This window comes from Phocoena sinus, chromosome 2 (genome assembly GCF_008692025.1).
Source record: "Phocoena sinus isolate mPhoSin1 chromosome 2, mPhoSin1.pri, whole genome shotgun sequence".
NCBI classification, from domain to species: Eukaryota; Metazoa; Chordata; class Mammalia; order Artiodactyla; family Phocoenidae; genus Phocoena; species Phocoena sinus.
The window spans coordinates 36,688,563-36,805,430 of record NC_045764.1 but is presented as its reverse complement, the minus strand read 5'-3'; the positions used below and the strand labels follow the sequence as shown (position 1 = coordinate 36,805,430).

At 46.6% G+C, this 116,868-nt stretch overlaps 2 protein-coding genes across 9 annotated transcripts; both read left to right on the top strand.

Annotated features, from left to right (window-relative positions):
- Window positions 1-1,016: 1,016 nt before the first annotated feature.
- ZNF592 (zinc finger protein 592) lies at window positions 1,017-60,497 on the top strand. Of its 6 annotated transcripts, none has more exons than XM_032621405.1 (12): window positions 1,017-1,108; window positions 14,608-14,718; window positions 19,010-19,093; window positions 19,559-19,680; window positions 28,664-30,926; window positions 46,900-47,078; window positions 53,058-53,234; window positions 53,514-53,673; window positions 53,787-54,074; window positions 54,302-54,414; window positions 55,089-55,224; window positions 56,443-60,497. In XM_032621405.1, exons 5-12 carry the CDS (start codon window positions 28,683-28,685, stop codon window positions 56,941-56,943), a joined length of 3,798 nt encoding a protein of 1,265 aa, XP_032477296.1. In that variant the 5' UTR covers window positions 1,017-1,108; window positions 14,608-14,718; window positions 19,010-19,093; window positions 19,559-19,680; window positions 28,664-28,682; the 3' UTR covers window positions 56,944-60,497. The 6 variants fall into 6 exon arrangements, with proteins under 6 accessions (XP_032477296.1, XP_032477295.1, XP_032477294.1 ...); XM_032621404.1 differs by lacking the exon at window positions 19,559-19,680 and adding an exon at window positions 18,648-18,689; XM_032621403.1 differs by lacking the exon at window positions 19,559-19,680.
- A 9,712-nt stretch (window positions 60,498-70,209) lies between these two features.
- Window positions 70,210-116,653, top strand: ALPK3 (alpha kinase 3). 3 transcript variants are annotated; one of them, XM_032618172.1, is made up of 14 exons: window positions 70,210-70,358; window positions 75,502-75,540; window positions 79,300-79,421; window positions 89,486-89,603; window positions 90,190-91,417; window positions 104,267-106,358; window positions 107,010-107,157; window positions 107,533-107,660; window positions 107,810-107,845; window positions 110,087-110,367; window positions 110,926-111,014; window positions 111,818-112,041; window positions 114,379-114,427; window positions 115,035-116,653. In XM_032618172.1, the coding sequence occupies exons 1-14, from the start codon at window positions 70,216-70,218 to the stop codon at window positions 115,369-115,371; spliced, it is 5,034 nt and encodes a 1,677-aa protein (XP_032474063.1). In that variant the 5' UTR covers window positions 70,210-70,215; the 3' UTR covers window positions 115,372-116,653. The 3 variants fall into 3 exon arrangements, with proteins under 3 accessions (XP_032474063.1, XP_032474046.1, XP_032474052.1); XM_032618155.1 differs by lacking the exon at window positions 75,502-75,540; XM_032618161.1 differs by lacking the exons at window positions 75,502-75,540; window positions 111,818-112,041 and having other exon boundaries at window positions 115,035-115,104.
- The last annotated feature ends 215 nt before the right edge of the window (window positions 116,654-116,868 follow it).

Sequence of the window (116,868 nt, the reverse complement as noted above, 5' to 3'; positions counted from 1 at the left end):
AGCAAATTGGCGTCTCTTTCCCCGTTCTTCAGAGGGCATTTCTCCGTGGTTAGCAGTGGGTGCTCACTGCCAGACACCAGGGCCTCATCTCCGTGCTCTCACACCCTCAACCTAGTTGCCACCTTAACGCCACCAGTTTCCAGGTACTCTAGGTTCTTGGAAGGTCCTGCCCTGGCCATCTGCCCGTCTCTCCAAGTTCTCACGTCGCACAGTCATAGCTTCCCCTGTAACTCAAGAGATGTTGCAGTCTACCCCTGGGAGGCACCCGTTGCCAGGCCTCCAACTCTGTTCGCCGCGGGTCTCACGGTCACCCCAGAGATAACATGTCAGAGCGCCCCGCACCTCCAGGCCTGCTTGCAAGTCCCCTAGATCCAGCGATGACCGAACATTTAGGGCGCACCTACTAAGTGCCAGGCCCACGCCACCTCTGCTACCTTTCACTTAACAGCCTAGTAGGCCCCACTAGGTGCCAGATCTGAGGGAAGAGGACGCCGTGCCGGCTCCAGAGGCGCTCGCTGTCCGCTGGGGCGAGACAGCCGCGTAGGCAGATCGTGGCCCTCTAGTGGGGGACCTCGGCCCTGACCGAAGGCCCCTGCCCTGGAGGCCGGTCAGAGAACGAGAGGCCCAGGTCGCAGGGAGCGGCCGCCGGGCCGGAATCGCGCCGGGCGCTCGGCGGGGCAGACGGGTCAGGCGAGGGCGGGGGCAAGGTCTGGGTCTGCGAGGTCTAGGGTCCAGCTCTGCCCGGCACCGCCCCCGCCCCGCCCAGCCCGTCGCTGTCGCCACCGCCGGGTCGGTGCCGCGCAGCCCGCCTGGGGCGGGAGGCGGTAGACGGTAGGCGAGAGGCGAGAAGCCGAGCCCAGGCCGGGGCAGCCCCTCAGCCGCACCGCCCTGGGCGGGTGCCCAGGTCCGAGCCGCCTTCCGCCTGCCCCCCTCCCAACCCCCGCCCGCGGCCCCAGCCAGGTCCCGCCGCCAGGCCGGCTCCCGCCCCCGCTCCGCCCCCGGAGCCGCAGCCCCGCCCGCCACCGCCGTCGCCATGTTGTGGCTCCCGCAGCCGGCGCTGGGGACGCGCGCGGCCGAGCCCGGGGCCTGCAGCCGCCGCCGCCGCCAGGTAAGCGCCCCCCGCGGGCCGGGCCGGGCGGGGCTTGTGGGCCGGGGCCGCCGCCGAGGCCGCTCCAGCCCGAGCTGGGGGCTGAGCGGAGCCAGGGCCGAGGCCGATCCCGCGCCCGCACCGCGGCCCGGCCCTGCAGCCAGGCGGACCCTGCTCGCCGCCTGAGGCGGCAGCCACTTCCCCTGACCGCCGCCTGGCGGGCCCCGGCCGCCACCCCACCCCGCCCCCGGCGGACGGGCAGCCTGCCCCTTCCGCCACCCCGACCCGCCGCTACCCCGCCGGGCGGGCACGCTGCTGTCCTCCCGGTGCGGGACGGGCGGCCGCCCTCGGCGTCGGCCCGCGGCCCCCCGCCCAGGCACGGATAACGGTGCCACTTTCCCCCGCTGGGGCGCCCTGTCAGCTGGACTGTCCCGGTCGCCCGAAGAGCTGGTGTCGTCACGGGACAGACACTTGGGGGATCGACCTTTTTTGGCGCCCCTCAGTCCTTCCCCCCACCTCCGCCCAAGTTCTGACCCTGGGGGAGGTTTTTTCGGGAGCAGACGGGTATTCCTGCTCCAGAGTTGGGGGCCCAGGGGGTGACCAGGCCTGTTGATCAGGGTGGAGATTGTCTTTCTACAGGGGCTCTTCCTGCCAACCCGGAGGGGAAAGGCTCAATGTGACCCGAGGGAGGACGGGGAGCGTCTGCTGGACAGATGGCCTCCTGGCCTTGGATCAGCGCATGTGAGGGGGAGGGGTCCGTACGACCTTAGGTATGTCTGCTTCTGAGAACCCCAGGATTATTCGAGCTGCTCAGGGATTTTTAACTTTTTTTTTCTTTTTTGAGTAGGCCAGAGGTGGCATTAAAAATCCTAGATTGGAATAAATCCACGGGCCCACCCAGGGCAGCATGTCTGGCACCCAGGACTAGCCTAGAATAGGACTGGCAGTCAGAGAATGGGACTTGGGGTAAGATGGTATTTGGCTTAGGGTTGGCCCACTTGCCTTCAGCTCTGTGTTCTGGAGGGCCTGTACAGTGCCTCTGTTGGTGTGTACAGTGTGGCTGAGGATCCAGGATGTGGACAGATAGATGCCTGGCAGGTGCTTGGTGGGATTTCAGGGGTCTGTTTCCTCAAACTCACAGGTACATTATACAGTGAAAGAGAAGAGGAAGCAAGGTGCTAACACATATTTTGACCATTTTCCAATTTTTCCACTGGTCATGGCTTTGATTCATTTAGTAAAATTTTACTGAGCACTTATTATGTGCTAGGCACTGGACTAGGTGTTGGGAGTACAGTGGGAAACCAGAAAGACGTGCTTTAGCTTGAGCTCATAGACCAGTGAGAAGGCCCGATAATAAATAATCTTGAAATTTCATTCAACAACAGATATTTGTCAACCAATATGTGCCAGCCATTGTTAGATGTTGTGAAGAAAGCAAGCAAAAATAACTGCCCTTGTGGAGCTTTCATTCTAAGGGGCCAGACAATAAAATATATAATAAAAATATAGTCTGTTAATAAGTGCTAATGAGAAAAAGAAGATAGGGAAGGAGGATATGAGTTATTGGGTAGGGACTGAATTTATATTTGAGTGGTCTGGAAAGGCCTCCTGAGAAGGTGTCTTTTGAATAAAACTTTGAAGGAAGTGGTAAACTAATCATTTCAGACTGTGATGAATACAAGGAAAGAAAGGTGAAGAGAGTGGTAAGAGATATGGGCCTTGATTTGGGTTGGGGGCTCAGGGAAGGCTTCCCTTGAGGAAGTGACATTTAGGCTGAGACCTGAAGGAGGGTGAAGAGTTAACCATGTGTGGAGCAGCAGAGAGCTTGGCAAGTTGGAGGAAGTGAAAGAGACCTGTATGGCTGGAGGGGGAAAAGGAGAGGGGAGATAAGTTTATAGCGAGGTGTGTCAGATCACTGGGGGCCTTGGGGACTGAATGCCTTCCCTCCTTAGTTTGGATTGTATCCCCGGTGTAATTAGGAACCTTTGAAAGGTTTTAAGTGAGTGACATTATGATATTTACATTTTGAAAGGACTCTGGTATGGACAGAGATAAACAGGTAAGGCAAGGCTTTCTGTGTTGAGTGGCCACACTACTTGATCTGCTTCGAAAAGCCTCACGCAGTCTGGGGGAGGATCCTTTTCCTCAGAGAGACTATTTTGCCCAGCTTTTATGAAGGGAAAGGAAAATAAATGAACATTTATGGAATGCCTGTTAGGTGGGAGAATCCATTTTAGAGACTTCTGCAAACATTATCATATTTAACTTAATCCTCCCTGCACTCTAAGAGAAAGGGGTTGTCCTGCCCCCTTTACATATACAAGCTCGGAGGAGTTAGATGACTTTTCCAAAGCCATATTTGTAACATAATCTGTATTAAAACCTAGATCTTCCTGATTCCAGAGTGCACTGGCTCTGGAGCCAGACTACTAAGTTTGTGTCTTGCTTTTGCCACTTACTAACTGAATGATTTTGAGTTATTTAAACCCTCCCGTGCCTCAGTTTCCTGTTTGGAAAAGCCTCAAGCTTTTCTCAGCTTAAATGCAGAAAAATTTATCTACCTCCTAGGGTTGTTGTGCTGATCAAATTAACTTAGTACAAATGTTAGCTGCTGTTATTACTTAAAATTTTAAAACACCCATGCTGCCTCTGTGCCCTGTTGTCATTTTGGATGAGATTAAGTATATAGACAATTTAATTCTTGAATATTGTGAGACTCTTTTCCTCTAAATAACTTAATGCCAATGTTCCATGTGATCAGTCCTTCAAGGTTGATCTCTTATTTCAGTCTTGACACTGTGCTAGGGCTTATGGATACAATGTGAGTTCCTTGCCTCAAGAAGCTCAGGGTATCCAGGGGAGGTCAGATAATTAAAAGAATGAGCTACAATGTATTTAACAAATTCTCTAAAGCCTTTGTAGTTAGAGAACTACAGTTGGGGGCAGTAAGAACTAAATGCCTGGGGAAGTAGGGAAGGCTTTAGGGCGAGGTGACTTCTGAACTGGGCTTTAGAGGAAGAACAGAAGTTTTGCAGGCAAGCAAGACTGGGCAAAGGGCAGTCTATGAAGAGAGAGTCATGTGTGAAAGCATGGAGCCATGAGAGACTTAGCTTGTCCAGGGATGAGGCTGGGAAGCTGATTTGGGCTTGTGAAAGGCAGGCCAAGTTTGGATTTAATTCTGTAAGTCACAGGGACATATCAGAGACTGTTGGGTGCATCAAATACATATCACGTGATGGGTGTTGCTGTTAGAGAGTGGAGACAGATGTCATCCTGGGAGGTGACTTTAGTTTGGTGGGATCTCTGTGCTTCAGGATCTTGTTCTCAGTTTCATAAACCTGAAATTCAGTTTGTAGGGCACGCAGAGCTGATTGGATCCAGGGAGGCTGATTAACCAAACTTGGAAGAGACTGATGCATAAACTCAGGGTATTAACTAGCCTTGAGAAATGAAACTGCAGAATGACAGATGTTTCTCTCCTCTGGCCATGGCCCTCCCTACCCCCACTCCCTGACTTCTGGCCAGGGCTGGGACAGACTAACAAACTCTTGCTCCTCAATTCCCGTTTGTTTTTCTCAGGCTCCATGAAAACTAACCCTTTTTGTTATCATAATCTTTCCTCAAGCTCTATACAGTATAGTTAACAATGATTATTTAATTGATAGAATGAATGATTCTGTACTGTTTGGGTGGGATCCTGTGTTTGTGAGACTTAAGGAAAAGGAGGAATAACTTTTTTAGAGATAAAGTATTGGAAAAGGGGGTTACTGGAGAAGGTGTGCAGATACCAAGTGGTGTGGGTAATTTTGTGGCCAAGGGGTGATTGTGGACAGATGCACTGGAAATTGTTCGGAGAGTAGAGGTCTGTGAACTCTTGGAAGAGGTGGGGCAGGGGTGGTTTCTTTTGGTTGCACTTGAAGGAGAGATTGATTTAGGATTTTCATCTTCCCTACACATTGGAGACAGAAAAGAAGGTAATAATTCTTGCCCTTTATTCAGTGGGGTCATGGTGAGCTTTCCTGTTGGATTGCAATCTTCATGAGGTTTGAGCTTCGTCTTAACACTTCCTTCTGCTTCCACAAAACTGAGAAGAGTTGTGGACCCTCTAGAGGTTTGAATCTATTTTTCTACGGCAAAAAATAAAATCCTAATAGACCAACCTAGATTATGGATTAATTATTTTTCTTTTAAAACTCTAAAGAGCATTCATGTAGAAAATTTAGGCAATTCAGATAGGTATACAAATGAAATAAAACTGATAAATCTTATACCCTAGAGCTACTGTTTTAATATTTAGTGTTTTTATTAGATGTTTATCTCCAGCGCTGTCTTTGTATATGTTTAACTTTACTTTTCCTACAAAAATAGGAGCATCCTGAATAGGAGACAGTTCCTAGTGTTGATGCCTGTGAGGTGGAGCAGTTGCATGTACCCACAGTCTGTGTATGTTTCCATTTGTGGGCATCTGGTCCATTGTTCTCCCCCTTCATGCTTTAGGAGTGTAGGATGGGATATCCACTAGCTTATTAATTTGGGGAAATGTTTTTAGGGATAAAAGTGTTACTTCAACCAACCATTCATTTTTATTTGACAGTGGGAAGTGTTTATGTATGTGTTGAAATGGCACATTGGATCCTTTTTATGACTGAAAGAAAAGTTAATGAACGCCTTTTGAATTTGGTGTCACCACAGAGTCATTCCTCAAATCCATCAGCAGAGAATAGGTGTCCTCTGTTTGCTGTGTGACTTTGGGTAAAGTCACATTTACCCACATACTCCATTTCAGATTCTAAAGGTATTGTATCCAGAGGTAATGGTGTCCCCCTTCCTCTCATTTACATGCTCCAGGAGATAAAAAGTATGATGATGTCTATTTATGTGATTGATTGTAGAAAGACTTATGCTATGTTGAGTGAAAAAAAGGGGTATGTCTGCTGAACAGATGAACTCCTGGCCTCAAGTCAGTATGTGTGTGGGGCAGGGAGTCGTTATGACTTTGTTAATGTCCATTTGTGAGCTCCAGAAATATTGGAGACCCCTGAAATTTTTTCGAGTAGTTCAGGGGTGGCATTAAGGGTCTTCTGAAAACTAAATCCATAGACTTTTCCAGAAAAGCAAGAGCAACACCCTAGGTTTAACTCAGAATAGGTTCACTTTTTCTGCAGAACAGAGTTTATGTCAGATCTTATCTCTGAGTGGTGGGATTAGAGTGGTTTTTACTTTTTTCTTTATATTTTTGCCTGTCATTTGAATTTTCTATAAGCTTATATGTCATCATTACAAAAACAATGGGTAAATCTGTTTTTAATTTTAGAGACAAACATTGAATGCCCTAAAGCAAAAACTCAAACTGCCCAGAAATATGTCCCTCTAGAAGAGGTATGATGTTGGAACTGGCTGTCCCTCCATGGTAGGCAAGGAGGCTTGCCTTTGGTAGATGTGCAGTAAAGACAGCTCTCCCTAGCAGGTGACTTAGGCTAGAAACTTTGATCGGGATATTTCCTGAATTCAGGGAGCCACAGCTGCACCCATCTGGGAGGAACTGATGAGCAGAATGAATTGGCTTCTAGCTTCATTTGTTGGGTGTTTTTTGGGGGCATGCTTCTAAAGAAGTCACTTCTTTTGGGCATGGCCCTGGGCCCTCTCCCATGGACCACAGCGCTCTTAGTCTCCTACACATTGACATGGGGGATGGTAAAGAGAGGGGTTCCTATGTATGAACCTCACATACATTCCTGGAATTTCCCTCCTACTGGAGGTTCAGCCCATCCTGGGAGTGAGGCAGGGAGCTACTTCATCCTTATATCCATCCAGTCATTGGGCATAGGAACGTTTACCCACACTGCCCTTAGCAAGCTGGAGCTGAATGTGAGCCAATGGAGTGGGTTCTGGCTCCACTTTTATTCCCCTGGTTTGCTGCAGTTCACAGCATTCTACTCCTGTCTGCCAATTCAGTTCTGAAGTTAAAGTTGTTCTTTAGCAAGCCAAGGGCAGAGTGAGATCTGAGAGAGAGGTCTTGAAGGTAGATGACCTTCAAGGTGACCATTGTAACTGCAAGCCTCTCAAGGCTATTCCAGGGCCTGAAAACACCTCTGAGGCAGAGCTTTGGCATTTTTGGAGGAGAAGGGAGTCCAGGGGTGGGCAGCAAGCAGCTGTTCAGATTCTTCTGGGGCTTGGCCCAGCCGAGGCTCGGGTGTGTGTGGACAAGGGCTGCTCTCTCCTTTTGCCTTGTTAGACAGACTCTCCAGACCTGAACTGAACTGGCTGAGGTTGTAAAAACTGCTTCACTGTCTGAGACTTCATTAAGGCTATAAATCTTGAGGCCCTTAAAAATATTAGGTGTGTGATTAATACTACTGTTGTTCTTAGTTAGAATGCTTATGTGTATTTAAAATCCTTTGAAAAAAAAGTCCTTTGGAGCCTTTTTACAACTGGGCCATCAATGATCAATTATCTACAGTTGTTTATGAAAGGCCCACCCTGGGCCCAACACAGAGCTGGATTCTCTGTGGAGCATAAAAGAATCATGTGAGATGAACTTTGCCCTCAAGGAGTTCCCCCACTGAAAGCAATTGGAGAACAATTTGCTTCCAGGCCAGAAGTGTCTTAAGGGGGCTTTTCTTTCTGATGGTGGTAGTTACTTTCACACGTCACCTCACTGAGATGGCTGGGGTTACCTCTGGGGAACATTCTCTGGTACCCAAAATGGATTGAATGGCCATTTGGGAGGAGAGAGGTGGTGGCAATGACATAATCTCATCTTTCATTACTTCACTTGTCTCCCTTTGACATTGCTTTTCTAAGCACCTGTACCCTTTAGGAGAAGGTAGCCACCTACCCACAAACTAGGCACCCCAGTGCCTGTCGTTCCAACATTATAGCTGCATTCCTCTGAGTCTTAAGACGTTTACATTTCCACGTAGTGTCCCCATTTAAAATATTTACACCTGGAACTTCCTTGGTGGCGCAGTGGTTAAGAATCCACCTGCCAATGCAGGGGACACGGGTTCGAGCCCTGGCCCGGAAAGATTCCACATCCTGTGGAGCAACTAAGCCTGTGCACCACAACTACTGAGCCTGCGCTCTAGAGCCCACGAGCCACAAATACTGATCCCGAGTGCCACAACTACTGAAGGCCGTGTGCCTAGAGCCTGTGCTCTGCAACAAGAGAAGCCACCGCAATGAGAAGCCTGCGCACCGCAACGAAGAGCAGGCCCCTGCTTGCCTCAACTAGAGAAAGCCCGCGCGCAGCAACGAAGACCCAGTGCAGCAATCAATCAATCAATCAATCAATAAAATTTATTTTCAAAAACTGTATAAAGAATTTTAAAAACTGTATAAAGAATAAAAAAAATATTTACACCCCTTGAGAGGTCAGTCTTTTAGCAGTTCATCACTAAACTGTAATTACCAGGAATTAATTAAGTTAATGGAGAGAAAGAGTGGGACCCAGGCAGGCACTTGGGGCAAGAGTATCCGAAGGGACATGTTCCTGCATGACAGGAGAGAAGTGAGGGGAGCAGAAGAAACTTTCATGAAAATTAGTTGCTGTAGGCCGGTACTGCTAACACTGGGGCCACCCCAGTGGTCCTGATGGCCAGGGTCTAGGGTACAGCATGGCCTAGCACTGGTACAGGGGGCTTTGAGTGGAGGTGGAATTTGGTCTTAGTCTTAAAGGATTAGGAAGATTGTTTTTCCTTCATTTAAAAAATATGGTATGGGGCTTCCCTGGTGGCGCGGTGGTTGGGAGTCCGCCTGCCGATGCAGGGGACGCGGGTTCGTGTCCCCGTCTGGGAGGATCCCACATGCCGCAGAGCGGCTGGGCCCGTGAGCCATGGCCGCTGAGCCTGCGCGTCCAGAGCCTGTGCTCCGCGACGGGAGAGGCCACAACAGTGAGAGGCTCGTGTACCGCAAAAAAAAAAAAAAAAAAAAAAAATGGTATGGCTACCAGGGGTAAGGGAGTGGGGGAGGAGGGATAAACTGGGAGACTGAGATTGACATATACACACTATTATATATAAAATAGATAACTAATAAGGACCTACTGTATAGCACAGAGAACTCTACTCAGTACTCTGTAATGGCCTATATGGGAAAAGAATGTAAAGAAGAATGGATATACGTATATGTATACCTCATTCACTTTGCTGTACACCTGAAACTAATGCAACATTGTAAATCAACTATATTCCAATAAAAATTTAAAAAAAAATTGGGGCATTCCCTGGCAGTCCAGTGGTTAGGACTCAAAGCTTCCACTGCCGGGGCCCAGGTTCGATCCCTGGTCGGGGACCTAAAATCCCATAAGCCGTGTGCTGCAGCCTTAAAAAAAAAAAAAAAAGAAAAAAGAAATATATATATTCAGTTTAGAAAATTTTGGAACATTCAAGAAGAAAATAAGTCCCTCATAATTTTACTACCTGATGATAGACGGCAGAGAGGAGTAATCCTTTTACAGTGAAAGTCAGAGCGTGTCGCTCCTTTACCCCAGGTCCTCCTATAGCCTTCAATCTAAGAGTTGAAAGTCAGTCCTCACAGTGGCCCTCCCATTATTTGCTTCCCACCCCCATCTCCTGTGACTGCCTCTGCTCTGGTTTGGGTTCCTTGAATGCATGAAGCATTTCCCTGTTTCAGGGCTTTTCTACTTGCTCTTCCCTCTGCCTAAAACCTCTTCTCCCCTGTATTCACGTGGCTTGCACTGTCACTTGCTTCAGAATTGAGAATGTAGTTGTTCCATTTTATGATTTCCTACTGAACTCCTATTGAGAAAGGCTATATGACTACCTGACATCATGAATTTGCTTGTTTGTGTCCATTTGTCTCCTAGTGGAATGTCAGCACTGCATGGGGAGGGACTTAGTCTGTTCTATTCACTGTGGTATCCATAGTGACTAGGATAAGGCCTGGCACCTAGGAGGTGCTCAACTAATATTATCAGTTGAATGAATGAGCATGCATGTATGTGTGTAGTGTGTGTGTGTGTGTGTGTGTGTGTGTGTGTGTGTGTGTGTGTGTGTGTGTTGTGGAAGTCGAGTGGGAAAGGACAGTGTGGCTAGAAGCTGTTGTGGGGGGATGGGTATGGATGGTGTGGAGAGTGAGGATGCTTTGGGCAGGAATGGAGGTTAGAGATGTGGTCCAGTCTGTTCCAGGCTCTAGGGTCTCATCTCTTACTGGTGCTGTTGAAGGTGAAGGCAGTGATTTGGTGCTTTGAGGCGGGTGAAGAAGCAGCTCCTGAAATTTAAAGTCTAGGCCTAGAGGACAGAGGTTCTCAAAAGTCTGGCTCGAGGGTTGGAGCTGATGTGATTGGCTATAGGAAATTATTGTAAGTTTTTGAGCAGAGTGAATGACCTGTGAAAATGGTGATGGGGAAGATTGGTCTTAGACCTATAGGATGACTGTGGGAAGAGACCAGAGGTGGCGAGGAAAGCGGTAACAAGGACAAGGATGGAGACATGGAGCAGAACAGATGACATCTGTGAGACTTAATAATGGCAGAATTCTCCCCAGCTGCTGTGTGGCCTTGATAAAAGCTTCTAGTGCTCCCGACTTGGTAGAGCTTAAAGTACTGTCCATGGTTTCAAATGAGTTTTGGAAGCAGGTGGGGAAAGCAGTCACAAGGGAAAGAGGAAGGGTCCTCTCCAGGTTCATTAGGTTGATGGATCTGGTGGGAAGCGGGCCGTCATATCCTGCACTGGGCCTGCATCTCACCGACTGTAACCCTGGATGGGAGCCTGTCCTTTCTGGTCCGCTGGAAACTTTGCTGTCCGAGAGTAGCTGTAAGTGCTCTCAGGTTTTCTTCTGAACCTACACATATACCAGGACAGTATCTGAAATCCATTTGTTCGATTACCTTCTTTCAACTCCATTTTCTGTCTCCATAGTTTTATCTATTCCTCGGAACAAATTGTCTTTGACTCACAAACCCATTTGGATTGGATTAATTGACGGGAAGTACTTACATCTAAATGGTTTCTGTTTCATTAGGCCTCTAGCCTGTTTTTAAAAAGGCTTCTGCCAAGATGAGATCAGTGGAGAAGTGATTTTGGTATAATCAGCTTCTTTATGATCTTTTGGTACAAGTTATGTTTTGAGATTGGTGTTCCTGATGTATTAATTCCTAGAATAAATATTTCAGTGCCTGCTCTGTGCCAGGCACTATAGGCACTGGGAACAAAATAAACAAACATCTTACTTTCATGGAGCTTGTAATCCAGTGTGTGAGGTCTTATAGATAATGAACAAGTAAAACATAAAGTATGAGAGATGGTGAAAAGTATTACAGAGAAAAACAGCAAAGCTGGGATGGAAGATAGAGAGGTTTGGTGGGGAGGCAGATTTTCTGCTTTAAGTAAGGAAGCCTCACTGATAATGGACGTTTGAACAGAGTTCTGAAGGAGTAAGAGAGGGAGCCATGCATTTATCTGAGGGAAGAGCAGTCAGGGTGGAGAGAAAAACTGGAGTGAGGAGGAGGAAGGTATAGGAGAGGAGGCCAGGGTGGTCCCACTGGGCTTGTAAATCCTAGTGGGGGCCTGAACCGAAGCTCTGAGTGAGATGGGAAGCCCCAGGTGGCTGTGTAGAACCACGATGGACTCCAGCTCTCTTTTTGAAAGGTTTGCCACAGCTGCTGGTGATTGAAGCAGTGGGGCTTCTGCAGGGGCTCTTAGCTTAGAGTGGGCGCCAGAGTCTGAATCATCTGGGAACCTTTCCCAGGCCAGCTACTGGAGCCATCCAGGACTCCAGGGTCAGCTGGAGCACAGGTGTGACTTCTGAGACTCACTCAGTGCCAGTGCTGTTATTCTCTAACCACTGGGTGACTGTCACAGCTTCAGATTCCTGAGACCCACTTTCTTTCTTTTTTTTAAAATTTATTAAATTTATTTATTTTTGCTGCGTTGGGTCTTCGTTGCTGCGCATGAGCTTTCTCTAGTTGTGGCAAGCAGGGGCTACTCTTCGTTGCGGCACGTGTGCTTCTCATTGCCGTGGCTTCTCTTGTTGCAGAGCACGGGCTCTAGGCACACGGGCTTCAGTAGTTGTGGCACGAGGGCTCAGTAGTTGCGGCTTGCAGGCTTAGTTGCTCTGCGGCATACGGGCTTTTCCCGGACCCAGGGCTCAAATCCGTGTCCTCTGCATTGGCAGGCGGATTCTTAACCACTGCGCCACCAGGAAAGTCCCGAGACCCACTTTATTTCTATTGAGTCAGTCTGCAGGTGGACTTAGAAGTCTGCATCATTAACAAGATTTGGGGGTGATTTTTGAGGCCAGTGGTCCCTGGACTATACTTTGGTCTAAAGACCGTGGTTCCCAGCCCCAGACAACATCAGTCCTCTAGGTTGTTTTCTAAAAATGCTCAGCCCCACCTCTAAAGATTCTGATTTAATTGGCCTGAGGTGGGGTTAGGTATTAGCACTGCTCCCCAGGTGTTTCTAATGTGCTTCCAGGGCTAGAATCACTAGTCTGTGGGTTAATAAGCCTTATACTGGGTGTTTGATGGAGAGATTTGAATGGGTAACTGTGAGTAGGAGACTTCAGGCCCTCTGGGAGGCTAAGGCAGGGCCAGTCATGTTGCCAGGAATAACAGGAATCTTTCACAGTAATAAAAACTCTTCAGTTTATGTACTTTATCTCATTTGATTACCTCACCTCTCTGGGCCTTCATTTCCTTGCTTGTAGAGTTAGCAGCTTAAATTTAATGGTTTCCTAGAATCTCTTGGGCTTTTAATCTTTCTGGTGTTGGAAGAACCTCTAATCTAGAACAGTGTTCTAGTACGCTGTTTTCTAATCTCAGTCTTACAACACCCTAAGGTGTGTCATAATTGTGGCAAGGGCTGTAGTGAACGTCTCAATACCAGTTGAAGGAAAATGTGTGCCATATACAGTAGCACCTTGGGAAGATGAGGATGTTGGGAAACTGAAATGTGAAGTCAGACCTCCTGGTTCAGAATTCCTGAGTGGAAGGGCAGTCTGGTTGTTGGAGGCAAGCAGGAGCCTCAGTATTAGTCTTGGTTCTGGCGAGTTCCCTGTGAAGTGGCAATAGTGTTATATAAACTGTAAAGTTCCTATACATCCACGTGTGTGTATGTGGTAGGGTGGCCTGAGAGAAGCAGCCAGCCTGGGCCAATGGAGCCTGATTCTCAGGTTTGCCAGCCCCTCTCTGCAGCCAAACTGTGTTATTGGGCACCAGAGATGGTCTGAATAACCCTAAAGAATCCAGTGTCTGCAGGAACTGAGGTTACCCTGGAATAAATCAGGCACACTCATTGGAGCACCTCAGAACTAACTTATTTTGGACATCAGATCTGAGACACTCCCTACCCCATCCCCTGGTTTCTGACTTTATCCTCATCTGGTCAGCACAATGTCTGCTTGTTAGTTTATGTTTTGAAATGTGAAGATCCAAATAAGAAAAGGAAAAAAAGTTTTCTGTATTTCCCTTCTATAGAATTGGAATAATGAGTTTCCTTCCATTCCCTTGTAAGTTTTTCCATTAATATTGTCTATATCTCTATTTAGAATCCAAATAAATGCTGGTCTGTCAAAGTTAAGACAAATGAAGTCAAGTGAGGGAATGCAGAATTACAGTGAGAGTGAGCGGAATTAGAAAAGAGACTCTTTATTCTGTCATTTGTGGATACATGCACCTGATGGACTGTTAACTAGTTTCTCCACACGGGCCTATAAAATTGGAATCTTGGGAGGTTGTGGCCAAGCATTAGTAGTTTCCAAAGTTCCCAAGGTGATTCTGATGTCCAGTTACAATTGAACACCACTTAGATTTAAAAAAAAAAAAAAAAAGGGTCTGCCAGCTTTCCCCATGTCTTCTCTTATTCTCATCCCCTGCTTGGTGCTTGTCCCTTCCCTGCCTCTCCCCCACCTGTGACTTTCCCCCAGCCTACCTGCCCCTTGGTTCCCTTGCTCACTCCTTGATCCTCTGCTTCTTCAGCCCTCCTGAGCACTGGAGGATGAGCTGTGAGGAGGGGTAACCGACCTTCACTTGCCCTGTCTCTGTCCCCTGTGCATGCATCCAATCAGCCTGACGTCTAGGGATTCAGTGGTCTGCAGGAGCACTCTGAAAAATTATGAGGTAAAGCTTGCTGGCCACTGAGGTTGGTGGCAGAATACTTAACAAACATGTATTTGCTATGTTTAAGGCAGTGTTGTAAGGGCTTTACAAATATTAACTCATTTAACCCCTATAACCCCCATTTTACTTACGGGGAAACTGAGACACAGAGGTGGAGGAACCTGGCCAAGGTCACATGGCTAGTAAGTAGTAGAACTGGGATTTGAACCCATGTAAAGTCTGGGCTCTGAACCAGCACATTATGCTAGGTGAAAGGGAGAAGATCTGGGACTGGGGATAGTACTATCTTTGACTACATTTGAGGCCCGCTTTGAATTAGGTTTGGAGATTCTTCTCAGGGTCTAACCTACACTTTATTGTTATTATTATTAACTTACTTTAATTACATTTGCCTTCAGACCTATTAAAAAACATTTTATTTTTCTTCTTTCCTTAGGTGGTGTTTGGAAACTAGACCATGTGCCTATAGGTAGAAGTTATTCCTTTCTCCACAGCTGTACACTCCCAGCAATACTCACCACACCCTTGTTTTGAGAACCTCACTGAGGTATGATGTCTAGGCTGACCTGAGCTGGCCTTGAAGAGCTGAGAGTTTGGACACAAGTGGTTTTTTTTTTTTCAATGTTCCTTGGTAGTTATCATTATTTTTAAAAATTGTGGTAAAGCATACATAAGAAAATTGACCATTTTAACCATATTTTAAGGGTATCCAAGAATTTTTTATTGGTGTTTTTGTTATTATTTTTATTGAAGTATAGTTGATTTACACCATTTTAACTATTTTCAAAGGTACTGTTCAGTGGCATTAAGGACATTCACATAACCATCACCACTGTCCATCTCTAGAACCTTTTCATCATCCCAAACTGAAACTCTTCACCCATTATATAACAACTCCTTTTCCTTTCTCCCCTTTATCCCCTGGTAACCACTGTTCTACTTTTTGTCTCTGAAATTGACTGTTCTAGGTACCTCATATCAGTGGAATCAGAGGATATTTGTCCTTTTTGTATATGGCTTATTTCATTTAGCATAATGCCTTTAAGGTTCATCTATGTTTTAGCATGTATCAGAACTTCATTCCTTTTTAAAGGCTGAATAATATTCCCTTTTATATTTATGTCACATTTTGTTTATCCATTCATCCATTGATGAATACTTGGGTTGTTTTCACCTTTTGGATATTGTGAATAATGTTGCTATGAACATAGATGTACAAATACCTCTTTGAGACCCCTTTCAATTCTTTTGGGTATATACCTAGAAGTGGAAGTGTTATATCCACTTTTTCTTAATTTTTCTTAGGAACCGCCATGCTGTTTTCCATAGTGGCTACAGTACATTCCCACCAGCGATTCACAAGGATTCCAGTTTCTCCACCACATTCTCACCAACACTTGCTATTTTCTGTTTTGTTTGATAATAGCCATCCTAATGGGTGTGATCTTGGTGGTTAGCTAGTTGCACCCATAGAGTCCACTATCCAAGAGTCTGGTTCCTAGTGTGCTGGAATGTGCATATGTAGAGAAAATAATATGGTAAACTCCCATGTACTCCTCATGCAGATCCAACAGTTATCATTTCATGGCCAATCTTGTCTCATTTATACATGCCCTCCCTGCTCTCTTCCTCCTGCCCTGTGTTATTTTGAGGCAGATCCCAGATATCACATCATTTTGTCTGTGAACATTTCACAGATAATATCTTAAAAAGATAAGGACTTTTAATATTCCATTTTTTCTGATGGTGGAAGGGCACATAGGGATGTCCTTTGAACACATTATTTTCTGTCATTCCCTTGGATCACCAGGGACATATGCAGTGGGCACACATTGCAGATACCTGGATGTTGGGTCCGTTGCCATGCTGGGTTGTTGGTGAAAAGCTGCCGTGGCTGGCGCCCTGCTTTCCTGCAGGAGGCTGGCTGCACTTGGGTCTGAGCAGTCATGGTGAAAGAGCCCACCCGGCTCTCTTTTGAGAGGGGAAGGAGAGAAGAGAGAGGAAGAAGGGGATAAAGAAGAACATCTGTGAGGGAGACAAGAGGGGGGAAGAGAGAAAGGGACGGAGGAATGGAGAGGGGCATGGAGGAAGGAGTAGGGGGAGAGAGAGGAACAGAAAGGAGAATAGTGTGTGTGTGTGTGTGTGTGTGTGTGTGTGTGTGTGTGTGTGTGTGTGGAGGTGTGGAGGTGTGAGAAAAAGAAAAGGGGAGTGAGAGTAGAGTACCTGGGAGAGGCATCCTTTACTAGGCCCTTGACTCACCAGCTCCTAAACTCCTTAGTGACCTAAGGGAACTGAAGAGACACCCCAATACTAATAGTACATTTGCCCCCCACCCCAACCTTTTAATTTCGGGATATTTGGGACTGTGGTTTGCCTGTGGTAGATGAGATTGGTGGCACACCCAGAGCCACCAAACACAGGGGTACCAGAGCTGGGGAAGGAGTGATCTGTGGAATGGCCACTTTTTCTTTTCCGGGGCCCTTTTATTCGGGGAGTGGATGCTTGGTTCCCAGCAAGTCTGAGGCTACTGGCTTCCTACCTAAATTTGGGGATCCCTACTACCAAGAGATGATGCTTTTACAAAGTTCAGTGGGGGGAAACTCCTCAAGGATGGTGTGTGAACAAGAGGAGTCCTGTCTCTCTTTTTTCTGTCTCTGGGTCTTGTTCCCTTTTAACAAAGTGCAGTGTCCCTTAGTGCTGAGATCTGTTTCAAGTAATGAAAGGAAAAGGGGGTACTGGTTACAAAGTATCAGTTTTTATCTCAGTTCTTAGCTCTGCTTAAACTTTGTTGCCTATACCTAGTTTCCACTTGTATCATCCCAGTCAGTTGTACAGTCTTTTATAATCCCAATTCCTTTCAGTTCTATCCTCTTTTCTTCCTTTTTATCTTTTCTAAAAATCTAACTGCTTTATTGAGATATAATTCATGTGCCATACAGTTTACCCATTTAAAGTGCGTAATTCCATGGTTTTTGGTATATTCACAGAGTTGTATCCTCTTGTCTTAAGACTCAAGACCACCTTGTGTTCTCCTCTTCCCTGCGGTCCTCAGAGCTAGCCTTCCCCCTCCACTGGCATCACACTGATCCAGTCCTCAAGACAGACAATGGCCAGTAGGCACTTAACACCAATAAAATATAATATTTAACTTAGTCCTGCGGGGGCCCAGGGTTCATAGACAAGTGTGACTTCAGATAGACCCTTTCCCACTGGCAAGGCCCCATCACCACTCAAGGTCTCTCTATTTATAAAAAGTTTTCAAAAGCTAAATACAAACAGTGTAGCAAATTTGCCAGCTGCTTGACTGGTAATAAACTTGCTTAGGAATCTGTGACTATCCTTGAACAATCTTTGTTCTGGACAGATGAGCCTGTCACATCATTCCCCCTTTCTAATGGTGGATTACTGTCTAGTAAACATAGTGGAGCTTACACACAGAAAATAAATAAATGAGCAATTATATAATGTGTCAGATGCTATAAGGGCTGTGAAGAAAAACAAAGCAGACTAAAGGGACAGAGATTGATGGTGAGGGTGGGGATTGGTATCTTATGCACAATGGTCATAGAAGGCTCCTGAGAAAGTGGTGTTTGAATAAAGACCTGAAGGAAGTGAGGAGTGGGCCCACAGAGATCTGAGGGGAAGAACATTCCAAGCAGAGGGAATAGTAAGTGTAGAGGCTCTGAGCAGGAGTATGCCCTGCTTGGTTGAGGAGCAGTAAGGAGTCTGGAGCAGACTGGCAACAGAGAGGTGTAGGAGACAGAGGGCAGTTAGATCGTCCTGGCCATGTAGGCTGGGGTGAAGACTGGATTTTACTCTGCGTGAGGTGGGACGGTGTTGAAGGGTTTTAAGGAGAGGAGGAACATGATCTGGTGGATGATTTAAAAGCAGCACTCTGGCTGCTGTGTTGCGAGTGAGTAGTAGAGGCAAAGAGGAGAGACAAGGAGACCAGTCATCAGGCTTTTGTGGGAATCCAGGAGAGAAAAGAAGATGGTTGGAGGTGGTGAGAAATGGTTGGATTTGGTTACATTTTGGAAGTAGAGTTGACGGGATTTGCTTATGGATTGGATGAAGGGTATGAGGGAAAGAGAGGACTCAAAGATGCCAAGGTTTGGCCCAAGCAACTGGAAGGACTGAGTTGTCATTTACTGAAATGAGAAAGAATGTAGGAGGAAATCCAAGAGTTAGATTTTGGACATATTAGATTTGAGATGCCTATCCAAGTAGAAATCCAAGTCTAGAATCGAGGGATACCAATTAATTAATAATTCAGTGAGTGCCTGTCGAGGGGCTTATGAAATAGCAGAAGAGAGAACATTTTACTGGTAAGCTACATTAAAGGTAGTTTAAAGGTACTACATTAAAGGTAGAAAATTATGAGGAGAAATAAGTAAAACAAAAGGGAGCACAAGGGAGGATGAGACGACTTCTGACAAGGGCAGTCAGAGAAAGTCCCTTTCCCTTCCTTGCTTGTAGGAAGCCTGTGTCCCCTTGATGAGCCTTTGGTGGCACTCACAGGTATGTGGTTGAGAGGTGTTTTCAGTGGGTTGTGGAGGGGAGGGCACTCAAAAACAGGGTCTGGGCCTTCCCTTTGTGTCCTCAGTGCCTGGCATAAGTCTTGGCATTTGGTAATTATTTGATGGATGAACTTCCCCTTTCTGAGCCTCAGTTCTTCATGTATAAAATGAAGAGGTTGGACTAGACCAGTGCCCTGGAATCAACTGGGAAGCTTTTTAAAAAAATGCAGGGATCCATCCCAGGCCTACTGAATCAGAATTTCCACAGTGGAGCCTGGGATTCTGTGTTTTAAAGTCACTCCCCATGTTATTCTTTTGCAGTCAGTCCAGCAGCAGTCTGCAGACGGGCATTTGGAAGCCACTGGACCAGGTCATTTCTGAGGTCCACTTCAGCTCTAACATCCTGTGAGTCTTGTTAGAATGCTTGCACTGCAATTCTGTTCTTGGGAAATGGAATTTTTGGTTGGGGTGGAAGGGCTTAGACAGGGAGAAGAGAAGCTGCCTCTGGGTGACGGACATCTTGGGCAGGGCAGGCAGGGACAGGTGTATCAGCCAGGGTTTGGAGAGGCTTCAAGGAAAGGTTCTGGGAGGGGTGGGAGCAGTGACAGCCCCCATAACATTGGGAACCAGGTGTGTTAGGCCCTGGACATAGAGGTAAAGGATATGACCCCAATTTTCGGGAGACTCACAGACTGATGAGAAAACTTAGGATCCCAGCCTACTGTGGGAAGTGCTGCCATAGAGGAAGGGAGGAAGGGAGGAAGGGAAGGGCAGAGGACTCAGAGAAGGCATCCAGGAGGAGGGGCCCTGGAACAGGAGCTTGGGGATGAGGAGGAGTTCTCGGGCAGATTTATGTTTGGGGCCACTCAGGAGGAACAGCTCAAGCTCTGACACCAGTGACTGAAATGTACCCTGGGAAGTGGCTGGAGAGCTGGACACAGACCAGATGGGAATGGCTTCTGCACACTGGAAGAAGAGTTTACTTACTGAAGGTGATGGGGATTTTGAACTGGGACGTCTCTGTGATCAGATAAGTGTTTTACAGCAACCATTCTGGCAAAATATGCATTGGCAGGACTAAGACCAGATAGAGGAAAAGACAAGTGAAACGCTTTGTTGTTTTGCCTGGGTCTGTTGGGGCACCTGTTTTCTTGTATACTGCTGAGAATCTCTTTGGGCTGTTCTTTGCTAATGATTAGAATGCCAGGTGCCTCATGAAATGAAGCATTGACCACTGATTGACTCAGAATGTCTGTGACTTGGGATCACTTAGACCTATAAGAAGGCCTCAGATGTGTATTCAGGAGGGCAGTAGTATATATGTGGCAGAGAGTCTGCTTGTCTACATTAGGACTTAAGTTTTATGTAGAAATCCAATAGTTCTAGATTAATTTGCCCAGCTGTTGTAGCCTAGCCTGTTCAAGGTCTCAGAGACCCTTCAAGTTAGTTTAATTTTACATATTAAACCAAGGCCTGCCTAAGATCCTTACATAGGTAATTGGTGACAGCATAGGGGTGAAAGTTAGTTCTCTGTGGTTCACAATTTCTTATTCTTTTAGCTCTACTATTCCCAGTCTGGGGCTTCATCCTGGGTCCAGGAACATGGAACTCTTTTTTTCTGTTCCTTTTGATCCAGCTAAAGTTTCACTGAGCTCCCTTCTCTACCACCCATAGAAGCAGTGTCTCTTTCTGATCAGTGTTCCAGCCAGAGTCCAGATTGAAGTTCCTGCAAGTCATGGGAGTAGCAGCTTGCTCTTGTGCTTGCTTGCTCATTCTCTCTTTCCCCTTTCCCAGTTTCCATTCCTGGTACAGAAGTTCTCCCACCTGGGAACAAACTCAAGTACTTTCTTAGGGTCTGCTAAATAATCTCTCTCTCTCTCTCTCTCTCTGTGTGTCTCATACAGTTTGAGTTATTTTTTGCTTTATTATCCCCTGGGATGTTCCTTCTGAAATAGAAAGCTGGGGGAAATTTTATTTATCCGTTTTTATTTATTTATTTATTTTCATAAATTTATTTTATTTTTGGCTACATTGGGTCTTTGTTGCTGCACGTGGGCTTTTCTCTGATTGTGGCGAGTGGGGGCTACTCTTCGTTGTGGTGCACGGGCTTCTCATGGCGGTGGTTTCTCTTGTTGTGGAGCACAGGCCCTACGTGTGCGGGCTTCAGTAATTGTGGTACACGGGCTCAGTAGTTGTGGCTCGCGGGCTCTAGAGTGCGGGCTCAGTAGTTGTGGCACGTGGGCTTAGTTGCTCCGCGGCATGTGGGATCTTCCTGGACCAGGGCTCGAACCCGCGTCCCCTGCATTGGCAGGCAGATTCTTAACCACTGCACCACCGGGGAAGCCCCTATTTATCCATTTTTAAACTCTTAACTGTTATAACAATAATTGAACACAGTTTATGTCAATATCTACGCCATATTCAGTCATGTGGGGCAGTAGGGTAAAGAGTTCACCTACAGGTTGTAAAACATACATACTCATCCTTCCTTCTAGTCCTCATCCAACAAGGTGGCAAATAAAAGGAAACAATTTTGTTGTTTCACAGCCCAGTGTTCCCTAAATCATGTGGTCTTTCATTTTCATCGCATAAATCTGTGATGTTATTTGTTTCCTTGTTTCATTAGACAGAATACACTGAATCAGACTTTTCTTAAATTTGGAGTGTCTCTGCCCCCTTGATGTTCTGTTATTGCTGAACTTAATATTATTAAGAAAAACAGGTGGGGCTTCCCTGGTGGCGCAGTGGTTGAGAGCCCGCCTGCCGATGCAGGGGACATGGGTTTGTGCCCTGGTCTGGGAAGATCCCACGTGCTATGGAGCGGCTGAGCCCGTGAGCCATGGCCACTGAGCCTGCGCGTCCGGAGCCTGTGCTCCTCAACGGGAGAGGCCACAACAGTGAGAGGCCCGCGTACAGCAAAAGAAAAAAAAAAAGAAAAACAGGTGACCAAGTTTAACGTTATTTGAAATTCAAAGGCTTCAGTGCTGAGGGAAAGAAAGCTCATGGATTTAGTGACAATTCCTTGTTTTTAGTTTCTCAGAGCCTTTTAAAAAAAAAATTCTAGATTTGAATAAGTGTGGATGTTACTACATTTATATATTTTACCTTTAACAATATCAGTATATTTTCTGACTAATGGATTAAGTTGTTGTTGTTGGTTTTGGTCTATATCTTTTATTTACTTCAAACTTCAAAAATGCTGCCCTCTGCTCTCTAGTGTTTGAGGTTTGATGAACAAACCTATACTTCAATTATGTTCCCCCTTTCCTCTAAATCTTCATCTCTCTAGAATAAAATAAGAGTTCTAATTTTTAGGCTCTTATTAGAAAGCTCTTCCATCTACTCAGTCTCATTTATCAGGACCTTTTCCAACTCTCATACATCTTTCTCTCTTTTTTTTTTTAAGAAGATGTTGGGGGTAGGAGTTTATTAATTAATTAATTTATTTTTGCTGGGTCTTCGTTTCTGTGCGAGGGCTTTCTCTAGTTGTGCCAAGCAGGGGCCACTCTTCATCACGGTGCACGGGTCTCTCACTATCACGGCCTCTCTTTTTGCAGAGCACAGGCTCCAGACGCGCAGGCTCAGTAGTTGTGGCTCACGGGCCTAGTTGCTCCGCGGCATGTGTGATCCCCCCAGACCAGGGCTCGAACCCGTGTCCCCTGCATTAGCAGGCAGATGATTCTCAACCACTGCGCCACCAGGGAAGCCCTGGTACATCTTTCTTCAAGTGTGGGGAGCCAAAACTGCTCAGCACATCTCTCTGTGGACACTGAGTGGTTGTGAATAAGGGCAGGATCACAAGTTTTATTTTGTTTCCAGTGTCCTTTCTGATAATGCCCAGTGTTTTCTGGGCCTTTTGTGATGAAACATGCAACATGGTGTCTTAAGGGAACAGTCTAAGCTGATGCTTCTTTATCGAACAGTTTAGCTTAGAACCCATTATTCTAACCATAACCATGTACATTCTAGTATAATTGGAATTGGTTTTCCCTAAACGTTCCTTCACATTTGCTTTCACTAATGCTACTTTGCCATAATTTCGCCTATTCATACAGCCTCCTTAGAACTTGTCTTTTAATTTCGCATTTTCATTTCTGGAACAGCTTTTAGGCCATTTGCAGTCTTGAAGGTTTCATTTTATTGCTTCAACAAATATTTATTGACTGCCTAATGGAGAATGCAGTGGTGAATGAGACAGATAGGTCTCTTCCCTCATGAATCTTACAGCCTAATGTTTTTCTGCTAGATTATTGGTTCCCAAAGCATTGAGATCTCCTTTTCAAATTAATTTTTTCATGGACTCTCATTCAGTAGTGGTGTTTTTAATGGCTGGTCATTGGGAACACATTTGTGGATATGAAGTTGGGTCCCCAGTGGGTTGGGAACTATCATTCTAGGCAATTTATGAAAGCATTGAGCTCCAGTCCAGAACTGGTCAATGGGTTAAAAAACACCGTCGTTCATGGTTTCCCATAAATGACAATCACATAAAGACAAACATACATGCAACATGGAATTCAGTTTGTTGTTTTTTTGGTGGAATTTTGGCATTAGAAATTCTGCCTACTAGTTCTGCCATAATCATATTGTTTTTATCCCCTCAAAGAATTCGAATAGGTTAATTAGGCCTGATGAGGCCGTTTTAAAATTAAGGTGTTCTTCCCTCCCTCTCACCTAGTTGATATGTTTATTTAACTGTTTGGCAAGATTTCCTGGGCAGCTAGTAGACCCTGTAATAAATACTGGGTATTTATATTCACTTTAACATTTTTTTAAGTTTCCAGATCTTCCCTGAATTGAAACTTACCCTGAGAGGATACAGCGTCAGTCTGCCAGTTCACCCCCAGGGGGGTTGTATGTATCGTAGCATGGTTCCACCTTCTCACCTTTGAGTGAAATTTGCTCTTGGCCTAGGGCTTAGAGAACCGGGGGAGCCTGCCTTGTCTGTTGACTAGGCCATTCTAGATTACTGAGTGAGCTCACCATGGCGTGGATCTAGCTTGTTCAGATGCTTCAGGGTAAACCCTGCTGAGTGCTCTGCAGGGTGAGCCATGGTTCCTAGGCTGGTATTTGTGGACATGGGGCAGGGGCCATCACCTCTGGGTCCTGAGTACTGCCCCCAGGCAAGGTAGGCAGGCAGCCGTCTGTGGTTTGCTCTTTCCAACTTCGGCTGCTTGCAACAAGTTGCAGACATTGGTGTATGCTGAAGCTTTTTATTTTGACTACACCTTTAATTTTAATTAAGTTACTTCACCGATTTTTCTAGCTGGCAGTCCCTTGCTAAGTCATGCCAGATGTGCTTAAAGAGTTTTATAGTGATGATTTTTTAGAGTCCTCTGTAAGAAGCTCCCCAAATTTTTTTTTAATATAAATTTACTTATTTTATTTTATTTATTTATCTTTGGCTGCGTTGGGTCTTCGTTGCTGCATGTGGGCTTTCTCTAGTTGCGTGGGTGGGGGCTACTCTTCATTGCAGTGCGTGGGCTTATCATTGCAGTGGCTTCTCTTGTGGAGCTCAGGCTCTAGGCACGAGGGCTCTAGAGCACAGGCTTGGTAGTTGTGGCGCATGGGGCTTAGGTGCTCCGCGGCATGTGGGATCTTCCCGGACCAGGGCTTGAACCCGTGTCCCCTGCATTGGCAGGTGGGTTCTTAACCACTGTGTCACCAAGGAAGCCCCAAATGCCTCAAATTTTTTTGGCCTGCCTAATTTCTTCTTTTCATAGGTTAAAAATATAATTTAATAAAATTACTTAAGCAATAAAATTGGAAATAAATCGTTTGAATAAATAATTTGAAAATGTAGATAAAAAGGAAAAAATAATTTCATTATCTGTTGAGATATTTTTGACATTTTAGAGTATTCCTCTAGGCCTTTTCATAAGAACTATGTATAGTAAAAAATTTTTTTTTGTTTTAAATAGAGATTGTACTGTGTGTACACTTCAGTATCTTTTTTCTGCATTTTAGGAGCATTTCTCATAGTCTTAAATATTGATCTATAATGATGCCTACCTAGTATTTAATTGTGTAAATAGACCATAATTTATTGAACCAACTTCCTATTGTTGGGACTTTAGGTTATGTCTCCTTTTTTGTTATAAAATAATTTTGTTATAAATAATTCTGTAATGATTATTTTTGTCACATGCATCTCTATTTCCTTAGGATAAATAACTGGAAGTGGAATTATTGAGCCTTATGTATGTATTGCTAAATTGCTCTTTAGACAGGTTGTATCAATTTCTATTACTTTCAAAAATGCTTATTTTGCTACATCTCTGCCAACACTGGGGATTATTAGTTTTTGAAAACTTTGGTCAATTTAATAAGCCAAAAATGTTTCTCATTATTTCAATTTGTGTTTCTCTATTTTTTGTGAGGTTGCAACTTTTGTTATGCATGAATTGTCCATTTGTGGTTGTTCTTTTTTTAACTGCCTGCTCATCACTTTTGCTTATTTTTATAATATGTTGATTATCTTTTACTAACTACTTTTTAAGGACCTTTTACATATTAATAAAGATATTAATGATAGTAATTATTAAACGTTGCAAATATTCCTTTTGGTTGTTTGCTTTTTAACTATGTGTTGGTAGGTTTTTGATGAATAGAACTTTTTATTGGTAGTCTTTTTCTTTGTAGTTTCTCCTTTGCTTTTTTTTTCTACTTTGGTTTTTTTTTTTTTTTTTTTTTTTGGCTGCGTTGGGTTTTCTTTGCTGCGTGCTGGCTTTCTCTAGTTGCGGTGAGCAGGGGCTACCCTTTGGTGCTTGGGCTTCTTATTGTGGTGGCTTCTGTTATTGCTGAGCATGGGCTCTAGGTGCACGGGCTTCAGTAGTTGTGGCGCACGGGCTTAGTTGCGCCGCGGCGTGTGGGATTTTCCCGGACCAGGAATCGAACCTGTGTCCCCTGCATTGGCAGGCGGATTCTTTTTTAAACATCTTTATTGGAGTATAATTACTTGACATTGTTGTGTTAGTTTCTGCCGTGTAACAAAGTGAATCAGCTATACGTATACACGTATCCCCACATCCCCTCCCTCTTGCATCTCCCTCCCACCCTCCCTATCCCACCCCTCTAGGTGGTCACAAAGCACCGCACTGGTCTCACTGTGCTATGTGGTTGCTTCCCGCTAGCTATCTGTTTGACATTTGGTAGTGTATATATGTCAATGCCACTCTCTCATTTCGTTGGCAGGCGGATTCTTAATCACTGCGCCACCAAGGAAGTCCCTCTCCTTTGCTTTTATAACAGGGTACATTTTGATTAATTTCTACTTTCTACTTATAAACAATGCGATACTTACTTTAGAGCAGAGTTTAAAGAAATACAGACACTTGGGCACACTGTGAGTCTTTTTTTAAAAATATTTATTTATTTATTTATTTGGCTGCACCAGGTCTTAGTTGCAGCGTGCAGGATCTAGTTCCCTGATCAGGGATCGAACCCGGGCCCCCTGCATTGGGAGCGCGGAGTCTTAACCACTGGACCACCAGGAAAGTCCCCCACTGTAAGTCTTTTAACAGTTATCGATTGCTGCTGATTTTGGTTATCCTTACTAGGGCTAAATAGAAAACAGGATTTGATCTTTGGCTTTTAAAAGTATCAGCCTTGGTATTTAAAATTCAAAGGTTATAAAAGTTTTTCCTGCTGCTGATGTTGAGCTGCCACACAATTTATTAGCTCTGATTTTCCTAGCAAAAGATACCTTTTGCTCTGACCTCTGACCATTCTTGGCCAATCCCTGAGATTTCTCTGTGTGAAGAACATCATTACTTTCATGTTGTATCTCTCTGCTTCAAGCCTCTGTGACTTGGAGTTAAACAGTAGTAGGCTTCTCGATAATCCTTGCACACACTGCCAGCTACTACCCCTCCTCCCCCACAGGCTTTTCCCAGCCCCTTAAGAAGACTAATCTATTCCACCCTTCTCCCTCAATCTTTTTTTCCTAGACTGAAAGGGGGTGGGGGGGAGTTGGAGATAAGCTTATAAAGCAAATACCACATAGGTGTTTCCTTATAGTTGGGATCAGCCTGCAAAGTAGTTCACTTGGTATTGGGATGCTGATTGCTTCCACTGATATCCAGTATATTCCTCTCGCTTATGGGCTCCAACAGTTTTATTCCACCAAACAATCATTTGTTGTCCAGAAACTTTACATCTCATTTCAGCGAGATATTCTGCCCACTCATATTTAGTTAACTGGTATTTCACTTTATTAGTATCTACCATAATTAGATACCTTCCCAATGGGGCGGTCTGTTTCATTTTCCGTGAGAACTCTTAAGAAGGCAGATGTGTTTTGTTGGGGCTTGGTGGGGTGGGACAAGAAACCAAACCTGCAAGCCTGTTGATCCCATGGGATGGCAATAGATATATCTCTGCCAGCTGTTCCCCTGTGGTTCTAATTTTTGTTCTTTTCTTTATTTTCCCTTTTTAAAATTATAAAGGCAGTCTACCAGCACACACACACAAAAGTTGTGAAAAATTAACACACCAGTGATCCCACCACCCTGCATAAATTACTTTTCTCTTTTAATCTTGGCTCAAATGGATACTTAGTTTTACATTGTCATAGTTTGACAACATTTTTGTATGTGTTTTTTATTTTAATCTTAACACTGTAAGTAATTTTTCATGTTGCTACATAGATTTCATAATTGGGATTTTTAATAACTACATAATAGTCTATCAGTTACTTAACCATTCCCTGTCCTTGGACATTGAGATTCTTTGTGTGTATGTGGATGTCTCCTTTTTGTGTTGTTTTAATAATGCTGTATACTTTTGCATATAACTTTTGGGAATTTTTGTTCTTAGGATAAATTTCTGGCAGTGGGGTTCCTGGACCCAAGGATTTGCCCCTGATCTGGTTCTGTGCAGCTACTGTACTGCTTTCTAAAAGAGTTGTGTCAATCTGCATCCACAAAGGCTTTCAGTACAAACATGGTGTAGGAAATACTTACGCAAATAAGGCTCTGGGATGCTGAAGCAGATGCAGGATTTATGGGCTGAACAAGGGAGATAGTGGGTTTTTTTCTTCCTCTTTCCAGCAGGTTTGAGCCAGGCAGCTTCATGTCTTATCTAAGTGTGAGTATTTTAGTAACTTCCTAAGGGAAGGCCTCTTTCGTAGGGCCTTGGGTTTCCTCCTTTGCAGTAGTTTTTGTAGCTCTGCTTCTACAGATCATGAAGGAAACAGGTGGATTTTCTTTCCTTTGTGTATTAAGTTAAAATAAAATTTAGGGCTTCTCTAAAACTATTCTCTGGCCAGTTTGATAACTGTGTGTTTCTTTGAGAGTCACCCTGTCCCTCAGGTTTAGTGATTCATTCACCAACCAATAACAGATTTGGGGTGAAAATTAAGGAATCAAGCAGACACTGACTAGAGAAAAAAATACCTAGGGGATGACATAATCTGCTAGAGTTTGTTTAATCCTGGCAGTGGTAAATCATTTTGGATTTGCTTGGATTCATGCAGCAAAAAACCAAGTTATACAAAGTTAATGATTAATTACTAAAAGTAAATTAGCAGAAGTTATAGCCAAGTCTCATATGAACCAGAAGTTTTCTAAAGAACGGAGGTGCTGAGCCATGCTTTTTTTTTTTTAAAGGGCTGAGTGATTGGTTTTTTGCTAATGCTTATGATCATCGAGTGATGATATTCTCTGAGAAATTGAGAGAGTGTGGTGTGAGTGTACCCTCTTTTTGGCTCTGCAACCAACCAGGAATTTCAAGGTATTAATGCAGGCTTGTCACTACATACTAACTTTTCTTTCCACTCCTCCCCCAATGTCCCCAGCATTTTGGAAACCTGTTGGGGTAAAACTCAGGTGTGTGACTTCCCATAGCGTGGGGATTTGTGCATGTGTGTGCTGGCTGCATGTGTGTTAGCGAGATGGGTTTGTGATGAAGATGATGCTGGACAGAGCCCAGTGGGATCCTGGTGATCACTGATTCTGTTCTCTGTTTCTGTTACAGCCCTTGCCAGCATCCAGCCATGGGGGATATGAAAACTCCAGATTTTGATGACCTTCTGGCTGCCTTTGACATCCCAGACCCCACCAGCCTTGATGCCAAGGAGGCCATCCAGACCCCCAGTGAGGAGAATGAGAGTCCCCTCAAACCTCCAGGCATGTGTATGGATGAGAATGTGTCCTTGTCTCACTCAGGATCAGCCTCAGATGTGCCAGCCGTGAGTGTCATCGTCAAGAACACCAGCCGCCAGGAGTCATTTGAAGCGGAGAAAGACCACGTCGCTCCCAGCCTCCTACACAATGGATTCCGGGGCTCGGACCTGCCTCCAGATCCCCACAACCTAGGCCACAACTGTGGGAAGTTTGATTCCACTTTCATGAATGGAGATAGTACCAGGAGTTTCCCCGGCAAGCTGGAACCTTCCAAGTCAGAGCCCTTACCAACTTTTAACCAGTTCAGTCCAATCTCCAGCCCCGAACCCGAGGATGCCATCAAAGATAATGGGTTTGGGATAAAGCCCAAGCACTCTGACAGTTATTTCCCACCCCCTCCTGGGTGTGAGTCTGTGGGGGGCCCGGTCCTGGAGGCTCTGACTAAGTTTCCAGTCCCAGAGCTGCATATGTTTGACCACTTTTGTAAGAAAGAGCCCAAGCCAGAACCCCCGCCCCTGGGGAGTCAGCAGGAGCACGAGCACGGTGGGCAGAAGGCAGTGGAGCCTCACAGGGAGCTAGATACCAGTCGATTCTTTGGGGAAGCTTTGGAGTTCAACAGCCACCCCGGCCACAGTATCGGAGAGCCTAAGGGGCTTGCCTCGGAGCTAGGTACCTGCTCGTCAGTGCCCCCTAGGCAGCGTCTTAAGCCAGCTCATTCCAAGCTGTCCTCTTGTGTTGCAGCATTGGTGGCCCTGCAGGCTAAACGAGTGGCCAGTGTCACCAAGGAGGATCAGCCTACCCACACAAAGGATCCCTCAGGGCCCACAAAAGAGGGCTCCAAAGGCAGCCCCAAAATGCCCAAGTCACCAAAGAGTCCCCGGAGCCCTCTGGAGGCCACTAGAAAAAGTATCAAGCCATCAGACAGCCCTCGGAGCATCTGCAGTGACAGCAGCAGCAAAGGCTCCCCTTCTGTGGCTGCCAGCTCCCCACCAGCAATTCCCAAAGTCAGAATCAAAACCATTAAGACATCATCAGGGGAAATCAAACGGACTGTCACAAGGATCCTGCCAGACCCTGATGATCCCAGTAAGTCCCCTGCTGGGTCACCTCTAGGAAGCGCCATTGCTGAGGCCCCGAGCGAGGTGCAAGAGGATGAGGTCACTGCCCTGTCTGGGGCGGAGCACTTTCTTGAGGTGGGCACAAATTCAGGGAGCCCTCAGGGTGACAGGAAGGGGGATGAGAGCATGACAAAAGCCAGTGAATCTTCAACTTCCTGCTGCAGCTCTGGGTCCTGGGGCCCAAAGGGGGCTGCCTCGAGCTCACAGATGGGCAAGAAGCAGCAGCAGAGCACAGCACTGCAGGCATCCACCCTGGCCCCTGCCAACCTCCTGCCCAAAGCCGTGCACCTGGCCAACCTGAATCTGGTCCCCCACAGTGTGGCCGCGTCCGTGACGGCCAAGTCCTCAGCACAGAGGCGGAGCCAGCCACAGCTCACGCAGATGTCGGTGCCCCTGGTCCACCAGGTGAAAAAGGCCGCCCCACTGGTTGTGGAGGTCTTCAACAAGGTCCTCCACAGCTCCAACCCCGTGCCCCTCTACGCGCCAAATCTCAGCCCGCCTGCGGACAGCAGGATCCACGTGCCGGCCAGTGGGTACTGCTGCCTGGAGTGTGGGGATGCGTTTGCCTTAGAGAAGAGCCTGAGCCAGCACTACGGCCGGCGGAGCGTCCACATCGAGGTGCTGTGCACACTGTGCTCCCAGACGCTGCTCTTCTTCAACAAGTGCAGCCTGCTCCGGCATGCCCGTGACCACAAGAGCAAGGGTCTCGTCATGCAGTGCTCTCAGCTGCTTGTGAAGCCCATCTCTGCGGACCAAATGTTCGTGTCGGCCCCCGCGAACTCCATGGCACCAGCAACCCCGGCTCCCCCCTCCTCCCCCAAACATGGCCTCACTTCAAGCAGTGCCAGCCCCCCACTTCCAGCTTTGCCGCTCTACCCAGACCCTGTGAGGCTCATCCGGCACAGTATCAAGTGTCTCGAATGTCACAAGCAGATGCGAGACTACATGGCTATGGCTGCGCATTTCCAGAGGATGACGGAGGAGACCGAGGGGCTGGTAAGCAGACCCTCTCTGTGATAGTTGTCAGGCCCCTGGTTCGCATGGTTCCATGACTGGGCATGGAGAGAGAAGCTCATTGATGTGGGGCAGTGTGGCATCTTAAGAGTCCTAGAAGACGAATCTGGCTTGCTGGTTAGCGACCCACCTGGATATTTAGTGCTTGGTGTTTATTGGGAAAAGCATCCTGCCCACAACTGAGGGGAGACCCTGAAGATTTAACGAGTGTATTTATGGACACTCCGCTCCCACTCCAGTGGCCTCTCAGGGTCCATTGTTGGGCCGGGGCTAGGGCTCTGCTGGATGGTCCCCTGGTCTCTGGCAGCTGTCAGCACAGTCCTTGCACGTGCCCAAAGAACTTGGGGGCCTCTGCCAAGTGCATAGGTGCATCACTGCCCTGCGCCTCTGTCTGTACTTCTAAGAACCTTGTCTTTACCAAGTTGTTGTGCCCCACGGTGGACATAGCTGTTTTTGCAGAATCCCTTTGGGGAAGCTGTCATAGGGCCAGTAGCAGGGTTGATGTGGAAGGAGAGTAGACTGACATGTGGGCCCTGAGTCAAAGGCTTTGGGGCCTCTTCCCTTCATCTCTGTTCTCACTACTAAGAAAGCAGCTGCCCTTATCTCTTGTTCCAATTTCTTGGTTATGCTTGATGAGAACTTGATAAGTGTGTGAGTGTGTGTGTGTGTGTGTGTGTGTGTGTGTGTGTGTGTGTGTGAGACTTAAGGCATTCCATGCTGAAAACACCCTTTGGCACCTTGTGTGTCGGTTGTTGTCTGTATTAGCAAGGTACTCTGAAGAAGCAGGCCTCCAGAAGGCTCTTCTCTTCCCTCTCCAGGTGGCTCCCTTAACAACTTAGCCAAGCCCAGACCCTCACCAAGCCTCCCTAAGCCAGGGCCACAGAGACCTGGAAGGAAAGCAGACCAGCTCTTTTTACTTCAGTTCACAGTGACCCACGCACCTGTTGGTGTCTTGATGAGCTCTGCCCTTGTTTATCGAGTGTCCCCCATGTGCACAGAGGCTCTGTGTCAAGAGCAGGGTTGCCCGTAGGAGGAAGTCGCACCATTCTTCCAGGAGCTCACGATGGCTCAGCAAGGGCAGGGCTCCCCACCCGAACTGCTAGAGTGTGTGGCAGGCTAAGGGCTGAAATCAGGCTTGTAACATAGTTGCATAGAGTTCCTCAGAGGGACTAATTCCTCGTGGTTCCAGGCATAGGGAGGGTGCCACGTGGACATGACATTTGAGCTGGACCTGCAGGGATGAGTTTGGAGGAGGGGGAGGGGCAAGGGGTGTTCCAGGTATAGGGCAAAGGTATGGGAAAGTGCAAAGTGGTTTGAGGAACAGTGAGTTCTTGGGAGTGAGACCAGCCTTGGGAGTGTTGGGCTAGAGACAGGAGGTAGAATTCAGTAGGCAGCCCCCGAAAGGGGCCAGCAAGGTGCCGTAAGTCCCTGTTGCCTCTCATCTTCACCTTCTCTGTTTCAGTTGGCATTTTCTTTCTAATGAGTCAGGTGGAGTGTGGGTCCCCCAGGCCCTTTCCTCTGGGGCTTCAGGTATTCCTGCTGTACCAGCATGGTTGACTTGGACAGGATCACTTCTTCTGGGTCATCTGATCAGAACCTTTGCCAGTGAAGGTCTGATACCTGTGCCTGTGGTTTTTCCCCCACACTTTTCTTCACTCGCCTTTTAAAATCTGAGCAGGCTAAAGTCTGGGTGTAGGATCCCAGGCTGGCACCCTTCTCATCCTGCATCTTCTCTGTGTCATTCTCCTTCAGTGGGAGCTGGACAAGAGGGCCCCCCAGAGGGAAAGGGAGGGGTTGCTGTGAGGCTTCTCAGTCCAGCTCTGTTCTCTCACAAAATCTCCTGCCAATAAATGTGGCCTTAGAGTCTCAGGGAAAGGGGAAGGCTTGAGTTCTGGGATCAAAATCTAACCTTGATGGCTGTTGGCTTTGGGTTTCCCAAGATGGTACCCAAGCTTTAGGCCATATGAGGGGCAGGCAGTGGACCAGTGGGTGGGGTTGGGCTCCACTCTGCTGGAGAGACTGTAGGACAGCATGTTTGGGCCTTTGACTTCTTCCTGGGAGTCTGAACCACTTATGCCTCCCTCTGCAGTAGCTGGACGGGTCCTTCCCCTTACATTCCAAGCCACCTTGTTGGGCAGATGTCAGCACAAAGAGATTATTTCTTCTTGTTCTTAAGCTTTTGTTTAACTATGTCATTATCACACCTAACAAAATTAATAACAGTTCCTTAACATTGTCTAATACAATTCATATTCAAATTTTCCATTCATGTCAAAATTGTCTTTTTACAGTTGAGCTTGTTTTGAGTCAGAATCCAAATGTGGACCAAGTGTTGTGTTTGTTTGTTATATCTTTGAAATTTCTCAATCTAGAGCAGTACCTTTTCCTACTCCACCCAACAAGGGCCCCCCGCTCCCCCTTATTTTTCACATCACTGTTTTGTTGAAGAAACTGGTTCGTGTGTCCTGAGAACTTTCCAGGACAATTCTGGGTTTCACTGATTGCTTCCTGAGAATTTTTCAGGATAATTTTGAGTTTGATTGCTTCCTCATACGGTTAATTTGTTCTATACCCCATATTTTATCTGTAGGCTAGAAGTTAGCAATGAAGACTTGATTAGATTCGTCTTGAGGAATGGGAAATCTGTGTTCTTCATAATTCATTACTTCAGGGAGGCACAATGTGCTTGATTATGTCCGTTTTAATGATGCTAAACTTGATCAGTGAGTTTAGGTGGGTAATGTTCAGATCCCTTCCTTATAAAGTTTCCTATCTTTTTACCTAATGATTTTAGCAGCCGTTAATAATTGCTGCTTGAGTCAGTAATTTTATTAGGAGTTGCAGGAGGTTGTTTTAAATTTTATTATTTCTTTCTTATTTATTAGCTGGAATTCTGTATAAAATCTTTTCCTCTTCCTTGAGGGCTATTAGGTTACCCTGAAATACAGTTTATGTTGGAAAAGTGGATAAATTTGTTTCCCTCAGTTAACAGTTTTCACAGTAGTGAATTGATGCCCCAACAATCTTAAATGGTGTTTTGAGAGTCCCTCCTCTATTATTTTTAAAAATTGTGGTAAAATACACGTAACATAAAGTTTACCATCTTAACCATTTTTTAAGTGTACAGTTTAGTAGCGTTAAGTATATTCACATTGTTGTGCAATCAGTTTCCAGAACTCTTTTCATCTTGAAGAACTGAAACTCTAAACCTATTAAATAACAACTCCCTATTCTCCCCTCCCCTTTCCCCCTGGCAACCACCATTCTACTTTCTGTTTCTATGAATTTGACTATTCTAGGTAGCTCACATAAATGGAATCATACAGTGTTTGTCTCTTTTTGACTGGCTCATTTCACTTAGTATAATAGCTTCAAGGTTCACACATGTTTTAGCATTTGACAGAATTTCCTTTCTTTTTAAGGCTGAATAATATTCTGTTGTTGTATATACCACATTTTGTTTATCCATTCATTCACTGATGGACACTTGAGTTGCCTCCAGTTGTATTATGAATAATGCTGCTATCAACATGGTGTACAGATATCTTTTCAGGACCTTACTTTCAATTCTTTTTTTGTGGGATCAAGTATTTTATTTTATTTTATTATAGTTGCTGTACAATGTTATGTTAGTTAGAAGTGTACAGTACAGTGATTCACAATTTTTGAAGGTTATACTCCAAAATTTATAGTTATCGTAAAATATTGGCTATATTCCTTGTGTTGTACAATATCAGTTCTTTTGGGTAGATATCCAGAAGTGGAATTGCTGGATCATATGGTAATTCTATTTTTAGTTTTTCGGGGAGCCCCCATACTGTTTTCTACAGTGGCTGTACCATTTTACATTCCCACCAATAGTGCACATGGGTTCCAATTTCTCCACATCCTCACCAGCATTTGTTATTTTCTGTTTTTTTCATAGTAGCCACCCTAATCGGTATGAGGTGACTTCCTCTATTATTTTTAGTGGTAGTGTTATAATGAACTTATTGGTTTCTATATATTCAGTATGTTTATGTGTTCAGTCATTCTTTTTTTTTCTTTTCCATTATGGTTTTATTACAGGATATTGAATATAGTTCCATGTGCTACACAGTAGGACCTTGTTGTTTATCCATTTTATATGTAATAGTTTGCATCTGCTAATCCCAAACTCTCAATCCATCCCTCCTTAATCCCCTCAGCCCCTTGGCAACCACAAGTCTGTTCGCTATGTCTGAGTCTGTTTCTATTTCATAATAAGTTCATTTGTGTCATATTTTGGATTCCACGTATAAATGATATCATATAGTAGTTGTCTTTCTCTTTCTGACTTAATTCACTTAGTATGATAATCTCCAGACCCATCCATGTTGCTGCAAATGGCATTATTTCATTCTTTTTTGTGGTTGAGTAGTATTCCATTGTGTGTGTGTGTGTGTGTGTGTGTGTGTGTATACGTACGTGTGTGCATACATACATACCACGTCTTCTTTATCCATTCATCTGTCCAGAGACATTTAGGTTGCTTCCATGTCTTGGCCATTGTAAACAGTGCTGCTCTGAACATAGGGGTGCATGTATCTTTTCGAATTATAGTTTAGTCTGGGTATATGCCCAGGAGTGCGAATTGCTGGATGATATGGCAACTCTATTTTTAGTTTTTTGAAGAACCTCTATACTGTTTTTCATAGTGGCTGCACCAATTTACATTTCCACCAACAGTGGAAATGTTGCTATTTGTAGACTTTGTAGACTTTTTAATGATGACCATTCTGACTTGTGTGAGGTGGTACCTCTTTGTAGTTTTGATTTGCATTTTTCTAATAATTAGCGATGTTGAGCATCTTTTCATGTGCCTACTGGCCGTCTGTATGTCTTCTTTGGAGAAATGTCTGTTTAGGTCTTCTGCCCGTTTTTTGATTGGTTTGTTTGTTTTTTTGTTGTTGAGTTGTATGAGCTATTTGTATATTTTGGAAACTGAGCCCTTGTTGGTTGCATTGTTTGCAAATATTTTCTCCCAGTCTGTAGGTTGTCTTTTTGTTGTGTTTATGGTTTCCTTTGCTGTGCAAAAGCTTATAAATTTGACTAGGTTCCATTTGTTTATTTTTGCTTTTATTTCTATTGCCTTGGGAGACTGACCTAAGAAAACATGGGTACAATTTATGTCAGAGAATGTTTTGCCTACATTCTCTTCTAGGAGTTTTAAGGTGTCATGTCTTATATTTAAGTCTTGAAGCCATTTTGAGTTTATTTGTGTGTATGGTGTGAGGGTGTGTTCTAATTTCATTGATTTACATGTGGCTCTCCAGCTTTCACAGCACCACTTGCTTGAAGGGACTGTCTTTGCTCCATTGTATAGTCTTGTCTCCTTTGTCAAAGATTAATTGACTGTAGGTTTGTGGGTTTATTTCTGGGCTCTCTATTCTGTTCCGTTGATTCATGTGTCTGTTTTTGTGTCAGTACCATGGTGTTTTGATTACCATAGCTTTGTAATATTGTCTGAAGTCTGTGAGGGTTATGCCTTCTGCTTTGCTCTTTTTCCTCAGGATTGTTTTGGCAATTCTGAGGCCTTAATGGTTCCATATAAGTTTTAGAATTATTTGCTATTTCTGTGGAAAATATCCTGGGTAATTTGATAGGGATCGCATTAAATCTGTAGATTGCTTTGGGTAGCATGGCCATTTTAACAATATTAATTCCTCCAATCCAAGAGCATGGGATATCTTTCCATATCTTTGAAACATCTTCGGTTTCCTTTATCAGTGTTTTATAGTTCTCATCACATAAGTCTTTCACCTCCTTGGTCAGGTTTATTCTTAAGTTGTTGTTGTTTTGTTTTGTTTTTAATTAATTAATTTATTTATTTATTTGGCCGAGTTGGGTCTTTGTTGCTGCGCGTGGACTTTCTCTAGTTGCAGCAAGTGGGGGCTACCCTTCGTTATGGTGCGTGGGCTTCTTGTTGTGGAGCATGGGCTCTAGGCGTGCAGGCTTCAGTAGTTGTGGCTTGCAGGCTCTAGAGCACAGGCTCAGTAGTTGTGGCGCACGGGCTTAGCTGCTCCGTGGCATGTGGGATCTTCCCGGACCAGGGCTCGAACCCGTGTCCTCTGCATTGGCAGGCGGATTCTTAACCAATGCTCCACCACGGAAGCCCCCTGTTGTTTTTTTTTTAACATGATTTTTTTTAACATCTTTATTGGAGTATAATTGCTTTACAATGGTGTGTTAGTTTCTACTTTATAAAAAAGTGAATCAGTTATACATACACATATGTCCCCATATCTCTTCCCTCTTGCGTCTCCCTCCCTCGCACCCTCCCTATCCCACGCCTCTAGGTGGTCACAAAGCACAGAGCTGAACTCCCTGTGCTATGCGGCTGCTTCCCACTAGCTATCTATTTTACATTTGGTAGTGTATATATGTCCATGCCACTCTCTCACTTTGTCCCAGCTTACCCTTCCCCCTCCCCGTATCCTCAAGTCCATTCTCTAGTAGGTCTGCATCTGTATTCCTGTCTTGCCCCTAGGTTCTTCTGACCATTTTCTTTTTCTTTTTCTTTTTTAGATTCCATATATATGTGTCAGCATATGGTATTTGTTTTTCTCTTTCTGACTTACTTCACTCTGTATGACAGTCTCTAGGTCCATCCACCTCACTGCAAATAACTCAGTTTCATTCCATTTTATGGCTGAGTAATATTCCATTGTATATATGTGCTACATCTTCTTTACCCATTCATCTGTTGATGGACACTTAGGTTGCTTCCATGTCCTGGCTATTGTAAATAGAGCTGCAATGAACATTGTGGTACATGACTCTTTTTGAAGTATGGTTTTCTCGGGGTATATGCCCAGTAGTGGGATGGCTGGGTCCTACGGTAGTTCTATTTTTAGTTTTTAAGGAACCTCCATACTGTTCTCCATAGTGGCTGTATCAATTTACATTCCCACCAACAGTGCAAGAGGGTTCCCTTTTCTCCACACCCTCTCCAGCATTTATCGTTCGTAGATTTTTTGATGATGGCCATTCTTACTGGTGAGATGATATCTCATTGTAGTTTTGGTTTGCATTTCTCTAATGATTAATGATGTTGAGCATTCTTTCATGTGTTTGTTGGCAATCTGTATATCTTCTTTGGAGAAGTGTCTAATTAGGTCTCTGCCCATTTTTGGATTGGGTTGTTTGTTTTTTAGATATTGAGCTGCATGAGTTGCTTGTATGTTTTGGAGATTAATTCTTTGTCAGTTGCTTCATTTGCAAATATTTTCTCCCATTCTTAGGGTTGTCTTTTCGTCTTGTTTATGGTTTCCTTTGCTGTGCAAAAGCTTTGAAGTTTCATTAGGTCCCATTTGTTTATTTTTGTTTTTATTTCCATTTCTCTAGGAGGTGGGTCAAAAAGGATCTTTCTGTGATTTATGTCATAGAGTGTTCTGCCTATGTTTTCCTCTAAGAGTTTGATAGTTTCTGGCCTTACATTTAGGTCTTTAATCCATTTTGAGTTTATTTTTGTGTATGGTGTTAGGGTGTTCTAATTTCATTCTTTTACATGTGGCTGTCCAGTTTTCCCAGCACCACTTATTGAAGAGGCTGTCTTTTCGCCACTGTATATTCTTGCCTCCTTTATCAGAGATAAGGTGACCATATGTGCGTGGGTTTATCTCTGGGCTTTCTATCCTCTTCCATTGATCTATATTTCTGTTTTTGTGCCAGTACCATACTGTCTTTTTTTTTGTTTGTTTTTTGCTGTATGCAGGCCTCTCACTGTTGTGGCCTCTCCCGTTGTGGAGCACAGGCTCTGGACGCACAAGCTCAGCGGCCATGGCTCACGGGCCCAGCCGCTCCGCGGCATGTGGGATCTTCCCGGACCGGGGCATGAACCCATGTCGCCTGCATCAGCAGGTGGACTCTCAACCACTGCGCCACCAGGGAAACCCCATACTGTCTTGATTACTGTTGCTTTGTAGTATAGTCTGAAGTCAGGGAGCCTGATTTCTCCAGCTCCGTTTTTCTTTCTCAATTGCTTTGGCTATTCAGGGTCTTTTGTGTTTCCGTACAAATTGTGAAATTGTTTGTTCTAGTTCTGTGAAAAATGCCAGTGGTAGTTTGATAGGGATTGCATTGAATCTGTAGATTGCTTTGGGTAGTAGAGTCATTTTCACAATGTTGATTCTTCCAATCCAAGAACATGGTATATCTCTCCATCTATCTGTATCATCTTTAATTTCTTTCATCAGTGTCTTATAATTTTCTGCATACAGGTCTTTTGTCTCCTTAGGTAGGTTTATTCCTAGATATTTTATTCTTTTTGTTGCAATGGTAAATCGGAGTGTTTTCTTGATTTCATTTTCATATTTTTTATCATTAGTGTATAGGAATGCCAGAGATTTCTGTGCATTAATTTTGTATCCTGCTACTTTACCAAATTCATTGATTAGCTCTAGTAGTTTTCTGGTAGCATCTTTAGGATTCTCTATGTATAGTATCATGTGATCTACAAACAGTGACAGCTTTACTTCTTCTTTTCCAATTTGCATTCCTTTTATTTCTTTTCCTTATCTGATTACTGTGGCTAAAACTTCCAGAACTATGTTGAATAATAGTGATGAGCGTGGACAACCTTGTCTTGTTCCTGATCTTAGTGGAAATGGTTTCAGTTTTTCACCATTGAGGACGATGTTGGCTGTGGGTTTGTTATATATGGCCTTTATTATGTTGAGGAAAGTTCCCACTATGCCTGCTGTCTGGAGGGTTTTTATCATAAATGGATGTTGAATTCTGTCGAAAGCTTTCTCTCCATCTATTGAGATGATCATACGGTTTTCCTCCTTCAATTTGTTAATGTGGTGTATCACGTTGATTGATTTGCGTGTATTGAAGAATCCTTGCATTCCTGGGATAAACCCCACTTGATCATAGTGTATGATCCTTTTAATGTGCTGTTGGATTCTGTTTGCTAGTATTTTGTTAAGGATTTTTGCATCTATATTCATCAGTGATATTGGCCTGTAGTTTTCTTTCTTTGTGACATCTTTGTCTGGTTTTGGTCTCAGAGTGATGGTGATTTTGGAAGAGTTTGAGAAGGATAAATGTTAGCTCTTCTCTAAATGTTTGATAGAATTCACCTGTGAAGCCATCTGGTTCTGGGCTTTCATTTGTTGGAAGATTTTTAATCACGGTTTCAATTTCAGTGCTTGTGATTGGTCTGTTCATATTTTCTATTTCTTCCTGGTTCAGTCTCCGAAGGCTGTGCATTTCTAAGAATTTGTCCATTTCTTCCAGGTTGTCCATTTTATTGGCATAGAGTTGCTTGTAGTAATCTCTCATGATCCTTTGTATTTCTGCAGTGTCAGTTGTTACTTCTCCTTTTTCATTTCTAATTCTATTGATTTGAGTCTTCTCCCTTTTTTCTTGGTAAGTCTGGCTGATGGTTTATCAATTTTGTTTATCTTCTCAAAGAACCAGCTTTTAGTTTTATTGATCTTTGCTGTCGTTTCCTTCATTTCTTTTTCATTTATTTCTGATCTGATCTTTGTGATTTCTTTCCTTCTGCTAACTTTGGGTTTTTTTTTTTGTTCTTCTTTCTCTAATTGCTTTAGGTGTAAGGTTAGGTTGTTTATTTCAGATGTTTCTTGTTTCTTTTGTTTTGTTTCTTGTTTCTTAAGGTAGGATTGTATTGCTATAAACTTCCCTCTTAGAACTGCTTTTGCTACATCATTTTTTTTGATGTGATTGTGAAAGGGTTTTGCTTTTTTTTTTTTTACTTTCCCTCTCTGATATTTCATTGTTAGTGTAAAGAAGTGGAATAGATTTCTATGTTACTCTTGTACCCTGCTACCGTGCTGAATTTGTTTATCAGTTCTAGTAGTTTTTTTTTGTTTTTTTTTTTTGCGGTACGCGGGCCTCTCACTGCTGTGGCCTCTCCCGTTGCGGAGCACAGGCTCCAGACGCAGAGGCCCAGCCGCTCTGCAGCATGTGGGATATTCCCAGACTGGGGCACGAACCCGTGTCCCCTGCATCAGCAGGCGGGCTCTCAACCACTGCACCACCAGGGAAGCCCAGATCTAGTAGTTTTTGTGTGGAGTGTTTAGGGTTTTCTCTATATAGTATCATGTCATCTGCATATAATGATAATTTTACCTTTTCTTTTTTTTTTTGCGGTACGTGGGCCTCTCACCGCTGTGGCCTCTCCCGCTGCAGAGCACAGGCTCGGGACGTGCAGGTCCAGCGGCCATGGCCCATGGGCCCAGCCGCTCCGCGGCATGTGGAATCCTCCCGGACCAGGGCACGAACCCACGTCCCCTGCACCAGCAGGCGGACTCCCAACCCATGCACCACCAGGGAAGCCCAATTTTACCTTTTTTTAAAAAACTAAATTTATTTATTTATTTTTGGCTGTGTTGGGTCTTTGTTGCTGCACGTGGGCTTTCCTCTAGTTGGAGTGAGTGGGGGCTATTCTTCATTGCAGTGTGAGGGTTTTCTCATTGTAGTGGCTTCTCTTGTTGAGGAGTGTGGGCTCTTGGTGTGCGGGCTTCAGTAGTTGTGGCACACAGGCTCAGTAGTTGTGGCTCATGGGCTCTAGAGTGCAGGCTCAGTAGTTGTGTCGCACAGGCTTAGTTGCTCCGTGGCATGTGGGATCTTCCCGGACCAGGGAATGTGTCCCCTGCATTGGCCTGCAGATTCCTAACCACTGTGCCACCAGGCAAGTCCCAATTTTACCTTTTTTGAAAACATTTTTATTTATTTTTAGTTTTTGGCTGTGCCCCATGGCTTGTGGGAACTTAGTTCCCCAACCAGGGATCAAACCCATGCCTCCTGCAGTGGAAGCATGGAGTCTTAACCACTGGACCACCGGGGAAGTCCCTATCTGTTTCTTCTTGATTCAGTTTTGGTGAGCTGTATGTTTTTAGAAACTTGTTCGTTTCTTCCATGTTGTCCAGTTTGTTGGCGTATAGTTGTTCATAATATTCTGTTATGGTTTTTTGTATTTCTGCAGTATCAATTGTTATTTCTCCTCTTTTACTTTTTACTTTGTTTATTTGGGTCTTCTCTCATTTCTTCTTGGCGACCTGGGCCAGAAATTTGTCAATTTTGTTTACCCTTTCAAAGAACCAGCTCTCGGTTTTATTGGGTTTTTCCTATATTTTTTTTAATCTCTATTTTATTTATTTCCTCTCTGAACTTTATTATTTCTTCCATCTGCTGACTTCAGGTTTTTTTGTTCTTTTTTTTTTTTTTTTTTTTTTTTTAGCGGTACGCAGGCCTCTCACTGTTGTGGCCTCTCCTGTTGCAGAGCACAGGCTCCAGACGCGCAGGCTCAGCGGCCATGGCTCACGGGCCCAGCTGCTCCGCAGCATGTGGGATCTTCCTGGACCAGGGCACGAACCTGCGTCCGCTGCATTGACAGGCAGACTCTCAACCACTGTGTCACCAGGGAAGCCCTTGTTCTTTTTTTTTTAATTCTTTTAGGTGGTAGGTTAGGTTGTTTATTTGAGTTTATTCTTGCTTTTTGAGGAAGGCCTGTATCACTATGAACTTCCCTCTAAGAACTGCTTTTGCTGCATCCCATAGATTTTGTATGGTTGTGTTTTCATTGTCATTTGTCTCAGGGTATTTTAAATTTTCCTCTTTGATTTCATCATTGACCCGTTGGTTTTTTAGTAGCATGTTGTTTAGTCTCCATGTAATCATTTTTTTCTCATTTCTCTTTCTGTGGTTGATTTCTTGTTTCATGCCCTTATGGTCAGAAAAGATGCTTGAAATAATTTCTGTCCTCTAAAATTTGTTGAGGCTTGTTTTGCATCCTAGTATGTGGTCAGTCCTAGAGAATGTTCCCTGGGCACTTGAAAAGAATGTGTATTGTGTGTTTTTTGAATGTAATGTTCTGAAAATATCAATTGGTCTACCTGTTCTATTGTATGTTGTTTAGGATCTCTGTTGCTTTATTGTTTTTTTGTCTGGAAGATCTGTCCGCTGATGTGAGTGGGATGTTAAAGTCTCCTACTATTATTGTATTCCCATCAGTTTCTCTCTTTATGTCTGTTAGTATTTGTTTTATACATTTGGGTGCTCCTGTATTGGCTGCATATATGTTAACGAGTGTAATATCCTCGTTAACAAAAATTGATCCGTTTATCATTATATAGTGTCCTTCTTTATCTCTCATTTTGGCCTTTGTTTTAAAGTCTGTTTTGTCTGATATGAGTATTGCTACCCCTGCTTTCTTATCATTTCCTTTTAAATGAAATATCTTTTTCCATCCCCTTACTTTCAATCTTTGTATGTCCTTCACCCTAAAGTGGGTCTCTTGTAGGCAGCATATTATAGGCTCTTGTTTTTGTTTTGGTTTGTTTTTTAATCAACAGTCTGCCACTTTGTGTCTTTTGATTGGAGCATTTAGTCCATTGACATTTAAGGTAATTACTGACAGATATGTATTTATTGCCGTTTTAAACCTGTTTTCCAGTTGATTTTGTATTTCTTCTTTGTTCCTTTTTCTGTTTTTCCTATTGTGGTTTGATGGTTTTCTTTTGTGTTATGCTTGTGTCCTCTTCTTTTTGTTTTTTTGTGAATCTGTTGTATGTTTTTGATTTGTGAGTCATTCTTTTTTAAAAAAAATATCTCATGGGTATTTATTTTATTTTTTTATAAATTTATTTATTTTTGGCTGCATTGTGTATTCGTTGCTGCACGTGGGCTTTCTCCAGTTGTGGCATGTGGGGGCTACTCTTCGTTGTGGTGCACATGCTTCTCAGCATGGTGGCTTCTCTTGTTGTGGCGCGTGGGCTCTAGGTGCACAGGTTTCAGTAGTTGTAGTGTGTGGGCTCAGTAGTTGTGGCCTATGGGCTCTAGAGCGCAGGCTTAGTAGTTGTGGCGCACGGGCTTAGTTGCTCTGTGGCATGTGGGAACTTCCTGGACCAGGGATCAAACCCGTGTCCCCTGTATTGGCAGTCAGATTCTTCTTTTTTTTTTCATTGTTGTACACAACACTTATTGTTTTTGCATTTGCTGCCAGGAATGTTTGCCATGAGTTCACAGCCAAGTTGTAGATAGTGATCTGTGACCCTCAAAGCATGACGGTGTCCACTCTTCCTGAGTCCATACCTGGACTCAGTCTCCACTTGGCTTGTTTGGGTTGGTTTAAGCTGTAAGCTGATTCAAACCTTTCTACACAAGCTGTGTATACATTCCAAACACAGACCATCTATCACCCTGGTCGTGAAGTCTGAGAGGAACAACATAAAGTGGTTTATAGCACTTATTGATTTTAACTTGGCTCATGTCCCAAACTAGTTAGGAGATAAGGCATTCCTCAGCAGGCAGGCAGATTCTTAACCACTGTGTGACCAGAGAAGTCCTGTGAGTCATTCTTTTTGATGCTTAGTTGTCCCATCTTTGATCCGTGGGAGCCCCTTCAAGCTGGCTCCTGTGTCCTTTTGATATGAACTCATTAAACCTTGAGAAGCTTTCTTACTTTGAGCCCCAACAAGATGTCCTGGGCACATTTCTTGTACTAAACCTAGAGTCAGTTGTTTTTCCAAGAAGCCAGGGGTTTTTTTGTGTGAATGTGTGTGAGAAATGATATTTAGAGGCCACATTCTGGGCACCAGAGATGCTTATTCTGCTGGATATATCTGTTCCTAAAAAATATATTTTTAATAAGAGGAAAGGAAGATCATGAGTTTATGCAGGTATTAAAATGTAAGATTATCCTTTTTTTTTTTTTTTTTTTTTTTTTTTTTGCTGTACGCGGGCCTCTCACTGTTGTGGCCTCTCCTGTTGCGGAGCACAGGCTCTGGACGCACCGGCCCAGCGGCCATGGCTCACGGGCCCAGCCATCCCACGGCATGTGGGATCTTCCCGGACCGGGGCACAAACCTGCGTCCCCTGCATCAGCAGGTGGACTCTTAACCACTGCGCCACCAGGAAAGCCCAAGATTATCCTTTTTATGTAACTGATTTTATACTGAAAATCTTGGTTCCTAAGATTTTCTTACTACACACATAACACACACACACACCCATACACACCAATTTTTAAATATCAAAATCAATATTATTTCTAATGTTAGGACAACTGCATAAAGTTGAGGGTGTATTTACAATTCTTTTTGTCCTTAGAATATATCATATTAAGAATGTATAAGTCAAAATACTGTGTTTTAAAAGTCACTGGGGATAATTTTTTTCTCTACATGGTTATGTCACCTACTTGATACAGAGTTAGGTTATTTCTGTTTTTCAGTTTTTAGGGAATGCTTTTGTTTATTTAGTTTAATTTTGTATATGTATTTGAAATTATGTAAAACATTTATGTGATTCCAAAATTACATAACAAGGTATATGCAGAAAAGTCTTGCTTCCATTCCTGTCCGTTTCACCCTGTTCTCTCCTTCCCCATAGGTAACCATTTTTTATTGACTTTTGGTTTACTGCTCCATTGCTCCTTTTTTGCAAATATGAACAAATGTGTGTGTGTATGTGTGAGAGTGATTATTTCCTCCATTTTTACACAAAAAATAGCATACTTGTTTACTGTTTTGCACCTAGAGCAATAGTGAAAAAACAGCAACAAAACCTTTTATTATGGAATGTCCCAAACATATATAAAAATGGAAAGAATGGTATAATGAACCTTCTTTTAACAGTTACCAACTCAGTGGCCCATCTTGTTTCATCTATGTTCTTACTCACCTCTCCCCCAGTGGATTGTTTTTAAACAAATTCCAGCATTATAGTATCTATTTCAGTATATATATCTAAAAGATAAAGTTTTATCCTCAAAAAGTACCAAAACATAGACATAATATCATCACATCTCAAAATTAATAATAATTCCTTATTATCAAATCTTAATATCAAATGGCAGATGTCTCAGTGTTGTCATCATTAAGTTAGGGTTAAAATATCTGATTGTCTCATTTCTTTTTACACTTGGCTTGCTTGAATCAGGATCCAAATAAGGGCTATACATGGCAGTTGTATACACTGAAAATGTCTTTTAAGTCTCTTTTAATCTGTAAATTCCTCTTCCCTTAATCTTTTTTTTCCACTGAAATTTTTTTTGTTGAAAACACTGGATTGTTTGTCCTGTAGAGGCCCTATATTCTGGATATTGCTGCTTAAAGCAGAGATCTTTTCCTGACCTCCCTAACAACTTATCCCTCCAAGCACTCCTCTGACCCCAGGTCAGTGGCCCCCTTAGTGAGTAGTACAGTTGTCCCTTTTTTCCTAAGAAGGGCCTCTTCAGATGCAGGCACCAGCTTAGTCTCTTGCTTTCTCCCTCTGGGCTGTCCCCATTAGAGAGCTTCAATGAGTCTGCCTGTAGGACTTGTTAGCCTCTGGTTCTCTCCTGGGACTGAGAACAAAGGAGCTGCTACCTATCCTGTGCTTTCCTGTGGGTGTATGTGGTCAGTTGTGGCTCAGGGCACCCCCCAGAGTGGGCTGAGGTTATGGAAGCTCAGTTAGTCTGCACTGGGGCTTCTGAGCATTATTAACCAGGTAGGCTCAGGTCTACTTTGGAAGTCCCTGATCAGCTGACTAAAGCTGTTGAGTAGGAACCTGCTGAGCTAGGGTAGAGACCCTGGTGAGTCTGGCAGTGTAATGAGGTCTTAGAATTCAAGAAGTGCCTTGGGCCTCTGAAAAGGAAAACGTGGTCCTCTGCTAAGCCAGAGGAGAGAAGTACTCACAGTCCTGAGAGAAGTACTCACAGTCCTACATGTAGGACTAATCTTTGGGAAAATACGGTCAGGTCTGTTTTTGATTAATAAGGTGAGAGGCAAAGCTAGCTTGGGTGTCAGTGTCAACACTTCATGAGGTCTGGGGATTTCACTAGTGTCCTAGGAGAGCTGGAAGAGAGAATGGTTGGGGGAGGAGGTCATTCTGACCCATGTCCTAGGAAAGCCAGACAGCTCTGATTGGAGAGCTACAGGCCTGTGGCTCCTGCGTGAACTGCTTTCTTGCTGTTCTTTCCTAGACTTGCCAGGTGTGCCAGATGCTGCTGCCCAACCAGTGCAGTTTCTGTGCCCACCAGCGGATCCACGCCCACAAGTCCCCCTACTGTTGTCCGGAGTGTGGAGCCCTCTGTCGCTCTGCCTACTTCCAGACGCATGTAAAGGAGAATTGCCTGCACTATGCCCGCAAGGTGGGCTACAGGTGGGTGCTACCTGACTCACTGTCCTGGGCTTGCCCAGTGGCTGGTTATTTTTCTGGACCAGAACTCATTTAAGACTTGACTTTTGGGAGTTCCCTGGTGGTCTAGTGGTTAGGATTTGGTGCTTTCACTGCTGTGGCCTGGATTCAATCCCTGGTTGGGAAATTGAGATCCTGCAAGCCACGAGGCACGGCGAAAAAAAATGAGTTTTGATCTTAAGAGGCCTGAGCTGCAGCCTAATAAGAGAAAAATGTTGATTGGTATGTGGACAGACATTTTTAATCTTGTAGGGAACCAGAATAGCAAGGGGAAGAAGAATAAGGAGTTAAAAAGTTAAACATTAAAAAAAAAAAAAAAAAAAAAGCTTTGGGACTTCCCTGGCTGTTCAGTGGTTAAGACTGCGTTTCCACTGTAGGGCACGTGAGTTCGATCCCTGGTTGGAGAACTAAGATCCCACATGCCATGCGCGGCACAGCCAAAAGATAAAAAAATAAATAAATTTTAAAAAAAAAAAGCTTTAAATGGGAAGATTTGAGGGAGATTAGAATATATATAAGCATTCACTTTGTCAGTTTGTTTTTTAAAAGTATATAAATTTGTTCACAAAGTTATCGTGTTTGGCATATTAATTTTAAAGTACTATTTCAGTAATAAATTTACAACTGTCAGTACTTTCAAATGTTCTCAATTTTTGTTAACAAATGGCAAGATGCCAAACTCAAAGGACTGTAGTATCTTTGTCAGTTTGTGAGAAGCAAAACCTAAGAATGGAAAAAATCATCAGCTTCATGGTAAAACTGAGAAAACTCTATTTTAATTAAACTGAATCTTCTCCATTGTGTTGAACAAATATAAGCAAGAAGTCATTTTCAGGAAAAAGATCAAAATGAGGGAGAACACTCCGTCCAAAACTCATTGATCCATCATTTTACATTGACGCAATCAGGTCTCCTTTACTGGTTTACTGGTTACTCAGGAGTTTCTACATCTTCTCATGCTTTACTTGATTATTTTTACTTCAGAAATATAATTTTCCCCAGATTTATTAAGGTTTTCTTCTCTTTGGTATTAAATATTTTTATTGATTTAGTTCATTTAATAAACATTTCTTGAGTACTTACTGTTGTCTTTAGCATTGTGCCAGACACTCAAGATACAAAGATGATTAAGACCCAGCTCCTGCCCTCAAGGGGCTTCAGTCTGATAGGTTACAGACATGCACACAAGTAATTACGATTCAAAGTGTTAAGTCCCATAGTTGAGGAGTGGTCAGGAAAGCTTCATAGAGGAGATACTAGGAGATTTTAGGTAGAAGAAAGCGGGAGAGCATATCTGGCAAGAGCATAGGCAAGGGATACCAGCACACATAAAAGGACTTACAGGAATGATGAGCATTTCAATAGATGTAGGTCAGGATGAACCGGAGGAAGGGTGAGAAATGAGACTAGGGAGTTGGTAGAGGTCAGGCCGTGCAAGACCTTGTATTCCTTGGCAGACGTTTGGACTTTATCCAGTGGACAGTGATGAGCTACAGAAAGATTTGCAGCAGGGGAGTGATCCAACTGGATATGTGTTTTAGAAAGATCATTCTGGAAAGCTGACATGTATATTAGAGGGGAGAGATTAGAGACTGGTTGTGTGGCAATCCTGATGAGAGACTGAGGGATTCAGCTAAGGCATGGCTGTGGGGATGGAGAGAAGGTAAATTTGAGAGAGATTAGGAAGTAGAAACATTAGGGCTTGATGATAGTTTGTATACTGGGGTGAGGGATAGGGAGTGGTTAGTGATCTTCCAGGTTTCTCTCTTGGTATAAGCATGTCCAAATGTAGACTGATTTCTTTTACATGTTATGGAGAATGGAGAAGCTAAAGTGTATGGGAAGAAAATAATCCAGAGATGAGGTTATACAAAGCCCTTGCCTCCGTGTTGCAGAAGAGCATTGCTGGGCAGCATCCCAGGCTACATTTTAAAACCAAACACCTGAACCTGTGTTTTTTGCAGTTTTCATAAAGTTTGAAAATACCTTTCTAACTTTGACTTAAGTGTATGCTGATTGTTTCAAGATCAAATCGAATCCAATAGCAATGCAATCAACACTTTAATTTTTGTATTTGAATCTTGAATCCAAGAAATTTTCAGTAACACAGATGGATTAATAACATTTTTTGTCTTTTAATTAAATATTTTACTTTCTTCTGTAAGAGTAGAAACAAACCTAATGTCTCAAAAGGAATTTAGTTTATCAAGCCTTTGTAAGAAATGTCAGACAAAAAAGTATTATGATTCAGCTAGAGGTATTACTGAAGATATTGACATTAAAATTTTCAGTGATCTGTGGTTGAACTCAGAAGATATACACACTAATACAGTATTCATTATACTTAAGATCTTCAACTATTAATGTGTTTTTCTGGTAACAGCTTTATTCAGATGTAATTCACGTACCATCCTATTCACCCATTTAAAGTGTCCTATTTGGTGGTTTTTACTATATTCACAGAGTTGTACAATCAGTCACCACAATCAATTTTAGAATATTTTCATCAACCAAAAAGAAACCCTATATTTGCAATCCTCCCATGCCCCCAACCCTAAGCAACTGCTTTCTGTCTCATAGATGTGTCTCCTTCGGACGTTTCATGTAAATGGAATCATATAACATGTGGTCTTAGCCTAATGTTTTCAAGATTCATCCATGTTGTAACATATATTAGTATTTCATTCCTTTTTTGTTTCTACCTGTTGGCTATTATGAATAATGCTGCTAATGAACATTCATGTACAAGTTATTATGTAACACATGTTTTCAGTTCTTTTGGATATATACCTAGCAGTAAAATAAGGAACTACCAGATTGTTTTCCAAAGTGGCTATACCACATTTATATTCCTATCAGCAGTGTATGAGAGTTTTGATTTCTTCACATATTTGTTATTGTCTGACATTTGCATATAGCTGTTGTGGGTATAAAGTTGTATTTCATGATTTTGATTTGTATTTCTCTGATGGATAATTATGTTGAGCATATCTTCATAAATTTATTGGCCATTTGTATATTTTCTTTGGAGAAATATCTATTCAGATCCTTTGCCCATTTAAAAATTGTGTTATTTGTCTTTCTGTTGTTGAGTTGTAAGAGTTCTTTATATATTCTGGTTACAAGTCCCTTGTCAGATGTATGATTTGCTAATATTTTCTCCCATTCTCTGGGTATTAATTTTTTTTTTTTTTTTTTGGTACGCGGGCATCTCACTGTTGTGGCCTCTCCCGCCGCGGAGCACAGGCTCCAGACGCGCAGGCTCAGTGGCCATGGCTCACGGGCCCAGCCGCTCTGCGGCATGTGGGATCCTCCCGGACTGGGACACGAACCCGCATCCACTGCATCGGCAGGTGGACTCCCAACCACTGCGCCACCAGGGAAGCCCTGGGTATTAATATTTTTTAGGAAATTCTCAGAAGGTACCTATGTTCCATTTCACTGAGCTCTACTACAGAGTTTTACAATATTATATTTTTAGAATTCTATAAATTTTTCTGCTCTTTCTTGAAAATTTGTGACCAGTGTCGTAAGAGAGCAAGTTTAGACTGTTTAATAATGTGTTATTTTCTTATTATTTGTGGTTATTGGCAAAGCTAAATATTTTACTGCTCTTTATCTTTTCTAAAACTTTATGTGTTTGACAGCATATGGTTCTATAATTGTCTGTTTTCTCTTTTTCTCTTAAACAGTTGGTAAAGAGCTGTGTCATAGGGTTGGATTTCTCTTCTGCAGAGTTTTTCATCAGTTTGTAAACCCTGCTTGATTCAGTCCTTCACTGAGGCTACTTGGCACATGTTCTTTTACCCCTTTATATTCTTACTTTCCAAGAGGTTTCTTCCAGGAATGTCTGTTGGGTAAATAGAATGGATTTTCAGTCGCATTTACATTGCTCCTGTAGGAGTTTGGTCAAACTGCACAAATAAAACCACTTAGGAGATTTCTTACATGTCAGGTGTATTTGCCACTTTGGATGAATTTGGAAATATGTGGATTTTTTTTCTCCTCATAATTACTTGTGGTATGGATGTACTTCTGTGTGCTAGGAGTTGGTCACTATTTTGTTTAGCAGGAGAGAAAAGAAAATATAATTTAAGTGTAAGTAGTTTGTATAGTTGCTGTAACACATGTACACATTTAGTAACGAATGCTCATAGACCTCAGTTGCGAACAGGCTTTGAGTTCTGTGCACTTCTCCTTATTGCTAATTAAGTTTGCAAAAGGTGATTCTGTCCCCCACCCCCACTCCCCAACACACACAAAAGGAAGAAAAACAAAAAGGACTGGTCAGGATTCTGTGATGAGTTATGTGGATTGCAAAAATGGGCTAATGTATTGAAATGCAGGCTAATATTGGGAGTCAAAGAATTCTTAAGTGAAGGGATGTCCTTTCAGTAAAGCAACAGCCTCTCTACTAGCCTCTGTTTAGCCTACTGGGATGTCAAGGTTATAGGAGCAAGCAGTATTTGCAACAAACGGAAAATAATAGTTATCTCAAGAGGAATAGCTGGGAGCAGGGAAGGTGTTTTCTCATGTAGGGGAGACCTGTGTGTGTTTATAGGCATGAAGAAAGACTGAACACATGAGAGGGTCTAGGAACCTGAATAGATGCAGGTTAGCCTGGAGGAAGGTCACATCATTTTCTGATACTGAAGGAAGGAAACACGGTATTTATAGAGAGATATTCTGAAGTTGAAAGAAGAGTACAGCAGACCTCAATTTCAGAAAAACGGTTTAAGACAGTTGATACTTTACAAAAATAATATATGCACTAAACAAAACTCAGAAAATTTGAATTGGTAGGGAAAAAAAGAAAAATGTTATCCATAGTCCCACCAAGGAGACACTAGAACACTTATGAGCTGCACGGTCCAAAGTGGTATCAGGGGGACTTGCCTGGTGGTGCAGTGGTTAAGAATCCGTCCCCCAATTCAGGGGACACGGGTTTGATCCTTGGTCTGGGAAGATCCCACATGCCACAGAGCAACTAAGCCCGTGCGCCACAACTACTGAGCCCATGTGCCACAACTACTGATCCCGCGCACCTAGAGCCCGTGCTCTGCAACAGGAGAAGCCACTGCAATGAGAAGCCCACACACCGTGACGAAGAGTAGCCCCCACTCACCGCAACTAGAGAAAGCCCGTGCACAGCAACGAAGACCCAACGCAGCCAAAAATAAATAAACAAACAAAAAATACATTTATAAAAAGAAAAGAAAACCCAAAATAGTATCAGGCACATGTGACTACTGAGCACTTGAAGTGTAGCCAGTGCAACTGGCCATTTTATTAATTTAAATTTAAATAGTCACATGGACAGTGCAATGTAGAACATGTCCATCATCACAGCAAGTTCCATCAGAGAGTGCTGCTCTAGAGCATTTCTTCTTGGGCTTTGAGGGCTGTTTTTTTTAATGTGGTTGTTATGGCGAGTGTAGCATTCCGTAGTTGTACATTTTATTCAGTGAACATCCCTGCCTGTTTGGCTCCAGCTTGCGGAAGACACAGGCTTTCTGCAGTCTCCTTCTGAAATTCCTCTTGGACTCCTTCAGTTGTTATCACACTTAAATGGATACTGTTGATGTCATTTTTGAACCATTCTCTACCCTCTCCACCCCCACCAGACTCTCTTGGCTGTGTTCAAGTTTTTGGTTTGCAGAAGAATATTTTCTGGCCAGTGAGGGGAGGGGAGGCTGTCTTCCCCCTTTTCTACCAGGTTGGGTGTTGGGCTTGGGGGACCCTGGGTGACTGCATTGTGCCAGGCGGCAGCAAGCAGGCTCTCGAGGTGTACATGTGGAGGATAGAAGACTGACTGCGTGAGGGAGGAGGAGAGGGAGGGTCCCTGAGATGGCCCTGTTCCTGTCTTCCATTCTTCCTTTTCCAACACTACTTCTCGGTCTGACATGCCTACTCCCCCCGCACCCCCCAACATCTGTTATCCAGGTGCATCCACTGTGGGGTAGTCCACTTGACCTTGGCCTTGCTGAAAAGCCACATCCAGGAGCGACACTGCCAGGTTTTCCACAAATGTGCATTCTGCCCCATGGCCTTCAAGACTGCCAGTAGCACCGCGGACCACAGCGCCACCCAGCATCCCACCCAGCCCCACAGACCCTCCCAGTGAGTGCAGCTCCAGGGCCAGCAGGCCTGTGGAGCAGAGCTGATAGATTGGGTGCTCTGTGGGGAGGTGTTGGGATGGACTGGGAAGCCTGGGCTAGTGGCAGAGATGCCTGGAGTCCTCTAAAGACATCCTGAGTCTGCTGAGTATCAACGTTGGCTCAGAGTATTGCTTCCCCAAACCTGACTCTGGTTCAGAGAGATCAGAGATGGGGTGGAGGGGCCTTGCGGTTCTGCCAGCGCAGCCTTGGGTACCTCACACGCTGGGGCTTGTCTCGTCAGGCTCATTTATAAGTGCTCCTGTGAAATGGTCTTCAACAAGAAGAGGCACATTCAGCAGCATTTTTACCAGAATGCCAGTAAGGCGCAGGTGGGCGTCTTCAAGTGCCCTGAGTGCCCGCTCTTGTTCCTGCAGAAGCCAGAGTTGATGCAACATGTCAAGGTGGGACGCCTTGGGGAAGGAGGCTGGGGAGAAGGGCACATGCCTCAGGCCGGGGGTCTGACTCTGTGCATCTTTCCCCTTGCCCAGTCAGTAATCGCTCTCCCCATCCCCAGAGCACCCACGGTGTTCCCCGAAACGTGGACGAGCTGTCAAGCCTCCAGTCTTCAGCAGACACATCTTCAAGCCGCCCTGGCTCTCGAGTTCCCACTGAACCCCCAGCCACTAATGTGGCTGCTCGGGGCAGCTCCCTGCCCTCTAGCCGCTGGGGCAGGCCAGAAGCCCATCGCAGGGGTGAGGCCAGGCCCCGGCTGAGGAACACTGGCTGGACCTGCCAGGAGTGCCAGGAGTGGGTTCCTGATCGGGAGAGCTATGTGTCCCACATGAAAAAGAGCCATGGTCGGGTAAGTGTAGCCACACGGGCACAGTGCAGCCCCCGATTCTCTGGACTTCTGTCCTGTGGGGTCATAGCCCCCTTATGTGGACAACTTCCTGGTGCTTTGGGCATGGTGGGTACTACAGATCTTGAGGTCTTGGGGCATCCTCCTTTCTGCCTTCATCATCTGAGAAGAAAAATGCACCCAGAACTGTCTTACGGTTCTGATGCTTTGCATCCTGTCATCTCCCATAGACGTTGAAGCGGTACCCATGTCGGCAGTGTGAACAGTCCTTCCATACCCCCAACAGCCTGCGCAAACACATCCGCAACAACCACGACACAGTAAAGAAAGTCTACACTTGTGGGTGAGTCCCTGGGGGCGGGAGCCAGGAGGCCTGAATTTATCAAGACTGTCCATAGTACCACTGGGGCTTTTCTCTGCTGTGAGATTAGGGCTCAAAGGCAAGAGATAAGCAGGTTTCTAACGGGAATGTGCTGTGGCTAGGTCAGAAATGAGGGCATTCCAGAAATAAGCTGCTGGAGCCTGGTGACTCTGGAGCCCTCCCCCTTCCCAACTCCCTAACCCCAGGCTGGCCTGCCAGTCAGCAGTGGAGGGCCCTGAGGTTTGAGAGGAGTGGTGGCAATGTGAGCATGTGCCCCGGTCGGCTGTGAGCCTTCAGCACCATCTGTCCGCGCTTTAGGACAGGACAGGCCACTCTTTCAGGCTGACCACTAGCCCAGCACTTGGGTCTCTGGACCCTGATACCAGAGAGTGGAGAGTGCAGTCATAGCTCAGGGCCAGTACAGATACTCTGATTTGCTGTTGTTGTCTGCCACCTTGGCTGGCTTGCTGGCTAGATTTCTCTGGGGAGTACCCAGCACCACCCAGCCAGCCTGAGGGCCACTCTGCCTGCTCCAAACTCTCTCCCCGCTGGAGCCAGAAGCAGTTTCGCCTCTGCCTGCCTGCCAGACCTGCCTGGCCCCCCTGGGCCCCGGAGCCTGTCATCTTACATGACCTCTTTCGGCTGTACTTTTGCAGGTATTGCACAGAGGACAGCCCCAGCTTCCCTCGGCCCTCCCTCCTGGAGAGCCACATCAGCCTTATGCATGGTATCAGAAACCCTGATTTGAGCCAGACGTCCAAAGTCAGACCTTCGGGCGGACATTCCCCTCAGGTGAGTGTGGGACCCCTGCCGACTGGAGCAGCTTGCCCAGTGCGGCTGGAGCTGGAGAGGCACTAGGAAGGCTACAGGGAGCCCATTTGTCCTTGTGGCCATGGAGCAGCCAGCAGTGACAGCGTCCCTCAATGCCAGTCACTCTCTAGTCTTGTGTGACCTGCCTGGGGACTGCACACAAAGAAAGGACAGGAACAAAGACCCACAAGGCAGCCCGTTGACCGTTTTTTCTTTATATTTCCCTGTCACTGCGACCCCCTTCCTTGGGTGTATGCTGCATTCTGTGGCCATCGGAGTACTTTCACACATACCCTCCTGCTTCTGCCCCTCTGCAGTCCTAGGAGGCAGGGGTAGGCAGGGCTCACTGTTAGGTGAGGGTGGCCATGCTTGGCTGAGTCACCTCCCCACCCCCACCCCCAGTTACAGAGGAGCCAGACCTAGACTCCTGCTCTCCTGGACCTTCGTTCCTCTGGCCTCATCCCTATTTCATGCCCTAGTCCATTTCTGGTCAACTTCTGGAGCAGCCTCCTCGCAGTAGGGTCTTCCCACTCCACGGCGAGGGACTGCTGCTCAGAGGGGCAGGCATGTCTGGGAAACTGCCTGGATTTTGAGGAGTTTCTTTAATGGCTATTCAGAGAAGGGCCCTGGTCTGCAAAGGCCCTTTCACACACAGCAGGAAGGGTGTCAATTGACATTTTGGCAACATCTGTCTATGATTAAAATGCATACCCTCCCTTCTCTGCCAAATGCATACATCCTCTGATCTAGCAATTCTGCTTCTAAGATTTATCTGTCAGATATCTTTGGCCTTGGGCATAAAGAAATGTGTCAATATATGTTTTTAAGTGAAAAAAGCAGGGTGAAGAAAAGTGTGCGTGTAATGCTATCATTTCATAAAAGGCAGTAGTTTTATTTCTGTGTACGGATAGAATATCTTTTGGAGGAGCCACAGAACCCAGGTAATACGGTGTTCCCTGGAGAGCAGGGCTGGGGAGCCGGGTAGGAGGGACTTAATCTTTTCTGTACCCTTCCCATATCTTTGGAATGTTGTGCCACATGTATGTGTTACATTAAACAAACATAAGAAACAAACCAAACCTAAACCAGAATTTAGGGCTGCGGTGAGCCTGGCCTGGGTGGTGATTCTGTGAGTCCTTGGGCTGCGTTTATCATGTTTGGGGGGCTCATGTCTCGGGCTCACATCGTTTCCCCTTTCAGGTGAACCATCTGAAAAGACCAGTCAGCAGAGCAGGGGATGCTCCAGACACCAGCAATGGCGCGACTGTCTCTTCCACCAAAAGGCACAAGTCCCTTTTCCAGTGTGCGAAATGTAGCTTTGCCACAGACTCAGGGCTCGAGTTTCAGAGCCACATACCTCAGCACCAGAAGGACAGCTCCACAGCCCAGTGTCTCCTCTGTGGCTTGTGCTACACCTCTGCCAGCTCCCTCAGCCGCCACCTCTTCATCGTCCACAAGGTGAGAGACCAGGAGGAGGAAGAGGCAGAGGCGGCAGAGCCAGAGGAGGGCTCTGGGGAGGAGGTGTCCGTGGAGACCAGGGAGAACGGACTGGAAGAGTGTGCCGAGGAGCCTCTGTTGGGTGACTCAGAGGCCAGGAGGTCACTGGGCCTGGCCCCTGACAAGGATGGTGCCCAAGATGCTCAGAGTCAACCACAGGCCTCTCAGGACCGGGACAGCCACACACCGTCCCCACAGGTGTGACTGGAAGCTTTGCAGTGTGCAGTCGGGTGGTGTCGTGGTGTCCTCCGCCTGCCACCTGGACAGTGGGAAAGAGAAGGCTCCACCCCGGTGTGAGTGTGGCTGGCTGGGCCCTGGAGCAGTGTCTGCCCTGAGCTGCTGGGGGCTGGGTGTCCCCCAGCCCCAGGAGATGGCGGGGTCGTCCAGGACCCTCACAGCTCTGAATTTGCTTCTGTTATTTATGGCTTTGTGCTGCTTCCTGGTACCCCAACTTTTGTCGGCGTCCTTCCAGCCCCAGGCTGCTTAAGTGGCCCAACCCCGATGCTGTCACCTCAGCTAGAAACCCCTCAGCAGCTGTGCTCTTCTGGGAGGCTCCCTGCTCGTTGCCTTCAGCCAGGGGCCTCCTGACAGCAGCTCTCTTTCTTGCCACTGGAGCCTAAGAAGGGGGATGAGGGTGCTGGCGCAGTCCCTCTCAGAGAGCTCGCCCAGCCTGGCTTGCAGAGGGCCCTTGGTCACCATGCTGTTCCTTTCTGTCTTCTCTGATTCGTTCCCCAAAAAAGAGTCCTGGAGAATTAATTGTCACACTGGCCCATCCTGTCTGTGTGGGGGGAGAAACTTCTGCAGCACACCTCTGTCTGGAGCCCGGGAGAGCAGGAAACGCAGCCAAGTCAGGCAGGCACCGAGAGGCAGACCCCCTTCAGAAGGAGCTGTGCGTCCTTGTTCTGCTGCTGTTCTGCCTTTCCTGACGAGTGGGGTTTGGGGCACAGAGACACTGGGATATTTGTACTCTTGCTCCTGTGCCATTAGAGAGGCTGCTGCCCCAGGCAGGCCAGCCCCTCCTCCTCTCGGCTGCACCCGTGTTGCTCAGACTATATTTCAAATAAAAAAAATCTTCTTACCATGCAGGTAGGCTCTTGTATTCCTCTTCCAGTGAGCCTGGCCCTACCCTACTCCACCTAAGACTTCCCTCATTGTCCCATCTCTGAGGGAGAACAGTGTTTCCTGCTGCCCAAGGACGGTCCTCTCTAGATTTGGGAGCTGTGGTGTGGAAACCAGGAGCTCAGTACTTCTGAAGGGGTGAGGGGAGGGTCTTATGCTGGTCAAGAGTCACCTCCAAGTTCTCCCCTGAGCTAGCAGCCTTGGTTTTTAGGGCCTATTGAAATTTTCCTGGGCACCTCCATCTTTCCTACAAACAGTTTTTCAAACTAAGAGAACCCTTTACTGGTGGGAGGAGGGAGAGGGATAGAAGGGAGGAATTCTGTACTTTTCTTGCACTGTTCAAGAGGCCTTGATATCACCCCTGCCACAGGGAACTCGGGTGTGGCAGAATTGGGATTAGACATGGGAGGCTGGGCTGTCTTTTCTCTGATGGCAGAGTTAGGACCTGACCTAGCACAAGGAGCCAGCTGTGCGGAGGTGTCCTCTGACCTCTGCTCCGAGTAGCTGCCGCAGCCCTGCATGGGTGGGATGTGGGGCTGGGCCCGTCAGGATCTAGTGCAGAAAAGGGAAGTGGGTGCTGACTGCATTCTTAGAGGCGATCCTTCAAGGAAGACATTGAATATCAATGATAAATTATTAAGTCAGGTAAATATGCCTGACCTTTTCACAATTGAAAAAAAAATTTCTTCCTCTGTCAAATGCCAGATTTTTAGTGGAAATGCTAATGGCATTGGGAAAGGTTAGCGCTTGTTTCAGTTTCAGAGAAACAGTGCTTTTTAATGATTGCCATACCTGGCAAGGCCACCATGTCCCTGCTTCCCAAGCAGGCAGCGAGGGCAAACCGGGCCTGATTCTGGCTGCATGCAGAGCCAGAGCTGGCCCCAACTCAGCTGTCATCCCTTCCTAATTCCAGTTGCAGGGTGCCTACCCTGCACCTGGGGCCATTCACAGGAACAGATTATAGAGGAGGCTGATAGAAGCGTTCAAAATGGATGGCCGAACCACTTTCAGAGACTGTAGCTGGAGCTGGGGGAGAGGAGGTGGTGAAATCACAGGTTTGACCTGTCCTGACCTCAGATCTATCTCCCTCCTGGGAATGGTATGGAGTGGAAAGAATGTCGAGCCACTCACCAAGAAACCTGGGTCACAGCCTGGGTTCTGCCCTCAACCAGCTCTTAACAAACCTCTTCACCAGCCCCTCCCCTTCAAGATAGACCTAGTATTTCCCATCCAACTCGATTCACAGGCTTTTGTGAGGTGATAAGTATGGAAGCATTTTCTAGTTTATGAAACACTATCAATGTCAGGGATTATTGACTATGAAACACTATCAATGTCAGGGTGGAGTGTACCTTGCCAGGCTATTCGGACTTGATGCTGATGGTCAGTTATGATTGGTCTGGGACATCTCTCCACTGTTTAGTAAGAGTGATGATTGACAGCACTTTCAGTCCTGCTTGTGGGCCCAGCATCTTTCTAAAAACACTTTGCAGTGATTCTCACTTTGTCCTCACAGTGATCTCACAGTTAGCCTCCATTTTACAGAGAAGAAAACCGAGGCTCAGAGAGGTTAAATAAGTCGCTGGGTGACCTTGTAAGTCAAGCCCATCTGGTTCTAAAGTCCATGATGTCAGCTGCTGTGTTGCCTTAGTGACCCGGCTACTTTGGCTGGCTGCCAGCTTATCAACAGTTTGCAGCCATCCAGACAACTGCTTTCCTACCTCCCCTGCAGTTGGGGTGCCCCACTGAGCACCAGGTTCTCTTTGGAGTCAGTCTGTGCCTTTTCACCCCAAGGAGGGCCCTGTGCATCACATTTGCTTGTGGCGTTCCGAAGCACATGCAGTGTCTCTGTGACCTTTCATTCTCATTGGGATTTATCTTGCCATTTGAAGATCATTATTTTGGTGAGGCTATTCCAGAAAAAGTGGCCCAACCCTCACAGGGAACATAGTTCCCTCAGGGTCCAATATCTTCTGATCTTTTTTTTAAAAGATGTTTTAAAATAGTTGTGCTATCATTTGTTATCAGAAAATGCTTGCTGTAACAAGCACTTATCTGCTGGAGTGAATGCTCTACTGATCAAGTTAAACAGATAAGATCCCCACCCTTGTAGAAACTACAATTTAATACACTCTAAGGCTTGACAAATGACTAGTATTTATTTTCCAACTCCTTTATCTCTGTAAAATGATATGCCGAATTACTATAAGCTAATTGGTGTAGAAAGAGCTCTTCCCTTAACTTATGTAAACAGTCTGGCTTTTGAAAACAGCTGTGGTTCAGCAAGTTCAACACACTTTGCCTTCCCCAAGACTGCAGAAAAACCCCTCTGCCTGCCCTGGTCATCACTGTGTATTCAGCTCTGGGCACACTTTCTTTTACTTGTTTTTAATTTTTTTTTTTCATTTTTGGAAAAAATTAATACACATACATGGTAAGACGTCCAAACAATGCAAAAAGAGAATACAATGAAAAGTAAGCTTCCCAATGGAGGTCAGCCTTCAGTTCCACATCCCCCTCTTCAGAATTAATCACTGTTTCTATATCTTATGTATCCTTCCTGAGCAATTCTATGCATTTACAAGTTTTTAAATATGTATATTTATATATCTATTTTTAATACAAATGGTAGCATTCTATACACAGTGTTCTGAAGCTTGCTTTTTTTTTCACTTATATAATGGAGATTGTTCTAAATTCATCCAGTGGGTCAGTCTAATTCATTAAAAGCTCATAGTACAGTTCCTTGTATACACTAGTGGTTCAAAGAATGTTTGAATGACTGAATTAATGCATGTATGCGTGACTGAAAGAATCTGATTTAACCGGTAGCTACAAAGTTCTCTCAGGGTCTGATCTGAGACAGAATCTTCTGGATTCTGGAACATTTCTCCCTGTCTTTTCCAGGGGATTCAGGCTGTTGTCCAAAGCCTGACCTTTTCCACCAACAGTTGCCACAGCAGTCTTAGAAACTGGGAGCCTTCAGTCCCTCTGGAGGAAAGAGCAGACTAAGACTCAAGTCCCAGTATGGGTTTGTTTTTTTGTTTTAGGTCTCTATTTAAAATGCTTTTTTCTTGGGGAATTCCCTGGTCATCCAGTGGTTAGGGCTCCATGCTTCCACTACAGGGGTCTGGGTTTGATCCCTGGTTGGGGAACTAAGATCCTGCAAGCCGCGCGGTACGGCTGAAAAAAAAAAAAACAAAAAAACACCGTTTTCTTATTGGAAAATGATATAGCATTATTAGAGAAATAAAAAACATGCATATTTATAATCCCATCTTTGCAGTTGTTTTCATTTTTGCATATCATTTTCCAGTCCTTGTTCTGTTCACAGCTGAGTTTATGGTATAATTATGGTAATAACAGTGGTTAACATCAAACATTTCTATATGACAGACATTATTCTCACATTCCTTCTCCTGTTTAGTCTCATAACAATCCTATGAGATAAATATCAATACTACTATTATTCTTTTGGAGGTTCAGAGTGGTTGACCCTAAGGTCATGGAACTAGTAAGGGGCAGATCTGAGATTACTCAGGTGTGACTAGCACTGCACTGCCTCTGATTTTGTATCCTACTTTTTTCTACTTAACATTATGTCTGGACATTTTCCGTTTCTACATAGCCTTGAGAATAAACTCACTGGCAGTGTAATAGAATGAAGAAATCCAGTGACTAGAAATCAAGAGCCCTAGGTTCCAGTCTGGATTCTGTAACTAAGTCATTTGATCTCTCTTGGCCTCAGTTCTTGCATCTGTCAAATTGGGGGTGGGGCGGCGGGAGTTTTAAATTCCTGAGGATCTAGAGTTGAGCCTGGCTACATTTTATTTTCTTGATCCTGTATATATTTATGTAAAAATAGAGGGGACTTTCCTAAAGGCAAGATCTCTTATTGAATTTCTTCCTTTGTTTAATTGTTTTATTTATGTACTGACTTTTGGCCTAGATACATACAAAAATAGAAGACCCCCCCCACTGTCCCCCTCCCCCGAGGCAATATCACTTTTATTTGCATTTATTTATATTTAAATTTGCATCAGATTTCTGCTTTTTCAATTAGAATTTTAGTTCTTTTATGAGTAACTATTTCTTTTGGCTTTTGTCAAGCCTTTCCAAGTTTGAACTGTTTATTTTGTAATTCCAAAGCATCTTCAGATTCTTCTATTTCCCAGGTATCTATTCATTAGAGACCTAGGTCCAGATGAATTCTTGAACTAGTGCATCGTGTCATGTATTGGCCTTTTAACATGCTCTTATTTTTTATAATATTTACTATTATTTGCAAATTGAAATTGAGTTTTTAGTGCATGAATACTGAAGACTCAACAAATGTGTAATTGATTGTATGGAAAATGTGTCAAAAGGGTACGATAAAGCCATTTAAGTCAATTCTAAAATTGGAAAAGCCTCCACCGTAGTGAGTGCTCATGTGACAGTGGGTCAGTAGCACCATCTCATTTCATGGATGGGCATGGTATTTATAGATAGATAGATATAAATAGACTAAAGTCTACTAGATACTACTTGTAAAACTTAATCCCATAGTCTTTGCTTCTATTTTCTGTGAAAACGGAGAAAGTTGATTATATCTTTGATGCTTGAAGTGAGTAATTTAGCTCCTCTTTGATATTTTAAACTAGGATCTCCACTGTTTCCAGGCCTCCCTTTTCAGTTATAGCCCAGGGCACACTGTATACAATTCCTATTTTCTTCCAGGGTTTTCTAGTCCTTAGACCAAGTTGCTTGTAATTTTGCCCTAAGACCCATTGTGCATATAGACAAGGTTGCATATTTTTGGTATCTGAGGAGGAAGGTGAGTTCTGCTTTCTAAGAAGCTCTTCGCCTGAGAAGGAGGTGTCGCATTTCTACCCTCGGCTGGATCTGAGGAGGGTTTTGAATATGATTTTTAAATGGGGAAAAGGAGAACATGAGGTGAGGGGAGTGGGGAGGTGATGGTAAGGAAAGGCACAGAAAGTTGTGAAGGAGTAGGCAGGAGAGTTAGAACAGACAGAGAGTTTAGAACCTGGAAATAACACTTGCCTTTTAGGATGGGTGATGATGGTGGTGGTGGGGTTAGAAAGTAGGAGTAGCTGATTAGAAGGAAGTGTGGCAGGTGCTAGCAAAAATGGAGGCAGTGGCTTGGTTTGTCAATGGCATCCCTTGGGTTGAGCAGTAATTGCAGCAACTATTGCCAGGAGGTATTGGCATGTTTTAAAGAATGAGAAGATATAGCTGTTGTGGAATAGGAGGGCGGGCTGAGATACAGAAGGACCCTTAAAAAAAAGACTTGAAAGGAAGGAAAAGGACCAGTTCACTCTGCAAGAAGACCCGGAGAGGACTGGGCTGGGATGGTGTCTTTCTAAGAATGTGGAGTTTGTGCCCTGGGCCTGACCACCTAACTGCTGCCCCCTGACCACAGAGTCACCCTCTCATGTAATGGTAACTTTATTCTGGAAGGGACCTACATTTGAGGCAGAAATTCCTGGCCCCTCTAATCGGATGTTGAATCAGAATAGGTGGACTGGGGAGGGCACCTGGCTGGGGCAGCTCTACACTTGAGTCCCAAATTCCCTGTCCAATCAAACCAGAATCAGGAGTGGTTTCTTGTTGCCAGTAATCCTTTAATTGGTGTCCACTTACCCCAGCATGGCTGTGGCCACATCTCCAATCCCTGGAGTGCCAGAGTGGCCAGCTCATCCCAGAGCAGCAGGACCTAGAGTCTCCACCCTCCAGGATTAGGGACTCAGCTGCCTTGAGCTGGGAGCTGTGGGAGCTCTCGGAGGGAGGTCAGACAAGCAGTCTAGAGCACTGCAGATTGGCTGGCAGGAAGGGCAGCTTGCAGCAGAAGGACAGAAGTTTCCTACAGGAGGGCAGAGCCAGCAGAAATCTAGGGCTTTGTTGAACTCAGGGCTGAGACCTTTAAAACGAGTGGAATCAAGAGAAGGAAAAATAGAGCAAACTGGTGGGATGGACATGTGTTTGATTAACTTACTATGCTACTGATGACTTGCACTGAGATGGGCCATAGGTCTGGGGAGCTTTGATAACTGGTGTGGAAGCTGATGATGCTCCATAAGGAAGGTGTCACTGACCTCTGACCTCAATTCCTGTGCCAAAGCTTGTGGAAAAGGGTACTTCAGCCTGAGTCCACACAGGTGCCAGAAAAGCAAAATAAGATGTTGAGTCTACTGACCAGAGTGAGGTTGATGATAGTTGTATTTTCCCTCGAAGAGCTCACCTGTGAAGTGTGACATTCATGGCACAGTAGCTTAAGGTGGACATGTTCAGAGGGGACCATCCAGCTTGGTGTGGGACCCTCAGTGCCGTTTCACTCAAGGCGCTCTTGAAGGAACTTGAGGTTTCATCAAGAAAAGAGATGTTTCATGATCACTTTTTTTATACCTTTGCAGGGCTATTATATCAAAAAGGAGTCTAGATTTCCTCTGTGTGGCCTCAGAAGGCAGAACAGAATTAGACTCCATAAAAGGAAGATCCTCCTAAAAGTAAAATGGGCCACGTGGAGGAGTAGCATATTTCTAATCCCCGGAGATGTCCATACACAGGCTGGGGGGACCCCCAACAGAAGTGTCCTAGAGAGTGCTGAGGCTTCACAGTGGCAGGACAAGGCTAGAGGTAGAGGCCAAGTTCTCTTCCTGCCAACCCTGAGTGGTCCCTGCCCCCATTTCCTCCCCTCCTCACAGCTGGGGCCACATGTGCTTCCACTCAGACTTCTTCCTACCCCCGGCCAGGGACCTCTTCTGACCCCTAGGAGCTCCATGGTGACACTCAGGCACTGGCATCTGGCCACTCTTGTTGGGCAGGCCTGGCTCTGACGTCTGCTTCAGCTCTGGTCGTGGGGACGCTTCTGCTTTGTTCAGGAGGCCAAAGTTTGCACTTTATCACCCAATTCTGGTAACCCATTACTGCTTGAAAATGTGACTGGTTTCCTTTGATCTCTTTTGAGAAGTAAAGGTAGTAAAGGGAAGTGAAAGATAAGGTAAATATTCCAGGGAAAACAAACATGTGATCATCCTCACAGGTTGCGAGGAAGGAGGCTGGGCAGGGGAGGACAGGAAGAGCTGATAGAGCGGAAGTTTGAACACCTTGGAAGGAACACTGTATATGTTGAAGCAGAGGTTAGTGCAACTCAGGAATGATACAGCTAGCCTGTCCTCCTTCAAAGTGGAAGTTCTCACCAATGGTCTCACTTGTCCCTGTACTTTGAAGGAATAGTTGACCACTGCAAGCGAGGAAGGCGAGGGGAGGTTGGAATCTTGTTTGGAACAGTTGCTATAGGGAAAGGAAAAGGTCAGATTGGGGAAACGCAAAAGGATTGCCAAGCTCCCTGAGATCGGACTCTGGTTGGAAACCAGAAATGTTGGCCAGCCTCAGAGCAAGAAGCCCACAGCCAGACTCCAGGTTATGAACCAGCAAGGCAAACTTAGAAGGTCAAGGGGCAAGTGAAATGAGATCCCTGAGGAAAGCATAGTTGTCGTTGAAGTTACTGTCCACTCTACGCTGTGTCTGTGTGTAGATGGGGATGGGATGGGCATCATAAAGAAGTCAGGAAGGAACTCATGAGCTGAGAAGTTATGGGGGAGTTGGAGACTGGAGTTGCCCTAAAGCCGAAGGCAGATTTGGTACATGGAAGGATAACAGGATGGCATTTTAGAGGTGGAGAAATTCCTCTGATGAGGTTCAAGTGGTGGACATTTGATTGGGTTGCTAAAGGGAGGGGGTGGTGAAGGTCTCTGGGAGGATGAAGTCAATGGACCTGTTGCCAGGTTGTTGACTGAGTTATTAGAGAGGCAGGGGACCAGAGCCTGCTACACGGTGGCACTCAGTGTGAGGTGGCCTGAATTCAATAAGTTCAGGTAGAAGATGATGAGAAATGTGGAATGGTGTCCTGATAGCTAATAAATATGAGGTAACGTATGCCCTTGGCCAGTGCTTCAAAGGAAGGTGGATTGTTCCCTTGGAATTTTGTTAGTATTAGAAGAGAGAGAGCTGAGTAGGAAGGGCAGGGATGGGACTAATTCAAAATAAAAGTCATGTTCAAACTCATCCAGACCTTGATGAGAGGAGCTAACGTAGTTGAGTCGGAATGTCCTGGGAGACCCTGTCGTAGTCTGAGAGTAGCTTCCCTTGTTACACTGAGCTAAGGATGTTAATTAACAGTAGCCCAAGATTTTCTTACCACGGGCACCCAGTTTACTCTGGGGCCCCAGGAAGTTCAAAACAATCGGGAGAGGGGATCCTGGCACCAGTAGCAAGTTCCTACAACACTTCATCAGTACTCCTATTTAATAGCAAACACTGCCTGCCTTGTATTATGGTTATTTCCAAACACAGAACCACAGCACGCGCTCCTCTGTGCTCTCATGTGCAAACCTCTATTAGAGGATTGATGGCGATTCTGTTTTAGTTTTCTGTCTTTCTTTCAGGCTTGAGAGGTTCTCAAGGGTAGAGACTGTAACATTCATTTCTTCACCCTCAGTACTGCCATAATGCCTGGCGTGTAGTAGTCAGCAGTGAGACTTAATAAATACTTGCTGAATCAACAGCTATGACCTTCAGGATCATAAAGGATCATGACCTCACTCCTGTTAACAAAGGAGAAAGATAAAGCTCAGGGATGGTGAGCCACTTGCCCAAGGTCACACAGCCACTCAGTGGAAGAGCAGGATTACAACCTGAGTCTCTGGATTTCTAGCCTAGTTCTTGTTAAACAACACTTTACATATCCTCTCTCTCCTGCTAGGCAGTAAATCCAGGAAAGAGACTGTGGCTTTTCCATCTCTCCATCCTTGAATGCCTTGACACTCCTTACTCAGCTGTGCCCGTATCATCATGAAAGTCTGCTTGTTAAATTGGCATATAGCAAGAAGCTGGGAAGGACAGATTAAACAATGGATGACAGGAGCAGAATTCAAAAAGAGTCAGATAAGAAGGAAAGGGAACGTGTGATGAAGAACATGAGATTTAACTTTAAAAGAAAGGTGAAAGTTTGCACTTATGATAAAAAAAGACTTTATAAGCAGGAGTGGGAAAGACTTAGAGGAACAGTGGTTCATGTTGAAACTTTACAGGCTCGGGATCAGTGAAATAATTTGGCTGCCAAAAAAGTTGTTGCTGGGACTTCCCTGGTGGCGCAGTGGATTAGAATCCACCTGCCAATGCAGGGGACACGGGATAGATCCCTGGTCCGGAAAGATCCCACATGCTGCGGAGCAACTAAGCCCGTGCACCACAACTACTGAGCCTGCACCCTAGAGCCCGTGAGCTGCAACTACTGAGCCCGCAAGCCGCAACTACTGAGCCCACGTGCCACAACTACTGAAGCTCGCGCACCTAGAGCCCGTGCTCCACAACAAGAGAAGCCACCGTAATGAGAAGGCGGTGCACCGCAACGAAGAGTAGCCCCCGCTCACCGCAACTAGAGAAAGCCCGCAGGAAGCAAGGAAGACCCAAGGCAGCCAAAGGAGAAAAAGAAAAGTTGTTGCTAATTGTGTGGAGCCCAGACCCAGAGAGGTGCTAATTCAATCGTGGGCTGCTCTGGTTTGACCTCTGTGGGGGTATGTGTGTAACATTTTCAAAAGGAAATTGATAAATTGGAGAGTCACTGGTGTAACTAGCAGCACCATATCCACTGTCGTGAGAAATGGCCTGAAAGGGAATTCTAGGTTCTTCATTGTACTAGGCAAGGCCTTCAGGATCTGGCCTCTGCCTAATTCACTTCTCTATCTGTTTGCTCAAATCCTTTACACTTGAGTGACATGAATGCCAAGCTGCTTCACACCTCCATATCTTTGTGCATACTATTCCCTCATCTGGAATATTCTGTCCACCTGCCCCCACCCACAAGAGTCTATTTGTGAGTCTATTTGTGATCATTGCCTACGCAATTATCAAAACCCTTCTTCAGCTTTAGTTTCTTCCTTGTAAACTGTCCTAACCAAATCCCCAGACAGAACTAACCACTCTTTCTTCTATACTTTATGCTCCCCTATGCATGGCTTTATAATTGTACATTTCACCTTGCATTGTATTTTGCTTATATTCCTGTCTCCCCTATGAGACCATAAGATTCTTGAAGGCACAGATCCTGTGACCCTTGCCTCTAGCACATGTGCTCTAGCCTGATACATGGGTAATCACTTAAACAAATGAACCAAAACTCCAAGCAGGCTTTCAGATATGTGCAGGACTGTCCTGTAGACAACAGAAGAGATTTTAATATGCCCACCTCCGGAGAGCCAAGAACAAGGATGAATGGGGGCATGTGGTCAAATTTGGCAAATTCGGGCTCATTAGAAGACGAGGCTTTAGTATTGGTTAGGACTCTTAGATTCCACTAATAGAAGCCTAACTTGAATCAGCTTGAGCAAAGGGAGAACTTTTTGGGTATGGATTCCAGGAAATGGTTGAACTGCCAAACTGCAGGAAGGCCATGGACAAAGGTGGATCACAGGAACACTTGCAACAAGGCACCTGAAAGCCATCAGGACGCTGTACCCCTTGCCTTTGCTTCTCTCTGTGTCAGCTTCCTTCTTCCTCACTGCAGACTGGCCTCCTCCACACAGCAAGAAACGTGGCTGCTAGAAGCTGGGACCTTGCAGCTCACAGCTTTCCACCACAGAGCGACAGGTTTTCTTTCCCAATTCCAGGTGAAAACATATTGGTGAAGAACTTTGATTGACACAGCTTGGGTCTGATGCTTGCTTCTGTAGTCAGGGAGATGGGTACCATGAATAGACTGGCTTGAGTCAGAAGGGAGGGTGTGGGGAGTGGGGGGAAGGGAACATGTAGGATCAAGGCAGTTGCCATTGGACCCACACAGTGAAAGTGAAGGAAGAGCCATTTCCAAAAGGAGTGGGGATGTGAGTGTAGCTTCTAGAACAGAGGGGTTGTACTCCTTTGCTCCAACTTTCTTTCTTTCTGGCTGCATTGGGTCTTTGTTGCTGCGCGCGGGCTTTCTCTAGCTGCAGCGAGCAGGGGCTACTCTTTGTTGTAGTACACAGGCTTCTCATTGCGGTGGCTTCTCTTGTTGTGGAGCACGGGCTCTAGGTGCGTGAGCTTCAGTAGTTGTGGCACTCGGGATCAGTATTTGTGGCTCATAGGCTCTAGGGCGCAGGCTCTGTAGTTGTGGCGCATGGGCTTAATTGCTCTGCGGCATGTGGGATCTTCCCAGACCAGGGCTCGAACCCGTGTCCCCTGCATTGGCAGGCAGATTCTTAACCACTGCACCACCAGGGAAGCCCTCCAACTTTCTAATAATTGTAACCATCCAGCTCCAGGTACTTTCTGGATGCTCTCAAGGATGTAGGAGACGAAAGAATGGGTAAACAGACTGTGGTCATTCCCAATATTTACAACCGGGTTTACACAGTGATTAGAATTTTGCTCTCAGAAATTGTTGAATGATTGTTTTTCTGGGCATTAGGACTCAGCCCATTTCCCCCTCGGGTGCTGGGAAATCGAGACTGAACAGGGTGGAGAAGGAGGTTCAATTATTCTAGAGGTGTTTACTGAACCGCTAATCTACTAGATAATGGAGAGGAACATTCTGAGGAGTACTGGCCTCATCCGGAACTGAGGTCACTTATGCAGGTATGTGGGTTTGGGTTTGTCTAAGTGCTGGATCAACAGCCACTGCCAAGGCCAGGGTCAGTCAGGGCTGCTGCCAGCAAGAGGGGTGGGTCCCTGGCTCCCTGGTCTCCCACTGGATCCAGCCTCCCAGGTTCCGAGCAGCTTTTCCACCCCCTCGCGCCCCCCGCCCCCCGCTTCTTTGGCCTTCCAGGGCTTTGGGTCGCACACCCCACGCAGCTCCTTGGGTACTTCTGCACCTTCCCCTTGGCAAAGGCCGAAGAGCCCGAGCTTCCACACCTGCGAAACGGGGGCGCGAGCAGGAAAGGAAGGTTGGCAGGAAGCCTGGGTCCTAGGGACCCGGTGAAGGGCATATGCTTGGTCTCCTTTCAAGAACCGCACCCCCCTTTCCCCTCTAGCTCCGGGAGGCCTCCCCGGGCGGCTGGTCCCGACGCCAGGGCGGCTGCAGGCGCGGAGGGGGCGCTCCACACACGTCGGGCGGTGGGCTGAGGGAAGGAATCGACGGACCCTCGGGCACGGCCTGGCGGGGCTGGCGAGGCCCCCGCGGCCCGGCGCCCCCCGGCGCCTCGGAGGCCGCGCTGGCCGGGCCGGGGGAGGGACAGCAGCAGGTGACGACGGCCTGGCCCGCGGCTATAAATAGGGGCGCGCGTCTGCCGCGGGCGGGAGCGGCGGCCGGCGGCGCGGTTCTGGCGGGCGGGGGCCTGGAGAAAGGGCAGGGGCCGGCGGCGGGCGCGGGCCGGCAGCAGCATGGGGTCACGGAGGGCCCCAGGCCGCGGCTGGGGCTCGGGCGGACGGTCCGGGGCGGGGGGCGACGGCGAGGACGACGGGCCCATGTGGATCCCCAGCCCCGCCAGCCGCAGCTACCTGCTCAGCGTGCGGCCCGAGACGAGGTGAGTCGCGCCCTGGGGGCCTGGTCGGGCCGGGGCGGCGTGTAGGGAGGGCGGAGGCCTTCGGATGGGCCCCTGGAGCGCTGGCCCGAGGCCTGGGGAAATAGTCAGGCCGGACCGGCCCTCACGGCCCCTCACGGCTCCCCTGACCTCTCATGGCCCGTGGGCCTCTAGCCTCCGGCAATGCGAGGCTCTGGGGACGAGGAAGGCCCTCCTTTGGGGTGTTTTCACAGGGGCCTGAACGCTCTCCTTATCTCCCCTACCTCACTCTCGCCCCTCGCTCAGCTACTCCCGGGCCTCGGATTCCACAGCTCACGATAAGGAAAGCCAGAGAGGCTGACATTCCTGCCGGCTGGAAGGGAGGGGGAGAACATTCTCGGGGGTGGGCAGGGGAGAGGGGGAGGTGGGGGTCGCTAGGGGCACTGCCCTGAAGGGGGCTGCTTCGCTCCGGATTCAGCGGAAAAAATAAACTCTTTAGAGAAGGGTCTTCCCCTGGGCCCAGGACTTTGGTCTTCCCTGGGATCTCGGTGGGAGCTGGTGAGGTGAAGGCGTTGCTCGAGGTGCTGGTCGGCCCGGCCTGAAGATTCAGAGCTTGTGACTCTGAGGAAGCCAGTTTCCCTGCCCAGTCTGGGGGACTGGGATGCCAAGGGAAGGGACCGAAATGATGAGCCCTTTACTTCTCTTTCAAGAATTAAAGAGGTGTGGATGCTTTGTTTTGGGAGCTAGGCTACCCACCCGTGTAAAGACTTGCAGACAATAGAGGGGCATTTTGGCACTCAAAGGCACCCAGACACACAGGAACACATTCATTACCATGGAGACGGACACTTCCTGTCCCCTCTGGACAGCTTCGTTTCCCTCCAACTCTGGAGTCTATTCCAAAGGGAATTGTGATGGTTGGCTATTGGGTTAGTGGTTGTGTCACAGCCCCAGAACTTGTCTTACCATAGGTCACACAGAAAGCAGCCAGTCCTCTGAGAAGCTGTCTGGAGACTTCTTGTCCTCTGTTCTTAAAACAGCACAAAAACAGGCATCAAGGACATTCAGGAAAAGTCCCAGGCACTTCCTCGTGGATTGGCTGAGTTCTCTTGACCTTGGAGTTGGAAAAGTTCATATGTAACCGGAACCGGTTTCTGCATAAAACTCGTCAAATGGTGTCACATGTCTGGGACAGGGCTGAGGGCTGGTGTTAGTGATTGAGTCAGACTCAACAAGGTCCCTGGCTGCCAGAAAGAATGCCCCTTCCTCCTAGCCACTGGCTCTATGGAAAAACTGGCATGACATTTGTATATTTACTCCAGTCCATGGTGAAGCTGACTGCCTTCCAGGAGCCTCACGCTCGTCTCACACTTGTCACAGTGATTTGTCTGGGCTTTGCCTCCTGTGTCTGGCCTTTGTCAATACCAGTGGAACAAGGAGAAGCGGGAAGCAGGGCCCTTCTCAGAGACAGCATTGGGGTGGCTTGAAAACCAGGCAGAACTGGGAGGGCAGGGGATCTGGGCTGTTAGGAAAAAGGCTGGAGAGTGGACACATGTCCACTCTCCAGCTGCCGCCTGAGAAGTTGTATGGTAGATACAATTGCACATGTGATGAGTGCAAAGCAGTGTGTCAGCCTGAGAATTGCAAGTGGATTAGAAATGTCTGGCTTCAGTCCCTTTGGACCTAAGTGAGAATGTTCTTAAATGGAGACTCTTTTCATCAAGTGTTTGGAGGGGCAGGGCTGGGGCAGTGGGAGAGAGGGTTTTCTAGCCCAGGACTGTGGGCTGTGGTTTTGCCTCTGCCACCTGGCCACAGACCCCCGCCCCGCCCCCAGTCCTGAGAGACAAAGAAGGCTAGGTTTCTCTTACCTCTGGAAAAACCTCTGGCCAAAGAGGGGAGACTGTGAAAGTGAATGGGGCTGTGTTGGGTACTTGGGGCGGAGGCAGTTCACAGCTGTCTATCAAGGCCTGATTCCTGTGTTAGAGCAGGCAACCATATAGTCTTCTGTCTCTCAGAGCAACCTGACTGCCTGTGGGTGTGGGAAGAGGGCCCAAGAGATGGAGGAGAAAGAGGGTCCCTTGAGGACTTTGCCAGTCCTGGCTAGTCCAGGACTTTGCCTGGCTCCAGCCTAGATGAGCCCTCACTATCCAAGAATTCTGATCAGGAGGCAGGTTCCGTCCCACTCACTCTTGACTTCAGTGTTTTCGGGTCTACCTTGATACACAGCTATCACAGAGTCATCATTCTCATGGGACCTTGGGAGGGTAGGCTGTCCCTGGGAGCTGATGGACAGCTGGGCTGTGAGCCAGGCCACCAGAAGCCTTGGCCCAGGTCTAGAACCTGTCTTCCTGTGCATACCTTTCCTTCCTCCAACCCTGGAGGGATTTCCAGTCCATAGCCAGCTCAAGGATATTTCCAGTACCCCTGGGGTCAGAGGTTCAACATGCAAGTAATCCCCCCAAACTGTAGGCCCTCCCTCCTAGGGCATCCAGCCTCTAGGACCTCACCCCTATAGGAAGGTGGGGCATGGGTAAGCTAGAGTAGGTTAAGGAACCACAGTCGGGTGGTTGCAGTTATTACTAACTCGCTTCCAAGGGACACTTAGAAGTTCCAGAAATCTCTGACCACTCATTTCTTGGACACTCTGGTCCAAGTGGGCTCGGAGGAGCAGCAGAGCCCATGATATTTGCTATAGCTTTGTGACACCTCTTCTGTTCTGCTTGGGTCAGGCAGGTTGTCTAGGGCTTTCAGGGAAACTGAGGCAACAGGCCAGGACTTTCTGAGGGCCTTTTATGTCCCAGAATATATGAAAGCCAGGAAGAATGGGAGGCCCCAGCTTCCAGGGCCAGTCCTGGTCCCCCACGCTGCCGCCCCCTCTCCCCCCAGGCCTACTTTTCTCCTTTATGAAGAGACCTTTCCTTCCTGGGCCCTGAATTTCCATTCTATAAAATGAAGGTATCATTAAGAACTCTTTTAGCCTTTCTACCCCAACATTTGATGCCTCTAATTCTGACCCACTCACAGTCAGTAAATGGGGAGTTCCCTTCCTGGGTGAGAGCCCTGAACCTTCCTCTGGCCCAGTCAGCAGCGCACAGGCACCTTCTGAAGACAAGGTGCCTCCACAGCCCAGGACTCCTCCTGACATGGCTAATTATGTAAGGGTGAGGCCTAGAGAAAGCAGGATGATGGAGCCAGGGAGCAGAGCGTCACAACCCGCCCTAGAGAGAGCCAGGATGGGGTCACTATCACAGTTCAGACCCTTGCCCACTGGCAGGTGGAACCTATCGTTTTCTGTCTGAATTAGAGAGCTGATTCTCTCCCTCTCCATCCTAGGGAAGAAATCCAGACCCAACAAAGGAGAAATCTCTCCACTCTGAGGAGAAAGGCAAAGGTCAGGAAAGGATGGAGTTGGCTAGTGCCTTGAAACCATGGGAGATGTGCCCTCTTGGCCTCCAGAGGGTTTTTGAAGCTGTGAGCAAAGGCAGCTGCATTCTGGAGCAGCAGCTCCCTCTGGGGGGCAGGACCCTTCCAGACTGAAAGAAATACTTCCCTTCTCTCCCTCCCTCCTCCTCCCTCTTTCTCGCTCTTTCTTCCATAAAACAGAGGTTGAAGACCCACAGTATGCCTAGCACTGTGCCAAGAGCTACAGAAGCTACAAGAGCTAGGTTTGAAGGCTGGGTAGGCAGGATTTAGATGAGCAGAAGGAAAGAGGGAGGGCTTTCTGAGCAGAGAGGACAAAAGTGAAGTCTCAGAGGCCAGGAATGGACCTGTCCATGCCAGTTAGGCGACAGGTCTGGTTACAGTGGAACCTGAGTATTGGGAAGTAGAGAACCGTGTGTGATGGGGTGCGAGTAGGTGAGGGAGGGCCTTAAGTGCCCAGTCAAGGAGTTGAGACTCAATATAATACACAGTGGGGGGATTGTAGCTTTTTTTTTTTCCAGAGAGGTGGTGTGATGACGGGTGAAGGAGAAGGGGATTGTGTGCTCATCCAATATGGAGGCACGAGGGTCTAGATCAGAACACAGCAGCAGGAATAGAAAAGGAGAAAGAAGGGCCTAGAATTATGGACTAACTGGACTCGGGGGAGAGGAGGAGGAGTCCAAGATGGCGGATTTACAGCTTCAGGAGAGTGCTGGTAGTATCCACAAACCCAGGAGCCCTGGAGTGGAAGCCATGTTTTGGGGTAGAGGATGAGTTTGGTTTTTTTTGTTTATAAAGATACAGGCTGTCAGTGGTCAGAGATGCAGACAGAGTTCCATTGAGCAGACTGGACTGCTGATAACGAAGGGAGACCTATTCTTATGGTGGGGACAGACTGAAGGGAGTGAGTGTGGTTGGGTGGCCCCTGAGATCTCCCAGAGAGCCGTGGGAGATCGTGGCCCTAGACTCCACTGGAGATATTTCTGTTAGGAAAACTGGAGGCAGAGGCAAAAGTTGACTCATGTCAAGTGGGCTGGATCTCCACTAAGGGGCAGCTCTGTGTGAGTCCTCACCCCCCAGTGGCCTACACAGCCCCTAGCTGGTGTCCGCTTTCAGCTGCCCCAGGGCAGGAGGGATGATCAGGGCCTCTAAGTGTAAAGGGCCTTGGGCTGGTCTGACCGAACTGGGTGCCTCCTGGCTCCTGTTGAATTAACTGCTTTGTTCTTCTCCTGTTCTTCACACTCCCAGCTGGTTTGCCTTGCGTGGTCTGTTTAACCGTACTTTAACACGTTAATGGGTGTTCTCCAAGCCACCTGTCTCCTTCCCAGCCTGTGAGGGGATTTCCAGGAACGGGGGCTCTTCTCCCCATAAAGGCCGAGGGTTGAAGCAGGAGCTGCCCCCAAGCTGGCGTGCTGTGGAGTGGGGAAACGTGCCAGGAAGCTACAAGTGATTCAAGGACCTGGGACACACCTTTCTCAAAGCTCAGCCCCTGGGGGCCTCCTTCCTGCCTAACCATTTCCCCCAACTCTGTTGCATTTAACGAGCTCTTGGTTTCAGATACATTGTGTCGGGTGGTGAGGCCACTTGCTAACTGGAGCTGGCCAACTAAGACAGCTGGTCCCTTTTAATAGAAAAGCCCCTGGGCCCCAGATGGTGGCTGATTAATACTTTGCCGACTGTTGTTGATTTCTCCTCCTCCCCTCCTTGCTTTTTTGGCCTAATGATTCCATTTGCTGTTTTTGCTTAGCTTATCAAGCAACTGGTTGTCTCACCCCAGCTCTGGAAGGTAAACGCACCATTGCATTACATTTCTCTGACTGCTTTTTTTCTTGGGTGTGGGCATTGAGGGGCCTCTGGGTGACCACTTTTGCACTAACCAGGCTGCATGGGGTGAGGGGAAGGTGGAGGGTGGTTGGGGAGGGTGTGAGAGGGCACTCACGTGAGCATGGGTCTCACAGGGGCCAGAGTTGATGCCTGCATGCACCATCCGAAAGGGGTGCTGGGACCCAGAAATAGGCCAGGGTCCCTGAGATGCCTGCAGCTGTATCTCTGTGCCCCTGGGAGAGGCACCATGGGACCAGAACAGAGAACCACCAGTCATGTGCCCCATTTCTCCCCCATCCTAGGCTTTCATGGTTTTTGTAACCACATATCTAGGTTTGACACCTTATTGTTTATCTTCTAACCATGGATACTTCCTTGAAAAAAATTTTTTTTCTCAGTCCCATAAGTTCTCCTTCTGTCATCTCTTTCTCCCAATTTCCCTCTCCTTTGGCTCTTCTCCACCTCTGCAGACTGTGAACCCTGTAAGGTCAGGGAATACCATGTTAGTGTATTCCTACATTAACTTGTTCTCTGAATCTGCTTCAGAGACAGATCGGGGCCTGAGCAGGCGCACGGGCCGGGTTTGCCTGTTGAATGACTGTCCTCTTGCCTCCTTAGCTGGGGACAGCTCTCCACCCCTGGCAGAACTGACAATTATGATCAAAATGGGAACATTTCCTGGCTACTTCCAACCGCTTAGGCCTCATCCCCGACTCTGGCAGATTTGGGGAGAGTTGGCTACAGTTTCTTTACACAGAGAAAGATTTCTGCGTAGCCAACTGGTTTCTGAATAGCTAATAATTAGTGCCTACCATGTACGTTTCCTGTGATAGGCAAGAATACTGAGAGACCTTTGTTCTGGGTGACTCACTGTCTGAAGGGGTAGAAGAGAGGGTATCACAACTAATTCAAAGCAGAGTGTGGTAAGTGCTAAAAGAGAGAGGGTCTTCGAAGTCTACTTAAAGCAAGGTAAATAACCAAACCTAAGGGCAGGGTTAGGTTCCTTTGAACATGTTGAAAACCAGTGGTGATTCTGGTGTTCTATAGAGACACATGATTAGGCTGTGATATCCTTATGAAGTCACAGAATTGTAAGGACCTGGAGGTGTCAGGGTGGGACCAGACCATTTTCAAATGCATGGACTTCCTGGCTTTCCAGGGGGCAGGAAGCAGCAGACTCAGAGTCCATCCCATGTCTGAGTGGTTTGGAAAATGGGAACAGAAAGTGGGTGACATTCAGTAGAATATGATAGTATATGCAGTGACTCTCCCTGTCCCCCCAAATGTACCCCAGATCCACTCTCCTAGAGGGCATTCTTCTAGCTATACTTTTCAGCAGTTAATATAGTTAATAATATAGTTAGGACCTAGTCTGGAAAGTTTGAGAAGATAAGCATTCTTTCTTATTCAAAAAAAGTAATGAAATAACGTAACTACCTGTTGTTGAATATCTAGTGTGAGCACTGCAAATTTTCTTAAAGCATAATTTTCCTGTTTTCTCACTTACCCAGTAGCTTATTTTCTTAGATTTGCCCAAGCAGCTTCATCCCTAAGAGCCTAAGCTGAATATGAGATCCAGGCTCATGTTCATGAGTAGGGTAGGATTCAGATTATGTAGGGAAGACATAATTAGGTATGTTTTGAATTGGTTGCAAAATCATAGAAGTCGGGCTTCCCTGGTGGCGCAGTGGTTGAGAGTCCGCCTGCCGACGCAGGGGACACGGGTTCGTGCCCCGGCCCGGGAGGATCCCACATGCCGCAGAGCGGCTGGGCCAGTGAGCCATGGCCACTGAGCCTGCGCGTCCGGAGCCTGTGCTCCGCAACGGGAGAGGCCACAACAGTGAGAGGCCCGCGTACCGCAAAAAAAAAAAAAAAAAAAAAAAAAAAAAAAAACATAGAAGTCTGATTACTTTTGGCATGGCACTTTCCTTTAGAAACTGTTGGTTGGGATTTGGTATTCCCCAAAGTCAGAAATTGCTGCTAGTATGAGAGCAGCAAGAAACGTTTTCAGATGTAATTCCCGAGTGTCGGGGAGTTGATAGTCTAGATCCTGAAGGACCCTCTATTTTGAATGGATTAAAAGGGAAAAGAAAGGACAGTAAGTTGTAAGAAGACAGTTCTTACAACCATCTAATAAGTTACTTAGGTTCCAGGTGAGAGCGTGGCAGGGAGTGTTACGGCAGCCTTAACTGCAGTCCCAACTCAAACGTTCAGGCACGTGAGAAGTTGGGATCCCCTTTCTGGGTAGTCTTTGTGGGGAAGGACTCCTGTCAACTGCTCAAAGGCCCAGGTGTCTGCATTCCTGTACAGAAACCATGGCTGGACCCCCTCAGTCCAGAAGTCTTACTTGATCCCAGATACTCTTCCTGGGATGTGACCTTTCTCCTCAAACTCAAGTCCAGAATGATAACCACAGAAATGATAAATTGAATGTGGAGCCCTCCCCACAAAGTAGGGTTTAGCTTCTATTTGCTTGTGTTCCCACAGACTCTTACCTGCCCCTGGTGGAGAGATTACAGGCAGACACACACTGCCCGCGGGCGACTACCCGTTCCTCTGAGGCTCAGAGAAAGGCAGCTCTGAGTGATTTGTCTTCCCCCACAGCAGTTTCTCCTGCTCCCCTTCACATTAGCCCTTGCAGTCCTCCCTGCTGCTCACAAGAGGGCGTGTGAGTTGGGAGGGGGAGGAGGGCTGGGCATGGCTTGTGCCCCACACAACCTGGCTATGTGGTTACACGTCACGCCTAGGGATGCATTGTGTCTCTGCTGGCCCATGGAAGGGTTTGGCATGGTGGTTTGCTCGTGTGTGCACGCAGGAGAGGACTGTAAGTGCTGAGCAGTGCTGGTGAGTCTGTGCTGGACTCAGTGAACGCACAAATGCCCCTGAGTTCTGGAAGATGGGCTATCACGAGGGAACTAAAAGCCCTGGCTTTTGCAGTGGTGGATCTGTTTGTGATTTGGCGGTCTTGCTGGTTGGTCCTGGAGCTGCCAGCCGTGTATTCACTTGAGCATGTGGATTTAAGGGGGGAGCAAGGGAGCCATGACTGGCTTTCCACTGGAAGTCCATAGCCCTCTTTAGGGTGAGAATTCATTTGAGTCTTTCTTTTCTAATACTCCTAGGAGCTAGAGGCCACCCTTGGATCTAGACCCCTGGCATTGACCAGCTTATTCTTTGTCTACTATGGGTCTATGCTCACAAATGCAGGGGCTTTTCTTCTGAGCCTAAGCTTTAGGAGAGGCCCCTGAGCTCCTAGGACCTATGTATACATGGGGTTGGCTGGCTTTTCCCTCTGTGGCATGAATGGAGGCTCTGCTGTGCTGGGGTCTCCATCTCTGAGGCTGGGCCTATCCACGTGTGTGTATCCCCCATGCACGAGCTTCCCTGAAAGGTGGAGTGTGAAGCAAGACTCCACAATAAGGATGGAATGGGGATGCCAGGACTGGTGGTCTGGCATGCTCAGGAGTCTGGTGCATGGTCAGATGCTGCCTACTGTAATGGGTCTGGGTCAGGATCCCATGCAGCCCCTTGGTAACTTCCCTGCTCCCAGCCTGGCCAAGAGGCCTAGGCTTTCTGGAGGAAAGACTTGCCCAGGTGCTGGAGCCATGGCCACGAGATGACGGATGGACATGGTAAGATTTAAGCTACCTTGGGCACCAGGGTGTGGCATAATGCGGTGGAGGTGGGAGAAAGGCTGCTCTGAATAGTTCTTTGCCTTTCCTAGGAGCACCTTCTGCTCCGTCATTGCTCAGCTAACAGAGGAGACCCAGCCGCTATTTGAGACCACGCTCAAGTCCCGGGCTGTGTCCGAGGACAGCGACGTTAGATTCACCTGCATCGTCACAGGTAATGAGGCCATCTGTATGATCCATGCCAGGGCTGCTGCACAGGTCGGGGTCTAAGGGGGCTGTGGGGACAGGCACGGAGAGGGGTTGGCTGTGTGCACAAAACTGTGCAAGTTGACATTTGTCTTCTTAGCTTTCTCTCCAGTTTCATCTCCCTGTGTGGGCTGGGGTCCCTTTCTCCTCCCATTCTGGAGCCACATATACACCCTGCTCTTCTTCAAAACCTGTCTTCTGTAAAGGTTCCTCACCCTCAGACATACATACACGACTGCTGAATCTTATTCCAAGGAAAGAAGCTCTCCTGTCGAAAGAGGTTTTCAAGGCTACTCCTCAAATATCCCCATTTTACAGTTGAGTCGTTTGAAACTTGGGAGTCTCAAGCCTGAGAGACAATAATGTAGAGTGATTCTGACCACAGACCCTGGAGACAGACTGCCTGGCTTGGAATGCTGGCTTGTCCCCTTTCCAATTATGTGGTGCCGAGCACCTCACCTGCAAAGTGGGGACGATAATAGTATGAATACATGCAAAGCATTTGGAATAACACCTGGCATACAGTAAGTACCGTATAAGTGTTAGAAGTGAAGACTGTCATGTGTGCATTTCACTGAACTCCGTGGTGGAATTTGAAGCAACAGGTTGGCAGAATAGGAAGCAGAGACATACTCCTTGGAAGGGGGGGATAAAGGGGTGAGGGTACTGGGAAGCTGGCCCTGGGCATTGTATCTCTCCCCCAAACCTCCCAGCAGTGGCTCCATTGCACTAACCCGACCTCCTTCAGGGCCTGCAGGACTCACCAATGGGTGCCTATCTCTCCCAGCTCTGCAGCCACCAGGTCAAGATTCCCTCCAAGAGCCCATTATTTTCAGTAAATCAAGGGCGTTGGAGGTTTCCAGCTATGACATGTCCTGATTCTGGGGAACCTGTCTGCCCCAACCAGCTAAACATCTTCTCTGGGACTGGGTTCCCCTGGGCAGTTTTCACCTTGCCCAGAACCCTCTGTACTAAAAGCTGAGAACACTTCCGAGGGATGCAGAGATGCGCCTGCATCCCTTAACTTTGTACAGCATAACACCTTTTGCAACGTTTATCTGTTTCCATTGTTGTCAAATTCTTACAAAACCCTGTGAAGTCAGTGCTATTATTAGTCAGATTTTACAAAGGAGGAAACTAGAATAGGTTAGGTGACTTGCCAAAGCCCACAAACCTAGTGAAGAGAAGCTGCTTTTGGTCTCTGAAGCATCTGATGCTGCTTGCTTATGCCTGCATCTGCTATGTTACTGTGCTTCTCTGCTTCCCCTCACTTATCTCCTTTATTTATTTATTTATTTATTGGGTCTTCATTGCTGCACACGGGCTTTTTCTAGTTGTGGTGAGCCGGGGATACTCTTGGTTGCGGTGTGCGGGCTTCTCATTGCGGTGGCTTCTCTTGTTGTGGAGCATGGGCTCTGGGCAGGCGGGCTTCAGTAGTTGTGGCACGCGAGCTCAGTAGTTGTGGCTCGCGGCCTGTAGAGCGCAGGCTCAGTAGTTGCGGCGCACGGGTTTAGTTGCTCCGTGGCATGTGGGATCTTCCCAGACCAGGGCTCGAACCTGTGTCCCCTGCATTGGCAGGTGGATTCTTAACCACTGCGACACCAGGCAAGTCCCTCTAATAGCCTTTTAAAATAACTTTCCACAAGATCAATGCCATTGGTACCCTGTCAGTTACTTTCCTTAGAGACATCCCTATTCTTCCATGTGAACTGGTGGCCTTTTAGGCCTAATACACAGCTGTTATACTGGGTCTTTCCTTTGCCTTTCTTCTGGGTTTGATTCAGTTTCCTGGATCTCATGTCTTCCTTTTTCTTGGCTTACTCTCTGGCTTTATTGAGCTGCATCCTCCGGTGGCTTCATCAGGTCCCAAAGATGGTACAATAGCAGGAGGCATTATGGTGACAAGCTCTCAACCTATCTCTCCTTTGAGTCATTCTGCTCCAGTATGACTTAGTTGTTCTCTGCGGCTGGTACACAGTCGTCATCCTAGGATCTCCCTTCATCATTGTCCTGTGGATTTCCTTTACCCCTCCTGTAATGGATTTCTTGTTTATTTGTGTTCCACATTTGTCTCTTTCTTGATTTACATCCTTGTTTTGGTAGCTTCCTAGGAGGAGTACATGGTAAGTAAATGTTAGACAACTTTTGTCTGAAAATGTCTTTTTTTCCTGCTTTACTCTTGATGGAGAGTTTGGCTAGGTATAGAATTCTAAGTTGAAAATAATTTTCCTTCAGAATTTTGAAAACATTACTACACTGCCTGCTTCCAGTGTTTCTGTTCAGAGCAGTAAGACAGTTTGATTCCTGATTCTGTGCATGAGACCAGTTTTCTCTCTGGAAGCTTTTAAGAGTGTTTTGATATTTCATAATGATGTATCTTGTTACGGGTGTCTTCATCCAGGGGCATGCTTGGATGCTTTCAGTCTGGAAACTGATGGCCTTTAGTTCTGAGAAATCTGAGATTATTTTGATGTTGATTTCTTCCCCCTGTTTTATCTGTTGTTTCTTTCTGGAACTCCTGTTATGTGCATATCTGCTCCCCTGGACTCATTCTCTTATTTTCTTATCTTTTCTTCCCTTTCATCTATTTGTCTTTTTGTTCTTTCTGAGATTTCCTCAGTGTTATATTTCAACTTTTCTATTGGGTTTTTTATTTATAAGAGCTCTTTTTTAATCCTTTTCTAGAACATCCTGTTCTTTTCACGAATGTAGTATTTTCTTTTAACTCTCTGAGACTGGTAATGATAGTTTTCTAAACGTTTCCTGAATGGTTTGTGTTTCTTCCAGTTTGCTTTTTTTCTCTTTAATTGTTTTGGTCCTGAATCTCCTGCTTATAGGCTTTCCTCAGATATCTAGGAATCTTTGGTTGTCAGATAATGAGTAAGAGCAGGAGACTAAAAAGCTAATTGGAAGTTCTGAGCAAGTAGGAGGGGCCTGAAACCTTGGGTCTTCACTCTAGTGTGACCTGGCCACCACTAGAGTTGGGAACTGACAAAGTGAGTTTCTTTAGTTCCTTCCTCTTGGACTAGCCAGATTCCCTAGCGAGTATTCTTCTAGTGTCTTGCCTGAGTTTTCTGGAAGCTGTGCAGATGAGAGGATTGGGTGGGCTCTCAGCATAAAGCATTTATTTATTTATTTATTTAAAATAAGTTTATTATTTATTTTTGGCTGCATTGTGCGCGGCTTTCTCTAGTTGTGTCGAGCGGGGGCTACTCGTCGTTGCAGAGCTCGGGCTCTAGGCGCGTGGGCTTCACTACTTGTGGCTGTGGGCTTTAGAGTGCAGGCTCAGTAGTTGTGGCTCACGGGGTTAGTTGCTCCGTGGCATGTGGGATCTTCCCGGACCAGGGCTCGAACCCGTGTCCCCTGCATTGGCAGGCGATTCTTAACCACTGTGCCACCAGGGAAGCCCAAATATTTATTTTATAGATTCGTTTTTCTATAGAATATTCATGCCCTCCACTGAGCTGGCTTACCCTCAGGGCCAAGTTTTACCTTTCCAGTTACTAAACTGCATCTTTGGACATGGGGGGAAGGAGCAGTTAGTTACACAGTGGTATGGAGTGGGTGAGGGGATCCAGAGATCTGACTGTTTTCCACACCTCTTTTTACCTTTCCTTCTTTCCCTTTATCCCCAGTTCCAGAGATATCTGGTTGCCAGTTCCTATGCCCTTTGAGGATTTCCTGGTGTTCAAGGGGTAGTTCTCAGTTTCTCGTTGGGTTAAGCTGTCTTGGGTCTGCTAAGTCAGTTTCTACTTGTCCATCTGCTTTCCAGCTTTCAAAATGTTGTTGTTCCTGTTGCTCTCCTTGCCCTTATTCTCCCCTTTTTTAGTGGCTATATATATACTACATACACACACACACACAATTGTTTTTTAAATAAAGAAAATCTCATTAGTGTGGCTTAGTGGGTTTGGGAGAGAGAATGAAAATAGATGGTATGCTCATGCTGCCTTTTTACCTAGAAGCCTGGCAAGTTCCTTATCATCTTTCAAGGCCCAGCTCAAACAGCTCATCCTCCAGGAGGTCATCTCCAGCATTTCCACAGAGAGCTCTTGCTCTGTCCTTCACAGTACAGCTTCTTGGTCCATATATCTCTCTCCCCAGTGAGACCGTGAGATCTGGGGGATAGAGCACGCACCTGACACATCGTGCCTCTGGAGCAGGCACGAGGAAGGCGCTCAGTACATATTTGCCAGTATGACCACCGTGACCCTGACTGTGTGGACAACAAAATCAGTGTCTTTTCCACTTTCCACATTGCCTGTTCATTGCAGCTGCAGCTTCAGTGCCTTGACAACAGTAGCTGCTGTGGGGGCCTCCCTCCTTTCCTTCTTCCATTCTGTCCTTTGTAGCCATGGACTCTGAGAGCAACATGCTGAAGCCGACATGAGTCTGACTTACAGAGTCTTGGAGTATTTTACTGGATGCCCCCAAGGTCATCATGGGAGTAAGCTTTTCCCTGTCTCAAGCCCAACTCAAAGGAACAAACTTTTATCCCCTCAATTGCCATAATACCCATGTCTCATGATGACCAGCCAGGCCCATGGTCTTCTGCTCAGGAGCACCTGCCATGATGAGATCTACGACTCTGCTGAGTAAGGCTGTAAGATTTCTAGGGCTCTAGCTATCTCTAACATCCACACCTTAGTCCACTGTCATATCTAGTTCCCTCCTCCCCCCTCCTCATCCCCATGTATATAAAAAAAATCTCAGGTTACCTGAGTCTTTTGTAGCAGATTAAGAAAGAATTCTCTGTGATCACCATAGCACTCTGTAAGTAAGCCTTTCCCAATTAACAAGGAGAAAAGGTAGACTGTAAGAGAGGGGCCCGGGGGAGGGGAAAGCATTATGCAGAAAGATCAGAGAACAAAGGAAACAGGGCTAGAAACTGGGTCTCCCCTCCGCCCCCATCTGGAATGGAGGATGGTGGATGGGTGTATGGCTCAGACTGGCCTTTGTATGAGACTGGTGTGGTGATCCTGGCTCGTCCCATGGAGATGGAGTGACCTCACTTCCTCCCACCCTGCTGGTAGCACTCCTTGAATGAGGTTGTGATGAGTCAGTCTAAGCAGGGCCCTGCCAGGAGTAGGTGATGCTTTCGTGGTGGGTCAGGACCTAGTCCAGGTGAGGAAGAGGAGTCTGTGCTAGTGCCCCTGCTGGCTGAGCTCTGAGGGAAGCCCTTCGGGACTTGGAGAAGTGGTATATGACCCTGGGGTTCTCCCCTCTCAGAGTGGGCATATGGGGGATAGCAGGCCTTGATTGGACCTTCTGGCTCCTGTCTCCCCCAGGGGCCCCTCTGGCCAGAGTGCAACTGTCTTCCTTGAGGCTGCCCATCTCTGTCCAGCATGGTGACCCCTTTCCCCCACTCTCCTCAACTCTGTTGTAGATTCTATGTTAGCCTGTGTGTGTGTGTGTGTGTGTGTGTGTGTGTGTGTGTGTGTGTGTGTGTCAGGACAACTGGGCAGAGGGACTTAGCCTTTAGACAGAACCAAGTTCTTGAAGAAACTCCTTTTAGAGAAATAAGTCTAAGATAATGACTGCCGGGGGCAGAAACTTACATATTAGTCCCAGAGTCCCCAGTGGAAAGAGCAGTGGAATAAGGAAAAGGACACCAAGGGCTTTGTCATGTGCCAGCTGTGCGACCCTGAGTAAGTTACTTGATTTCTCTGAGTCTCATCTTCCTTTTGTGTAAAAGGAAGGGATTGTGTAAAAGGGATTCAAACACCTGCCTTACCTGTTTTATAGAAGAGAGGGATTTGAATTTTGGCTCTTCTGTGTATCAACTAGATGACTTTGGGCAGGAGCTTTAATTTCCTCTTCCTTAAATTGAGGATTAATAACAGTACATTCCTCATAGGATTTATGAGAGGATTAGATGAGATAATACATAAAAAATGTACAGGTCAGTATCTGGCATATAGTAAGTCTTCAGTAAATGTTCACAATTGTTTTCACAGGTTTGTTATGAAGACCAAATGAAATTTTATATTTGAAAGCTCTTTGAAACCTCTAAATTTACATTCATCATTATTCTTCTCCTGAATCTGAGCTTCTCCAAAATGGGAATGGTTAGGATGAGGCTGTAAGTCTCCGAGCTGAGTTCTGGACTCAGGCATGCTGGCTGTGGAGCAGAGGTGTCAGTGTAGGAAGGGGAAGAAATGTTTTGTCCCCAAATAAAGTTGTTTCCAGAATCCATTGTTGCCGTGGAGCCCTAAGCTGTCAGGTTGGCCCCCACCTAGTGAAGAGGCACCAAAAGGTGGCATGGGGGCTGAAGCCCCAGCCTTGCCTCCCTCCCTTCTTGCCCCATCCCTGCCCTCTCGCTACAGCCTGACTGGACTCGGATGCCCTGGAGGCTGAGGCCTGACTGGGCAGATCATGGGGCAGGGAGGCTCTGAGCCGGGCCCTTGTAGGGATGAGATCACCCCATGGGATGGTGAGGACATGCACGGTGATGTAACCAGGGGCTTTAGCTCACTGTGGAAACTTGGGGCTCGCTTTACAGTCAGGGCTGCCCAGAGTTTGTTCCTAGCTGACCCAGCTGCAGCCTCACCTCCCTTGCTCCCTACTCCTGTGCACAGTTCCGCAGTGTGTCCTTTGCTTTCCACCCCACACTCTACTGTTGTGGTTCCTTTGTCAGGCATGCCCTTCCCACTCACCTCTTGTTTGCTCACTTATTCCCTTCCTCATTTACTCACTCATCCAGCAGATTTTTTTTTTTATTAAGTAGCTACTCTGTGCCAGGTGCCGTCTTAGGTGGCAGGGATACAGAAGTGAAGGAGAGATGATGCTGACTCACATGGGACATAAGTCCAGGAGGGGAGACAGACAAGGGGATAGTCAGTTACAGTATTGTGATTAATGCTATGAAGGGGGGAAGTACAGGCACTGAACCCACGTTTTCTGAAACTCTACCCACCGTCACAGCCATTTCAAATGCCGCTCATGCCATAAAGCCTTTCCTGATTCCCCAGCCGGAGGTGCTTGTTCCCTTCTCTGTACCCTGAGCCGTTAGTGCATTGCTTCATTCATTCACCTATAAATATTTAACGAGTGTTGATTCCATACCAGGCACTATTCTAGGAACTGGGGACATAGCACGAATAACACGGATGAGTCATGGAGCTGTTCTTTCCCCAGGGAGTTGGAGAAGATGGATGTAAACCAACAACCTCATCAGGGTATAATATGTCAGGCAGCAATGCATTCTATGAAGAAAAAGAAACATAGTAAGAGGGCTAAGAGTTTCCAGGGAGACAGAGTCGCTGTTTCACACGGGCTGGTAGGGAAGGCCTCTCCAAGGAGGGAATGTGTGAACAGAGGCGGGAGGAATCCAGATGTGATTCTCACCTGCTTTTAGAGGCCAGCCAGCAGGGCCATGTGGCAGGGGTACCGCAGGCAAGGCAGAGAACGGGAGGAGCTGAGGCCGGTGCGCTAGCGCGGCCCACGTCATGAGGGCCTTAATGACATGGGAGCTACTAGGGTGTTTTGAGCAGAGGAGTGCTATCACTTGACTTTATTTACTTCATTTTAAAAGGTTCACTCTGGCTGTGCTGAGAATGGGCTGAAGAGAGGCCAGGATGGAAGTAGTGAGATCAGCAAGGAGGTTGTTGCAGAAACTGAGGTGTCAGATGATGGTGATGGACCAGGTTGGCGGTGGGGAATGGCAAGAAGTGATCAGATCCTGGATACAGTCTGGAGAAAGGGCCCATAGAATCGTCTGATGGAGTGGACGTGAGGAAAAGAATAAGGATTGCCTCCAGGTTTCTGGCCTGAGCCAAATTAGAAGGATGAATTTGCCGTTTACTGATATATGTGGGACTTGGCTTGGAGAGGGGAATAAGGAGCTTGGTTTGGGACTTGTTAAGTTTGATCCCTATTAGACCTCCAAGTGGAGATGTCAGGTACGCAGTCAGAAATAAGAACCAGGAGTTCAGGGGAGGTCTAGGCTAGAGATACAAATTTGGGAGTCAGGAAGATATAGCTATTTAAAGGCTGAAGGACAGGAGTAGATCCCCTAGGTATTATGGCTAGAGAATGGAAAATGGTTCTGAGGCCTGAGCCCTGGCCTAGCTAACACTTATAGTCTTAGGTGGTGATGGTGGGGGAGCGGTGGAAGAAAGAGATTAGGAAAAGTGGCCAGTGGAGTAGGAAAGGCACTCAGAAGGAGTGGCATCCAGGAGCAAGCGAGGAAAAGGTTTCAAGAAGGGACGATCAATGCTGATAGATCGGGTAGACGAAGCTTAAGAAACGCTAGTGGATTTGGCGATGTGTGACTCATGGGTGACCTTGCCAAGAGCAATTCTGGTGCAGCAGTGGGTACAGAAGCCTGATTGGAGGAGACGGAGTGAAGACAGTGAATACAGACAACTCTTTCAAAGAATTTCTCTATAAAGGAGAGAATAGAGAGATGGGGGCAGGAGCTATTGGGGGACATGGGGTCAAAGAAAGTTCTTTTAAAAGAAGGGAGACAGTACAGAGGCTTGTATGCTGATGGGAATGATATAAGAGAGGAAAACCTTGATGATGCAGGAGAGGGGGAATGATTGTTGTAGAGATGTCCTTGATGAGGCAAGAGGAGATGAGATGCAGTGAGGGTGTCTTTAGATAGGCATGGGGGTAGTTTATCCATAGACAGTAGGGAAGACAGAGAATGTGTACCCAGATACAGGTGCATCCCTCCCTTGTGCAGAGACCTGTCTTATCTTTTCTATAGTATAGTTGGTTCCCTGAGAGCAGAGAGCTGTCTGTCAAGCTCCTATATCTTCATAACCCTTGCTTGGCAGTCAGCACACACCTAAGGGAATATATGTTAGGAGTCTTTAATTTCTAATAAACATTGCAAATTAATTGGAGTCAGCTTAAGAAATGAAGCAGAATTTTTTGGTAAGGCTTAGATGGGCTTCTTATGGAATTGACAAGTAGGAATGTAGCTGTGCCCAGGCAAGGAATGGAGCCAGTATTTGGAAGGATATTGGGACTCTCTCTGTCTTCTATTTTTAATTTTGGCTGCACTGGGTCTTCGTTGTGGCGTGCAGGCTTCTCTCTAGTTGTGGTGTGCAGGCTCAGTTGCCCCGCGGCATGTGGGATCTTAGTTCCCTGAACAGGGATCGAACCCACATCCCCTGCATTGGAAGGTGGATTCCTAACCACTGGACCACCAGAGAAGTCTCTCTCTCCTTTTTCTTATTCTATCCTGAACATCAACTTCATTTTCCATCTCACCGTCGATCAGCTTTGTCTGCTTCTCAGTCCATGTGGCAGAACATGGCTGTACCCCTTCCAAGTTATTTCAAGACACTAGGGTAGACCGTCTCTAGGTTCCAATTCCCAAATACTAGGTCAAAGAATTGGATTAGATTAACTGATTATGTGTCCATTACTGGACAAATCAGCCAAGTGTCCAGGGAGGAAGGGACATGTGACTTTTACAGTTGGAAGCTCTTTGTGAGTAGGGCTGGAAATCCAGAGAGGAGGGGCTGGGAAAATACCTCAGTCAGTTTCACAGTAGTGAATGGATGGGAAGGTAGGTGTGGATGGGTGGGTGGATGGTTGGATGGTTGGATGGATGTTTTAGCTGTGTCATCAAATACTACTAACAGTTCAGGAACCTGGAATGAAAGAAGGAGGGCTCTTGGCAGTGGTGTTGATATTGGGTATTGGTGAGAGACCTCCGAGGATAGAGCTGTTACTACTGTTGAGGATGTAGAACAGGCCACTGAAGAAAGGAAGCTTATTACTACCAGCCAAAGCTTTCTGGAAACTCCTTGCTTCCCTTCTTACCAGAAGCTAGGCAGTTTCTCCTCTATATTTGCCTTCCAGCTGCTGAAGGGGAACAGTTTTAGGCTTTGACAGGGCCTAGCTTCTAAAAATAAGCTGAGCCATATGATAGCCCTCTTCTTCCTACAAGCCCCGGGGGCAGGTGGCCCAGTCCAGTCTCTTCACGTGGTCTGGGGAAGCCATGGCATCCTGTTCTCTCCTCCTACTACTTTGGAACTGGTCTCCCTGCAACCCAATCTCCTGCTTCCCTCTTAGGATACCCAGAGCCAGAGGTGACCTGGTACAAGGATGACACAGAGCTGGACCGCTACTGTGGCTTGCCAAAATACGAGATCACTCATCAGGGCAACCGCCACACACTGCAGCTCTACAGGTGAGGGAGAGGGGCCTGTTCTGCTCTCTCTGCCCTCCTGAAGGTCCTATGGCCCACGTCTGCCCTTAGAAATGGAGTCAGCTGGATGAAGACGCCCAGACAGGATCTGGGGGTGGAGGCGGGGTTCTGCGGCTAAGCTGAGCCACCTGCTGAAACGTGTCTGCCTGCCAGTGTCTGGGATCTCCTAAGGCCAGGGCGGGAGTATCTCTGACAGCCAGAGAGCTGAGTGTAACCAGAGGGGGTCCTGACCCATAGCAACATTTTCCATGAGGTCAGCTTCCCAAAAAAGCTCCTGTGTCATCCTTACTTCACAAGGGGCTGTGTGGGTCACCTGCTTCTGAAGGGAGCTCTCCTGGGCCCCAAGTCTAATCTGTCCTGGAACAGCATGACCTTGGCCAGCTCCCACCCTCTTGCCAGCCTCAGTTTCCTCAGCTGTAGTGGGGAATTTTGGAGGTGGTGCTGTCGGAGGTGGGGCGTGGCACTCGGGGCAGGGCTGGCAGGGGGTGGGGCGGGGCGCTCAACTCTGCGAGGCTCTGGCTGCGAGGATTGTGGGCTCTCACCTCCCATCTCATGCTCCTGCCTCTAGGTGTCGAGAAGAAGACGCCGCCATCTACCAGGCTTCTGCCCAGAATGCCAAGGGAATTGTGTCCTGCTCGGGGGTCTTGGAGGTGGGCACCATGACCGAATACAAGATCCACCAGCGCTGGTTCGCCAAGCTGAAGCGCAAGGCTGCGGCAAAGATGCGTGAGATTGAGAAGAGCTGGAAGCACGGGAAGGAGGCCGTGGAAGAAGCCGACACCCTGCGCAAGCTCAGCCCCGACCGCTTCCAGCGGAAGCGGCGGCTGAGTGGGGCCGAGGTGCCAGTCCCCTCGGCCCCCACCCGGGAGGTTGAGAACGGGACACCGGTGGCTTGGCAGGAGGGAGAGACGGAGCCTGGTCAGCACCCAGGTTTGGGCCTTATCAACAGTTTTGCTCCTGGAGAGGTGACCACCAACGGGGAGGCTGCCCCTGAGAACAGGGAAGCTGGGGAGCATGGCCTGTTGACATACATCTGTAAAGCCATGGAGCTGGGGCCTCAGAGAGCCCCCAAAAAGGAGTCTGGGGCCAAGAAGAAAAAGAAAGATGAGGAACCTAAGCAAGGTGTGCAGAAGCCAGAGGTAGAGAGGGCAGCTCGAAGCCACCATTCCTCTGAAAACTGTGTCCCCAGTTCAGACAAGCCTGACTCCTGTGGGACACAGGGGCCCATGGACATGGAGCAGGTTCAGACCCAGCCCAGGGGCAGGGCCGCACAGGGGCCTGGATCCTCTGGAGCAGATGGCACCACGAAGCTAGCCTCTGCTGTGGGTACTCAAGACCAGGCCCAGAATGCCCCTGTCCTAGGCCCAGACCAGGAAGTGTATTTCTCCCTGAAGGACATGTATCTGGAGAGCACCCAGGCAGACAAGCCTCAGGGGGAGGAGGGGGCCCAGGCCCCCAGTGGCAGGACACCTGGAGAGCTGCCCTCAGGGAAGGTATCCAGCAAAGCCAGAGGTGAGAGGGAACCTGCTGTCCCTGGCCAGCCCACGCCCTCAGCCCCACAGCAGACTAGGCCCTTCAACAGGAAGAGATTTGCTCCTCCGAAGCCCAAAGGGGAGCCCACCACCAGCTGCAAGCCTGATTCTTCCCCAAGTCAAGATCCAGAACCTGGGGCTCAGAGCTCAGGGAAGGCCCTGCCTCAGGCCTCTGCCCAAGTGCCCACACCCCCCGCCCGGCGGAGACAGAGCACCCAGGACAGCCCCTTGCAGGGGCAAGCAGGCCACAGGACTCCAGGAAAGGTAAGTGTGGGTGTTGGGTGCCTGGAGGCCGCTCGGGAAAGATGACCTCATGGAAACTGTTGCTGCAACAGCTGGGCAGCCAGTGAGCAGTGGGATATTTATAGAAGAGGGTGGGGTGAGGTGGAGTGCTGGCCAGGAGCAGGGGGCCACAGGCCTGGGCCTTGCCCCAGGCAGTCCCCAGATGCCAGGTGTGTGGGCAGCACAGCCTGACTGTGACCATCTGCTCTGACAACATGGAAGTTCACTGCCAAGGGGACTATGTCGCAGAGGGGGGCGGAGGAAGAGGATGTTCTTTGGGGAGGAAAGAGAATGGGGAGACTGAGGAGCGGTCTGTAGTGTGCAGTGGGTCTTGACCTGGGTGCTTAGTAGAGGATTGAAAAAATATGCACTGTCCAGAAAATTCTGACTTGATCTGGGGTTTTATCTAAGATTTCGGAGTCAGGTATACCTATGTGCAAATCTGACTATCCTTAACATTGTGCGATCTTGGGCAAGTCATAAAACCTTAATAAAAACAGTGCCTACTTCATAGGGCTGCTGTGAGAATCAGGGTGCTTGGCCCAGGGCTTGGTGCATGCTAAGAACGAAATAAACGGCAGTAGGTCTGAGACATTACTGTGGTGGGAGGTAGAGGCAAACTGTTTTCCCTGAGAACAGGAGTGCTGACATTCTTCTGGGGATCAGGTAGCCAACAGAGAGGACAGTGGTTTTGTGTGGAGACGGCTAAGCTGAGCGGCATCCAGGTGGCAGCATTGAGGAGTTTGATGGGGGTAGGGGGCAGGGGAAGAGGGAAGAGGGGAGCGGGATTGAGAGGATTAACAGAAGGAAAACAATTTATCCCGTTTGGTCAGTGTTTCATGTTTCAGGGGCAGAGGGCAGGCAGTATTTCACAGGAGTGTAGAGAGAAGGAGTGTTTTTAGAGTGGGGCAGAAGGAAAAAGTGTATCAAGACTGGGGGTGGGTTGGATAAAATAGATGGGATATACTTATACTAAGAAATGATTGGTTGTCTGTCTGAAATTCAGATTTAACTGCGTGTCCTGTATTTCTCTTTGCTAAATCTGGCAACCCCAAGTGGAGACAGCATTTTGGCGGGAACTAAGATGAAATTGTTTCTTGGGGCAGAGGAAGCAGGAGCATGGGTCCCAGGAGACAGGAGGAGCAGCTGAAAGCAGTGTTTCACAGGGGTCAAGGCAGAAGGCAGACGGCTTCTTGGAACAGTGAAGGGAAACATGAGGGACAAGCTGCTGCAGTACCTCCTGGAGGGCAGTGGGAAAAGGATGCTTCCTGGAGGGGCTGCCTTTCCCACACAGAGAGCTTTCATGGGGGCAGGAGGGAGAGACCAGTTTCAAGGGTGGCCAGGGGAGGTGGTTTTCTTTCAGTGTGTGCTGAGGGTACTGAGGTTAGTCTGTGGGGACGGCAGTTCAGAGGTCTTTGGAGTGGGGTGAACCTCAAACCAGACTCTCTGAATCTGTTCATGACTCTCAGCCTCTCATGCCTGGTCTCAGGAGATCTCAGCAGCTGCAGTGGTGAGTTCCTAGGAGCCCAGATGGGGCCGCTCCACATGCGGACAGCAGGGCATATGGTAGGGATGGCCCTCATGGGCCCCTAGGGAGCACATTTGGGAAGAGATCAGGCTGGCGGCCAAGTCTGTGAGTGAATCTGGCTTCTCTGCCCACAGCGGTGGGGAATAGCACAGCCAGAATGGCTGCATCCTCCTGACAAGGCCCTCCTGGCCTCTCGCAGGTGGGACGAATGGGCTGGGGCACTGCAGGCACAGGAGAGGCTGTCTGCAGAGATTCTGCTGTTTCTGCAAAGGGCTTTTGTGGCTTTTTTTTTTTTTTTTTTTTAGTACTGAAAAAAATTGTGAAATGTATCATACATGTGAAAAATGCATTTAACAGCTATATGTATTTTTGAAGCTGTTGCTTTTTAGTAGCTGAATTTGATTGGTTTTTCATATTCTCATTCTACCAAATCTTTTTTAAAAAAGCTTATTTTTTGATTATGAAAGAAACACATGACCATAGTAAAAAATATGGGGGAAAATTCTAAAAGCTGAAAGGAAAAAGTAAAAATTCACCTATAATTCTACCATCCAAAGACATCTTGATATATCTACCAATCTTTCTGTATATGGATTTTGTTATTTAAAAATTTGATTTACATTGTTATTCTGATTCAGTTTTATATTCTCCTTTCGTTATTTCTCATTATTTCATGAGCAGTTTTTCATGGTTCCTGAAAATTATCTGAAAAACTTCATTTTTAGTGGTTATGTAAGATGCCACAATATGCATATTTTAACCATTTCTTCAATAGTGTTTATGCTTTTCTTCCTTATTCCAAGGTTAGTTAAATATATATCTGTATTTTTTAAATTTTTGTTTGAATTCCTTCATTTGACCTTTAACTTAATCTGGAATTGATTTGTGTGTATAGCATAGTATCAGTCTCTAGCTCAATTTTTGGTTAATAAGTATTCCCCCAAAATCAATCTTTTCCTATTAGTTTGTGATTCTTTCTTTATACACTAATTTTATACCCACTAAAGCCTATTTTAGTTCCCATATATACATCGATCATAATCCATTAATCTGTTTGTTGATTCTTACAACAGGATGATCTCATTTTAATCGTTGTAGCTTTCATTTCTGGCAGAGCAACCCTCTTATACTTCTTTTAAACATGTTTCAGCTATTCTCTCTTGTTTATTGCTCTAGGAAAACTTTAGAATCATTGTTTGAATTTTTCCAAACTCCCAGATAACATTGTTTTTTACCTTGTATCCTTATATTCACCATTTTAAAAAACTACATTTTCAAAAGGTGGTGAATTATTTTTAACAAGATCAAAAGCATATTACATCCTTTCATGGAAGACTAGTCAGATTTGAATTTTGAATGGCCTTTTAGTAAAATTTGTTAGGTTTATATTTTTAAACAGCTTGATTGAGGTATAATTTATACACCAATAATAGTCACCTATTTAAAATGTACAGACCAATGTACACAATTCACAGTTGTACAGCCATTACCACAATCCGGTTTTAAAACATTTCCATCGGGCTTCCCTGGTGGTGCAGTGGTTGAGAGTCCGCCTGCCGATGCAGGGGATGCGGGTTCGTGCCCCGGTCCGGGAAGATCCCACATGCCGCGGAGCGGCTGGGCCCATGAGCCATGGCCGCTGAGCCTGCGCATCCGGAGCCTGTGCTCCGCAGCGGGAGGGGCCCCAGCAGTGAGAGGCCCGCGTACCGCAAAAAAAAAGAAGAAAAAAAAAACTTCCATCACCCTGAAAAGATCCTTGTTCCTTTTTTGCAGTTAATCCTTGTTCCCACCCCCATGACCAGGCAACCACTAATCTGCTTTCTGTCTCTATACCATTGGTATTTTGGTTGAGACTGCATTAAGTATCTTTACATATAAGAATTAATTTGGAAATATCAATATCTTAATATTTAGCTTTCTTATCCAGGAGCATGGTATTTTTTTCTATCATTCAAGCCTTCTTTCTTCTTCCTTTTTTTATTTTTAAATTAAAAAAAAAGTTTTGGCCCGAGCCACGCAGCTCGCGGGATCTTAGTTCCCTGACCAGGGATTGAACCCAGGCCCTCGGCAATGAAAGCGCAGAGTCCTAACCACTGGACGTTCCCTCTTATTTCTTTTTAAGCTCTGTTATTTTCTCCATATGGGTCCAGCATGCCTCTTGTTAGCGTTAGATATTTTAAAGGCTTCTGTTTCTGGGATATGCTGCTGCTGCTTCCCTACACTGTCTTGATTTCCTTTCCTGGAAATAAGGGGTATCTCTGACAGCTCAAGTTAGGCTTTCATTTGGATATGGATGAGGAGCAGATGCTAAAACTGAGGCCTCTTGGGTTGTTAAGAATGTCCAGGGGGGCTTCCCTGGTGGTGCAGTGGTTGAGAGTACGCCTGCCGATGCGGGGGACGCGGGTTCGTGCCCCGGTCCGGGAAGATCCCACATGCCGTGGAGCGGCTGGGCCCGTGAGCCATGGCTGCTGGGCCTGCGTGTCCAGAGCCTGTGCTCCGCAACGGGAGAGGCCACAACAGTGAGAGGCCCGCGTACCGCAAAAAAAAAAAAAAAAAGAATGCCCATAATATCCCCAGATAAGAAGAAATTAGATAGGTTAAAGAGAGGAAGGAAGACATTCTGGGAAGGACAAATAGCATGAAGCAAGGGTAAGTGGTAGGTAGGAATGCACACCTGCCTGTCCTAATCTTTTTTAAATTAAAAAAAAAAATTTCTTAAAAAATTTTTTTTTTTTTACCATACCGCACAGCACATGGGATCTTACTTCCCTGGCCAGGGATCACATCCATGCCCCCTGCATTGGAAGCACAGAGTCTCAACCACTGGACCGCCAAGGAAGTCCCCTGCCTATCCTCACTCCCAGTCTTGGGAGTGAGACAGAAAGGGGAGAGAACTAACATTTTTTGAATATCAGCTTCCAGTAATGCTGGGTTAGATAATTCCAACCAACTTTCCTACTGAGAGCAACTAATAAAGCTGAGCAAAATATTAAAATGTCTGCTTGAAGGCACTGGAGAGCTAACAAAGTGAAGAATCACTTGCCCAGGATCTGGGAGGAGATGGAAATCCAGAATGGTGAGCTCAGCCTTTGGCATAGCTTTTGTCCTGGGGTTGTTTGCCACTCCAGAAGGGGAGAATGAGAGACTCAGCAGTGTTCTAGACAGCCTCAAGGGACTTGGGAGACCAGAATTGGAGCCCATGGTCTCAAGAGTGGTAGCCCTGATAAACCCCCTTGTCTTTGGGTTGGGAACCTTGAAGGTTTGTACCATAGGATTAAGGGAACCAGAAGCAAATTACCCTCACGGGGGTTGAGGCTTAACTCTGAGTTACCTGGGTGACCAAGAAATATCTCAATCCTTGAAATCAGATTAAGGTGGTTCAAGATACCTTGCTCCCAAGCATCTGGAGGATGATAACATCATCTAAAGCCACAAATTATTTTTGAAAAATGTTTCAAATATAATGTTCAGCACCTAAATGAAGATAACCAGGCACACAAAGAGAGGAAAACGTGAAAAAGGGGACTTGCCCAGCAGCCCAGTGGTTAGGACTCAGCACTTTCACGGCTGTGGCCCTGGGTCAATCCCTGGTTGGAGAACTAAGATCCTGCAAGCTGCGTATTATGGCAAAAAAAAAAAAAAAAAGAAACATGAAAAAAGCTAGCAAAAACAGCAGACAATATATTCCAATTTTTGGAATTATCAGACATGAACTATTAAAACTAAAACTATACATTCTATATTCAAGAAGATAAAAAGGCAAGATTGAAGATTTCAGCAGAGAACTAGAAACTATAAAAAGTGGCAAAGACTTTAAAATGAACCAACTAGAAATCCAGAACTAGAGAATACAGTAACGAATGTTAAATTAGTTATCATGGTTATGGTAGTTCCAGTTCTGGATAAGATGGAGTAAATACCATCCACCCTGTATCTCCCACTGAATGCAACTAAAAACTTGAGCCAAATGCATGGTGCAGCTACTTGATGACTTTTTTAAAAATATATATTTATTTTATGTATTTATTGTTGGCTGCGTTGGGTCTTTGTTGCTGTGCGGGTCTCCTTGTGGTGAGCGGGGTCTACTCTTCGTTGCAGTGTGTGGGCTTCTCATTGCGGTGGCTTCTCTTGTTGCAGAGCACGGGCTCTAGGTGCGCGGGCTTCGGTAGTTGTGGCTTGCTGGCTCCAGAGCGCAGCCTCAGTAGTTGTGGCGCACGGGCTCTAGAGCACAGGTTCAGTAGTTGTGGCCCAGGGACTTAGTTCCTCCGCGGCATGTGGGCTCTTCCAGGGCTCAAACCCATGTCCCCTGAATTGGCAGGCGGATTCTTAACCACTGCACCACCAGGGAAACCCTACTTGATGACTTTGATAAGCAAATAGTAGCAGACAGACTGAGGAATAAGACCAGAATTAAGTACCACTGATTCAGCAGTATTTACCCTTAAAAAAAATCTAGTATTACCTGGCCTGGTCTTAATGCAATCAGAAACTCAGAAGTAAGCATCAGGATGAACAGAGAGAGCTTTAGGAGAAGCCCTTTTGAACAGGCTTGAGGAATAGGAGAGGAATCTCCTGGTAGTGACAGTAGCAGAGGCCACAGGGGTCTAAAACTTTGAGGGAGGACTGGAAAAGGGAATCCTAGGGACCCAGAAAGTAAAGGGTAGATCATACACAGGAAGAAGTTTGGGAAAGTGACTTCATAAGCTGTTTATAAATTCCTGGGTTTATTCTCACGCTGTTCATGCATGGATCTGGTTCTGAACATTGTATCAAAAAGAACTAAGAGGCCATCATCCAAGTCCCAGACTGGCCACTGGGTGGCACACACACAGGACAGATCTGAATAGCACTGCAAAGACTTTGAAAATGGAACTGACACTGAAACTACAACCTCAGAATGTTGAATGGAACTTGCAGCCTGAACACAACCAAGTAGAGTGTCTGCTAAGACAAAAATATTAACGTTCTCTGTAGGATTTATATAAGAAACCAGAATCTCATAATATTCAAAATGTACCGGATATAGTAAGTATTATTTGGCATATGAGAAAATCAGGAAAATCTCAACTTGCATGGGAAAAGGCAGTTAAAGAATGCCAGTGTCAAGATGGCAGATATGTTGGAATTATCTGACTTAAGAGCAGTGACAAGAAGTAAGGTTGAACACTCTGGAAATAAGTGGAAAGATAGAAAGTCTTGGCAAAGAAATACAAGATATAAAGAAGAAATTGTTCATTTTAGAACTGAAAAATAAAATAACTGAAATAAAAAAGACTTGCTTGTTGGGCACAACAGAAGAATGAGGACAATAGGGAAAAAGTCAGTGCACTTTGAAGATAGGTCAATCAAAAGTATTCAATCTGAATAACAGAGAGAAAAAGACATGAACAGAGCTTCAAGGATCTGTGGTGCAATATCAAAATGTCTAACATTCATGTCATTGGATACCCAGAAGGAGAGAAGAGAGTATGGTGCAGAGAAAATATATGAAGAAATAATGGCTGAAAACTTCCCAAATTTGGCAAAAAAAACCCCACAAACTTACAGATCAAGAAGTTCAGCAAACCCCAAATAAGAAACACCCACAGAATTCCATGCCAGGAAACAGCATAGTCAAATTGCTGAGAACTGAAGACAACAACAGCAATAAAATCTTGAAAGTAGTCAGAGAAAAAACGATGCACTATTTATAGGGGAACAATAACTTGAATGACTGCAGATTTCTCATCAGAAACAATGGAGGTTAAAAAGGAAGTGAAATAATATTTTTTAACTGCTGAAAGAAAATGCTTTTCAATCTATAATTCTACATTCAGCAAACATATCTTTTAGTATTGAAGGTGAAATAAAGACATTCCAAGATAAAGGGAAACTAAGAGAATACAGTACTAGCAGACCTGTTCTAAAAGAATTGCTAAAGTAAATTTTTCAGACAAAGGGAAATGATACAAGGAATCTTGTAAATACCTGGGTAAACATAATAGATTATTCTTCTCTTCTTGAATTCTTTTCTAAAAATTATTTATTTATTTATTTGGCTGTGTTGGGTCTTCGTTGCCGTGCGCAGGCTTTCTCTAGTTGCGGCGAGCAGGGGCTACTCTTCGTTGTGGTGTGCGGTCTTGAATTCTTTAAAAAATGTTTGAAGGTAAAAAGTACAGATTATAACATTGTCTGCTAAAGTTTTTAATGTATGTAAATGTAACATATAAAGAGGGAGAGGGTAAAGGGACCTATGTGGTGGTAAGATTACTACATTTCACTTGCAATGGTAAGATGTTGACTCTAAGTAGACTGTGGGAAGTTAAGTGTATGTATTGCAAGCCCTAGAACAATAATTAAAATAGAAATATAGTAAACATCACAATATGTAAATTAAAGTGGAATACTAAAAATTTTCAAATAATCTACAAGAAAACTGGAAAGGGGAAACAGGAAGAAATAACAGAGGGAACAAATAGAAAATAAATAATAAAATAATTGATGTAAATTCAAACGTGTAAATAATTATATTAAATATAAGTAGTCTAAACACATGAAGTAAAAGACAGAGATTGTGAGACTGGATCAAAAAAAAAATTCCCAACTCTATACTTTTTAAAAGAAATTGACTTCAATTCCAATGATATAGGTAGGTTAAAAGTAAAATAATAGAAAATATATACAATGCAAACACTAATCAACTGAAAACTGGACTGGCCATATTAATATCAGACAAAGTAGACTTCAGAGCAAAGAAAATTACCAGGGAAAAATAGTGAAGTACATAATAATAAAAGAATCAATTCAAGAAAATGAAAATGAGTTTGCCCCTAACAACAGAGCTTCAAAATACATGAAGAAAAACTGGCAGAACTGAAAGGAGAAATAAACAAATCAACAATTATAGTTGGAGACTTTAACACGCCTCTCAATAACCAATTGAACTAGTAAACAGAAAATCAGTAAGAATAGAAAAGAACTGAATAGCTTTATCAACTAACTGGGCCTGTGCTGAGCCCTCTTTGAAAGGGAAGAGTTCACAGATTAGCAGGTGACACGTGCATAACTGCCACAGAGAATGAGGGTATAATAATAGAATTAGGTACATTTGCCATGGGTACATAGGATAAGAAGCCACGTACGTTTTGGGGGGTGGAGAAGGGAACTCAGAAGTCTTCTAAAACGAGAAGAAACTTGAGTGAGGTCTTCAGGGAAAAGAAGGAGGAGTTCTTCAGGTGAGCAATGAGAAGGCTGAGAATGTCCAGCAGAGAAAAACAAAGTGGTTATAAAATAGCACAGTAATCAGCATGGTACGTTAGTGTTGTTGGATGGAGGGACCCAAGAGATGAGGCTGGAGAGACAGACCTGGGTTCTCTGCTGAAGGACAGCCCTCACTGATCACACAAGGGCCTATTTACTTATGCATTTTCATTCTTAATTGGATTTTGTTAAATATGTGTCATAGGCACATGGTATAAAATCCAAAAAGTATAAAAAGTATTTAGAGAATATTAGATCTTCACCCTTTCCCTACCGCCACCACCCCATCCCTCTTCCTGAAATAAGTTGCCATAACTGGTATCTTGGGCATCCTTCCAGAGCTATCTTCTGTACATTTACAAATATGTGTCTCTGTATTTTCCACATAAAGGTGGCATATGATACTTTCTGTCCTATACCTTGCTTTTTTATTTGGGTATTTATTTTATTTATTTGAGGTGTGGATGTACCATAATTCATTGGATCAATCCTGTATTGATGTAATTTAGACATTTTCTAGTCTTTTGCTATTATAAACTATGATGCAACGTGTATCCTTGTATATATGTCAATTTGCACATGAAAGTATATCTATAGGGTAAATTCCTAGGAGTGGAACTGTTGGGTCAAAGAGTATAAGTATTTTTAGTTTTACTAGATAATGCCAAATTACTATCCATAGAGGCTGTGCTGATGCCTGTTTCCCCATACCCTGCCGGGCAGGGAGTATTCTTAAACTTTTTGCTCTTTTAGGCTAGGGCTTTTAGGCTTTAGCCTGTAAGTGATGATAAGCTGCTGAGAGGCTTTTAAGGTGGGGAGTGTCACAATCAGATTTATTTTTTATTTTTGTATTATTATTTTTAATTTATTTATTTTTGGCTGCATTGGGTCTTTGTTGCTGCATGCAGACTTTCTGTAGTTGCAGCGAGCGGGCATTACTCTTTGTTGTGGTGCATGGGCTTCTCATTGCGGTGGCTTCTCTTGTGGAGCTGGGGCTCTAGGCACGCAGGCTTCAGTAGTTGTGGCACGCAGGCTCAGTAGTTGTGGTGCACGGGCTTAGTTGCTCCGTGGCATGTGGGATCTTCCCGGACCAGGGCTCGAACCCATGTCCCCTGCATTGGCAGGCGGATTCTTAACCACTGTGCCACCAGAGAAGTGCCCAGATTTATATTTTAGAAAGATCACTTGGGCTGCATATTTGGCAGAGGCAAAGACTAGAGTCACGGATACCAATTAGGAGGCTTTACTATAGTCCAGGCAAGATAGAATTGTTAGCAGCTTAGATTAGGGTGTTGGCAGTGGAGACAGAGAGGAGGGAATGGATATTGAGATACTGAAGAAGCAGGTTCAGTAGGACTGATCAGTCTGCAGGTGAGGGGAGTGAAGACAGCTTTAATCAAAAGTTCTGTTCACATGAGCCTTGTGTGTAAAGTCAGCATTTTCTTTGTAAATGTATAGATCTCATGTCCATATTAATATTTTCTAATCCTGGGACTTCCTTGGTGGTACAGTGGTTAAGATTCTGTGCTCCCAATGCAGGGGGCCCAGGTTCAATCCCTGGTCGGGGAACTAGATCCCGCATGCCGCAACTAAGACCCAGTGCAGTCAAATAAATAAATAAATATTAAAAATATATTTCTTAATCCTAGAATATCAGAAATTAAAAAAAGTTTCTAATATATTCCTAAGTGCTGTTTGTTGGCTCCAAGGTTTTTTTTTTTTTAATTATTTTTTAAATTTTATTTTTGGCTGCACTGGGTTTTTGTTGTTGTGCGCGGGCTTTTCTCTAATTGCGGTGAGCACCGGCTTCTCATTGCGGTGACTTCTCTTGTTGCAGAGCAGGGGCTCTAGGCACACGGGCTTCAGTAGTTGTGGCACACGGGCTCAGTAGTTGTGGCTCGCAGTTTCTAGAGCGCAGGCTCGGTAGTTGCGGTGCATGGGCTTAGTTGCTCCGTGGCATGTGGGATCTTCCTGGACCAGGGCTTGAACCCATGTCCCGTGCATTGGCAGGTGGATTCTTAACCACTGCACCACCAGGGAAGCCCAGCTCCAAGGTGTTTTTGTTCGTGTCTTACTGGTTCTCAGAGAAGTTGGAGGAGCGTTTTTACTAACATTCTTCGGTCAGTGAGACTTATATTTGATGGCTCCTGTTATTCACCAGACTCTTTTATATTTTTCGTATTCATACCATTCATTCAGAATTCCATACGCAGTAAAGTAACTTTAAATTCTATACTTAATTTAAATATAATTTAATTAAATACATATTAAGGTCTCATATGTTCCGTTTGCTTTGGTTTTGTGTGTGGTTCTTCTGATACTTAGAAATATCTGTACGTAGTAATTTATAATTTAAATTTTATGTAATATCATCCATAATTTTATCTGTTTAGTCAGTGTGTTTTACTTTTTTATGATGAGCAGTGATCGTGCTTCCACTTCCTCCCTACCTTTTTTCCCTTTCATTTTCTATCTCCTATTATCCCAAAGTTTTATTTCTAAGTGACTATCTTTGTATAATTGAATATGCTGTATTTCTGTTACCTGGGTTTTCAGCTTTGAGTCATGCCTTTGATTCCTGGCTTGTATAAGTGATACAATTAAGGCATTTAACTCCACTTGTCATCTTCTTCCCCCTTCCCCTTCTGTGCTAGTTGTATCGTTTCTGCATTGTCAGGGCATAAACACTGACATTCTGATCTGCCACTCTAAACTTTTTTGGTTTTAGGCTTGGTTCTATGGTTAAATATATGTTCAGCGTTCACCATCAATTCTTCTGCTGTGGTTTCCCCAGTCATCTTTTGGTTGACCAAAGTTTGTTCTCCAGTAGTTTCCTCCAGGGCCACGGAACACTATTCCTTAAGTTCTCGTATGTTCAAAATCTATTTTCTTAGCAATTTTCGTGTATTTTTGCTCATGTTTTTTGAGAACTGCCTCCGGTAGGCTGCTCCACTGTTCTTTTCCTGACTGTTGGACGTCTCCCTTGTATGTCTTCTGCTTGATTTCCACCCAGTCCTCCATGATCCTACAGCTCTTGCAACCTCCCAGAGTTTCATCTATCTGCTTTTGGCAATCCTTCCCATTTTTTTTTTTTTTTGAGACTGTAGGTTTTATTAGCCTCCATTTCCACTAACAATGGAATTTGCTTTGATTTTTCTTGTTTACTTAGTTGGTTTTGATTATATCCAACATGAAAAGAGGCAATTTACTGTTTTATGCCAGGATGTTTAGATAGAAGGTCCTTTAATTATATTTAAATGTGTGACCATGTAGTGTAACAACAAAGAGCATGAGATTTGAAGCTAGACACACCTGGCTTCTAAACTAAACTCTACCGCTTACTATCTGATAATGGACAAACCATATTCCTTCTTTGACCATCAGTGTTCTTATCTCTAAAATAGAGATGATTCTTGCAACTATTTGGTATTGTTGTGAGGAGCGAGGTAATACATATGTGATAAATAGGGGCCTAGCATGGTGTTTTGCAAATAGCGGGTGTTCAGAAGGGTAACGTTATAATGTTTCACGGATCTCCTGGCATAGGTGTCATTCGTAATGACTTTAACCCTCTCTGGATGGCATTTTGTAATTGCCACTCACTCAGCATTAATGATGATGCTGTCCCTGATGCTATCAAGGAGACCCCCTGGCACTCTCCCACTTCACTCATAATTCTATCCAGGACAGTTAGTGCCACAAGAGAGGGACAGATTGACTGCTCGGAGGCCCTGGGGAGAGGACACTCTCCTCCGAATGGCAGGGTTGAGGGGTGGGGTAGCACGTGATCAGGGGCTGTCAGGAGAGGCAAAATTTCTTTGGGGAGAGTTGGGGAGGGCCAGAGCTAGACCTGGATTCTGGATATTCCCTAGTGTAGACTCTGGGATCAGGGATTGGGTGGGTGGGCTTGGGACTCTGTCACCCCCAGCAGGCCTGAGAAACCAGGTGGCAGGATTCTCATCATGGCAGTTCTGGATGAGGTCAGAGGAGGCTGGGATGTTGGATTGGAAAGAGATCCTAAGGCATGTGTAGTTAAGTTCTTGCTTCTGTCCATGTGTTCTCAGGTCCAGGAGTCCCAGGCAACCATGGCTCCTACCACATTGGCCAGCAGCAGCTCTGATATGGTCTCTGCTGGTTGCAGCACCTCCAGAAGTCAGGACATCATTGAGCCCATGGACACAGAAACCCAGGAGGACAGGAGAGCATCTGCTGATCAGAACACTGGAGGCAAGAAGAATACAGAGATGGATAGGAAGATGCAGGTGGATGGGAGGACGCAGGGAGATGGAACACAAACCACCCAGAGGACACAGGCAGATAGGAAGACACAGGTGGATGTTGTGACACAAGAAAGTGAGAGGTCAGAGTCAGGCAGGAATTCCCAGGAGGACGTGATGGCACAAGGAAAGGTGGGGACCCAGGCAGATGAGAGGACACAGGCAGACAGAAGGGTGCAGGAAGACAAGGGGACATGGTCAGAGGGGAGCATTCCCACAGCTGTGAAATGTTGGTCAGAGAAGGCGTCCATGACCGGTATCAGCCCACAGTCCAGGGCTCCCAAACGCCCACCTTCAGAGGATCCTAGGTCCCCTCAGATTATTGAATGCTTTGAACAGACCCCAGAAGAGTTCTCCGTCCCAGACAAACCCGAGTTTATGCTCAGACCTGACGAGGCAGCAGGAACGGCCTCCGGGAGCCGTGAGGAAACTGTGCCAGGTCCCCTGGCGGGGGGCCTCACACGCGGGGCACAGCTGCCTCCTGAGGGCAGTTTGGAGCAGGTGGGAGGAGAGAGATATCGAGGGCCGGAGCAGTCAGGTCCAGTTAAGGACAAGGCTGAGGAGGGCCTGTCCCAGGGCCCCAAGCAGGAACAGCCGGGAGAATTGCTGCCTGTGGATCTGGGTGGCTGTCCTCCAGCGGGCCTGAGCCCCCAGGTGCCCACTCTGCCCTCTCTTCCTGGGGCTGGCCTGACGGATAACTCACAGCAGCGGCTGCCCAGCACCCCGGCTTCTCAGCACATGAGCACAGCCGCCTTCCTACCCTCTGGGGACAAGGCCTCGCTGAGTTCTGCCCCCCCACTGCACCTGGGGCTGGGCACCCCCAGCCAGAGTCACCCGCCAGGAACCAGGGCAGCAGACGCTGAGGGGGCCTGCGCCAAGGTGCCCGGCGTGGAAGGGAGGACTTCAGGCCCCCAGACCTGTGACCCTGGCCTCATAGACTCCCTGAAGAGCTACTTGCTCCTGCTACTGAAGCTATCCAGCTCAGAGACGAGTGGCAGGGGCCCAGGGGCCCAGGAGGAAGCTGCCGCTGGGGATCAGGCACCCTCACCCTCTCTGGCCCCCACCGTGGAAGTGGCCGGTCTGAGTCCCCAGACGTCACGGCGCATCCTGGAGCGTGTGGAGAACAACCGTCTGGTGCAGAGCGCGCAGACTCTGCTGCTGAGCCCCTGTACCTCCCGCCGCCTCACTGGCCTCCTGGACCGCGAGGTGCAGGTTGGCTGTCAGGCCCTGGCTGCTGCCCGGTGCCCTGGCCCCAGCCCCCTCTCTGTCCCTGCCATCGTGGTAGGTGAGGAGGAAGGCCCCGGGGTGGCCTCAGGAGGATCCAGTGAAGGTGAGGGAGAGGTTTCCCTTGAGGGGCCTGGCCTCCTGCCGACCTCCCAGGAGAGCGGCATGGGTGGGCCGCTGGGGGGCGTGGGTGGACAGGCAGCCCCTGGGCAGGGACTGCTGTCAGCAGAGAGCAGAGCCCAGGAACCCTTCCGAGAGGAGGAGATCCCAGGGGAAGCTCTGACAGATCTCCCCGCAGCTACGCCCGAGGAACTGGCTCTGGGGGCCCGGAGGAAGAGGTTTCTCCCTAAGGTCAGAGCAGCAGGAGATGGGGAGCCAACCAAGCCCGAAGAAAGGGAGAGCCCCTCGGGTTCCCCCCGGGGGCCCCGGAAGGGCCTTGCACCGGGGCCCCTGGGGAGTCCAGGACGGGAGAAACGTTCCCCTACTCAGGGCAGAAAGGCAGACCTGCTGGAGGTGCCGCGGGCAGAGGAGGAGCCGGCAGCAGGGGCCCTGGGCTCCAGCCCCAGAGCCAGCAACCTGGAAGCAGAGCTGGCCCTGGAGGAAGGCAAGCAGGGCACTCCAGCCAAGCCAAGGAGAGCCAAAGACCTGCTAAAAGGTGAGCAACAGGTACGGCTTCCCAGGAGCGGGCTGCCCGGAGCAGGGCCCTGCTGGGGTAACCCTGCCTGCTAGAGGTTTAGCGTACCTCTGTAAAGGGTATTCTTATGTAATAATCCCGCAGGCTTTGGAATCGGAAAGGCTGCTTAGAGTTGGAAGTAGTACCAACTTTGTAACATTGTGAGGGTTACATGGGATAGAATAAATCAAGTATTCAGCACGGGGCCTGGCTTCAATAGTATCCTAGCTCTATCATCATCATCACCACCGTAATCGCCTTTTTGCAGACTTGTCCCGCGAGTACAGAGTGGTATGGACAGGATTCAAACACAGGGTCTTAGGTTTAGGAGCCTAGGCTGCAAACTGAAGTTCCTCTCTTGACTGCTGTCTGCGGCCTCAGCTGTGAGGCTCTCCCTGGCCTGGAGTGGAGGTGCCATACTATGTTCTTTCTAGCTAAGATGTGTGCTTTGAAGTCAGGGCAAAAGCCTCAGAGATACAGGTGGGACTCAAATGGGGGCTGTGTGGAGGCTTGAATCCTGTTTTCTCTCAGCCTGTGCCACCAAGGACACCCAGGGAAGCAGGGGTAGGGCCAGAGAGGGCACATGATGGAGGGGAAGTGGCTTGTTCCTCTCAACTGTGCCCCTGCTTCCAGCCCCACAGGTGATCCGGAAGATTCGGGTGGAGCAGTTTCCTGATGCCTCGGGCAGCCTGAAGCTCTGGTGCCAGTTTTTCAACATTCTTAGTGACTCGGTCTTGACATGGGCCAAGGATCAGCGCCCAGTGGGCGAGGTGGGCAGGAGGTAAGCCTGCTGGGTACCACCTCCACCTGACCTGGCTCCCTAATAAATTATAGCAACAATACTGTGGGGGAGATTGTCCCAGCACTTTGGATCTACCTCCTCATTTAATCCTCACAAGAACCCTATGAGGGAGATTCTAGTATTCCCATAGTGAAGGGGAGAACATTGAGGCTCAGAGGTATTAAGTCACTTGCCCAAAGTCACACAGCGAGTGCAGTCCTGACCTGTGTGATGCAGGCCCTGCTCTTCCCAGAGCTCTCAGAGACAGGGCTCACAGCATTCTCTGAGAGCGGGATCTGCGAAGCCTCAGGACCACAGGGTGGCCCTGGGCTGTGCCATGGTGATGGCCTCACGGAGAGGGTCTCCTCTCTGCAGTGCAGGGGATGAGGGGCCAGCGGCCCTGGCCATCGTGCAGGCGTCCCCCGTAGACTGTGGCGTGTATCGATGCACCATCCGCAACGAGCACGGCTCGGCCTCCACTGACTTCTGCCTCAGCCCCGAGGGTGAGTGTGAGCTCTGCCCCCCCTCCCCGGGGTCTCTGCCTGGCCCCCACTGGGGGTGGGGTGGGGAACAGTCGTCTTTGCAGAGGTGGAGCTGTCTCTGGGCAGACCTGCCTGAGGATAGTGGCTTTCTCTTCTCTTTCTCTACACAGTGCTGTCAGGATTCATCTCCAGAGAAGAAAGTCAAGGTAGGTGCCCCTCAGGGGGAGGAATGGGTGGGCCTGTGTCCCTACCCTGCTATCTACAGGGGCCTCTTTAAAGACTTGGAATCTGTTCTAAATGCCATGTTTATCTCCACATACAGCCACCCTTTGCCTCCTAGTTTAGGATATGGTTTGTGGAGGAGGATGGGGGAGGACAGCTGTTTCAGAAGATGAGGGGGGAGGAGGTAGCTAAGGGGACGTCCTACAAGGAGTTCATTCAGCCTGTGCCCTTTACCCATGTCAGAGCCCTTGATCAAGAGCAGGACCGCCCATTTGTCCCCCTGCCGGCTCCCTCCCCGGAGTTTCTCGCAGTGTTCTGTGGCCTCCTGCCTTAGATTCACACAGGGAGCTTGCTGAAAATGCAGTTGGTTGAGCCCTACTGCAGGTGCTCTTAATCGCAGTCTCTGGGGTAGGACCTAACACAACTGCATGTCAGTAGATGCCCTGGTGATTGTGGTACACCCCAAAGTTTGATAAGCATTTTAAAGGCTCAAATATTAGGGGAAGAGATGTATTGCTCCTGCAAAAGACACTCTGAGGATTAGGACCGTGAAGGCGGCGGGTGATGGAAAGGTTTCTAGAGTTTCATTTGCCAACTAATACCTTAATTCTTTCCTTCGTTCACTCATTTACTTATTCATTCAACTAGTGCCTTTTGTTCAGTTATCAAATCAGATTTAATCAATATCAAATATAACCTCACCTAAAAACTAAAAAAGCCTAAAAACTTAGTAATAATACTTAACTATCATCAAATATCCAATCAGATTTTCCCAACTTTCTCATAAGTGTTGGTTTATTTTAATTAGGAACCACTCAGTGCTTTTGGCTAACATAATCTCTTAAATCTATCAAATGTATAATAGTTCCTCCTCCCTCATTTGTTTTCCCTCCTTGCCATTTATTTGTCGAAGAATTTCTTACATTTTGGATTTTATTGATTATATCACCATTTAACATGTTGCTTCACTGATGTGCTTCCTCTAAACTGGTAATTAGCTTGAGATGCTTGCTCCAATTCAGGTGCAAATTTTGCGTGTGTGTGTGTGTGTGTGTGTGTGTGTGTGTGTGAACATTTCACAGGTGTGCTGTGTATTTCCTTTGCATCCTATCTGGAGGCATGTGATGTCTGATTGTTTTAGTAATGTTAAGAATGACCACTGGGTTCATTCAGGTGTTTTCTGCCTGATCTATCCCTTTTAAACTTTAAAAAACTGTATCTGATATAACCCCTGTCATCATCTAGGGGTTTTAGCAGTCACTGATTATCACCTAAGTCCTTTATTTCATTAAGGTTTGCAACGTGGAGTATTTTAATTCTGTCATTTCTTCTTTATTCATTAGCTGAAATTTTTTGGAAAAGAAGAAATGGTTATTTGGTAATCCTGATACATGTAGGTCCAACAGAAAATGAAGGAAAAAATACTTTCTTTTCCTCCTTGCTCTTACTAGATTTCAGAATAATGAGTTGGTGCCCTAACATCCTCCAAAGGTCACAAATGAGGGGTTTTTTTTCCAGAGGGAAGGGGTTTTTTTACTTATAATTACGAAAGTATGGATTTTTAACACATTTGAATGTTCAATACTTTGCAATTATTTTGCTGTTGTTGTTGGTAAGATTGTCTCATTTTTTGCCAGTAGAAGCCTCTTCAGGTTGGCTCTTGTGTCCTTTTGACAAGTTGCCAATTGTTTATGATACCTTACTTGCTTTCTGGTCCAGAGATGTTTCAGGTCAGTCTAGGACACTTCCTGCCCTAGACCTGGAATCAACCATTTCTTCAGGGAGTTCTGGTTCCTTTTAGTGGAAAATGGTATTTAGTGATCCCAATTTGAGCACTAGGAGTGCTCACTGCTACTGGATTTGTCTCACAAACTTTTTGTTTCAGTCAAACATGTCGGTTGACATGGAGTCATTTATTCATCTGATCAAAACACTGAGTTCTAAAACAAAGTAATTCTGATATTCTGTATTGATTGCTGCTTCCTCAGAAAACCCCTGCTTTCCACAGACACTGGCTGAGCCCTTACTCTGCACACGTGAGCACTGTTGAATGACGGCGGTTTTACCAGATACAGTGTCTACCCTCAGGAGGTCATAGTTCATAGGGCGCCTCCCACAAGTGCACACCCAAAGAGAAGTCATGGACAGAGTGGTGGGGTGCTATGGGTCCCACAGCAGTCGGGGGGGAGCTTCTAGTTTTCCACATTTCTCCTGTTCCCCTTCAGTTGGAGAAGAGATTGAGATGACCCCCATGGTGTTTGCTAAGGGTCTGGCTGACACTGGCTGCTGGGGGGACAAGCTCTTTGGGCGCCTGGTGAGTGAGGAGCTACAAGGTGGTGGACACGGGTGTGGCCTTCGGAAGGCCTCCCAGGCCAAGGTCATCTACGGGCTGGAGCCCATCTTTGAGTCAGGCCTCACGTGCATCATCAAGGTGTCCAGCCTGCTTGTGTTTGGGCCCAGCAGTGAGACTTCTCTTCTGGGCAGAAACTATGACGTCACCATCCAGGTACTGTCCCATCCCCCTGCCCCATCCTTCCACTCTCTCATCCCTCCCCTTCCCAGCCTGGGTCCTACTGGGAAGCCCAGTATGGAGGAGGAAGCCACCTTAGTCTCAACTTTACCTCGACGAGAGCCTGAGATGTAGTCCAGGCTACATCTTTGGGGCCATAGTTTTCAAACTGTATTTTTCAGCAGAAAACTTCCTTCACTGCCCTCAAAGATATCTTTCACAGAAGCCTTATTTGGGACTTAAAAGGGGAGTGACTGTGGGCGGGGTCGGTACCTTGCTCTCCTGCAGTGGGGCCCCTGGGGCATTGCCATCTATCACTAGGGCTCCAGGAAGCACACTTTGGAAACCACTTTGAAAACAAGTCCAAAGCCTCTTGTTTTACAAATGAGAAAAATGAGGTGCAGAGTAGGGAGGAGGGTAGGAATGAACCCCACCTCCCCCAGGGCTGGAATCCTCCCTGCAGCCTCTAGCAGATGGCCTTCCCACTAAGAGCCAGGCAGATAGGGAACGGGGATGCTTCCTTGCCGATCATAGTTGCTTCTCTTCAATCCACAGGGGTGCAAGATCCAGAACATGAGTCGAGAGTACTGCAAAATCTTTGCGGCTGAAGCCCGGGCTGCGCCTGGCTTCGGGGACGTGCCTGAGTAAGTGCACAGGGAGGGGGCCGTGCAGTGTGCAGACCTGTTGACTTGAGCTTCTGCAGAGAACCATGATTTCACAGCCTCCTGGGGGCCTCCTGAGTCATGATCACGTGTAAATGGGCCCCCAGCTAACCCCATGCTCAGCTCAGTGGTTCCACAAAATCTAGAAATAAAGACCTCAAGATTCACTGCCCACTTTAGAAAAGCTTCTGCTCTGGTCTTCAGTCTCCTCCCACCCACCCTAATTCCCCACTCCTTTGCCCAGTTTTTGCTGATCGCAGGGTTTGGGCACAGCAGGTTCTGGGCCTCTCTGAAGGTGATGGGGTGGGCTAAAGCTTCCAGGCAAACTGGTCAGGATTCTAATGTGGTAGGTGGGCAGGGTCAGTGTGGATTTTTGTAGGAGTCAGCTACACATGGAAACTGTTTTCATTTTGAGACTTGGAACTTCAACTCTTGAGTATTAGGGTCTAGCTGGCATTGAGCACAGTCTGGTTGAATCCTCTCAGAGGTATTCCTTTCTGTTTGGCACTCACCCGTCTTAGTCCCTCACTCAAGCACAGAGGCCTCCTGGGGCTATAGCAGGGTTCAGTTCTAATCCCACTGACCTCAGAGAATGGAGGAGGCCACCATTTCCTTTCCTGAACTCAGGGTGGAACCCCCCTTCCTTGCTGTCCTTCAGGCTCAGAGCTGAGAGTTCTGTTCTTGGAAGGGCCTTCCTTTTGGATCCAAGAGTGTAGAATTGAGGTGGAGGGAGGAGCTCTCTGGGGCCATACTTCCTGCTCACTGCAGGGTGACACTATGTTTAGGATCATCCCACTGTATCTGATCTACCGGCCTGCAAACAATATCCCATATGCTACCCTGGAGGAGGACCTGGGCAAGCCCATGGAGTCTTACTGTTCCCGGGAATGGGGCTTTGCTGCAGCTCCAGCAGCATCTAGCAGCTCTGAGGCCGTGCAGAAATGCCAGACCTTCCAGCACTGGCTGTATCTGTGGACAAATGGCAGCTTCCTTGTCACAGATTTGGCAGGTATGAGGGTGTGAGGTGTGCATGTACCTGTGCAGGAGAGCATGCGGAGGGGCAGGGTCACAGTTCTCATTTACTAGTGTGCAGCGCACTTTTGCACATATTCTCCTTTGCTTTCACAGTAACCTTGTAAAGTGCGTTGGACAGGAACCACTTTGTATGCAGCGCTAATACATATCAGGGCCTCACGGAGCCTAGTCTATAACCGCAGTTGTATTTAAAGGAGTACACTCCAGGCTTCACTTAAAATTAAAAAGGAATTTACTTCAAAGACTGTTACATGGGATCTAATTCAAACCCCACAACCGCGTTTTCAAAATCTCCCTTTCCTTCTTCCCTGCAGCTCTGCTGTGAACTTTCTTACTCTCTAACTTCCTAAACTCTCTCTTCCATCCCCACACACATAGCTTTGCAGTCTCCTCCTTCCCTGCTCCCCCCTCTGTCTTTGGTAGCTTTTTATTATGTAAACAAACTTAGTCTCTCTTGCTTCTTTTTAGTTTATTTCTATTTCTCCCATTACTCAGATTCTCCCCAACAAAGGAAGGCCAGCAAGCATGAATTCTCCTTCCTTCTTTGACCACTCCTCTCCAGGACTACTCTCTGTAACCAGACAGGGCAGGGGAGAGGAAAAGATAAAATCCTCTCCTCAGTGAGAGGACTGGAATGCTGCGAATATCACACACTATTACATTTTATCCCTGATGTAAATAAGTGAGAAAACCAAGGGCCAGAGATAGAAAACTGGCTTAAGTGTGCTTTGCATTGGGGTTAAAGAATAAATATTAATACAATAAATATTGTATATACAACTCTATATATTGAAGGGGAGGGGGGCTAGTAACACATTAAACCATTATCATTCACTCTATTTGTTAACTCATAAATTTTTCTTTCCTTCCTTCCTTCCAACATTACTAAATATTGGGAAGATAAAAAGGTGAATTAGGAATAGCCATTGTCCTCAAGAAGCTATGATAAGTATACCAATTTCTACAATGAGATGATAACATAATATAGTAGAAAGACTTGAGAGTCAAAGAAATTCAAGCCTAGGTCTCATCATTTTCTAGCTGGGTCTCTGTTTTACAGAGAAGAAAACAAGCTCAGACAGGTTAGGTCATTTAATCTCTCTGAGCTTCTGTTTCCTTTCCCTCTCTAGGAATAATCATATCTTCCCTGCCTATCTCTCAGACTTGTTAAGAACATTAAATGAGACCGTATTTATGAAAGCCCTCTGCAAACCAAAATTCTGTGCAAGTGTAAGGGATCATCATTATTATAATGCAAAATGGAATGTGATAAATGCTGAAAGAGAAATAACAAAGAAATTAATATTTATTGCATAACTACTGTGTTTCAGACACTAAGTTATAGTCCTCCACATACTGTGATCTTCTCAATTCCCCTGCAAGATGGGCAGCATTATCCCTACTTTTACTGTTGAGGATTAGAGATAGTAAGTGACTGGCCAAGCACACACAGCTCCAAAGTGACAGAGCTGAAATGTAAATCCAGGTGTGCCTGGTTCTCAAGCCCACATTTGTGCCACTCTATCATCCACGGGTACTCAGGCCTGTTAGTGAGAGGTAGGTTCCTGGAGGAAGGCAATCGGACAGTGTACGAACAGGGAAGGAGAGTCACAGGCCTGACGCATGAATGCTAAGATGCTGGGGTGGCCTGGACGGGGTGGGAAATGTCTCCTTTGTCACCACTTGCCTGGATCTGTTCTTCAAGGCTGTCTTAACCTAGGAGCCCACCTGGGCTTCTTGGAGTGCTTGCTTGCTGCACTTTATGAGTAGGTGGAAGCCAGTCTTATCCAGTGTTAACGTTTCTGCTGGCCCAGCCCTGAAATACCTTCACATTTCCACCTTTCTCCCTCTTGCCCAGATGGGCTAATCTGTTATGAGGAAGGAGAAAGTTTGAGCTCAAAGCCAGAGGCCAGCTCAGTTTGTGACCTAATCTCATCCAGTAGAGGCAGGATTGCACAGCTGGAAGACTTTTGGATCTAGGAGTAAGAAAGACTGAACTTTGATTCACGGTGGTCATTGCACACAGACAGTGTTCAATTATTAGATGAATGAATAAATGTGACTTTGCTGCAGTCACTTAACTTTGAGCCTGTCTCCTCACCTGTGAAAATGGGAATATTATTACTGCTAATAATACAGAGATACCCACACAACCCATGAGACAGGCCAGGGTGATGCACAATGAGAGGGTACCTGAAGATGTGCCCCGCAATCTGGCAAGTTCCCATCTAAAGTGATATCCATCTTGGAGACACGGGGGCCCTAGAACCAGTCCAGGATGCCATCAACTCCCCACTCTCTCTCTTTTCAGGGGTTAACTGGAAAATGACTGATGTGCAGATTGCTACCAAACTGCGAGGGTGAGTGCTCCTTGGGGACAGAATGCCCTCTGAGAGTCTGCTCAGGGTGGAAAATGTCAAAGTTCTTCTGGTTCTTCAACCCTGAGGTGCTAGACCTGTGACCAGAGAGTCCCACTTGCACCCATGGCCATGTAGTAATGTCTCAGGGGCCACTGATCCCCACCTGCTGTGCCCCTGACCCCAGATCTGGACCAGTAGCTCTTGACGCCCATGCACAGGACCACCTACATCCTGGGCTCTCAGTGTACCTGCTCCCCTTCCTTCTCACTTGTGAAAGCTCATCAGGGTGCAGATAAGCAGGGCCCTGTGAGTAGAGTGGTGAGCAGGAGTCTGCTCTTATTTATGTTAATAAGGCAGATCGTCCTCACACCGAGTGACGTCCCACCCGATGAATTCCGTGGGCCAGGGTGTAATGAGACCTCAGTTTAGAGTTGAGGTTTCGGATGCTGCCATCTGAGGTGGCCTCAGGTGGACTCCCCAGCACCCCGAGGTAAGGTCGGATGGACCTTGGGCACCACACCCTGGTTGTGGCCACCCCACAGTCTGCCCCCCCAAGGACTCTCTCTCTGGGTGGGACTCCTACTCAGCTCTTACTGTTTGGCTACAGATACCAAGGCCTCAAGGAGAGCTGTTTCCCTGCCCTGCTGGACCAGTTTGCCTCTTCCCACCAGTGCAACACCTTCTGTGAGATGCTGGGGCTAAAACCTCTCAAGGGCCCTGAGGCTGCCCACCCCCAAGCCAAGGCCAAAGGCTCCAAGAGTCCATCTGCCGGCAGGAGGGGCCCCCAGCTGAGTCCTCAGCCCCAGAGGAAAGGCCCTCCCAGTCCCCAGAAGAGTGCCCCAAGCTCCAAGGCCACCCCTCAGGCCTCAGAGGCAGTCGCCACCCAGTTACTCGGACAGCCTCCCATCCAAGATGGAGGCTCCAAGGCCCAGGGCATGCGGTAGCCCCCACAGGAGGCTGGGGGCCTCCACCCAGCAGCAGACCAACAAGGAAGCAGCTCGAACCGATGGAGACGTTCCCAGTACAGGACTAACCGGAGCAGGTGCACTGAGGCGGCACCACTCGGGGCCTCTGCCCGCAGCCTCTCCTCATCAGATGCTTGGTACCTGACACCCAGCCCGGTGGCCTCTCCTGGTGCCATCGTCCCCGCGGCTCCGAGGCCCTACCTCCCGGGGCCTGCAGCCTAGCCCTCCTTGAAGTTTACACTGGCCACTGCTGGAGGCTCCCTGAGTCCTCTGCATGAGTTCTGCAACCAACCCCTTGCCCCAGGCCCTGCCGTGAATGTTGCACTCTGGGGGCACGCAGGCCAGCACCTACCCTTTTCCCTTCACTTGGCCCTGATCCCTCCGTATCCTCAGGGCTCCAGACTTCCTCTGCGGTGTCTGGCCTGGTGACTCTCAGGGTGTCTTTTCCTTCGAGTCATTTTGCCTCATTCACCCCAGCTTATCTTGCAACTAACCTGTCCCTGAGCCCGAATGGGGCTCAGGGCCCTTCCAGAGACTGTCATATCCTTGTGTCTTTGGTGATGTGTGTTCATGCTCTTCCTTCCCCCATCACTCAGGCACTCAGTCACCTGCCTACCATGCTCCCTTGCACCCCATCCCCCATCCCTGGCTTTGAGCCCAATTGCAGCCTGCTGCCTGCCTTTCACTGAGTTCTGTTTGTTCCCCTACCCGCGGGCTTCCCTAGCCTGACCCCCACCCTACTCACCATACCTAGGTGAAGAGCAGACCCTCTGGCCTCTCAGCCCACCCCAGGACACTCCTCCCCTACTTCTCCCAGGCCCTCTGCCCGTGAGGCGAGAGCTGGCATGAGGATTGCATCAGCAGCTGTGGCCAGACGGAAGGTGTTGACTTTGTGGGACCTTGTGCTCCATACTGAAAGGAGGTGGGGTCACAGTGAATTTCACATCCCCTCTTGACCAGGGATAGAGGGCTGGGACTCTTCTCCAGAGGGCATGCACCTGGGAGCTGTAGGAAGAATGCAGTCCACCCATGTGCAGGGTGGAGGAGTGTCTCTGTGCCTGGGAATTAGGACCCCCTGCTCCTAACCATTAGCTCTTGACCCTGGGACTCCAGCTCTGGGCCTCAATATAGGCTCCCAAGGAATTGCTGTGTTCGGCCCAGCACCCTGGGCCCTTCCTGAGAACCCTTCCTTGAGGCCTGGGATGGGGTGGGTCTGGAGCTAGCCTGCTCCCCTTGGAATGCAATAAAGGCAGCAACTGTGTATCTTGCTCGCCCTTATCTGGTGTGGTTGTAGGTATATGGGGTCAGAGTCCCGTCTCCCCAGGCGGTTCTCTGAAGGTGTCCTGCAGTCCCAGGACCCACTGGAAAAATGAATCCATGTTTTGGATCCTAGATTGGCATTCAGCCTCAGCCTTCTGTGGCTACAGCTAGACAGTCTGTGCTTCTTGTACTAATGGAATGATGGCTTGTGCCCCT

What these genes read in the sequence shown, in the direction of transcription:
- ZNF592 (XM_032621407.1), top strand. Translation starts at nt 28,683, where the DNA reads ATGGGGGATATGAAAACTCCAGATTTTGATGACCTTCTGGCTGCCTTT. An exon ending in CGGAGGAGACCGAGGGGCTG is followed by an intron (nt 30,927 to 46,899) that starts GTAAGCAGACCC and finishes GTTCTTTCCTAG; the next exon opens with ACTTGCCAGGTGTGCCAGAT. An exon ending in CAGCCCCACAGACCCTCCCA is followed by an intron (nt 53,235 to 53,513) that starts GTGAGTGCAGCT and finishes TTGTCTCGTCAG; the next exon opens with GCTCATTTATAAGTGCTCCT.
- ALPK3 (XM_032618172.1), top strand. Translation starts at nt 70,216, where the DNA reads ATGGGGTCACGGAGGGCCCCAGGCCGCGGCTGGGGCTCGGGCGGACGG. An exon ending in AGCGTGCGGCCCGAGACGAG is followed by an intron (nt 70,359 to 75,501) that starts GTGAGTCGCGCC and finishes GTTTTTGCTTAG; the next exon opens with CTTATCAAGCAACTGGTTGT. An exon ending in GGCTTCGGGGACGTGCCTGA is followed by an intron (nt 111,015 to 111,817) that starts GTAAGTGCACAG and finishes CACTATGTTTAG; the next exon opens with GATCATCCCACTGTATCTGA.